This window comes from Eulemur rufifrons, chromosome 8 (genome assembly GCF_041146395.1).
Source record: "Eulemur rufifrons isolate Redbay chromosome 8, OSU_ERuf_1, whole genome shotgun sequence".
NCBI classification, from domain to species: domain Eukaryota; kingdom Metazoa; phylum Chordata; class Mammalia; order Primates; family Lemuridae; genus Eulemur; species Eulemur rufifrons.
The window spans coordinates 113,643,214-113,771,374 of NC_090990.1; the positions used below are offsets into that span (position 1 = coordinate 113,643,214).

The 128,161-nt window shown below is 42.0% G+C and overlaps 3 protein-coding genes across 4 annotated transcripts; 2 read left to right on the forward strand and 1 right to left on the reverse strand.

The window, feature by feature from the left end:
* The first annotated feature begins 38,016 nt into the window (after positions 1-38,016).
* TMIGD3 (transmembrane and immunoglobulin domain containing 3) lies at positions 38,017-106,521 on the forward strand. The gene is given in 7 exon segments (XM_069478978.1): positions 38,017-38,124; positions 85,176-85,186; positions 94,146-94,237; positions 95,789-96,136; positions 103,998-104,064; positions 104,865-104,965; positions 106,454-106,521. Coding segments are annotated over 7 exon segments (795 nt in total).
* Positions 86,415-89,942, forward strand: ADORA3 (adenosine A3 receptor). Of its 2 annotated transcripts, none has more exons than XM_069478977.1 (2): positions 86,415-86,983; positions 88,739-89,942. In XM_069478977.1, exons 1-2 carry the CDS (start codon positions 86,634-86,636, stop codon positions 88,881-88,883), a joined length of 495 nt encoding a protein of 164 aa, XP_069335078.1. In that variant the 5' UTR covers positions 86,415-86,633; the 3' UTR covers positions 88,884-89,942. The 2 variants fall into 2 exon arrangements, with proteins under 2 accessions (XP_069335078.1, XP_069335077.1); XM_069478976.1 differs by having other exon boundaries at positions 88,804-89,942.
* A 5,967-nt stretch (positions 106,522-112,488) lies between the features above and the next one.
* C8H1orf162 (chromosome 8 C1orf162 homolog) lies at positions 112,489-114,674 on the reverse strand. The gene is made up of 5 exons (XM_069479244.1): positions 114,638-114,674; positions 113,777-113,864; positions 113,217-113,311; positions 112,876-112,925; positions 112,489-112,653 (listed from the first exon to the last, which is right to left on the reverse strand). The coding sequence occupies exons 1-5, from the start codon at positions 114,672-114,674 to the stop codon at positions 112,489-112,491; spliced, it is 435 nt and encodes a 144-aa protein (XP_069335345.1).
* Positions 114,675-128,161: the final 13,487 nt, after the last annotated feature.

The window sequence follows — 128,161 nt, forward strand, 5'->3', positions numbered from 1 at the left end:
ACCTTCTTCTCGTCAAAGGCTGCACAACCTGAAATATGATGAGAACACAGTTTTAGAACCTTAGAGGTGAGGGAGTCCTTCAGGGGACATTTTACCTGTCTTTAGGCAGCATGACACTTGAAAGAATCTGGGACTGTAAAAGATAAGTCTATTCAGAGAGAGTGTCTGAAAGATAATCACCCTTTGGCCAAGGGTCTCCTCCGGGGCCAGCTTGGCTTCTGGGCTGCTTCTCTGCGTCTTCACATGGCTCCCCAGGCCTTGGGGTGCCTGATCAAGCTTGACTGCTTCCAGGGAAACTGCTCGGAGGTGCTGGGCACTCAGCTTGCCCATGGTGACGACAGTGACATCCCCACAGAGGACAGCATCCATCAGAAGTGCCCTCCTGCTGCTCAGCTTGCTTTGGAAGCCTCTCATTAGAGTGTCTAATTTTTAAGATAATGGGAACTTAATGGGGATTATTTTGATTTTCTCTTACCAGCCAACACATTAGTATCCGAAGCCCTGCTGCCCCCAGCTGCACTGCCTGACCAAACTGCATTCTGAGCGAGTGAAAGCTTGGCCCAGGAGACGGCTGACATGACTTCAGAAAAGAACAGTCCAATCCTGTTGCCCAATTTTCTTTTCTCTTAGGCCAAGACTTTGACCCGTAACAGTGTTTGGATTTCTGGTCATTTTGGTGACCACTTTGGACACTTTTTCTTTACCTACCAATTTCTGGAGAGAAACATCTTTAACAAATCATTAAGGAACTAATCAATGAATTCGAAGCATTTGAGGAGCTCAGGTTACGGCTGCTCCTCTCATACCATGCTTTATCAAAACGAAGAATTCAATCTGCCTGTAATCAATCACCTGGTTGGACTTAAGGCAGATATTCAGCGGTACCAAGACCAAAATGATTGAAAAGCTATGTATGATTAACCCCTCAGAGGAATCAAATGACCTTGATAAATATTTTTTGAGACCATTAGGCCCTGGGAATCCAAAGACACTGTCCCTGTCCTCTACAAAAGCCTTGGTTTTCTTCCCAATAAACATACGTAAGTTTGTTTGTTTTTGCATTGGCAAGTGGCAGTCTGTGGGGTAAATTGGCTCTTGGGGATTTTTATCCTGCCAAAATGATTGGCAAGCCACAAAAACGCGAAAACTATCATCCTTATACACCAACTGTGCCCAACACCTCACAGGATAGGTCTCTCCTTGCTCTGTTGGCTGTTAGCAATTAGGACTACTCAGACAAATTCTGAATCTTGGAAACTGTTTTAGTCCTGTAGTCAAAATTGCTGATCGGCAAGAAACCGTGTCGGTCTTCTGAGTTCAATGGGGAATTATCACTACTAACTTGAACTTCTGGCAATGGACCTTCATTTCACAAGTGACGCCAGAGCAATATAACAGTAGGGAATCCAGGGAGGCAGAGTGGTGGCTGAGTCGCAGAAATGGAAATAAGCATGGTCCCAGGTGCTCTCAGAGAGTTAACAGGCCCCATGCTTGAAAGCACATTGCCATGCTGATTGCTGATCACTTTTGATGGAGGGCCCACAACTGGTTTTAATCAAGTAATTTTTTCAGAATAAATTTCCAAGAAAGCGAATTCACCTTGCAGCCATTTTGTAGGATGCTTGTCAATAGGTTGGTCCAAAAGGAAGAACAAAGAAAAGGGCACCAAAGAAGAAAAATGAAAATACAAGGTGGGAAGTGGGTAGAAAGTGTAGCATTGTAAACAAATCCAAACCAAAATTGTCCGGGATGGGGACCTGTTTTTACTTAATCATTTTGATGATGGTGACATTTTTGTTTTGTGTTTTTTAAGGTATGAGCTGAACTGTAGACATCTTGCCACGTGAAATTGAGTTCAAGTGAAACCAAAGTGTAATAGGGACATCCCCAACTAAGAATTTGGAGCATGGCAGTGAGGGGAAACACTGAGAAGGTGAGAAGGAGGCAGAGGCTTTAGTCCTGTAAGAAACACTCACCCGACTTCAGGGCGTGCTTGTATCACTGACAGCGTTCAGGAGTGCACACAGCGTGCAGAAACTTGGCTCCTCGGCCCTCCTGACGTTGACATACAGGGCAGCCTCACAGTGGAGCGCTACACAAGCTCATCTGCTGCCTTCATCAGTCTGTAGGTGCTGACTGTGCTCGTACAGTCACCACCGCAGCCACAGGGCCTCTTCTCGTTTACCCACTTCCTCCTGCTCACACGGCTCCTGTCATCAGAGAAGCCCAGGCCCGCTAGAGCCTGTTTTATATCTCTGACATCAGAGGTTTGGGACAGCATGTTGCAAATGATCTTTGCAAACTTTTCCTTTTGTCCTCTTGAAGTTTGAGAAGAGAGGCAAAGAATAAGTGGCCCAGGAGCAAAGAAATGTCTACATTTCTAAAATGAGTCTGGAACGAAGCTCATCTGAAAATGCAGCTGGCGGCAAAAACAACTTTCAGGGTTCAAGTTGAGCAGAATCTCATAGAGTTGCAATCCTTCAAATTTTCTGTGTTTTGTTAAACAGAGAAGGAAGTTTAAAAAACAAAAAGCCAGATAGTACCCCCTTAGTTGGTATGGCGTGAAAAAGAATCTAAAAGATGTTAACTTTAATTGCAACCACAAGCATTTTGATGGGGAGGAGAAGGTTTTATATTCCAGCACAATTGTTCATGTCCCAAACTTGGAGGGGGACAGAAGAAAGTATTTTACAAAGGAAAAAATAAAATATTTATTACCTAAACATTTCTACCTTGACAAAAATGAAAGTTCAACTTACAAGCTAAAGGAACACTTTGTTGAATCATCACTGCACCCCAGAACACCCCACTGAATGCCTTAGCTCTGCCTAATTTTGGCACATTTCATCTCAGAGTACATGGTAAATACTAATTAATTTTCACAGCATTCTGAAGCTGGTCAAGTCATTCAAACTTATGAAGATATGACAGGTCGAGCAGTAGGTAGCAATTTTCCTTCATCATCATTACACTTCCCACATTCTGGGAAACTGAGGCCTGGAAGGACAGAGGTAAAATGTTGGCTTCAAGGTTCTGGACCAAACAGTGGTGTTCCAGGAACCAAATGGTGAGCACTCATGTCACCTCTGGGAAGTGGTTTTTTGATTCAGCAGTGGTACTTTCCAGTGTCAGCACTTGTACGTGTCAGCAGCTAAGACGCCCATTCGAGGGGCCCCGGGCCCTCAGCCTCGGCTTCATCTCAGGGAAGCCCTCCGGCAGTTGAAGAGAATGGGGTGGGTGGGAAAGTAGAGTGGGCCCCAGTGGGTTTGGTGGTTGGCTGCTTGACTAGAAATCTAAGAGGGGAAGAAGAAGGGCTCTGTGATTGTGAATTAATATCACAGGAGGTCATTGGATCGGAGGGAGCTGGCAGGACTTATGCTACCTCCTGCCTTGATAATGAAGCATCACAGTGCCATGGCCAAGCCTGGCCACATGCTTCACTTGCCCTGCCCCTCTGGGTGTCAGATACTTCCCTTCAACTCTGGAAAAGGGCGTATTGGGGTAGATTTTCCTGAGGCCTTATGTGTTTCCACTTTCAATAGAGATAAACAGGACACTTGTTCCTAGGTTGATCGAAATGATCTTAGAGTAGCTAAATAATTCAGTATCAGTTGGATTTTGATCATTTTTTTAAGTGCTGGAAGAGAAGGATGGACAATGCCCACTAGGTAGAAAGGGCTAGACTAATAGGTGTTTGTTTCCTCCCATCTTCGTCATGATCTCTTGCCTCAAAAAAGTGGGAGAAAAATAAACTGACACATCATTTGACGAATGTCCCTTTCCACAAAGTAGTCCAACTCTGTGTCTCAACAGGAAAAGGGGAAACAGGAAGAGGAAGTGACATTTATTGAGTGCCAACTCCACACTGGCCACTTATATAAATAACTGAATTTAATTCTCCCCCACAAGACCCTACTATGTAGGTGTTATTATCATCATTTTAAAAGATAATTTGATTAGGCTATCGCAATTAGGAAGCCATGAAGCCAAAATTCAAAACACAGGGCTGCCTGACTCCAAAGTCCACTTTCCCTCTTGTTGTCGTGTTGAAGTGCTCATTTTGAATGAAGACGGACTTGATCCTGAACTCAGCCTACAGGAGGAAAGGGACGCCCTCTTCTTCAGCGTGGTTATTAGAATGTCTTCAATGACATAACGGGTCAGGATGCCAAATGGTTGTTTCAAAACCCTGTTTGATCTGATTAATTGAATGAACATATTTCTTTCTAGGGTGTGGGGTGCAGGTCTTGACAAAGGGTGGTGGACCCGTCATGGGGGAGATACTCTATGACTTCTTTGTTGAAAATTCAATTGGAGTAGACTTGTCAGTAAATTTCAGAATACCATAAACTACAGAGGCCTTCAAAATCATACTGCTCCTACCCTTGTTATAAAAATAACAATAACCAAATTTATTGAGGGCTTATTATGTGCCAGGCACTGTTCTTTAGGCTTTATATGTGTTATTATTAATAAATCCTCCAACAATCCTATGAGGAAGGTATTATTATTTTGTCCATTTTACAGGTGAAAATATAGATGAAAGGCACAGAAAGGTTAAGAAATGTGCCTGAGGTTACACAGGAAGGAAGTGGCAAAACTGGGATTTGAACTTTCAAACTTAAGCACCTTAACTACCGTTTCTGCTGCCTGTCATCAGGGGAGATTACACATAGATAGGAAAGGTCATTTCTGTACTTGGAGGTTGTTTCTCTACTGGGAGAAGGAGATAATTCTTTTCTCTTTTTCCATTTCTAGAGTAATAGTAACATTCTGCTACATAAAACACTAAGTCCCTTTACCCAAATACATTTTAACCTGCTAGAGGAGTGTGCTCACAATTAACTCCTTAGTCCTGCTTAGTCATTACAGAGCTTTGTTCCTCTCTTTCCTTCTCCTCAGCTGGTCTTCGGCATCTTTCTCTTGTGGTGGGAGTGAGGGGTGATTGTAGACTGGGATCTCCTTTCTCAGCAGTGGGTGACCACTCTGGCGTGGTCATTGTCCTGGACACCCAGCCATTAGAGAGCAGCTCAAGTTCTGCTCCTTGGACACGAAAGACTCCACTGTCATCCTAGGCCTCCCCAGAGAGAGGCAGGTGGTTTACCCAGACTGAACATTGTTGCTGAGGTTAATGAGCATATTCCTGTATTGTCTGTATATAAGTACGTGGACTTCCCTGGGGAAAGACCAGGCCCTCAGAGAAAGGTCTTGGCTATCCCACCCCCTGCCGTTACGGAGAGGGGAGTGACCAAGACCGCAGCAGCCTCAGCTTTGGGTTTTGACTGCTGAAACTCACATCTGCCTACCCCTCATGTGTAAACCAGGGTTGCAAAATTACTCACTCCACTCAGATGTGTAAAGCAAATGTAGTTTCTTTTCTCTCTAAATCACTCTAATCTCTCTTATGGGCCCTCACCTGCTGGGTAGCAAGAGGGAAAAAACTAATTTTAGCTCAGTAGATTTTAAAAGAGTCTGATGCAATTATTTAAACAGTTTCTTTAGGCTTAACTCTGTGTCTCCGGGATAAAGCACAGTCTTTCAGATTTCTCGCTTCTTTGCTTGCTTCTCCCTAAGTGGTACCCAAGGTTCTGAGGCCAGATCCCCTGGCCCCATCCCCTCACTGCGTGGTGGTATGGGGCCACCCACACAGTGGTGTCCTAAAAGGGATCTCCAGGGGATTTGGGAAAGAACTCTGCTGCCGTTGATGTCCTCTAATTTATTTCATTCTTCAGGCAGAAACCTGGAGAGGGGGCTGGGTACAGTGGCTCTTGCCCATAATCCTAACAGTTTGGAAAGCTGAGGGGAGAGGATTGCTTGAAGCCAGGAGTTTGAGACCAGCCTGGGCAACATAGTGAGACCCCCGTCTCTACAAAAAAAATAGAAAAAGTAGCCAGGCATGGTGGCACGTGCCTGTAGTCCCAGCTACTCTGGAAGCTGAGACAGGAAGATCACTTTAGCCCAGGAGTTTGAGGTTTTAGTAAGCTATGATGATGCCACTGCACTCCAGGCTGGGCAACAGAGTGATACCCTGTCAAAAGAAAGGAAAAGAAACCTGGACAGGGGAGTCTGGGAGAGGACAAGGGGCCTTCCCTCCCTGCCTGGCATGTGGCTGCCCCTGCATCTCCTTCTGGCATCATCTGGAAGAGAAGGCCTGCCAGCCTCTGTCGCAGACAGAGGAATATCCTCTTTACACTAAGGGGGAGACTCTAAAATCAGAGTCTTGATTCTTGAACTTCTAAAGATTGTGGAATATCCAGTTTGTTTTTCAAGCTGTTGTAAGTAACAGTCCTGACCTGCTAAGGCATTAGGGCTCCAGGTGAGGCCTCTGGAATGCAAACTGAAAGAAGAGGGATTTAGAGAGGAACTGAAATATTGTGTGTGATATTGTGAAATATATATTTGGTCATCAACTCCATTTCTTGACATATAACTCCTTAAACCCTTGGAATCTCCAGAGTGTTGTCTTTTTGTGTGCTAATGATTGACTTGTGGGATGGCATCCCCTAGGTAGCTTCAGGAAGGGGCTGGTCACAGGAAAGACCAAGGCAGGACTAGAGGGTTGGGACTTTCAGCCCCACCCCCAACCTCGAGGGTGGGGAGTTGGAGGGGGAGGGGGCTGATGGTTAAGTTGATCACTAATGACCAATGGCTTAATCAATCATGCCTACGTAATGAAGCCTCCATAAAAAACCCAAAGGACGGGGTTTGGGGAACTTCCTGGTAGTTGAGCATGTAGAGGTTCCTGGAGGCTGGTACACCCAGGGAGGGCATGGACACTCCACACCCCTTCCTCCATACCTCACCCTATGCATCTCTTCATCTGTATCCTTTGTAATATCCTTTAGAATAAACCAGTAAATGTGAGTTAAGTGTTTGCCTGAGTTCTGTGAGCTGCTCTAGCAAATTAACCAAACCCAAGGAGGGGATTGTGGGAACTCCAACTTGAAGCAGGTTGGTCAGAAGTTCTGGGGGTCTGGACGTGTGACTGATGGGAAGGGGTGGCTATCTTGTGAGACTGAGCCCTCAACCTGTGGGATCTGATGTTATCTCCAGGTAGATAGTATCAGAATTAAATTGGAGGACACCCAGCTGTTGTCCGCTGCAGAATTGATTGCTTGCTTGGTGTGTGGGGAGAAATCCCTTCACATTTAGACATAGATGTCTTCTGTGATTGCTGTGTGGTGTGAGAGCAGAGGAAAAACAGTTTGAATTCTTCCACTTTCATGCTGTGTTTGCTGAACATTGCCCCCATTATATCTACACAGTCTTGGGATGATTAAAGGGGAGGGGATAATGGAATGGGCTTAAAAGCACTCCTCAAAGGAGAGGCAGGATGGTGTAGCCCTTAAATGCAAGCACTCTGGATCCAGACTGGGCTCTGATATTTCCTTGTGGTTTGGACTTTACTTCTATGTAAACTCAGTTTCCTCATCCTTAAAATGGCATAATAACAGTATCTACAAGGGCTGTCCGGAAAGTATCCAGCCATGTAATATGAAAAATTATATTAACGATGGCTGCATACTTTCTGGACAGCCCTCCTACTTCATAGGGTGGTTACAAAGTTTAAATCTGTTAACATATATAAAAAATTTAGACTTTTGCCTGTCTCATAGTAAGCACTCAACAAATGTTAGCTATTTACATTCCAAATATAAGCTGTGGAAACAGAAAAACAAAAAACATTAGATTTTAAACCTTAGCAATTTCTTATGCATGGTATAGGAGAAAGAACATGGATTTTCAAAATAGACTAAGCTATATAATCTTGAGCAGGTTATATGGCCACTGTGAGCCTTGGTCTGAAAAACGAAGGTAATAATGTAGGATAGTTGTGAGAATTAAGTGAAATAATGATGTGAAACACTTAGCAAAGAGTGGCACCTAACTGAACAATGTTTCTTACCCTTTCTGCTTTTTCTCCTTATGTCAGTGACATGCTGTCTTTTAATTATTTACTGTTATGTTCTCAACCAGGAATCCCAAGCTTTCATAATCCCCCAAATGGTTAGCACATTGTAGAAGCTCAATAAAGATTCATTGACAGATTCAAAGGAGCCTCCAAATGTGGGGCTCAAGACCCAGAACTTCCCTGTCGAGTGTTGCTAGTCCGAGGACAGTTCCTGCCCCTCCACCGACAACTTCAGCTATTCTAGATGTATATTTCTCCTTTGTCTTTATGAAAATTACTCTGTGGTCTGTTGAAGGCATTTGTGTCTGCTTTATTCACGTTGCTCAACCCACACTTGGAGAGAAACGTGTTTGCATAAATACTAGCAGATGAATTTTTAAAATATCACTTTTTCTTTCCTGGCACTCTGTGAGAGAAATGAGCAAATATAAACAGAGGAGTATCACACTAGAAATATAGCAGATGGGCTTCTCCTGGGGATCCGGACTTTCTTGGAGCTTACACATTTGGGAGATGTAGGATTATGACAAAATCCACTTGTAATGTTCGTGCTTTTTATTTCTTGAGCACAATATTAATTGCTTAAAGACTGGGTTTAAGGCACACTTTCAGTCCCAGTTTTCCCTTTGGGAAACAGGCAGTATTCTGTAAATACTCTCTGTAGGAGCGATTGTCTTCTTAAGCCTAGCATAAATCCAGTTTGATTGAGGAATCAAGGAGAAGAGAGAAAAAGAAGGTTTTTGTTCACCCCACACTACAAGGGCAGGGGAATAAAGGAAACTCTTCACTCCTCATTTTAGATGACTTCATGCTTATGACCAAGAGTTTATCATGGATCTTTTGAGCCACGTGATTACCGTGAAACTATGCCATCTATGAACCAGGAAATGAGCCTTCACCAGACATCAGATTTGCTGGTGTGTTGGTCTTGGACTTCCCAGCCTCCAGAACTATGTTGTTGACTGAGTACTTGAATATGAAAAATACTCGTACATCCTCTGAACCATCAGCTCAACTAAGCTACGCCAGTACTGGATAAGAGTTTGCAGCCTTTTTTTTGCCAAGAAGAAACCTCAAAGGCCAAAAAATTCTCTTTTCAAGTTCAAATCATCCTCCTATGGCATCCGTGTGAGTGCCTATTTGCAAGAACAGAGAAGGGAGCTCGATAGTCAGAGGGGAAAACTTCAAGGTGGGTGATTGGACTATTCTGGAAAAATTAATTTTCTGGAGGAATATCTGAAGTGTTTATTGCATGTGAGTTTGTGGTCTGTATTCACAAGATTCTTTCAAGATAACAAAAATTTAGCAATAAAAATGTTTATTATGGATACTTAAAAAGGGACACTGGTTATACACATTCCCTGACCTATCTTGATTCGGGCCACAACAATTCAGGCTGCACATCCTGAGAAACACATCTACATGTGGAGAATTGACCATAAGCCAACCTTAATGCCAGCCCACATCTTTGGCCCAGATATTATTTTCATTCATTCATCCAACATGCTTGATAGATGCTTATTGAGCATCTATGCTATAGACTGAATGTTCTCCCAAATTCATGTGTTGAAAGCTAATCCCCAGTGTTATGATACTTGGAGGCAAGGTCTTTAGGAGGTGAGTAGGTCATGAGGGTAGAGCCCTTGTGAATGGGATTAGTGATCTTATAAAAGCGACCCCAGAGAGCTCCCTCATCCCTTTAGCCAAGTGAGGACACAACACAAGGCACCATCTATGAACCAGGATGTCTTGATCTTGGACTTTCCAGCCTCCAGAACTGTTGGAGATAAATTTCTGATGTTTATAAGCCACCCAGTCTATGGCATTCTGTTATAACAGCTCAAATGGACTAAGATAATCTACAGACCAAGCACTGTACAAAGAGTGGGAATACAGCAATGAAAAGGACAGGGATAGTCCCTGACATTATAAAGCTTAAGTCTAGTCAGAAAACAGACACTTATATTATAATTCAGTCATTCATTAAAAAGTGCAGTAGAAGCAATAATTTTCATTTCTGTCAACTATAATGTGTCCCCAGGACTGGCCTTGGAGAAAATGGGAGGCAGAAGCTGTCCTGTGGCCTCCTTGTTGTCAGAGCTTCTGTGGAGCCTTTAGGAACTCCATGGGGGAGTTATTCATCCACAGTTGACCCAGTTGACTCCTAGTCTTCATGGATTGTTTTTAACCAACCCCTCAAAGGAACACTATGAGTGATCCTGCTGACCCATAATGGTGACTCCTGGATCTCAGAGAAGCCCTCCCTTTAATGAATAAGTATTAACTCATTTTTTATTGCAAAGTTTAACAAGGAAGGCAGCATAGTGTGGTGCAAAGACCACAAACTTTGAAGTCAGCCCTGGGTTCTAATCTTGGCTCATACATTTATTAGCCAAGTGCCCTTATATGAGTTATTTTATTTTTCTACTGTTTAATTGTCACATATGCAAAATGGGGAAAAAACATTTAACTCTAGATTGTTGAGATTCTTAAATGAAATAATCAGTAAGAAGTTCTTAGTACGGAGCACATTGTCTTTTACTATTCTCAGGAACTGTATTCTACATAACACAGGACTTGCCTTTCAAAGAAAACAGCATTTATATGAAATATTTAATGATAATCATAAAACTATGAGCTATTTGGCAAGTGATACATTATACTCACAGCTGATTCTGCCCATCCTAACTCGTGCCAACTCTCTCTGCTTCTTCCGCCCTAACTCTGTAGCTCGAAACACATTTCTCTAGCAAATACCCAACCAGGGAAGCCCACAAGAAAGAAGTCAGAGTACTCCAAAAGGAAATCAGAATAAGAAACACTATGACACTTTATGTTTAAAAATGAGCTTCTCAGTTTTGCCACATATTGTCCCTGTATTTTGTTTTATTGTTCTTTTCACTCATTGAAAATATTATCTCTTTTCTCCTGGATGCTTAAAAACATTGAGCTGGAGATGGGGCTCACACGTGACAGGGAAATACACAGCTAGACGGCTGTGACACTGCCTCAAGCAATTCCTATGTCCTTCAAGACCCCTGTACCAGAGACCCATGAGTCACAGCTCAACAGGGGCTAGATTCCCCAAAAAGGTCTGTATTGGCAGCTCCCTCTGATTGTCCTGCAGGTTCCTCCTGCAGCCGGCAGGTCACTGGTCCAGATACTGGTAGGATTTGCCGCATGGTGAGTTAGGGGGCTAATGCAAAAATCTCTAAATTTTGTACATGAATTAAATAAAGACATAGGTTTAAAAGCTGGAAACAAATTTAATGTTTTAGACATTAAACATAGAGGAGTGATTAAGTTAACTCTGGATTATTAGGCAGCCATTAATAATTATGGTTGCATAATTTTCCATATGATAACAGGGAAAAACAGTAAGATATATTTAGCAAAAAGCACATACACATTTCTGTACATGCAGAATGAGTGCAACTGTGTTAAGAGAATGAATCTATGCCTATGAAAGAACTGGAAGAAAACACACTAAAATGTTAATGGTTGAGGGTTGGAACTATGGCTACTATTTTCTGTTTTTACTTTTATTTTTATAACAATCATATATTATTTATAGCAAAAGGCATTTTGAAATGAAGACTACTGAGGCCAAGAATATGCTTTCCTGAGATGATGTTTATGAATCATTTCCAAAGAAGATTTTCAGTTATTTAGCCAAGCAGAAGTCGAGTGACCACAGGCAGCACTGCTAAGAAACTGAATAGGTTCAGAAATTTCAAGTACTTTGTCATGTCTTGGGTCTGGTCTTTCTTTACAGGGGCTATAGTTGTTTTATTTCTAGCTACCAAAGCTGTATTAGCTTTAAATCTTCCCACTTCCTCCTGAGATCAAGCTTTGCTTTTTCCAAGTCATGGCATCTGGTTTTGTACTTATGCGGGATAGGGGTGGGAGAGCTGCAGGAGATAAAACTAAAGGCGGGCACCGGCCCCCACCGCAGCGTCAAGTGAAGCGGAACCTGGCTGGAGGCTTAAAAATCCAAATCAACTTATTTTGTTTTCCTCTGTTTGTAAGCTAGTCCCTGAACTTCCTGGTTTTGACCTAAAAGAGAACCAGACAACTTGTGATCAAATCCCGTCATCCTCATGATCTGAGACAGCCTATCTCAGGGGACCCTTTATAATTATTTTTTCAAAAGAGTCTCCTGGCGGTCCTATCACAGTAACAGTCCTGGATGCATCTTAGCCCTTGTTCCTCGCACACATGGTTTTTCTTTCTGGCCTCTTGTAGTGACAGTTTAAAAGTCTTAGAGAAGGACTGTGGGCTGGCTAGGGAGAGCCCCATGAAGTCAGACCATTAGGCATGTTCCAAGGCCTATTCCACTCCTTTTTTACTTAGAAAAGCAAAAAAATGTAGGAGTCATGTCCTAAGCTACCAGGACAGATGCCTTAGTGACTTCTCAGCAAAGCTAGTCCTGATGGGGCAGCACCCCAGGATCTCAGCGGAGCCTCAGCCTCTTAGGTGTTCATCACGGTCATGTCCAGAGCTGCCTGGAGCCTTGGCTGAGAGGTGGCCACCCAGCTCCACCATTATATTTCAAGATAAGGTTTGGGGGAAACAATGCATGCTAAAAAAATCCCAACAAACAAAAAAGTGAAAAGAAGAAATTTAAATCCTGCCCTGACTCTTGTCACCTACATACCGTATAACCAGAAAGGGAATGGCCCTGGAGCGATATTACTGCAGGTCCCTGATTAGCAGCTTTGCAGCAACTTGAACAAAGAATTCCAAGCCCTAGGACTCAGAACCTGTAAACAAGAGGACAGCAGGTGACTTGTGCAGCAGAGTTTTACTAGACAGCCCAGTGTGAACAGTTGCTGGGGGGCCTGAGCTTAGCCTGAGTCAGCCAGGGTGTGACAAGCCACAGCGCTGATCTCACCTTTGCAAGCCACCCAAGTTCCCCGCCCCCTCCGCCCACTCAGCTGCTGTCAGCCACCTCTGCCAACTTGTTCATTTTGTTTCTATTCTCTCTCTCCCTTTCTCTCTCTCTCTCTCTCTCTCTCTCTCTCTGGGCAGCCACCTCCTCTGCTATTTATCGCTCGCTGATTATCAGAGTTCTGCTATGGAAGTGTGGTGACTCATTTGTTACTTAGGTATTTTGGGTTCATTACTCTTAGCCACTATACTGAGAAGAACCACGCAGAGCCAAAACAGAAGAGAGGAAATGGGGGCGTGCAGATGGGAGGGAGTGGGCAGAGATCCAAGAGCTGCTATGGAAAGTTCAGCGGAGGTGCTGTTGTCAAAACTAGGACTCAGAGAACAAGGCCATTCCAAAAGCAACAACGGGAAGGAAATAGTGCTTTGATTAAAACTTCATTGAGAGGCCTGGACATACAACCCAGAGTTCTCCCAGAAGAGAGATGGTGTGTTCAAGAATCCAAAAGAATAGTCATTGCTCTTTTGGGATATTTATAAGCAACCACACCCAGACTGTGTTGACTCAGCCAAAGCAAGGTGGAAGGGTGCAGTTATAGGACAGTCAAGCATGGCCTACAGAACACAATCAAAATTATTTGCCCTGAACTTCAGTCTCCTGCTCCCCAATGCGTGCCTTTGGATCACCTATCTAGATTGCTTTGTGGACAGTATCTGGTGTGGAGTGGCTGCTGTCCTGAGTGGACAGACACTATTTATGCTGTTCAGCTAGAAGATTTGTGAATATATGTGTTTGAGAGGCTTTCAGAATGTTATTGCTTACAAATTAATTTTCCTGACATTGTTCTCTCCAAGAATGCGCGGCACATGATGCTTGTGCTTACATAGTAAGCCTGCCTTGTTCTAGTTCCAATCTCTTTAGCAAGAGCATTGAATTACTGTTTGCGACATTTGCCATCCATTTCTAGTTTGGGGCTTGCAAGGTTAGCATGCCAGGAGTACTCGTTCTTTTCTAATTAAGCATTCTTTAATCTAACAAATATTCCCAAAATGCCTCTTATTGGAGCCAGCCCTCCAGGTCCAGAGCTGGGGCATGGGATAGAGCCCAGACTTCTTGTGAGCAATTCCAGAATGGGATTCTGAACTCTGAATTTTGATCTGAGAGAAAAACTGATGAGAATGATTCATGATAAATCTCATGATAATATATTGCGTTTGGGCTGTTAATTCCTTCTTATGCAGCATGGTATAGGATGTATCCTATGTGTAAACCATTTTACTGGAAACTGAGAAATACAAAAAAGTATGTGATGAAAGCCATGTAGCAGAATGATGGAATGGAAAGATAGAAGGATCTAGGTCCCTGATGGCATCATGCCACCATCTCAGCCTAGACAACGACAAATCAGTATCACATAGATCATATCTCTGATCAATCAAAAAATACTTTAATAGGCTGGGCGCAGTGGCTCACACCTGTAATCCTAGCACCCTGGGAGGCCGAGGTGGGAGGATTGCTTGAGCTCAGGAGTTCAAGACCAGCCTGAGCAAGAGTGAGACCCTGTCTCTACTAAAAATAGAAAGAAATTAGCCAAACAACTAAAAATAGAACAAATTAGCCGGGCACGGTGGCGAGTGCCTGTAGTCCCAGCTACCCGGGAGGCTTAGGCAGGAGGATCACTTGAGCCCAGGAGTTTAAGGTTGCTGTGAGCTAGGCTGATGCCACAGCACTCTAGCCCGGGAAACAGAGTGAGACTCTGTCTCAAAAAAAAAAAACAACCCAAAACCGAATATTCACCTAAAAAAGCTAATGGTGTCTGTTTGGTGATCCAGCGCTGGTATTATCCACTACAGCTTCATGAAACCTAGTCAGTCAATTATAGCAGATGTCTATTGCAACCAGTTGGACAAAATGATGAGGATACTTGTGATTAAGCAGCCGAGATTGGTTCATAGAGACAGACCAATCCTCTTGCAAGACAACGCTCGACCATAAGTCGTGCAAACAACGCTGCTCAAACTATAAAGGCTGAACTTAGAAACTCTCTGTCATACACCATATTCACCAGACCTTGCACCAACAGACTACCCCTTCTTCCAGGTTTTGGACCACTTTATCCAAGGAAAAATATTCAATTCTCAACAAGCTGTGGAAAACGCCTTTTGCCATTTCATCACCACTCACTCTCCCGACTTCTTCACTGCTGGCATAAACAAGCTACCATTAAGATGGCAAAACTGTGTTGATAGTTTAGGTGCATACTTTGATTAATTGTACTGTTTCTTGCTTGAGATATAATAAACTACACTTTTGATTCAAAATCAGATATTTCATATTTAATGACCTAAAATATTATTTTATTTGTAGCTATTATAAATGGGATTACTTTCTTGGTTTCTTTTTCAGATTGTTTACTGTTGACATATAGAAATGCTACTGATTTTTGTATGTTGATTTTTTATCCAGCAACCATAAGATAAAAAGAAATCAAATGTGTAAGGATTTGAAAGGAAGAAACAAACTATTGTGTTCACAATGAATGTGATTATCTGCATAGAAAATTCAAGGCCATCTACAACTATTAAAGTTAGAGAGTTCAGGGAAGTCCATAGAAACAAGATTAAAATGCAAAAATGAGCTGTATACTGATATAGGAGAAACAAAAAATTAGAAACTGTAATACAAAAGTTTCCTATTTAGCAAAAATAAACCCCCATAATATAAATAAGAATAAACCTAACTGAAGGTGTGTAAAACAGTTGTGAAGATGACTATGAAACCATAGTGGAAGATATTAAAAAACACCTAAACAACCACTGAGAGGTACTGTATTTTGTGAAAGGAAGGTGCAATGAAGATGTTAATTCTTCTCAAGGTAATTCATAAGTTCAGAGCAATTCTAATCAAAATCACCAAGTGTTTTTTGTTGTTTTGTTTTATTTTGATTTTTGAGTGGCACTTGACAAGTCTAGTCTACATTCAGAAGATAGACCAAAAGATCAAAAATGGGCAACACAATTTTGAAGAAAAATAAGATTGGGAGAAGTTGTGCTGCATCATTTCAAGTTAGTATAAAACAATAGGAATTAAAGTAGTATCAGGTTGGCCAAGGGATAGGCAAATAGACCAATTGGACAGAAGGGAGAGCCTAGAAACTGTCCCAAAGATAGATGGAAATTTGCCCTATGACAACAGTGTGATGTTGCAAATCAACGAGGAAAGGATATGTTAGTCAAGGTGTGGGGAATATGAGTCTCAGGAAGACACCCTAGAAGAACTCTTTCTCATGTGCACAAGAAATCATGTCCAAGTATGTTTATTGTATCAAAACAGCAACAAATTGGAAGTAGAAAAATGGGTAGATTGTGGAATATTCATACAATGGAACAATATATACCAGTTGAAATGAATGAGTTAGTACTAAAGATATAAATGTGAATTAAGTATTTTATTATTTGCTGTACTTGAAATATGTTTGCTTGGAAGAGCTATATACTGTCTTTAAGAGTCAAAAAAAGTGTTAGATAAACAAAGAACTTCAATATGTTAATAAATGGAACATGATAATTCATAGTAATTTTGCTGCACAAAAGTTAAAAAATAAAACTGGATATAATAAAAGGTACAAAATGATATGAGAGTCCTAAAAGAGGAAGAATTAAACCCTCTAAAAGGAATCAAAGAATTGTGTATGCATGAAGTTGCACTTAATATTTAAACGTGGAGATGGAGCAAAGAGATTCTCGGTGGAGAGAATTAATGCCCAGGCAGAGGAAATAAAGCATTGGGAAAATGTATTCTCAGGAAGTACTGAGAAGTTCAGTTTTACTGGAATGTAGATTTAGTGTAAAACAATGATGAAAGGTAGGTTGGGATAAAAATCTTGGAGAAGTTTAAATATCCAGTTAAGGTGTTCAGCGAGAAAACTTAAACTGCCTAAGGTGTCCTGTGGTGTCTGGATTTGTGTTTCAAGTACTTCAGCTCCCCTTGAATTTATTTTACTGGGAGTTCAGATTAAGATATTTTCCTAATAAATTAGTTTTTTCACTTAAAAATTATCATTAAGAAAACAGAATGTTAGCAATAACTGTGTTAACACATTTAAGGGGATGATACAATTTAGAGAGAGATAAAAGCAAATGTAGATATCTAATTGTAATAAAGTACTTTTACCACTGTTCTTTCACTGTTATTACTACTTATTTTTTTTTTTTTTTTTTTTTTTTGAGACAGAGTCTCACTCTGTTGCCCAGGCTAGAGTGAGTGCCGTGGCGTCAGCCTAGCTCACAGCAACCTCAAACTCCTGAGCTCAAGCGATCCTCCTGTCTCAGCCTCCCGAGTAGCTGGGACTACAGGCATGCGCCACCATGCCCGGCTAATTTTTTCTATATATATTTTTAGCTGTCCATATAATTTCTTTCTATTTTTAGTAGAGATGGGGTCTCGCTCTTGCTCAGGCTGGTCTCGAACTCCTGAGCTCAAACAATCCGCCCACCTCGGCCTCCCAGAGTGCTAGGATTACAGGCGTGAGCCACCGCGCCCGGCCTCTATTACTACTTATTTTATCCACAATTTTTACTCTCCCTTGATTATAAAACAACTGTTTATTTAATTGACCTTATTTTTTTTTTTTTTTTTTTTTTTTGGAGACAGAGTCTTGCTTTGTTGCCCTGGCTAGAGTGAGTGCCGTGGCGTCAGCCTAGCTCACAGCCTAGCTCACAGCCTAGCTCAGACTCCTGGGCTTAAGTGATCCTCCTGCCTCTGCCTCCCGAGTAGCTAGGACTACAGGCATGCGCCACCATGCCCGGCTAATTTTTTCTATATATATTTTAGTCGGCCAGATAATTTCTTTCTATTTTTAGTAGAGACGGGGTCTCGCTCTTGCTCAGGCTGGTCTCGAACTCCTGACCTCGAGCGATCCACCCACCTCAGCCTCCCAGAGTGCTAGGATTACAGGCATGAGCCACCACGCCCGGCCTGACCTTATTTTTAAACTTAAAATCTCAGTGATTATTTCATTCATTCATTTTATTCTAATATTTATAACACCTTGAGCCAAAAAATACAGCCCTTGCTTTCATGGAGTGTTATTTTCTAGGGCAGACATACAAATAAACCAGTAATGACAACAGAGGTGACAGAGGCATGCACTGGTTGCTCTTGCAGAACAGAGAGAGGTACTCAGTTGGGTTGAGGGAGTTGAGGAAGGCTTCGTAGGGGAAGAGATGTTTGAGAAGGATGTTCAGCAGTTAGCTGGACCAGAGAAGAGAGGGTAGGGAGTATCCTAGGAGGAAGCTCAGGGGCGAGAAACACGTGCATACAGTAAATATGATCAGAAAAAGAAATGTCAGGTACTTGGTAGAAAAGGGCTAAAGATATAGGCAGGAGGCAATCATGGAGGACCTTATGTGTTAAGGTGTTTTAATTTTATCCTGAAAGCTACCGGGAGAGCAGGTGAAGTTAAGCAGAGGAAGAAAAGAAGGCTGGCTCCTCCCCAACCCCACTCCCTCTCTCTCCATGTGACACGCCTGCTCCCCCTTCACCTTCTGCCTTGACTAGAAGCTCCCTGAAGCCCTCACTGGAAGCAGATAGATGCTGGCCCAAAGCTGCTTCTACAGCCTGCAGAACCATGAGCCAAATAAACCTCTTTTCTTTCTTTTTTTTTTTTATTTCATCTTGTTATGGGGGATACAGAATTTCAGGTTACATACGTTGCTCCTGTTCCGCCTTTCCCCCCAAGCCAGAGCTCCAGACGTGTCTGTTCCCCAGGTCGTGCGCATTGCACCCATCATGTAGGTATATATCCCTCCCTTCCCCACCCCCCCTTCCCGAGTCAGCACCTTCAAGTGTTACCACTCCCCAAACGGTGCACAATGCACTCATTGTGTAGGCATACCCCCCATCCCCTCCCCCGCCCCCCACCTCAGTCTGACATCCAATTGGTGTTGTTCCCAGATGTGTATTTAGGTGATGATCAGGGGAACCAATTTTCTGGTGAGTACATGTGATGCTTGTTTTTCCATTTTGGGATACTTCACTTAATATAATGGGTTCCAATTCTCTCCAGGAGAACCATAGAGATGTCGTATCTTCATCATTCCTTATAGCTGAGTAATATTCCATGGTATACATATACCACAGCTTACTAATCCAATCATGTATTGATGGGCATTTGGGTTGCTTCCACATCTTTGCTATTGTGAATTGTGCTGCTATAAACATTCAGGTACATGTGTCTTTGTTAAAGAATGACCTTTTTTCCTTTGGGTATATGCCCAGTAATGGGATTGCTGGGTCAAATGGCAGGTCTACTTGAATCTGTTTAAGATACCTCCATAATGCTTTCCACAGGGGTTGCACTAGTTTGCAGTCCCACCAGCAGTGTAGGAGTGTTCCTGTCTCTCCGCACCCACGCCAACATGTGTTGTTTTGGGTTTTTTTGATAAAGGCCATTCTCACTGGGGTTAAGTGATATCTCATTGTGGTTTTGATTTGCATTTGTAGAAGACTGAAACAGGACCCACAGCTTTCACCTCTCACAAAAATCAAATCACGGCGGATAACAGACTTAAACCTTAGGCGTGATACAATCAGAATTCTAGAAGAAAATGTAGGAAAGACTCTTACAGACATTGGCCTAGGCAAAGAATTTATGAAGAAGACCCCCAAGGCAATCACAGCAGCAACAAAAATTAATGAATGGGACATGATTAAATTAAAAAGCTTCTGCACAGCCAAAGAAACAGTCCAGAGAATAAACAGACCACCTACAGAATGGGAAAAAATTTTTGCATACTACACATCAGATAAAGGACTGATAACAAGAATCTATTTAGAACTCAGGAAAATCAGCAAGAAAAAATCAAGTAACCCTATCAAAAAGTGGGCAAATGACATGAATAGAAACTTCTGAAAGAAGATATAAGAATGGCTAACAAACATATGAAAAAATGCTAAACCTCTTTTCTTTACAAATCACCCAGCCTCAGGTATTTCCATTATGGTAACGCAAAACGATTAACACAGACATGTTATCATCAACGTGGAGGCAAGTTTCAGTTTGACGTATAGCTTTAAGGCTGTGGGTCACACACAGAAGCTGAAGTGGTGTTTGTGACTGAGACCCCCAAAGAGAGCTCAGAAGTAGACTGGAGAGAGCAAAAGGCTGAAGGAACTTCTTCTGTCTGAGCAAAGAATAAAACAGAGAAAGACATGGAAAAGGAGAGAATGATATCACAAAAACCAAAAGGGAGGAATGTCAAGGAGGGAGTATTTCATAGTATTAAATACCGTAGAGAGGTCAAGTAAGATAAGCATAGGCCATTTGGAGGTAATTAGTGACCTTAGAGGACAGTTTAATTGGCAGGATTAGCATGTTTGCCAGAGTGCAGTGGACTTTTAAGTGAATGGCAGGTGAAAGTGGAGACAAAAATAATAGGTAGACTTAAAAACTTGGCTTTGAAGGAGAGAGAAAGGGCAAGCTAGAAGAGCGGGCGAGTGGAAGTTGCTTTGAAAGAGAGTAGAGATGGGAATATTTAGATGTTGTCAGAAAGATCAAGTAGAGGCAAAGCTTGGAGTAGAAGAGACAGAGGAGATAAGTACCAGAGTGAGAGTTTCCTGAGGTGTAGGCAGGAGCACATGGAGGGATTAGCCTGGACTGGGAAAAATGTTACTCTGAGATGAGAGAAAGAGGAAAAGATAGAATTAGATTTTAGGTTTTGGCAAGGGAACTTAGGGGGCTCCAACTTTCTGGCTTTACTTTTCTCATAAAGTAGAAAGTAGGATGATTTGCAGAAAGTGAAGGTGAAGGTGTTGAGGGTTTGAGGACAAAAGGGAATGGGTAAGAGAGCTGTTGAGAAACATGGCGCAAGGACCAGGCTAGCAGCAGCTTGAGAGTCACCTGAAGTTGGAGTAAATGAATCTGTGTGATGGCTTCTAGCTTCCTGGGGGCAGAAGTGAGGAAGGCAAGAAGTCAATATCAAGCATGGAACATCATAGAATGGCTGCAAAACAAGGACGAGGAGGAAGAAGCTGAGAGTGGGCTGCCAGAGAGGGTAAGACAGCAAGGCCACTGGTGTCGAGGAGTCAAGGAAATGTAAGATCTTGTGTTACATTGAGTCTTTTGCACGGACCGTGAAGTACCATCATGCGATAGAGGCACAGGAGGTAGAGGGGGAGAAAAAGGAATGTGAACCAGATGCCAAAGTCCTAAGTGAGGGTTGGGACACTCATGATTCCAGCCAGCTCTGGTGATGCAAGACTGCGGGACAGTTTGCCATCAAGTAAGAAACAGTCTCAAAAAAGGCAGTGAGGTACCTTTTCAGCATTCCCAATTAGCTACTCATTAGTTGTTCATCCATCCTTTCATCCACCCTTTCATTCAAACCTTTGACAACGTACAAATGTTGAGTGAATTGCTTACTATATGCCAAACTTCTCTCACTAGAGGTGAATGAGACAGATAAATTTATCAGTTCCAAAGCAGACATTTATGTCCCCACCTTCCCCTTCCCTTTTTTTAAACATCTCTGGAGTCAATTGGGATATTGCTTACACTGATGTCAGTTACACTGCAGTCGTGATATAGTTGTCCTGGTCTGCCCAGGCTCCAACTTAGTCATAGCTGTTCATGTTGTCATGACTTCAGTTAAGTACATTCTTGGTAATAACATGTTGAGCTGAGTTGCTGTTTAAATTACAAAAAATTACACTATGATTTGGCACTGAAATGCAAAGTCACTGTATTTGCAGAAAGCATGGAAATAGTAGGACTTGAATCTGATATTAATTGAAACAAACATTCATCGTCAGAGAAATGATTGCAATTCCATATATTATCATGAAAAAACAAGAACCAAGTGTTTTATGGGACCTGAGAAAGAAAGATACCCACAAACAAATAAAATTGTGTTATGTTTTGTTACTGAGATATATACAAAACAATTGCCTAAAACAAGCCAAGCAATGCAATTGAAGGCAGGAGGAATTGTCCCGTATTTCGTAACACGAGGGGTTGGTGTGACTGATTCCTGGGTCACCGGGTTATAGTTAAGGCACTGTCTCATAGTTTAGTTGCCAGGACTTTTTTCTTAGTAGTACATAAAATAATGATGTGTCTTATAATTAAATGTGACTTCGAGTGAATGATATCTGATAACTCACGTCCTAGAACTATCTAAACATTTTCTTTTAGAGAGACACAGAACATCAGAACTGCAAGTACTGATTCTCTCCTTTAGCAAATGAGAAAAGTTGAGTCCCAAGAGGTGGGTGGCTGGCCCAGGATTACACCCAATCGTATGTTAGAAGCAGAGGAAATTTATTTACTATAGAGGAAATTGTCTTGCCTGTGGCAAAAGGAGTAAGAAAAGATAAAGTTACATAATGACTTGATGGCCCAGACTGTCATTAAAACCCGTATAATTGCTTCCCCCCCCCATTGGAAGGACGATAAACAGCTTTAATAACTACTAATCTTTGACAATATGCTTCTGATTTATGCCCATTGTCTATATCTATTTAATCTCCTTAGTCATTGGCCTTGCTGGCTTTATAGTTTAAATAGTTCATAAAGCACACTCAGTGTGCCTTTTTATTTTTCCTATGACATTTTTAAGACACACGAGATAATTTTAAAATAGATACAGATAGTAATTTATTACTTTATGTGATTTTTTTCCAATATCTAAAAAACTAAATTGCCTCACTGTCCTCCCCTGGAGCTAGGATCGTTAAGGAACGCAGGTGTCCAGACTTGAAAGGGGAGGATTAAACCAAGAACAGCCGTGAACAGCCGTGAAATCCATTCTGTCCAATTAATGAAACCACCATGGAGTAACTAGAGGCAGACTTATCTCTTCCTACCCTGTTCCTTGTGGTCCATGCTATCACAGAAGCAATCATTTTGTTTACCATCCATGGCTTCCAATATTAGTTAGAAAATATAGTAGAGGCTGTGAAAATAAAGATGAAAGATACTTAATTTAATAGTTTTGCAGTGAAAAGCTGCAGACTCTTGCAATGAGATTTTTTGTGTCCAGCAGTTGGAGTTCATCCTCTCAGGTTCAGTATTTTAACTGACTAAGACTCAAATTTGTGTATGTTTTCTTCCCCCCTTGGTTATAACAGCTGCTACTTTTTTTCTCTTACTAAATAATGGCATTCTGGTTTCCAGCCATACCAGTCAGTTATAAATTATTCCCTATTTACAAATGAATCGCTCTGGAGCCATTAGAAGGATGTGAAAGGCTCTCTGAGAGATCCTATTCCTCTCTTCAGCTCCTTTTATCTATGGTCTGAATGTGGTGTCCCCCCAAAATTCATATGTTGGAAACTAATACCCAGTGTGATAGCATTAGGAGGTAGGGTGTTTGGGAAGTGATGAAGTCATAAGGACTCCACTTTCATGAATGGGATTAAGTGGCCTTATGAAAGAGGCTTGAGGGAGCCGCCTCGTTCCTCTGCTTTGTGAGGACACACAGAAGGCAATGCCTCCTGTGAGCAGCTGGCCCTTACCAGATGCTGAGTCTGCTGGCATCTGGAACTGGGACTCCCAGCTTCCAGAACTGTGAGCAGTAAGTTTCTGCTGTTTATAAATTACCCAGTCTAAGGTATTTTGTTATAGCAGCCCAAACAAAGAGAGACAGGGAGATTTGACCTTTTCTTGTAGTAAAATTAATCCACGGTACATCTTCCTGTACATCTTTCCAATCATTTTGATTTTTCTTTTCTTTTCTTTTTTTTTTCTGAGACAGGATCTCGGTCTTGCCTGAGTTAGAGTGTAGTGGCATCGTGGTAGCTCACTGCAATCTTAAATTCCTAGTTCAAGTGATTCTCCTGCTTTAGCCTCCCAAGTAGCTGGGACTACAGACATGTGCCACAATGTCCAGTTAATTTTTATTTATTTATTTATTTATAGAAGAGACAGGGCCCTCACTGTGTTACTTAGGGTAGCCTTGAACTCTTGGCCTCAAGCGACTCTCCTGCCTCAACCTGCCTAAGTGCTAGGATTATAGGCGTGAGCCACTGCACCTGGTTTCCAATAATTTTCTATGTATGATTTTCATAGTTAAAATATCAATTATATATAGAGCGTTGTGTTTTGCTTATTAAACATTATGTAATCATTTCCTTAGGTTACTAATACTCTTCTTGAGTATAACTTTTAATAACTGCATAACTCACGGTTAATGTACCATAATTTTTTTACCCATTGCATTGTCCTGTGATTGTAAATTGCATTTAATATTTTTGCTATTTTTTATTTAGGTTTTTGCTATTGCAAATGATGCTGTAATGAACATCTTTACACATTAATATTTTTTTTTTTTTTTTTTTTTTGAGACAGAGTCTCACTCTGTTGCCTGGGCTAGAGTGCCGTGGCGTCAGCCTAGCTCACAGCAACCTCAAACTCCTGGGCTTAACCGATCCTTCTGCCTCATCCTCCTGAGTAGCTGGGACTACAGGGATGCGCCACCATGCCTGGCTGATTTTTTTTCTATATATATATTTTTAGCTGTCCATATAATTTCTTTCTATTTTTTTAGTAGAGACAGGGTCTTGCTCTTGGTCAGGCTGATCTTGAACTCCTGACCTCGAGCGATCCTCCCGCCACGGCCTCCCAGAGTGCTAGGATTACAGGCGTGAGCCACTATGCCCAGCTACATTAATCTTTTTGTGTGTGAAATGGGGTTCACCTAAAAGTTGTGAAAATATGACTGGGTATTTTTTTAATGTACTGAAGTAGAAATTAGTGACCTGAAAGTTGTAAATTTTGTTTAAATTGACTGTATTTTTTAAAAGGTTTTTTTTTTTTTTTTTTTTTGTAAGCATGAGCATTTACTTACCACCATCAGCACTAGACTCCTTTGGACATATTGGACATATGTCCTGCCTTTTTGCATGTTTCCAGGACAGGGAAAGACACTGGGGATGGGGCAGAGCAGGAGAGTTTAGGAGTTCAGTGGTGATCTGTGCCTGGCAGCCTCTGCTCTGACCAGAAAATGTAGGAATCTCTGCAAAATACTTTGTAAAAATCAGTCTTTCCTGCCTTCCAGTTAAATGATATGTTCCACGAAGGTGGAGTGGCCTCCAGAACCCCATGCACCCTCTTGTAGTTATCACAGGACAGTATGGTTGCAGGAGCCGGGAACGCAGAACAGCCAGGTGCAGGCCAGGAGTCCAGGCCCTGGCCTGGGTGGGAGTAATCCCCCAGCTTGGCACCCAGGAGCTTCAAAGGACAATTTGATCCGAAAGCTCTTGGGTCACGCTTTCTAACACAGCTGTTAGAACACACACCCTGTAAACAGGAAATGCCTTGGGAAGTACAACTGAGTACTTCTTATTTTTATTTTTTAAGAAACGATCAAAAAGCCTGAGCAGAGGGTGACATTTATCTGGCATTACAGTTAACAAGCTGGAGCTACTCCCTGACAGTCCTGGTTTTATGTTCTGGGCAATTGTGTGCCCACTGCTGCTTAGCAGGAGCTTGAAAATTCCCAAATTAATCTAGAACTCATTTTGACTTGTAAAATGAGTGTCTCAGTCAGGGAGTTGTACGTTACATACCTCATTTTTGCTGGCATAGAAAAGAAAAAGATTTACTAAACCCTAAACCAATATTTAGACACCACTAGGCTTGGAATATGGATAATTTAGCACTGGGCAAAAACAAACAAAAAAAAAAACCAACCATGTAAAACAGAGTATAGAGGAGGCTCCCATCATTTGAAGAGCATCAGGAAAGGCTAAGACGAAGAGCTGCTGACTTCTGGAAAAGACGTAGCTGCATGGTGGCCACTGTATTCCTCTACCCCTTGTGGTCTACCCCTGCCCCAGTCCCTGCCACATACCATTTATTTCAGTCATGCAGTCTCAGGGCCTTTGCATGTGCTCCACAATATCCAGAATGCCCCATTCCTGTCTCTTCCCCTCTTTGTTTGGCAAATTCCTGCTTATCCTTCAAGGCTGAGATGTCACTTGATTTAGTTATTGCTTGAAGGCAGCATGGTGCAGTGAAAAGAACTTAGATTCTAGAGTGAGACATAACCGGCTACAAATCTTGGTTCCATTTCTCACTAGATGGATGACCTTGGACTGGTTAACTTGACTTCTGTGAGTCTGTTTCTTCCATAGTTAATGAAGCTAAAACCTCACTCACTGGCATGTGGTGAATATTAAGTCACACAACTAAATAAAGTGCTTATATAAAGTAGACACTCAGTGAATGTCAATTTCCTTTTTCTAGTCCCATCATCCAGGTTTCCCTGAATTCTCTAGGCAGCATGATTTTATTCCAGACTTTAGTGTATGAGCCTGTGTCTTATCTCTGAGTCTATAACATCTATATAGAATTCAAATTCTTCATGCCATGCTTAAGTTATGGGGTTTCCAGATGGAAAGAGGATGGAATCTACTTATTGGATTTTTAACTCATCAATTTATTCAACAAATATTTATTGAATGACATTGGATGGCAGCTAATCTTATCATTTGTGTTCTTGATCTGTTTTTTCTTCCTTTAGAATAGGGTTTCTTGACTTCAACACTATTGGCACTTGGGCCAGAAAATTCTTTGTTGTGGGGGCTGTCCTGTGCATTATTGGACATTTAGCAGCGCCCCTGGCCTCTACCCACTAGATGCTAATAATGACTCCCCCCATCCCAGTTGCAACAACCAAAAACATCTCTAGATATTGAATGCCCTGACTGAGAAAAACTGCTTTAGAACTTTGTTCCCTGGGTTATTCCTTCTATTCATTGGCTCCTTTCCCTCATAAAAATATACTATTTTATCCCATCTTTGAAAACAAATCAATCAACCACAAAACCGTCTTCATAGTCAAGCTCCCCACAAGTACAGGCTGCATTTACTGACACTTTCCATTCCCTCCGTCACCGGCTGCAGTCAGGCTCCCCCTACCCCACTTCATAAAGTGCTCTGGCAAAGCTGCTACTGACAAGCGACAAAGCCCTGTGTCCTCTGTGTACTGTTCATCTTCATTGGCCTCCGTGACACTTGACACTTGGTGAATTCCAGATGTCTTTCCTTCTTGGCTCTTCTTTGACTCTCCTTCACAGACCCTAGCAGTGTCTCCTTTGCTTGGCCTCTTAAAATTTGGCATTGCCCAGGACTCTATTCTTGGTCTTCTCTCTTCTGTCTTCCTGGGGCACATTCACTTATTCTCATGGCTTTACTTCTAATGTAAGCATCAATTCCAAAGTTTTTAGTTCCAGCTCAGATTTCTCTCCTGAGTCCTAAACCTGCACATCCATTTGTATGTCTCACAAACATCTCAAAGAGAACTTATTGTTCTCCTCTTCCCAAAGGTGCTTCTCCTCTCGCCTTCCCACACCCATCTCATCTACCCAATGGAGCACAGCGAAAGCATCAGGCCCTGGTGATGCAGATATTTGGCACTTTAGTAAAGGCCTTTGCCTTAGGCTACCTGGTGCAAATGGTCCCCAACTTACAATTTTTCAACTTCGCGATGGTGCAAAAGCAATATGCATTCATTAGAAACCATGCTTTACGTACTGATACAACCATTTTGCTTTTTACTTTCAGTATAGTATTCAATAAATCACATGAGATATTCAACACTTTATTATAAAATAGGTTTTGTGTTAGATAATTTTACCCAACTATAGGCTAATGTAAGTATTCTGAGCATGTTTAAGGTAGGCTAGGCCAAGATATCATGTTTGGTAGTTTAGGTGTAATAAATGCATTTTTGACTTACAATATTTTTGTCTTATGATGGATATAATCCATTGTCAGTTGAGGATCATCTGTAATGCAAGGCCGAATCCATTCTTGCCCTTCTCTAGGTCCTCTTCATAACCCTCTGGCTCTGGGCCCACATGGAACAGTGAACTCTAGTATTACATTATATTAGTAATGTATTACATTAAATGAGATAACCTTCATAAAGCACCTGGCACCTAGTAGGTGCTCATTATATGTTCCCTGTGTGGCATAAAATATATTTGGTCTTTCTTCCCAGTTCCTTTCATAGAGCTCCTAAAACTCCTGGAATTTTCTGGGAGATAGGTATATCTTTTGTTATTCAAAATGAGCCTCTTTGATAACGTCTGAGTTTATGCTAATGAGGTGACTTAGGGTGAGGCCCCCAGATAGCCTCAGGATGGGGTCAGTCACCAGCAAGACCAGGTGAGTAGAGGATTAAAGGTTTGAACCTTTCAGCCCACCCACCAACCTCCAGGAAAGGGGGTTAAGGGCTGGACATCAAGCTCTATAAACACTCTTGAACAAGAGTTGATGAGCTTCAGGCTGCTGAACACGTGGAGGTACCAGAGAGGGCACGGAAGCTCCGGGGCCCCCTGTACCTTGCCCTATCCATGTGTCGTCTGTCTGTTCATCTGTATCCTTTATAATAAACTGGCAAACCTATTTCCCTGAGTTCTGTGCACCATCCTAGCAAATTAATCAAACCCAAAGAGGGGCTGGAGGGAACTCCAGTTTGTAGCTAGTTGGTCAGAAATACTGGTGGCCCAGACTTGAAATTGGTGTCTGAAGTGGGGGCAGTCTTGTGGGACTGAACCCTCAACCTGTGGGCTCTGACACTATCTCCAGGTAGATAGCATCAGAATTGAACTGAATTATAGGATACCCAGTTGGTGTCTGCTGGAGAATTGCTTGGTGTGGAGGGAGAAACTCCATAGACATCTGGTCACACAAGTATTCTGTGTTGAGTGAGTAGAAAGTAGAAAAAACGTTTTGTTTTGTTTTGTTTTGTTTCCTTTTATACCCTGTTATTCTCTCTGGAAGACACTCCAGAACATTAAGAGTTGTGTACTAACAGTTTGTAAGTCATTTTTTTCTTGTGTTCTCTAAAATTGTTTTCCGTTGAAAATGAACTATTTTTGCAACTAGAGAAAAAAATTTTATTAAAACACTCTTATACATATACCTGACCATGCCACTCACCTCTGTTGGCTGTTCATTGCCCTCCTGGTCAAGTCCAAGCCTCCAAGTATGGTTTACAAGATCCTCCGTGAGTTGACCTTGATCTAGCTGTGTAACCTTATCTCTTGCTCTACCACCTCCCCCATACATCCCACACTCTGGCAACGCCAAACCTCTCCAAATCCCTGACAAGCCATGCTGTTGCCTGTTTCTGCATAGGGCTCTCTCTCCGCTTGGTGACCCATGCCCTCCACTCCTCCCCTTCTATCCAGTGCCCAGGCACAAGACACACACTCTGGGATATCTGGCCAATTCTTATTTCTCAAATTGAAGTTCAGACATACCCTCTCTTAACCCTTTTCTTATTGAAGCCTCCAAACTAAAAGTAAACGTGCTCTGCTTTGTCACTCCTTGTGCCTTTAGACATTTGTCAGGGCACCTAGAACACTTGATTGTATTTATTTGTTGACTTAATTTGTCTCCCTCTAAGAGACGGTGAACACCTTAACCGCAAGGACTGTGTCTTTTATTTGGCGTACAGAAAATGTTCAGTTAAGTTTTATCTAATGGAGAAGCACTGGAGTAGACTTCAGGATGGGAGGAGGGGAGGGAAATAGGCCCACAGCCCCTACTGCCTTTTTGGGGTCTGACATTGCATAGTGAAAGTGAGTGTAATTAAGTGGGGTAAAGAAAGAAAAAATTATAATAATAAAAACCAAGCACTTTATATGCTTATTTAATCCCTGATTCACTTGGAAATAAATCATATTATTTTTTAAATATGGGAAATTGAGACTTCAGAGAGGTTAAGTGACTCACCCAAATTGAAGCAGCTACCAGACTTCCAAAGTCCGAGCTCCTAATCTAAACTCAATAATGTATTTGATCCTAAAGTTTGAATGAAGCCTTCAAAAAATCTATTCTGGGAGAAATTACCAGCAAGGATCATCTTGACCACTTAACATGCAAGAAACCTAGGTTCCTACAAAAGAATACCTGGATGTCAGCTGATTAATTCAAGTTTTCAGGGTCTGAAATTTTTGCAATTCCTTCTTGACCCATCCTCCGACTTGAGAAAAACACTGAAAACATAAGCTACCTAGAGTTCTTGGATCTATATCTGATTGCCCCATGGAACTTCTTAGGTCTCAGTAGACAAGGAAATCTGACTTGTATGTGGTTGAGTACCTGGAAGGGACCTCTTCTTGGAGCATTAGTAATAGCCCTGGTGATACAGATTTTGGGACTCTAATAAAGATGTTCATCTTAAGTAACCCAAGGTTGAATCCATTTTTCTTTTCCATGCTCCCTTTCCCCGAAGCTCTGGCTGCAGGCCCACATGGAGGCCTACCTAGCTCCTGATAGCTTTGTTAATGGCTTTAGAGTCTGTTTGAGATCAGGTGGCCTCCGAGCTGGCACCAACACTCCAAAGATAAGGAAACCAAACATTAGCTAGCTGGAGCAAACAGTGCCATAAACACACCCACACCTTCCTCCCTCCCTTTCACCCTCCAAAGAAGCAAAAAAATGCCACCTCTGTCCATATTTGGATAGGGAAATAAGGAACTAAATGCAACCCTGCTTGGACCATTTAAAGTTGCTTTAACCCAGAGGGGTTCTCTTGCAGACAATGTTTTCTTCGTTTTCCCCTACCAAGTCAAGTGCCTTCCTTTCTTCCTTCAGGAACTCTCCAAATAACTTTACCTGCTTGAACACCTTAACTGGAGGGCCCCGAATTATGTATATACTTACATGATACTGCAATCTCTAGTCATTATATACATGGATATAGGATCCAGTTTATCGAGTATTTTCTAGCCACTTGATGTATGTGATTTTGTGTCTTGTGTGTCCAATTAATGTATAACCCCCTCTTGGAACTAGCGACCTATTTCTTCAGTGTTGCCTGGTGTGGTCCTCCGACCTGCAGCATCAGAATCAGCTGGGAGCTTGGCGGAAATGCAGACTCTCAGGCCCCACCCTAGACCCACTGAATCAGAATTTGCATTTTCACAAGATCCCCAGATGATTCATATACACTTTAAAGTCTGAGATGCTCTGGGCTAGAACGTTGTTTAATCATACATAAATTCTTTGTGATCCCAGTGTGGTGAATAGTATTCGGGGCCTGTTCCATTTTCTCTGTCCCTCAAGGTCCTCAGGTATAAATAATAATTCTTAATTCTAGTGATTCCCTTTTGCATGCTTTTGTATAATTATATATTTTTCTCAGTGCCCTGCTCAGATCTTTCTTTTCTTTTCTTTCTTTGTTTCTTTGTTTTTTCAGAAACAGGCTCTCGCTCTGTTACCCAGGCTGGAGTACAGTGGCCCAGTCGTAGCTCACTGTAGCCTTGAACTCCCAGGCTCAAGTGATCCTTCTGCCTCAGCCTCCCGAGTAGCTGGGACTGCAGGCATGTACCACCATGCCGGACTAATTTTTTTTTTTTTTTTTTTTTGTAGAGATGAGGTCTTGCTATGTTTGCCAGGCTGGTCTTGAACTCTTGGGCTCAAGCAATTCTTCTGCCTCAGCCTCCCAAAGTGCTGGGATTACAGGCATGAGCCACTGCATCTGGCTTCAGATATTTTTATTAGTAGTAATAGTAATAAGAACAAGAAATATTAACTGAGCATTCATATGCTAGGTGATTTATGTGTATTTATTTCTTTTAATGAACATTTATTTGTTGGGTAAGACCACCATTACAAAATACCCCAGATTGGGTGGCTTAAACAACAGCAATTTATTTCCCCACAATTCTGGAGGCTAGAAGTCCAAGATCAAGGTGTTGGTAGGTTTGGTTTCTTCTGAGGCCTCTCTCCTTGACTTGCAGATGGCCACCTTCTCACTGTGTCCTCACATAGTCTTTCCTCTGAGTGCACATGTGTCCAGTGTCTCTGTGTATCCAAATTTCCAATTCTTATAAGGATACTTTGGAGGTAATGGAGGTTAGACCTCAACATATGAATTTGGACGGGGATATAATTCAGCTCATGACAATGATAAGGTGGCTTATTGTTGTCATCTCCACTTTAAGATGGAGAAACAGAAGCTTACAGAAATTCAGTAACTTGATTAATGTCATATAGCTAGTAATGGTAGAGCCAGAGCTGGAATTCATTTGTTTACTCATTTATTTCACAAATATTTATTGGATACCCACTATGTGCCAAAGAATTCATGATTCCTGCTCCCTTAAAACTTACATATTTGTGGATTTTTATTTTGGAGTCCATATGCTTGCCTTCTCTAATACTATAGAGATTCATTTTTGTGTAGCCACACATTATTCATTGCCAAAATCAAGAGAACAGTATAGCAGAATCGCTCACCTTCCAAACAAAACCAGGCTCTGAATCTGGCTTCACAAAAACCCATCAGGGGGCTGTATTAGTTTCATGTCAGTCTCAGTTATTTCCTATGGTGACCAACTCATCCCAGTTTGCCTGGAACTTTCCTAGTCTTAGCAAGAAAGTTCTGTGTTCCAGGAACCTCTTCAGTCCCAGAAAAACCGTGATAGTTGGTCACCCTCCTATTTCCTACCTTGGGCCTTGATAGGATAGAAGATGAGGAAGGAGCAGACATTGCATAAATAGAGCCCGATTTCAGAATCAGGGTGGATTGATGAGGTGCAACTTTAGCTTCACCCAGGCCTCTCCCTGCTGCTGAAGTAGAGGTAATCTGGCTCAGTCTGTTGCCTCCAGAGATGGGAAGCAAATCAGGGAACAAACAGAGTGTCTCAAGCCTTGTCTATTCTCAGCATAAGCATGCACACTAGAAATGAACAAGATGATCTCTTGAGCTACCTCAGCCTGAGGATCCAGTGATTCCTGAGTTCCAAATATCCAACCATCCTTCCATAGATAATCTCAGTTTCAGTGAACAACATGTGAGAAACTCTAATGTGGGAAGCTGTGGGGCAGCCCAGGCAGCCCTCTCTGGATTTATCATCTTGGGGAGAGCGGAGAGCTGAGTGCTTTTTAATGCAAGGGCCCTTGGAAGGTGGTGAAAGGAGCATCTGAAAGGCAGCCAAATCCTATTGCATAATTGATTACCGCAGCATAGCCCTGCTGACCTGCTCTGATACTTTCCTGGTGCTGATACATCTTTCTAAGGCCCAGTGTCTCTTTGCAACCCACTCAGAAGCAGCTTCTGGCAAGTTCCTGCATATGGAAATGGTGGGTTTCTCAGCTGCAGAGGTGCCAAGGGCACTGTATTCCAGCTTCTGCCTTTTGTCATTCTGTTAGCTCACAAGGCTTCATGAGGGGGTCAGGGAATAAGGACTGCTCAAGGAGCCTCATAATTGGCTAAATCAATGGAAACTTCCAAATAAGAAATTTAGCCTTTTTGCACACACACACACACACACACACACGAAATCCAAAGTGTATGCCATTTTATGTATTTATTCATCAAATTCAAGGTTATGCATAGAATTGGGGCTATACGTTCTCTGGCAGAATGGCCTGTCACAAAATCAAGAGTCTCCCATAATCTTTCTGATTTCAGAGAAAGGGGATTTCTTAGCCATTTTCTTAGTCCCTCATCATGCTTCTTGTGTTTCAAGCTAGTCAAGGAATTAACTGATACATGTTTAATTAAGAGCCTACTGTGTGTAATTGTGGTACAATAAAAAATACATTTGGTCCTAGTCCCCTGTTCATGACAAAGAGTTCCTAAAACCCTTTGAATTTCCTGGGTGATAGGAGTGCCTTTTGTTACTCACAAGGAACCCCTTCAACAGCACCAGAATCGATGCTAATGAAGTGACTCATGTTGGAGCCCCTGGATATCTTCAGAATGGGGGCTATGACCAGAAAGGCTAAACTTTCAGTCCCAACCCCTGACCTGGCCAGGGGAAGGGGGATGGCTGAAGACGGGTAATATTCATAAAACTCTTGAACAATAGGACCCTGGGAGCTTCTGGGCTGGTGAACACACTGGTGTGCTGAGAGGACCGTACAACCAGAGAGAGCACGGAAACTCTACAAGCCCTGCCCGTACCTTGCCTTGTGCATCTCTTCCATTTGGCTATTACGAAATTGCATCATCTTTGGTTTTTTTTGTTTGTTTGTTTTGTTTTGTTTTTTTTCCAGAGACAAAATCTTGCTGTGTTGCCCAGGCTGGACTCAAACTCCTGGGCTTAAGCAATCCTCTCACCTCAGCCTCCCAAGTAGCTGGAACTACACGTGTAAGCCACCATGCCTGGCAGTTGTATCTTTTTAAATAAACCTATAAATGTAAGCAAAGTGCTTTCCTGAATTCTGTGAGTCATTCTAGCAAATGATTGAACTTGAGGGGGAGTCATGGGAACCCTTGAATTTGCAGTTAGGTGGAAGTGCAGGTAGCCTGGGTACCTGAAGCAGGAGCAGTCTTGTGGGATGGAGCCCTTAACCTGTGGGGTCTGTGCCAGCTCGACTAGTCAGTGTCAGAATTGAATTGAAGTGTTGGACACTGCTATGCTTTGTTTGACTCCACCAACATTCTGTTGAAATTTGGTCGCCATTGGGCCATTTTGTGAGGTGGGGCTTAGTGGGAGGTATTTGAGCCCAGCAGGTGGATCCTTCATGAAGGGCTTGGCGCCATTCTTGCAGTAGTGAGTGGATTCTTGCTCTGGCGAGACTGGATTAGTTCCTGAGAATGGGTTGTTATAAAGCCAGGATGCCCGTCAGGTTTCCTTCTCTTCACATACATGCACTTCCCCTTTGACCCTCTCTGCCATATTGTGACACAGCATGAAACTCTTTGCCAGAAGCCAAGGCCATGATCTTGAACTTCATAGTCTGCAGAACCATGAGCTAAATAAACCTCTTTTCTTTATAAATTACCCAGCCTCAGGTATTCTTCTACAGCAATACAAAATGGACGAAGACAGACACCCAGTTGGTGTTGGAGAATTGTAGTATCAGTGTGGAAAACCCCCACACATTTGGTGTCAGAAAATATCACTCAGCAATGAACATACTAAGTACCAAGGGGAGACACAAAAGTAATAGATGGTCACTTACAGAATGACCTCATTTAACCTTAATTACCTACTGTCTCCAAATATAGTCACATTGGGGGTTAGGGCTTCAACAGATGAATTTGGTTGGTAGGGGTGGGAACATACAATTCTGTCCATAAAAGGGTTGTCATTTTATTCTGGGAGAATCTCAAGCTAGTAGTAAGCAATTCATCTTGGCAGTGATGAGACTTTTAGCAAGAACTGGGTTTGCCATTTAAGGACCTTCTACTTTTAACAAAATTCCCAGCTTCATGGGACACAAAATATTACCCCAAACCTGTCTTCTACATAGTGTTTAAGTAATTCACACATCTTACCCAGCCCCCTGGTATCACATCCTCCAGGGGGATACCCAAACCACCCTTCCCTGCAGGTGAGTTGAGTGCCCCTCCTCTCTGCACGCATAATACTCCGTGGATAAATCTTATCCTTGCATTCCTGATGTAGTTCTACAATGGACTTCATCTACCTCCTCCTCTGAAAGGGGGACTTCTTGAGGGCAGGGCCTATGTCTGGTCTCATTCAAGTTTATATCCCCGCACCCTGCTCAGTGCCCATAACCCCTTAGATATTTGATACGTGTTTTGATGGATGAAAAAACTGGCCTCCTGAAACCACTGACACTGAGGCAGATATACCATGAAGCTAATGAAGAATGAAGTTTAGTGCCAGGGCCCCACATTTGTGCGAGGACCTACCTAGTTATTTTGAATTCATAATTTATTATTCTTTCCCTTAAAGCCCCCCCCCCAAAAAAAAAAACCCAGCCAACAACTAATACAAATTTTAGGCTCTACAAAACCTGGGCATGCCCCTGGGTTGCTACAATAGGGTGTGGCTGTCTGCTATAGTTAATATTTCTTCCCTGTTTGCCACTGAAGGACAGGGAAGCACCTCTAATACATTCCGCTGTCCCTGAGCCTATCTATGAGAGATAGAATCTTGTCTCTCAGCCATCCTTTGATCAAAGGAAATGAAAATGCTGGAGCTGTGCTTGGCAGCATGGAATACACTGACTTCCAAAAACCACACTAATTAAAGACAAACAAGATGCCCAAGTAGGATTCTAGGAGTTTTTTCCTCACTAACGGTTACTCATGATCTTTACGGAGAGGGGAAGTATGGCCATCTAGGTCAGCCCTCACACTCTGTGTCCTTTTAGTTTAGGGGCTCAGTCATTTGCCTGGACACTCAGCTTTGGAGGGCAGTAGTCGTTGGCTCCTCAGGGCCTGCAGCGTTAGGGACTGACCTTTAAGTCCCCCCTTACCCTCATTCCTCTCCAATGACAAGTCTAGCCAACCTGACCTCTCATAACATCACACCTGAGCCAAGTCTCTCTGCCCCTCCACTCTCACTGCCTTGGACTCTTGCCTCGTTTTTGCAACCAGCACTAATTAGTCTTGCTCCTTCTATTCTTGCCCTCTTCCATTCACGTTCCACATGATGGCCAGAGTGCCTTTTTAATACTCTCCGCTGCTCTGGAGGCCGCCATGTTTGAATCCCTCAGTGGCTCCCTTTTACGCTCGAGGTAAAGCTCAAATTCCTCTGTGCTATACTCAAGGCCTTTGGACCTGGCTGCTCCTCACCTTTCCCTCCTCATCTCCCTTGCTCCTTACTGGCACCTCAGGACTCGTCATACTGTGTAACTTGTAATTCCTCGAAGGTGCCATGCTCTCTCTACTCTCTGGACTTTGGCACGTGGAGGCTCCTCTGCCTAGAGGTTACTTCTACTTCCTGGATCATCTCTTCCACTTTCAGTTTAGATTAGTGCTGGCCAGTAGAAACAGTATATGAGCCATATATTTATTTAATTGTAAATTTTCTAGTAGCCACATTTTGAAATTTTTTCCATCTTTTTAGAGATGATGTCTCACTACATTGCCCAGGCTGGTCTTGAACTCCTGTCCTCAAGCGATCCTCCTGCCTCAGCCTCCTGAGAATCTGGGACCACAGGCATGAGCCACAGTGCCTAGCTTCTGGTAGCCACATTTCAAAAAGTAAAAAAGCACATGAACCCTATAAAACAACAATAATATATTATATGATGCAATGGCAAAAGTGGAAGTCCTACCAACACTGTAAGGTTGTATTTAATGGGAAAATATTTCACACTGCTTCAGTTTTGTATTTAAATTAATTAATATTAAAAATTTGGTTCCTCCGTCATACTGGGCACATTTCATATCCTTAACAACTGCATTGGACTAGTGCCCACCTTATTGATTAGAACAGGGTTAGACTTCACTTTCTCTGACATCCCCCATCAACATCAGGTGCTCTCTGTTATATTAATATTACTACTGCATTCTGTGCTTAATTCTATCCCAGTGCTTATTGCACTGGGATATGGTTGCCGATTCGCTGTCTTTGTTCTTCATTAGATTCTGAGCTTCTTGACTATGAAGACTTTGGATTACTCATCTCTGTGCCCAACAATTCTGACCTAAGATAATTGCTTGGTTGGTTTGAAAGAGGCCGAATACCTGAACAGCAGCAATCTTTGATGGGCCTACAAGGCCCTACAAGGCCCACTCTGACTTCATCTACTACCACGCTCCCCTTTGTTCACTCTGCTCCAGCCACACTGGCCCCCTTACTATTCCTTGAATAACCTGAGTATGAACTCACCTCACCTCCCTTGAGGGCCAAGTGGCTTTGCTTGCTCCCTTATTGCATTTAGGAGTCTCATTAAAGTTGCTTTCCCTGTTCAGCCTCCAAAAATAGACCTCATTCCACTAGTTGTTTTCTAACTCCTTATTTTTCATCACAGTGCCCATCCCCATTTGGCATGTTATTTATTTAGTCAATTTGGCTCTTCCCGCTACGACTTTCATGAGAGCAAGCACTTTTCTGTGACGCTCAGTGATGTATCCTCCCAACTTAGAATAGTCTCTGGCACCTAATGGTTGCTCAACAAATATTTGTTGACTGCAGGAAAGTTAGACTATCTATAATCAGAGGGGAGCTTAGGGAAAGAGAAAAGACTACAGGACACTCAAAAGCAGAGCTCCAGAAATTTCTCTCTTTTCAAGTTTCACGATGTCCAAATGGCCTGGGAAATCACCCAATGACCAGCTTTTCCTTGGTGTATGGTGCAAAAGTTGCTGCAGGAGAAAAAGGATAATCATGAGTTTTAGGAGCTTGAGGCTTCATGAGTATATCCAAGTCTCTGCCCCCAAAACCGGGGGATTTCTGATTCTCTAAAGGCAGAAGCGTTGGTGGGTAGAATGTGGCTGTTGGAAGCTTCCATGACAGTTGGTAAAGCCCACCAGTTGGACTGATGGAAGGGACTCCAGCAGGACCCACTGAGTAGAAGGCCAGGTAGGAAAGCTCCCAGGGAGAGTAGCCAGACTGGACAGTGGGCTGCCTGAGTCCTGAGTGGCAATGAGTCACAGCAGAAAATGCTGGGAGGAGCTGGGAGGAGCTGGGAGGAGCTGGGTCTCAGTCTCTATTCTGACCACTTTGTAACATCACTCAGTGGTGTGGGGCAAGCTACTTAATGAATGCTTTGTCTTCAATTGTAAAATAGAGATAATTTGTATCTCACAGGGTTGTTGTGAGGATGATGTGACACAGTATATAGAAAATGGGCCAGGCATGGTGGCTCACATCTGGAATCCTAGCACTTTGGGAAGCTGAGGTGGGAGGATCATTTGAGACCAGGAGTTTGAGAACAGCCTGGGCAACACAGTGAGACCCCATTTATACAAAAAATAGAAAAATTAGCTGGTCTTGGTGGTGTGAGCCTGTAGTACCAGCTACTCAGGAGGCTGAGGCAGGAGGATTACGTGAGCCCAGGAGTTCGAGGTTTCAGTGAGCTATGACGATGCCACTGCACTGCAGCCCAGGCAACAGAGCAAGACCTTGTCTCAAAAAAATATTTTATATATATATGTGTGTGTGAGAGAGAGGAAGAGAGAGAGAGAGAGAGAGAGAGAAAATGCTCTGTGAACTGGAGAGTGTTTGACAAATACGAGTTAATTAGCTCTGGAGGCATTTTCCTATGAGTTCTCTTATCTGCCCACCCTATACCTTCGCTCAGGGAATTTTTTGATTGTATAAAACTCAGGGCTCTTGTAAACTTTTATTTTGTTATAAAACTGAGTCTCATTCCTCCTAAATGTCCCTCAGGGTTCAGAAAAACAAATCTCAATTTGGCCTTGGATAACCATCATAATTTATGATTTAAGGAGTCACATCTTAGCATTTCATGGAATACTGTTTTCCAATTGTTTCTTATGTGAATGTCTTAACTCCCCAGATAGACTGTAAGCTACTTGTTGTAAAGAGCACAAACTTAGGCATTCAGTACTGGGCTTAAAGTTTAGCTTTGCCATTTACTAGCTGTGTAAGACTTTGGATAGGCTACTTATTCTCTTTAAGCGTTACTCTTCTCATCCCCAATATTGACATCATAGTAATCCTTTTGCAAAGGGCTGTTGTGAGAATTAAAAGAGATAAAGCATCAAAAGTTCTTAACCCAGTACCTGGTACATAGTAAGACACTAATAAATTTACCTTCTTAATAATAGATGTGAAATAAATAAGATTTGTGGCATTAAAAAAAAAATAGTTGCCAGCACAAGCCTAGACACTTACTAGCACTGGACTCTCCAAAAACACTTGATTGATTGAAAACTGAAAGTAAAGCAAAGAAAGCAGAATAATTCAAGGCCAGTCTTGGCTTTAGTCTCTCAGGCTATCATGAAGAACTGAAAGTTTTATGGCTTCCTGACCCAGTTAGAGACTTAAACAGCAATATAAAGGCAATTTATTTTCTTGTGTTGACAACTGATAAATCGCATTTTAAATACGGCAGTGGGTTGAGGTACAGGAAGGAAATATTGTCAATATTATTCCTGAAATGTTGAGGGGACGGTTGCAGGACACAGGTATGGGCAGCGTGACCCATTTTCTAGGACATTTCCTAATTTCAATTCATGTGCTCCATTTTCAGACCACATGTGTTGATTTTTGTTCAGAAAATTTGATGGACACAAAAGTAGGCGTATGATTGTACATTATCAAAAAATGATTAGCATTATATTTATTTGGTTATTTGTTTAATTTATCTACACACTATTAACAGGTTTTAAACTTGGATTGAAAAGTCCAGGCCACAGGTGAGTGACCCTGAACTAGGGCTGTAGCCCTGAGAAGGGACAGAGGGGATCAATTTCAGGCACATTTCTGATAGACTTGACCCAACTTGGGAGCTCTCTTCAAATTACACGTATACCCATGTGCACACACACATGAGAGAAAGACTCTACTAATAGGGACTTCCATAAATGAGAAGGAGAAATCACAAAAACTCAACAGTAGTGAGCAGTAAGAGAGAATCGTAATGGCCTATGATTGAATAAAATTCTGTGACCATCTGCTCTGTCTTTGACCTGACCATGTGGCCTTGAGGTAGAGCTTATAACCTCTGTCCCTCCCTCCTTCCTCCACTACACACAATCTGCTTCTTTGTCAGATAGGAAATTAATAATAGCAGCCTGCCAGACACCAGATCATCCATCTAAAATTAATGATTGGGTAGGGAGGAGCTTTGAAGATGGAAAGTCCTTTATTTTCTCCTTTAGGGTGTGGTCCTCTTTCAAATCAGCTTCGTTCATCAGACACAAGGCCACACTCAGCGTAGTAGGGGATGGGCGTTCAGAGGGTGACAGCACTCTTTCACCTGGTGTCTGGGCCAGCCAGTTTTTACAGGTGGAACACAGAGGTAGAGCTGATTGGGCCACATGTCCTGAGGCAGGAGGGAGAGGCCTGGCAAGGGTTTGGGAGGATGGAGGGAAGTTGGCTAGATACGTCTTCCTTGGTCTCCAAGGCAATCAGCAAGTGTTTGTTAGGTAATGTGTGCTGGCTACCAAGGCATTCTTTCATTATGTTCTACACAATTCCTTTATTCATTTAGTCAACGAGTATTTATTGAGATCCTACCCTAGGCCCCAGGAATATGGCAACAATAAATGAAACCAGCACCATTTACCTCTGCCCTCATTCTCTTTGTTAGTTCAGCTCTAAGGATGGTATAATGAGGTTGGGCTTGGGTAGGGGTGGGATGGGGTCTTCTCTGATGATTTCATGCCTTCGTGTTGAAAGAATGCTAGACTATTTTGTCAGCCTCACCACTAAATTGTAATCTCTGAATTTCCAATGCCTAGCACATAAGAAATGCTCAGTAAAAGTAAATTGATTGAAAACAATTGACTGCTCGGAGAAGTAATTTTTTTAATAGTTTTTCTTTTCAAAGGAACCATAAATGATTTATGAGAGGCAATTTTTAATTCCATGTTTGATGTGTCAAGAATCTTTGATCTTGAAGTGTGGGATTTGACAAGTGCTAAATTCCGTTGTTCAGAGTTGCAGAAATAAGGTTGTAATCCTAGAACTCTGGGAGGCCAAGGAAGGAGGATTGTTTGAGCTCAGGAATTTGAAACCACCCTGAGCAAGAGTGAAACCCTGTCTCTACTAAAAATAGAAAAATTTAGCCAGGCATTGTGGCACGCACCCGTAGTCCCAGCTACTCGGGAGGCTGAGGCAGGAGGATCGCTTGAGCCCAGAAGTTAGAGGTTGCAGTGAACTATGATGATGCCATGGCACTTCACCCAGGGCAACAGAGCAAGACTCCATCTCAAGAAAAAAAAAGGGGGTGGGGAAGAGTTGCAGAAATACAAGGCATAAAGACATACTTGAGAGTAGATTTATGCTGTATCTTTGATTTCACAGCAACAGGTGACCCAGCACTCAGTCTCTCCCAGCATTAAGATTTGAAGCCATCTTGTAAGCCAGACCCATTTTATGGCCTTTAGCCAACTAAAGGAGGGAACGTTTTAAATCCAGCTGTCATCGTATTTCCCAAGACAAGGAAGGCAATGATAACAAATGGAATGTGGACGTTTTAAATATTAATAATAATCTTTTTATATCTGTATAATGCTTATACTTCTCCAAGATAATCTTTATGTCATTGGATCCCATCTGGTTTTATCATATGATAGATAGGATAGATATTCTGATCTCATCTCTAAGATAAGGAAAAGGAGGCAAGGTGAGAATAAATGATTTACCTAAAGACACACAGTTGGTTACTGGGAGAGTTGGAGTGAACTCAAATCTCTTGATAGTCAGTATTTCCACATTTGGTTATGGAGGCTCTAAGTTCCATGAGGACAAAGATGTTGTTTAGATCACTGCTGAATCTTTTTTTTTTGAGATGGAGTCTCACTCTGTCACCTGGGCTAAAGTGTTGTGGCGTCAGCCTAGCTCACAGCAACCTCAAACTCCTGGGCTCAAGCAATCCTACTGCTTCAGCCACCCGAGTAGCTGGGATTACAGGTGCTAGCCACCATGTCCAGCTAATTTTTCTATGTTTAGTAGAGACAGGGTCTCGCTCTTGCTCAGGCTGGCCTCAAAATCCTCACCTCAAGCAATCCTCCTGCCTCAGCCTCCTACAGGCATGAGCCACCGCACCCAGCCTACTGGTGAATCTTAAATGCCTAATAGCAGGTGCTCAATAAACATTAGTTTAATGTATGAATAAATCGTTTCTTTTCTTGTAATTCTTTGAATCTGTCTTAATTGCTATGTTCCTAAATTCTTTAGTTGGTTAACTCATTGATTTTTGCATCATTTTCTTGATAATATGGGCAATTAAGACTGTCCATTTCCCTCAAATACTGGTTTAGTTACGTCCTACAAATTTTGATGTGTATTTTCATTATTATTATTTATCACTCAGGTCTAAATATTTTCAAATTCAAAATTTCAAATATACATTTTAAAAACATTATCTTTAAAAAATTGGTGTGTACTGTAATTTAATTGCATTGGGTTCAGAGAGCTTTATCTGTGTGAAACTGATTATTTCAAATATGCTAGGACATAATTTGTGATCTAGTTATGTCCAATTTTTGTAAGAATATACTCTTCACTTGCTGGTACTCTGTTTTATATATAATCAGTTTGATCAAGCTTATGGTGTTGTTTAAATAATCCCCTGTTGGTGTTTTAGTCAGCTGTTCTATCAGTTACTAAAAGAGGTATGCTAGAATCTGTCACAATGATGGTAGATTTGTCAATTTTTTTGTCATTCTGTCGTTTTTTACTTTATATATTAATAGTCTAAAGCTGTGTTATTAGGTACATAAGAATTTAGTAGTTTATATCTTCCTTTTCAATGAAAACATTGATTATGTAGTGACCATTTATTTCAGTAATATTTTTGTTTGATATTATTAATAATATAGCTATGTAAGCTTTCTTTCAGTTAGTAAACTGCCTCTTTAAATTTCAACCTTTATTTGTCTCTATGTTCTGAGTATTTATCCTGTAAACAGCAAATTAAGTGAATTTTTAAAAATCCCTTTTAAAGCCCTTTAAAAAAATTCCTTCCATATTGACTTTCAACCCGAAGAGCTTGATCCGTTTATCATAATTACTGTTACATTTAGATTCATTTTTACTATTAATATCTTAATTTGAACTTTCTATTTCTGCCGCTTTTTCTGTTTCCTTATTCCCATTCCTTTCTTGCTTTCCTTTGGATGGGAATTTTATCTCCTATTCCAGATCCCCCCCTTTATTGGATGTTCTATTATTATAATGGTTACCCTCAAAATCCTAACATGCATAATTTACTTACTACAGATTGACGCTATTTATTTCTCTTCCTTTCTAACTAATACAAGGAAGCTTGGCCGGGCACGGTGGCTCACGCCTGTAATCCTAGCACTCTGGGAGGCCGAGGCAGGCGGATTGTTTGAGCTCAGGAGTTTGAGATCAGCCTGAGCAAGAGCGAGACCCCATCTCTACTAAAAATAGAAAGAAATTATATGGACAGCTAAAATACATATAGAAAAATTAGCCGGGCATGGTGGCGCATGCCTGTAGTCCCAGCTACTCAGGAGGCTGAGGCAGGAGGATTGCTTGAGTCCAGGAGTTTGAGGTTGCTGTGAGCTAGGCTGATGCCACGGCACTCCCTCTAGCCTGGGCAACAGAGCGAGACTCTGTCTCAAAAAAAACCCAAAAAACAAAAAACAAATTCTGATTATTGTGGACCAGCAAATGTTCTAGAATAGCTACCAGCTTTAACGTTCACCTTCCTCTTTAGATTTGTGCCATCGTTTCATTTTTGACTTTTGAATATTTCTTTATTTTCTTGCCAAACAGAATATGTTTAATTTTATCTGGTAGTTTTGAGAGGTTTATAAGAAAGGTTTTTTAGATATGAAATCCTCTGTAATACTACACACCTCCATAGGTTCTTACAGTTCTAAATTCTGTGATGTTTCTAACTTGATTTTTGGTGTTATGTTTTATGTGTATTAATTTAATTCTCACAAGTCTGTGAGACATATATTATCATTACCACCATTTCCATTTTAAAGTTGAAGAAACTGAGGCATAGAAAAAACTAACATGCCCAAGGTCACACAGCCAGTAAGTTGTGGGTGTCTGAATCTGGGAACTCTGGCTTCAGTGCGCACTTCAATGAATCATATTCAGTTTCTGCCCTGTGCCCAGCACTCTTCCTTCTTGCTTAAAATCAGAATGGGGAGGCAATGCATACCCATATGGAACCATTAGAAAACATAACATAATATATACTCAAACTCTGTGTATATGTTCTTAAGTACTACAGATGTTTGCAGAAAGAGTGATCAATAGGGAAGGTTTTTTATTGCTGTTGTTGGGTTGTTTTTATTTTGTTTGTTTTTTGGGGTTTTTTTTTGTTTTTTGGGGGTTTTTTGTTTTTGTTTTTTTGCCAGTTTTGGACTTGAAATAGGTCTTAAGAAGTGGATTTGAGTTGTCCAAGTCTGAAAAAGGGGAAAAGGAAAGGAATTCCAAAAAGGGGGTGGGTGGAATATGAGCCCAATGTCAGAGGTAGACATGAGCATGATATTGTATGTATGAAAACACTGGGCCATGAAGCAGAAGGTCTTCTTCAAGAAGAAATAGGCATTCAGCTGGATAGGTAGGGAAGAGCCTGAAAGCCAGATAAAGAAATTTAGATGTAATGGGTAGAAATCAGGATTAAGAAACCTATCTTTGTAACAGCATATTGGATGGGAGTTGTCAAAAATGAAAAGGTCTGAGATCTTACCCTACCTGTAAGCTAAAAAGTTAGCCTGTTGCATGGATACTGGCAGAAGACATGAGACTCCTGAGTCAGAGACAAAGGACTCTATTACTCATGGCACAGCAGGCAGCATGGATGTCAGTTTCACATCCGTTTCCTTTGCTCTTCAAGGCTCACAGAGGTGATGAAGAGTGAATGCTGTGTATGTCATGCATTTTTGCCAGAGCTGAGGAACCCCAAGCCTAGGAAACTCAAATCTTTTATGGTGGGATGCAAGCATATCTGCCTGGCCTTTGCCCTGGGCGAAGATCTTTGTATCATTATAGACAATAAACAAACCTATTCTCTTCTCTAAAGGGAGACAGTCCAAAATTAAGGTTATCTGTGCATCTGCTTACAAGTTGGGAAGAAATATGAGGAACTCATGAAAAATTGTTTTCCAATGGAAGTTATCTGAGAAATAGCAATCTGAATATGTAGTATTTGGGATTTCATGTAAGCTCCACAAGAGTAGAGATTTTACCTGTAGTTAGTTTTGTTCACTGTAATAGTCCTAGTGATGAGTATATAATCTCAATAAATTTAGTTTCAATAAATATTTGCTGAACGAATTTAATGCCTAAAAATTTTCAACTGTTTATTATGTGCGAGGCCCAGTACTAGTCACTTGACAAGTGTTAACTCATTTAATTCTCATAACAATAGATACTTTTATTATTCTGTTTTACAGATGGTAAAACTGAGGCATAGAAAGTTTTAATTAACTTGCTTCAGGTCATATATATAGGAAGTGGTGGAGCTGGTATTCAAACACCAATATATAATTCCAGAACTTATCGATGTAACTAGTATGATAGTGCCTGGTGATGGTAGTGATTAAGAAAAACATGTAAAGGTGGCTTTTAGAAGAATAATTGGCTGGATTTGGTGATTTTCTGGATATAGTAGATGGAAAAAAAGAAATGAGTTGTGATCTCTGGGAAAATGGTGGAGTAAGCTACTCCGAAAGTCAATGCCACCATGAAAACAACTAAAAATCTGGCAAAAACTGTTAGAATCAACTTTTTCAGGGCTCTGGAGACTAACCAGATGCTCACAACAACTCGAGGAACACAAATTCAAGAAAACAGCTGAATCTTGGTAGAAGAGCAAGCTTTGTGGCATTTTTACTTGCCCTAGTCCTACCTACAGCTCCCCAGCTCAGTGGTAACCTTGAAAATAACAGACTGCATTCTAGTATCAGTACTGGAGGGAGTAGAATGAATATCATTTAGAAATATCTGTCCTTGGTAGGTCTGTGTGGTGACTCCCTAAAAGATGGGATCAAAAGGCATGTTTCATTTTGCTTCAGAGCTTGTCCAACTCCAAAGCTGATACCTAGAGTCATTTATTGAAAACATAGGCAAATGTTTTAGCCTTTGCTGCTGAGACAATGGATAACAGTTGGAGCAAACAATAGATTAACCAAACACCTTGGTTGACTATTTCATTTAACTATTATACTTTTCAATTCCAGGTTTTTTATTTGGTTTCTTGGGAGGAAAGTTTGGGGAATGAGATGCTTTACAGAATAAGGACTTTGGAAAGCGCTGACATTTCTGGGAATTTAGAAGGCCATGTGCATGCCCAGGGCTGTTCACATTCTCAAGAAAGACCAGAGAAAGTCTCAAGTTCTCACCACTAGCTCGCCTGAGCAAACAGGAATTGAAGGCCAAGGGAGAGTTGTAAACTGTCTGGCCGAGTGTTGAAGGCATGCCCCGGTAAAGATACAGAATACCTCTGCAAAGATGGAAGATTTTTTTGTTGTTTTTGTTCCGTGGGAATCTTTGTCCAATCATTAGCTGATCACTAAATTAACAGATTAGAGACTTCAGGGGCCAAAACATGACAAAGAATACAGATATTAAAAAATTAATCCAGAAAAGTCACTAAACAAACTTGCTATAGCAAACAGCAAAAACAAAGCCCGTGGATGGGTTAGAATTTGATTTCTAGAGTTGCCAAATTATAATATTCAAAATGTTGAGTTTTCCATTAAAAATTATGCATCATGCATAGAAACAAGAAAGTATGACCCATTCACAGGAAAATAAGCAATCAATCAAAAGTATTCCTGAGAAAGCTCAGACATTGGACTGATCAGACAAATATTTTAAATCAGCTATTTTAAATATGTTCAAAGACCTAAAGGAAACCATATAAAAAGAATTAAAGAGGAGCATGAACATAATACCTTATAATATAGAAAATATTCATAAGGAGGTAGAAATTATAAAAAGAAGCCAAATAAAAAATCTAGAATTGAAAAGTATGATAGTTAAATGAAACGTTCACTACAGGCGCTCAAAAGCAGATCTGAGGAAGCAGAAGAAAGAATCAGCTACTTGAAGATAGATCAATTGAGATTACTCAATCTGAGGAAGAGAAAGAAAAAAGAATGAAGAAAAATGAGCAGAGCCTAAGAGACCTGTGGTTTCTCATTAAGCAAACTAAGATATGTATAACGAGAGTTTCAGAAGGAAATTGGGAGAGAGAAAGAGAAATGGGCAGAAAGAATATTTCAGGAAATAATGTCTAAAACTTTCCCAAATTTGATGAAAAATATTAATCCACAACTTCAAGGATCACAACAAACTCCAAGTAGGACAAACTCCAAAAGATCCACACCCAGACATACCATAATCAAACTGACAAAGGCTCAATACAAAGAGAGATTTTTGAAAAGAATGAGTAAGAATTTATAACATAAAAACGTTCTTTAATAAAATTAATAGCTGACTTCTCATCAGAAACCATAGAGGCTAGAAGGCAGTGTCAAGACATATTAATACTAAAAATTCTATATTTGGCAAAAACATCGTTCAGAAATGGAGAAATTATTTCCCCCTAAGATCAGGAAAAAAAGAAAATGACCACACTTATCACTTCTATTCAACACTCTATAGGAAGTTCTAGCCAGGGCAACTAGGCAGGAAAAGAAATAAAAGGCATCCAGATTGGAAAGGAAGAGGTAAAACTACCTTTATTCATAGATGACATGATTATGTATAATTTAAATATAGAAAAACCTAAAGCACACCCACATGCATACACACTCACACATACACAATTAGATCTAGTAGTAAATGAATTCAGCAAAGTTAAAGATATAAGACCAATATACAAAAACCAATTGTATTAATATTTCTATACAATAGCAATGAACAATCCAACAAAAAAATTAAGAAAACAATTTCATTCACCATAGCATGAAAAAGAATACAATACTTGGGCATTGTACCACTTTATACTCATTAGGATGGCTATCATTAAACAACAAAACAAAAAAAAAAACCCAGAAAATAACAAGTGTTGGTGAGGATGGAGAAATTGGATCCTTTGGGAACTGCTAGTGAGAGTGTAAAATGGTGTAGCCACTATGGGGCTACTATGGAAACCAATATGGCAGTTCCTCAAAAAAATTACAATGGAATTACCATATGATCCGGCAATTCTACTTCTGAGTATATATCCAAGATAATTAAAAATAGGGACTTGAACATGTATTTGTGTACCCATGTTCATAGCAGCCTTATTCACAATAGCCCACAGGTAGAAGCAAGCAAGCCACATGTCCATCAGTGGATGAATGGATAAACAAAATGTGGTATCTACAAGCAATGGAATAGTATTCAGCCTTAAAAAAGGATTCTGACACATATCTACCATGTGGATGAACCTTGAGGACATTGTGTTAAGTGAAGTAAGATAGTCACAAAAGGACACATACTGTATGATTCCACTTATATGAGGTACCTAGAGTAGTCAAACTCATAGAGACAGAAAGGAGAAGAGTGGTGGCTGCCAGGGGCTAGAGGGAGCAGAGAATGGGGAGTTACTGTTTAATGGGTACAGAGTTTCAGTTTGGGAAGATGAAAATAGTTCTGGAGATGGATGGTGGTAATGCTTGCACAACAATGCGAATGTACTTAATGTCATCGAATTGTACACTTAAAATAGTTTAAAATGGTTAAAAAAAAACCCCACCCAGAATAAACTGAAGTAAGAGGAGGAGGAAAAAAAGGATGACAATACTCTCAAATTACTCTATAGTTTCAACGTAAAACCTATCAAAATTTTAACTGCCTTTTTTGGAATATAGGCAAACTGATCCTAAAATTCATATGGAAATGCAAAGGACCTTCAGTAGCTAAAGCAGTATTGAAAAAGAAAAACAAAAAGTTGAAGGACTCTCAATTCCGGATTTCAAAACTTCACTACAAAGCTACAGTATTCTAAAGGGTATGGTACTAGCATAAGGCTAGACATCAACGGAATAGAATTGAAAGTTCAGAAATAAACCCATCCACCTGTGGACAACTAATTTTCAACAAGGCTTCCAAGACTGTTCCAGGGGGAAAAGACAGTTATTCAACAAACGTTGCTGGGACAACTGAATATCCATATACCAATGAATGAAGTTGAATTCTTACCTTACACTATGTAAAAAAATTAATTCAAAATGGATCAAAGACCTAAATGTAAGAGCTAACACAATAAAAATTTTCAAAGGAAAAAGAGATGTAAATCTTTGTAGTCTTAGATTTGTTAATACTTTCTTAAATATGACACAAAAAGCATAAGCAACAAAAGAAAAAATAAGCTGGGTGTGGTGGCTTACGCCTGTAATCCTAGCACTCTGGGAGACTGAGGTGGGTGGATTGCTTGAGCTCAGGGGTTCGAGACCAGCTTGAGCAAGAGCAAGACCCCATCTCTACTAAAAATAGAAAAAAAATAGCTGGACAACTAAAAATAGAAACAAACAATTAACCGGGTGTGGTGGCTTGTACCTGTAGTCCCAGTTACTGGGGAGGCTGAGGCAGGAGGATCACTTGAGCCCAGGAATCTGAGGTTGCTGTGAGCTAGGCTGATGCCATGGCACTCTTCTCTGGGAAATTCTGTCTCAAAAAAAAAAAAAAAAGGAGAGAAAATAGAGAAGTTGGATCTCATCAAAATTAAAAACTTTTGTACATCAAAGGGCACTACCAAGAAAGTGAAAATACGACCCAGAAAATGGAAGAAAATATTTGTAAATCATATATCAGATAAAGGTCTAGTAGCCAGAATACATAAAGAATCCTTAAAACTCAACCATAAAAAGACAAATGACATAATTTAAAAACAGGCAAGGAACTCGAATAGATTATTTCTGCAAAGAAGATATACAAAGGGTCAAAAAGCACATGAAAAGATGAGCAATAGCTATTAGAAAAATGCAAATCAAAACTGCAATGAGAAACCACTTCACATCCACTAGGATGGGTATAATAAAAAAACAAAAAGGGAAAATAAGTGTTGGCAAGGATATGAAGAAATGGGAATCCTCCTGTATTGCTGGTAAGAACATAAAATGGTGCAGCTACTGTGGTAAGCAGTTTGGCAGTTCCTCAAAAAAACTGAATATAGAGTTCCTATATGAGGAAGCAATTCCACTTCTTGGTGTATATCCAAGACAACTGAAAAATGTATGTTCACACAAAAACTTGTACACTAATGTTCATAGCAGCATTGTTCTACTAGCCCCAAAGTGAAAGAAACCAATTGTCCAATTGATCAGTGGATAAACAGGAGGTATATCCATATAATGGAATGTTATTCAGCTATGAAAAGGAATGAAGTACTGATACATGCCACAACAGGGATGAACCTTGAAAACATTATGCTGAATGACAGAAGTTCAACACAAAAGGCTGCATATTCTCTTATTCCATTTATAGAAATGTCCAAAATAGTCAAATCCATAGAGACAGATTGTAGATTAGTAGTGCCAGGATGGGGGGAGTAGGAAATTGAGAAGTATGGGGTTTCTTTTTAGAATTATGGAAATATTCTTAAGTAAATAGTGGTGATGGTTTTACAACATTTTAATATACTAAAAATTACTGAATTGTACATTTTAAAATTGGTAAAATGATGAATTTCATATTATGTAGATTTGATCTCAATTTAAAAAAAAAGGAGTTAGATCAAAGATGAGTGGATCTATTTTAGGTTTCATGCCTGGGTAATTTGAAGAATAGTATCTCATTGATAGAGATGAGTAAGTTAGAGAGGGAGTCTGATAATTTAGGACAATTGCAAATTTGACTTTAAACATGTTGGCTTCAAATTGAAGACTCTATATCTGGTTGGAAATTATGACCTCTCACCTCTGCTCTGTGTGTGTGTGTGTGTGTGTGTGTGTGCGCGCGCGCACCAACTCTTGTTTTTTAGGCATTTGATTAAAGGTGTCAATGTGTGATAATTTGTGTAACTGTTTTGCCACTGCATGCTATATAATACTAGTGGCTCCTTTACCATTGGCAACAGGGCCATTAATACTTTTAAATCTTGTAACACCAGAGAATAAATTTCAGATAATCCAGAACCTATTCAGAGAATTCATTCTTAAAGTTCTGGACCTCTGGAATCTTACTTGGTACCAAATTCTCTACCAGAGTTTGATCAGAGAAGCAAAACCACTAGAAATTTGACCTTACACAATCGTGAGATGTGTTTACAGTCTTTGTGAGGCTGTTGTCTTTGTGTTTCCTGTTGAAGCATAAAGTTTGCAGCAGGCAGTCAGGAAGGGGAGATGGATGTAAAGTGGGGAGGAGGAGCAGCAACAAGCTGGAACCCATGAAAATATAGGGAACCTGTGTCAGTCTCTCACCACCTCCAACGGTGAAGATGTGGGTGTCTACAGGAGGAGCTGGCACACTTTGTCTTGTAGCTAAATACTCCCCTGGCTCAGGAAGCAGAAAAGCTGAAGGAAGATTCACAAGGAGGTGGAGCAGCTAGCTGCAGGACCGGCTGCTGCCCCATGCCAAGGAGACGAGTCAGTAGATAAGTGACAGCAGGTGTGTGCTGCATCACTGCCTAGTCCTCCCACAGCAACCTCTTGCACCTCAAAACATGCTGCTGCCTCACATCCACCCTCCGGAGCTCACGCGAAACGTTTCTTGCTGCCCACCCTAGCCAGAATCATACAAGGAAGAGAGCTCTGGGAAATAGTCATTTTTAGCCATGTTAACAAATTACAAATCGCCACAATCACATTACCAATCATTAAGTTTTAATTAAATTATTTAAAATTTTAATTAAAATATTTTAAATTTCTAATCAAATTATTAATTTTTTGTTTCTGTTTGCATGTGGTCTCAAGTAATGGGCTCCAGCTCCATCCAAGGTAATAGGAGAGATATTAGATCACCATTGTTTTTTATGGCTGAGTAGTACTCCATGGTATACATATAACACATTTTATTAATCCACTCATGTATTGATGGGCACTTTGGTTGTTTCCATATCTTTGCAATTGTGAATTATGCTGCTATAAACATTTGAATGCAGATGTCTTTATTATAGAATATCTTTTTTTCCTTTCTTTTGGGTAGATGCCCAGTAATGAGATTACTGGATCAAATGGTAGTTCCACTTTTAGCTCTTTGACATATCTCCATATTATTTTCCACAGAGGTTGTACTAGTTTGCAGTTCCACCAGCAGTGTATGAGTATTCCTATCTCTCCACATCCACGCCAACATTTATTGTTTTGGGACTTTTTGATAAAAGCCATTCTCACTGGAGTTAAGTGATATCTCATTGTGGTTTTGATTTGTATTTCCTTGATGATTAGAGATGTTGAGCAATTTTTCATATGTTTTTTGGCCATTAGTCGAGCAATTTTTCATATGTTTTTTGGCCATTAGTCTGTCTTCTTTTGAAGAGGCAATCACCACATCACACAGTTATTAGACTGGCCAAAGTAAACACGAAAGAAAATAATGTCTAGAACCCAGATTCCATAAGGGTTTGAGAGGTAAAACAAAACAATAAGAGTCTACCCAACAGGATGAACAGATATCCACCCCAAATATCAATTCTCTCAATAAATGTGAATGGCTTGAATTGCCCGTGGAAGGAACATAGGCTGTCCAAACGGATAAAAAAATACAAGCCAAGTATCTGCTTGGAAACACATCTCCAGGAAACGCATCTAATCCATAAGGACTCATTCAGATTCAAGGTGAAGGGATGGAAAACAATATTCCAGGCAAATGGAAATGAAAAGAAAGCGGGTATAGCTATTCTTATATCAGATAACATAAACTTTAAAGCAACAAAAGTAAATAAAGACAAAGACAGTCACTATATAGTGGTGGAGGGCAGAACTCAACAAGAAGACTTAAGAATCCTAAATATTTACACATCCAAATAGGAGCGCCCAGATACATAAATCAAATTCTGTTTGACCTAAACAAAATGATAAATAGCAATGCCATGATAGCTGGGGACTTCAACACCCCACTGACAGAACTGGACAGATCCTCCAAACAGAAAATAAACAAAGAAACAATGGACTTAAACAGAACTCTAGAACAAATGAGCCTAACAGACATCTACAGAATATTCCACCCAAATAACACTGAATATATGTTCTTCTCATCAGCTCATGGAACTTTCCCTAAAACTGGTCACATCCTAGGCCACGAAACAGATCTCAACAAATTAAAAAAAAATAGAAATTATACCATATAACTTCTTAGACCACAGTGGAATAAAATTAGAAATCAATTCCAACAGAAACACTCATCTCTATACAAAGTCATGGAAATTAAACAATCTATTGCTGAATGATTGTTGGGTCAAGGAGGAGATTCAGGTGGAAATCTTATTGTAGTTTTGATTTGCATTTCTCTAATGACTAACGATCTTGAGCATTTTTCATATACCTGTTGGTCATTCATATGTCTTCTTTTGAGAAATGTCTATTCAGATCCTTTGCCTGTGTTTTAATCAGATTATTTGATTTTTTCCTATTGAGCTGTTGGAGTTCCTTATATATTCTACTTATTAATCCCTTGTCCGATGGGTAGTTTGCAAATATTTTCTCCCATTCTGTGGATTGTCTCTTTACTTTGTTGATTGTTTCCTTTGCTGTGCAGAAGCTTTTTAGCTTGATATGATCCCATTTGTTGAATTTTCTTTGGTTGCCTGCGTGTTTCTCTTCTTAATTTTTTGAGGAACCTCCATACTGTTTTCAATAGCAGCTGCACCATTTTACATTCCCACAAACAAGTGCACAGGATTCTAATTTCTCCACGTCCTTACCAATACTTATTATTTATTTCCTGGGTTTTTTGTTTTGTTTTGTTTTTGATAATAGGCATCCTAATGGTTGTGAGTTGTATCTCATTGTGACTTCGATTTACATTTTCCTGATGATTAATGATGTCCAGCATATTTTCATGTGTTTATTGGCCATTTGTATATATTCTTTGAAGAAATGTCTATTCATGTCCTTTGCTCATTTCCTAATTGGATTTTTATCATTGTTGTTGAGTTGTAGGAGCTCTTTATAAATTCTGCATATTAACCCCGTAGCAGTTATATGATTTGCAAACCCATTCTATGGGTTGTCTTTTTATTCTATTGATAGTGTCCTTTAGTGTACAAATGTTTTAAATTTTGATGTGTCCCTTTTATCTATTTTCCCTTTTGCCTGTGCTTTTGGTGTCATAGCCAAGAAATCATTGCCAAATCCAATGCCATGAAGCTTTCCCCTATATTTTCTTCAGAGTCTTATAGTTTTAGCTCTTATATGTTTTAGGTATTTGATCTATTTTGAGTTAATTTTTTATATGATGTAAGGGTCTAACTGTATTTTTTTGCATGTGGCTATCCAATTTCCCAATACCATTTGTAAGAAAACTATCTTTTCTTCATTGAATGGCCTTGGCACCCTTGTTGATAATCGTTTTATGTGGTGGTTTATTTCTGGGCTCTCTATTCTATCCCATTGGCCTATGTGTCTGTCTTTGTGCCAGTGCCACACTGTTTTGATTACACTTCTTTGTAGTAAGTTTTAAAATTGTGAAATCTTTAACTTTTTAATTCTTATTCAAGATTGTTTTGGCTATTTGGAGTTGTAGTTCCTAGTTTTTTTAAAAAATAAAATGAATATTAATTTCATTGTTAAAAAAATTAAGAGGAAAATTTAATATCATACTAGCTACCCAAACAACTCCCTACATAAACAAAGCAAAACTTTTTATAGAGCCCGCATTGTGTACTAAATAAAGTCCAAATTCTTAAGCAGGTCATTCAAGGTTTTTCGCATCCTGTCTTCTATAGATTTATTCTCCTTTGTCTTACCCTTGTCCTCACCCTCTATCTTGCACTTTTCTAACTTCTTAACTAATGCCTAACTGCTCTGCTGTACGTCTTATTATAGCCCATTCTTTTTATACTGCTGTGCCATTGTTCATATTGTTCTCTCTGGCAAGAACACCCTGCCCACTTTTTTGGGATTGACTCTTCCTGGTTCTTCCTTTAGGAATGAGGTTATATGTCATTTTCTCTTCCCTCCCCCCAAGGTTGTGTTAAGATCCTCTCTTTTGAGTCCCAGTGGTCCCAGTATGTGCTATTTGATTAAGACATTATATCATATAGCAATTGCCTATAAGCTCTTCAAGGTCAAGTACCAGATCTTCTTCTTCTTTAATTTCCAGTGTCTAAATACAAAATTTTGGCACAGAGATAACATGTGTTAAAATAAACTTAACAGAACTGAAAGGAATTTGGTGTTCTCAAGGCAAGGGCCTGCTGGTAAAGGTAGTTTATCATTGCCATTATCAAACGGAAATTCAAGTAGGAGAGATCCTCTAGTATTGGCCCTGGGGATCAGGCTCACGGGGGTGTAGACTACATGAAACCTTGCAGAGGAACATATGTATCACATGAATTCCATAGAGTAGACTTTGAGAATTCCCCTGTTGCCAGGTGACTGTATAGGGCATCTATTTTTAAAAAGTATGTAAAGTTCAGTTCATTCCAAAGGCCACTGGGCAAAAACCCAATTCCTCTGTGGTGTGGTAGTCCATTCCTGGAGCAATGCCAGAGGCTTTTTGAATTTTTTTTTTCTTTTAGAGATAGGCTCTCGCTCTATCACCCAGGCTGGAGTACAGTGGCATGATCATCGTTCACTGTAAACTCGAACTCCTGGGCTCAAGTGATCCTCCCACCTTAGTCTCCCAAATAGCTAGGATTACAGGTTCATGCCATTATCCCCAGCTAATTTTTAAATTTTTCATAGAAATGGGGTCTTGCTATGTTGCCCAGACTGGTCTAGAACTCCTGGCCTTAAGTGATCCTCCTTGAAAATTGCTGGGATTACAGGTATGAGCCATCCAGCCTGGCCACTGTGATCCTTTTTATTCTCCAGTGCATTTAGATGAAAACTTGCTTTATGATACTTTGGTTCTTTAGTTCTTGAGAATATTTCTCCAAATGCCTTTCAATAGCTGTAGATGTGATTGTTTTGTTGACAATATGGTTCTAAACTCAAAGGAGACCTAGTGGACTTAGTTCTTAGGACATCAGAGCTGAAAAAAATGCATTTAGTACAAAATGAGTAGTGGTGGGTGCCCACCACGAAGGGATAGCCGTGGGGAGCAGGCTGATTCAGCAGCCACAACAAGAGACAGACATCCTCACCAGGAACCTCCTCGTCACCCTCTGTCCAGAGCCATGAGTCACACACAGACGTGTGGCGTGTCTAAACAATAAGCTTGTAATGGAAAAACCTCACAATTTCTGTAGAAACAGAAGGGAGTAAGTGATACACTTCTCTACTCAAATCTTCCTGTGTATGGAAAATTGGAGAACAAGGGGTTGCTCAAATGCACTTGGTGTTCCACACAGGATTGCGTCCATCATATGTCCTTGATAAATGTTTGAAATGAGATCCAATTCCAGAAGAACAAATTGTGTTTTTCAGTGAAATTGATGTAGTTTTCTGCATATCATAAGAAGCGTATTTTTCATGACTGGCATTATCCACAACGTTATCCTGATGTGCTCAATGGTCTGATCCCACCATTCTTTTAAAAATTGTGAAAATGCCTATGTGGGCTAACAAATAGTAAACAAGTGGTCTGAAATCCTAAATGCTCAGGTATTTAAGGAAAGTATTTAAAGAGAAAAGTAAGAGGGCTATTCTGGTAGCCAGGGCTATGCTGGTAGGTAGGGCACAGGGGGAAAAATCACTTGAATAAATGAACAGTGTAATAATTACAGTGGTCCAACAGAAAAAAAATCACATCTGTTTTCATCCTGATTATCATAGCCTCCATGTGTCTCTTGTTGTTATTTACATTGTTTTAATTTTCCTTAAAATGTATTAATCCTAGATTAGATATGTTTTTCTCGGGCTTGGTAAAGTAAGATTGTTTCCCTTGGAAACATAATATTTTTATTCCTTTGCAATTACAAGTGAGTTCAGACTACCTGTTTTCTAATTTTTTAAAAATAATGTGTCAAAAAGAGAAAGCTCCCCTTTAAAGAGGAACTCTATGGTTCCTTTCTGATGTCCTAAGACAGCTTGTCCTAAGACCACTTTTAAAGTACTACTTGGACTTTTTCGCCTCTTTGGAATCCTTTTCCCAAAAAGGGAAGTTCCCCCTTTAAAAGAAATAATGCTTTATGAGCACATTTTTTGTGTCACAGTTGCTGTTTGTACACCTGCCTGCATCACCAAATGATGCTGTGATGTCGGTCGGATTACATTCTGGTGCTCAACAAGTCTTTGCCGAACACCTGCGGAGAAGTCAGTGCTCTGCTCAGAGCCATAAATTAACCAAGTGCAAGCCATTCGTTGAGCACCTACACCCAGCTGGACCATGGAATACAAAATAAAAAGAATAGTCCTTGTGTTCGAAAGCTCAGAATCCAGGTGAGGAGATAGTCTGTGGACAAATGAGCATACAGCAGTTTAAGCAGTCTCCTACTAGAAGTGAGCGCTCGGGGAAACCTAAGAGGGAACCGTTGCTCTGATATTGGGGAAGAGGAGCTTTTCAGAAAGTAGGTGACACGTGACGCTAGGCCTTGAAGGATAAGTGTAATTTCACTGGTTAAAGAAGAGTTAGGTGAGAATACTGGGGAAAGAAGTTTGGGTAGATAAGGTGGTTGCAGAAAAACTTGAAAATCAGGGGGAAGAATTTGAACCAGAATCGATAAATAATAGGAAGCAGTCAACTGTAGGCTCAGGAGTGGAAGGGATGGCCTGACCGGCGAGTTGCTGAAGGAAAATTCGTCAGACACGACATGTTGGAGACGGACAGGTGGCCTGGAGGCAGCCAGATAGTCCTTGCAGCGCCAGTCACTGGAAGGGGACCTTATAGCTTGGGACTGGGGAAGGAATGGAGTGGAGAGGAAAGGAAGGGACCGCAGCAGGAAGGGACAGCGCTTAGCAAAGGGAAGGAGACAGATACTCGCCTGTTGGGAGAATGATTGACTATCTGGATGGCCAGCTAATGGGACTTGATGTATTGAAGAGAAGTGAACATGAAACATGACTATGACTCTAAATATTTGAACCTAAGTGACAAAAAAGAATGGCTTATTATTTCAAGGATTGGGGAGTATGAGAGATGAAGAGGATTCAGAGAAAAAGAAATGAACCAGCCGCTGTAAACTCCTGCCTCCTTCTCCTGAGTACAGGACGCAGCCTACAGCAGTTTATCAGTAATGTGAATAGGAAGTTCATAGTGCAAGTAGATAGGGGAAACGAGGTCATGGCTTTCAGTCTCTCTGCTGTCCTGTGACACCTTACTGTTCTACGACACCTCACACTTTTAGCCTCTCTGGCCTCAGTTTCCCCATCTGAAAAATGCAGCAGTTGAACTGTGGCTAATACCCTTCTAGTGTTAACAGTGACTGTGCTTTTTGTTGATTTCTTCTCCTTAAAAAACAACTTAAAAAATAAACCCCGACTCTTTAGGGCTGTCCCTCCCCTCCGATGTGAGCAGAGGGAACAAATGCACCAGAGAATCTGAAAGACTTGTGAGCTGAACGGCTATTTCTCACTGGTTTGGAGGATGCCGTTGCCATAAATGGAAGTGGTATCGGGAGTGTTGTTTTTGCCATGACTCCTGGACTTAAATGGAACTAAATTCTCTCACAAAGATGGAGCGGAGAGGAGAGGAGGGGGTGCCTGGATTGGAAGCTGGCTGCTAAGCTGTGCACTGGAGGTCCAAGTTCAAATATGCTTGCAGGAAAGCTTCAGTTCAGTTTTCTCTCCTCACACAATGAAGCTGTTGTGTGTCCAGCGACTGGGAAAAGGCAGCGGGATTTCTAGGGCTCAATGGCCAGCGTCTTTTTGATTCCCTTTTGATTCTCCTCTGTTGGAGACACACCCCATAGGACACATACATTTCTACACTGGTATGGAGGATAAATACCAGTCAGTCATTGCTGTAAACTCTAGGAAACAAGCAGTACACCCTGAACAGCAGTTAGCAGCCCTCATTAGCACATGTTCTCGGCGAGGGCCTGAGCGATGTGTGAATAATGGCTTTCAGTACGACAAGGAGCAACGAAACACTTCACCCTCACTTTAAACATTTGCTCTGCCTATGTTGACCATTTTAGGTGGGTAAATTCTTGGATGGCTGGGTCCTTTTGCTGTGTTAGTTTAATTTTGTAAACTATCCCTACAGGAATGTGTTGAAAAAATGCCCATCTGATTCCAAAAGTCCAGAGGGATTTCTGTGCCTGCTTCTTGCAGGATCTAATCAGATGGTCCCTGAAATGGCTCTGACCCTCTCTTTAGGAACAATTTCTAGAGTGATAGTTTTGTTTATTTGTTTGTTTGTTTTGCTTTGCTTTGTTTTTGCACTAAGCCTCTGTGTGATAGTTTTTCTTTGATTTCTCTTTATACAGAATGACACGTAAGGAAGTTGGCACAAAAGGAAGCTGGGGTTTAGAGGTGGGGGTGGGTGGATGCATTGAGATACAATGATAATAGTTGACATTTATTCGGTGCTTATTCTGTGCCAGGCACTGTTAAAGAGGTGCTTTGTGAATTTAATTCATTTAATCCTCGATGTGACTCTATAAAATAGGTATTATCTTCATCACCTTAAAATGGGGAAACTGAGGCACACAGCGATTAAATTATGAAGCTGACAGGTCATTGAGCCAGGCTCCTAAATCTGGTACTTATAGCCAGATGCTATACTGATTTCCTGTGAGTAGGGTGTTCCCCTAACCTTCATGCCTCTTGGTTTTAGTTGTGTTTTAGTTCTGAATGCAGTTCTTAAGTATTCGTCGACTTTGTACTCTGACTCCCACACATGAGTAGAAAGTAATGGGAGAGTAAATAGGGGCTGGAGAGTCAGGGAAGAAGTCATGGCATCAGGTCCACACTCGCACTCGCACACACGTGCACCCATGCACACACGTGCATTCATGAATGCACACACATGATCTCACACACAAACACCCACAGTCTGGTTCCATGATTTTATATTCACATCATTCGTGTGCTCCCAGAGGCTCCTCTCCTGCCAGGTTATACATAGACCTTCCCTGAGGGATCAGTTCTTCCCACTCCAGGTCATGGGAAGGGGCAGGAAGGAGATGGCTTCCTTTCCAAGGGCCTGCCAGAAAACCACGTTTGGGGAGGAACACATAAAAATTGATCAATAAGAATAGCAACTATAAAGGCCAAACCTCTACGAGTGAGACAGTGCAATCATCAGTCTCAGATCGTAGAAGAAAATCAGTCCTGTCCTTTAGGAGCTCAGCATTGACAAAACAAACACCAGTTCTGATGTGCCTACAACCCAGGACCCCAAGATTGTCACCTTGGGATGTATTTGATCATATGCTGTCATGTACTCTATGGTTTTTTGTGCCTTGGATTTAAAAACAACTCCAACTTCTACAACCATACAATTGAATGCTGTTGTGTTGTATATGTTGTTACTACAATGAATGAGATTGTATTAGTATTATAAGATACCCATGCTACGTTTATTAGGTGATATAAGATTGTAGAACTGTATGCAAAGTATGATCCCAATTATGTAACAAAGATAGAAATGCATGAATAATAAGAATAATAAAATGCATAATAATGACTATACAGCACTTATTAAAATAACTATACAGGCACTAGTCTACATGCTTTACATTTATTAACTTATTAATCCTCAAAATAACTCTATGAAATGAGTACTAATATTATCTCAATTTTATATGAAGAAATCAAAGTATGGAGAGGTTAAGTAACTAGCTCAAGTTCGCACAACTAGTAAATGGGAAACTCAGAATTCAAAAATTCAAACTCAGGCATCCTGGCTCCAGAGTGTCTATTATTAACCAATATGCTATACTATAAATGGTGTGTAAGCATAGAAAAATTCTAGCAAATATACAGCAAACTCCTAACAGTGGTTAGTTAAAAAGTGTGGAAATGGCAGGTGGGATGAAGGACAGAAAGGGATAATTTATTGTTATAATATATCTTTTTATAATTTGGGGAGTTATTCTTTTTTTTTTTTTTTTTTCCTGAGACAAGGTTTCATTCTGTCACCCTGGCTAGAGTACAGTGGTGTGATCTTAGCTCACTGTAACATCAAAGGCCTGGGCTCAAGCAATTCTCCTGCCTCAGCCTCCCAAATAGCTGGGACTACAGGCATGTGCCACCATGTCCAGCGAATTTTTCTATTTTTTGTAGAGACAGGGTCTCCCTCTTGCTCAGGCTGGTCTTGAACTCCTTGCCCCAATCAATCCTCCTGCCTTGGCTTCCCAAAGTGCTAGCATTACAGGCATGCACCACCAGGCCAGCCTTGGAGTTATTCTTAAACTATTTTATTACTTGTTTATAATTTTAAAAATCCATTAAGGGATACAGACAACAATTGGGTCTATGGTAGCTGAGTCATAGGAAGAGCTCGAACAGATTCTGTTTCCAGGAGGAGAGAATGAGAACTGGGTTGGGTTTATAAGTGAAAAGGAAAGAGTAGGACATGACCCAAAGAGAACAGGGAAAAAGAGGACTGGGGAGCCAGCAGAGGTAGCCAGGGAGGCAAAAGGGTTAAAATCTGCAAATCAACATGTGGTGAGGAATTTGAATTTTTAACACTGTCAGCTGTAATGACCCATACTTGAATATAAAGTCTCAATGGAGGGTGAGAAAAGCCTATGTTCTCCATGTACAGAAATGAAGTATTTTGCACATTTCAAAAGTTAACCAGTAATTGTCGTTTCGGGGGATGGGCAGCGGGTCCTGGGGAGAATTCCAATCGTAACACACTTGGCTCCATCCTGAGAACCAAGTATTCTGGTTTGGACGGATATTTGCTCTCTTAAAGCAGGAGTGGGCTCCTTGTCTTTGAAAAGGACAAAGGCAGATTGATCCTCCCCTGTGGATAAACAGGGTCACCCACAACCACACTAGCATGCCAGGGGCAGGGATCAGGTTTCAGCTGTTAGGATATTTTACTGGCCTGGTGACAGGCCTCTGTAAGGTGGGCCCCATTCCAATAGGTCCCAGTAACTCTTTTGCCAGGTCTGCCATCATCTCATCCACTTTCACCCTTGAACCAAAGCTGAGGGTCTCTGGAGCAAGGAGCATGCTGTTGCCTTTCATGTCAGGGCTTTCCTGGTCCAGGCAGTGGGCTTGCAGTGCTCAGCCCCAATCAGTGCGCCACAGTGACCTTCACTTCTACCAACGTCTCACAGGGGCGGCTGTTATAAGAGGGACTGAGACTCTGGAAAATGTAGCCCCTAAAGGGCTGTCAGCTGGGTCCAAGAACAGCCATCCTCACTAAGAATACTTCTGACCATTTTGATTTTCTGGAGTACGAGTGAGATTTTCTTAGCTTTTCCTAGGCTTGCATGGACTTCATTTTAGAGCGTGGCATGCGGTCATTCTGATAAGTAGGATGAGCTGCCACCTTCATATCTCCTTTCTGTGGTCACTGTTTCTTCCCCAAACAGCTACCACAGCAGTGATTATAGCTGTGTTTGCTGAGTAAATATCGTGTGTCAGGAATCATACTGAACGCTATTCACAATAAAATGCTGCAAGAGGGAATATCTCACCATTTTTTAAATGGATGAAACTGAGAATCAGAGAAGTTAAGAATTCTTCAGGGCCGTTCATTTATGGCAGAATTGGGATCTGAACGCAGGTCTGTTCAACTCCAAAGCTGGAAAATTTATACATTATGCTAGATTGCCCTTTCAAATGTAAATATGAATTGTTTTTTAATCAAGTAGCTCCCTAATAAATAATTAGCCAGAGCTGTGGGATAAACACAGAACTGTATCTTGTATCTAATGACTCAGATTCTCCTCTACCTTAGCAGATATGAATGGCACTTGCATACATGTCTTTGGAAGCTACACATTCTCAGCTACTAAAGACCATGAGGTCCTAAAAGAGAGTTACTGTATCTCCAAAGTTCCTTATTTATGCCTAAGATATAAATCTAGCACTATTAAAGATTTGCTTTAATTGTGTTCAGAGATCTGTAGCATAAACCAAGTAGATCCATTCCTCTCTCCCATTCCAAGGCCAATGGCTGGCTCCTTGAGCTCATCTCTGCCCCCGGGGAAGGTGGGACGCTACTCTCCCAGTGCTTTTGGCTAAGGTCTCTGAGGAAGAATCATTGATTGTCAGTCAGGGCTGATTGGCATCTGAGAATTACTTTTCTGATGATGGTATCGGCTCATGGTGAAGTTGATCTGTGCAGCTGGGATGTGTTAGGGCTGGGCTCAATTTCTCATCGTCTCTTGTGCATGATCTTGATAATTATTTGAGCTACTTAAATTCAAGCTCAATCTTTATGTAAGTTACCGAGTCTCTTAAAAAGACAACTTAGGAAGATTCTGTAATGAGGTGATGTTCTTTTTTCTTTTTTTTTTGAGACAGAATCTTGCTCTTCTGCCTTGGGTAGAGTGCAGTGGCATCATGATAGCTCACTGTAACCTCAGCTCCTGGGCTCAAGTGATCCTCCTGCCTCAGCCTCTGGGGTAACCACCACGCCAGGCTAATTTTTTTTTAAAGCTTTATTTTAACTTTTTATCTTAATATTTAAACCCTTTTTTTTGAGACAGAGTCTCACTCTGTCTTCCGGGCTAGAGTGCGGTGGCATCAGCATAGCTCACAGCAATCTCAAACACCTGGGCTCAAGGGATCTTCCTGCCTCTGCCTCCTGAGTAGCTGGGACTACAGGTATGCTCCATGACGCCCAGCTAGTTTTCCTATTTTTAGTAGAGACGGGGTCTCACTCTTGCTCAGGCTGGTCTCAAACTCCTTAGCTCAAGCAGTCCTCCTGCCTTGGCCTCCCAGAGTGCTATTAATAGGATTATAGGTGATTTTCTAGAGCTGGTTAAATCTTTGCATGACTATACTTTCAATGGATGGAATTTTTATACTCATGGAAATGTGTCTTTGAAAGACAGTGTTTTCCACTTTTTTCCTCACACAATCTACATTAAAAATCATTTTAGACTTTTACTTCTGGCTAAGATGAAGTAAGAGGAACCATATTTACTTTCCTGCCTGAAACAAGTAATAAACTTAACAAATCTATGAAACGATAATATCTGACACTAATTTTATCGGGCAGCGTAAGAAAGTGATCCCTGAGAGAAGAAAAACAGATGGAATCTTACAATTATCCTGGCTTACTGCTGGGAGAGTTTCCCATTGCAATGCAGGTAGGGCCTGGTGGCTGAGGAAATGGACATGGCAGTCCAGGGAAGCCAAGATGGATGGAAATTGCAGAACAGAGTACTGAATGGGAGAGAGCTGTACCAGTGAGAGAAAGTTCTGGAGATCTGAAGAGGGTCTCTCTGACATCTTCAGCTGAGTGCTGGTCATCACATGCATGTGAGGAAACTACCTTAAGCCAGGAGAGAACCACCCCAAAGAAGCAGAAGATGGGGTCATAATTTTTCTTCCAAGCAAGAGTGGAAAACTTCATAATTAATAGGTTTTTGAGTAGAGTACATACAAAGATATTGCCTCAGTTGTAGGACAAAATTAGCCCTAGATCTCACCTAAGCTTTTTTTTCCTTTATTTTATTTTATTGTTAAATTTTTTTTTTCACCTCTCATAGTTTAAAAGGAAGACTGGTAAGGATAAAACTGTTTTTAAGTAACTTTACTGTGCTTCAGGACAAAGCTTAAGAATATTTATAGGAATACAACAATCTCTGGCACTAAAAAGGTAAAATTCACAAGGCCTGGCATCCAATAAAAAAAAAATCAACTAGCATGTAAAAAAAAAAAGCAGAACTATGACGAATAATGAGGAGTAAAGTCAAAAAGAACAGATCTAGAAATGATATGTTTGATAGAATTAGTAGACAGTTTAAATAGTAGTTATAATATGTATTATATGTTCAAGAAGGCAAAGATAGAGCATGTTAGGTAGAGACATAGAAAAAGACACAAATAGAGTTCTGGAGATGCAAATGATAATAGCTGAGATAAAAAAAATACACTGGATGACATAACAGCACATTAGATACTGCAGAATAAAAGATTAGTAAACTTGAAGACATAGCAATAGAAATGATACCAAAGGAAACATAAAGAGAGAAAAGAATGCTTAAAAGTGAAAAAGCATTAGTAAACTGTGGTACAACTTTGTACAGCCTAATATACATGTAAATAGAGTCCAGGAAGCAGAGGAGAAGGAGGGATGGATGGCAAAAATGTTTGAAGAACTAATGGTTGAGACATTTCCAAATTTGGTTAATACTGGAAAGCCAAATATTCAAGAAGCTTAATGAACATCAAGCAAAACAAACAAAAAAGACTCATGAATAATTACACCAAGAAACATCATAATCAAATGGCTCAAAAGCAGAAATAAAGATAAAAATTTTTAAACTTCCAGAAAAAACCCACTTTACATATAGAGGAGAATGGGTAAATATATTACATTTAGATAAAAATGGCAGAAGACATCATGTCAGAAAAAATGTAAGCTGGAAGACTATGGAGCAATATCTTTAAGGTACTGAAAGAAAAAAAAATCATCAAATCCAACAAAAACATCTTTCAAAAATGACTTTTTTCAGACATTTCAAAGCAGTCTTTCCATGAATATAAAAACTGAAGGAATTCATCACCAGCAGAGTTGCACAACAATAAATGTTAAAGGAAGTTCTACAGGCAGAAGGAGATCAATACTAGATGGTTATCTGGATCTTCTATAGAAAGGAATAAAGAGTAATGAAAATAATAAATATGTAGGTAAATAAAAAATACTTTTTTATTATTTTAGAAAACTCTTTTAAAATAATTGACTGTATCAATGCTAGGAAGGCAGCTTAAAAATTGACTATGGAAAGCAAAAATAATAGCAATGTGTTGAAATATTTATAACATAAACAAGTAAAACGTATGGCAATAGCAACAAAGACCTGGAAAGGCAAAATGGATGTATGCTGTTTTAAGACTCATGTGTGGAATGGCATAATATTATTTGAGGGTAACCTGTATACTATGAACCTTTTGTTATAAAATAATAAAACAAAGAGTTATAGCTAATGAGCCAACAAAGAAAATACAATGAAATCATTAAAAATACTTAATTATAGAAACAAGGCAAGGATGCCCCTCTCACCACTGCTTTTCAGAATTATACTGGAAGTCCTAGCTAATGCAATAAAACAAGAAAAGGAAACTAAAGGTATACATATTGGCAAGAAAGGAAGAAAACTGCTTTCACAAATGGCATGATTGTCTATGTAGAAAATTCCAAAAAAATCAACAATAACAATGACAAAAAAAAAAACCCTCTTGGAATTAATAACCAATTGTAGCAAAGTTGTAGACTACAAGATCAGTATTATGAAAGTCAACTGCTTCCTATACTAGCAATAAAAAATAGGATTTTGAAATTAAAAACAGCACTATTTACATTAGGACCCCTAAAAACAATACTTAGGTATAAATCTAACAACATAATCACAAGAAGTATTGAGGACAACTATAAAACTCAGACGAAAGAAATAAAAAAAGAACTAAATAAATGAAGAGATATTCCACATTCATAGATGGAGTTCTTCCCAACTATATCAAGATGTCAGTTCTTCCCAAATATATCTATAGATTGACACAATCCCAAATGAAAATCTCAGCAAGTTATTTTCTGGAAATTAACAAACCGATTCCAAAGTTTATATGGAGAGAAAAAAAGACCCAAAATAGCCAACACAATATTAAGAAAGATGAACAAAGTCAGAGAACTGAAATTACCTGACTTCAAGACTTACTATAAAGCTAAAGTAATCAAGACAGTATGGTACTGACAAAAGAATAGACAAATAGATCAATGGAACAGAATAGAGAGCCCAGAAATAGACACATATAAATATGGTGAACTGATTTTTGCAAGGAGCAAAGGCAATACAATGGTGAGTATTCGGCGAATAGATGGAGCATAGAGGATTTTTAGGGCAGTGAAACTATTCTGTATAATACCATAATGGTGGATACATGTCATTATGCAAAATCCAGTGAATAAACAACATCAAGAGTGAATCTTAGTGTACAGTGTGGACTTCGGGTGATAATGATGGGTAAATGTAGGTTCTTTCATAGAAACAAAGGTACCACTCTGGTGGGGGATGTTAATAGTGAGAGAGGTTGTGCATGTGTGGGGATAGGGGGTGCATGGGTACTCTCTGTACTTTGCACTCAATTGTGCTATGAATATGAGATTGCTCTAAAAAGTAAAGTACATTTAAAAAATTATTAAAGGCCAGGCATGGTGGCTCACCCCTGTAATCCTAGCACTCTGGGAGGCTGAGGCGAGAGGATCACTTGAGGTCAGGAGTTCAAGACCAGCCTCAGCAAGAGCGAGACCCTGTCTCTACTAAAAAAAAAAAGAAAGAAAGAAAGAAATTATATGGACAGCTAAAAATATATATAGAAAACTTAGCCGGGCATGGTGGCACATGCCTCTAGTCCCAGCTACTCGGGAGGCTGAGGCAGAAGGATTGCTTGAGCCCAGGAGTTTGAGATTGCTGTGAGCTAGGCTGACGCCATGGCACTCCAGCCAGGGCAAAAGAGCAAGACTCTGTCTAAAAAAAAAAAAAAAAATTATTAGAAATACTCAATTCAAAAGATGACATAAAAAGAGGAAAAAGGGAACCAAGAACAGATGGAACAAATAGAAAACAAATGGCAAAATGGTAGATTTAAACCCAATCATAACAACTACAGTAAATGTTAATTAAAAGGCAGAGATCATCAGATCAGATAAAAAGTAAAAATCAATTATATGTTGCCTCCAAAGAAATTCATTTTAAATATAAAGACACAAATAGGATAAAAATAACAAGATGAAAAATAATATACCATGATAACATTTATCAAAAGAAAACTGGAGAGGCTCTATTTAAGTAGATTTCAGAGCAAATAACATTACCAGGGATAAAGACGGTTATTTCATAGTGCCAAAGGGTCAGTTCATCAAAGGACATGGTAATTCTAAACATTTATTCACCTAATAATAGAGCTTCAAAATACATGAAAAAACTCTGTTAGAACTGCAAGAAGCAACAGATAAATCTACAATTATGGTTGAAATTATAGTTTAATTCCTATATTTCAATAGTTATTACAACAAGTAGATGGAAAATCAGCAAGGGTACAGAAAACCCTTGAATAAATTGAATAACACCATCAATTAACTGGGCCTAACTGATATTTATAGAACTAGCCACACAACAAAAATAGAATACATATTCTTTTCAAGTGCACATAGAACATTTACCAATTTAATATGAAACAAGTCTCAATAAATGTAAAAAGATTTAAATCATACAAACTGTTCTCTTATCATATGGAATTAAATTAGAAATCAATAATAGTAAGATATCAGGAAAATCCACAAATATTTAGAAACTAACACATTTCTAAGTAATCCATTAGTAAAAGAAGAACTCAAAAGGGAAATCAGAAAGCATTTTGAAATAAATAAGAGTAAAAATATAAAATCAAAATTTGTAGAACACAGCTAAAACAGTGCTTAGAGGGAAATTAATAGTACCTATATTAGAAAAGAAAGGTCTAAAATCAGTTGCCTCAATTTTCACTGTAAGAAACTAGAAAAAGAAGAGTAAAATAAACCCAATTCAAACAGAAGAAAAATAAAGATAATAGTAGAAATCAATGAAACAGAAACAGAAAAATAATAGAGAAAATCAATGAAACAAAAGCTAGTTCTTTGAAATATCAATAAAATTGACAAACCTCAAGTCTGATTGATCAAGGAAAAACTGAATGCTTTCCCCCTAAGATCAGGAGCGAGGCAAGCATGGCCATTCTGACCATTTCTATTCAACATTGTACTAAAGGTTTTAGTCAGTGGAATAAGGCAAGAAAAAGAAATAAAGGATATTCTGATTGGAAAGGGAGAAGTAAACCATTTTTTTTTTTGCAGATAACATGATTGTTTATGTAAAAAATCTTATATAATTTCAATATATAAAAATTAATTATATTTCTCTATTCTAGTAATGAATGATCAGAAATTGAAATTTAAAAACAATACCATTTGTAATAGCAACAACAATACTTACAGATAAATTTAATAAAAGGAATATAAAATCTGAACACTGAAACCTACAAAGCATGTCTGAGAGAAATTAATGAAGGCCTAATAAAATGGAGAGATATAACGTGTTCATAGATTATAGGATCATGTGTTATTGAATTGGAAATTATCTCCCAAACTGATCTATCAATTTGACACAATCTAATCAAATTCCCAGAAGGCTTTTTTTTGAAACAATTGCAAAGCTGATTTTAAAATGTATGTGAAAATTAAAAAGATCTAGAATAGCCAAAACAACTTTGAAAAAGAACCACCAAATTGGAATACTAACACTACCTGATTTCAAGACTTATTATAAAACTACAGCAATCAAGATGATGTGGTATTGGTGTAAAGATAGACAAATAGATTGATGTAACAGAATACAGAGCAAAAATAGAAATAAACCCACATATACACTGTTAATTTATTTTCAATGAAGGTGCCAACACAACTAAATGGGTAAAGGACAATCTTTATAACAAGTGGTGCTGAAACAATTGAATAGCCACATGCAATAAAATGAACCTCAATTCTTAATCTTGAAATGAACTATAGACTTGAATATAAGGCTAAAACTATAAAACTTCCAGGAGAAAACACAGGATAAGGTCTTAATGGCCTTGGGTTCGGCAAAGATTTCTTAAATATGGAACAAAAAGCACATACTATACAAGCAAAAATAAATAATAAATATTTTCTCCCAGTCAGTGGCTAATCTTTTATCCTTCAAAAGACACCATTAAGAAAATAAAAAGGTTAGCCACTGACTGGGAGAAAATATTTGCAAATCATATATCTGACAAAGGACTTGTTTCTAAAATATATAAAGAACTAACTCTAACAACTTCATTACAAAGATGAATAATCCAATTGAAAAATGGGTGAAATATTTAATAGTCACTTCATGAAGGATGATATACAAATATCAAATAAGCACATGAAAAGACACTCAACCTCCCTGGTCATTAGGTACACGTAAATTAAAATGAGATACCATTACACAACAACTAGAATGGCTAAGATGTAAGCAACTGACCATTCCAGGCATTGGTGAGGATCTATACAGAGGTACTGGAACTCTCATTCATTACTGGTGGGAATGTAAAATGGTATAATCATTTTACAATAAAATTTGGCAGTTTCTTGAGAAGTTAAACATATATCCACCATATGATCCAGTCATTCCATAACCAGATATTTACCCAAGAAAACATATGTCCTCATAAAGCCTTATTCATAAATGTTTATGGCAACTGTATTGTTAGCTTCAAGCTGAAAACAATCCAGATGTGCATCAACAGGTGAATGCATAAGAAAATTGTGATATTCATACAATAGAATCCTACCCAGCAGTAACAATGAAAGAACTACTGGTGCTTACAACAACATGAATGAATTGCAAAATTACTCTGAGTGAAAAGAAACCAGAGGAAAAAGAATACATGCTTACTGTATGACCCCATTTATATAAGTTTTTAGAATGTGCAAACTAACCTATAGTGACAGAGAGCAGATATGTAGTTAGGGGATGTCATGGGGAAGAGATGGCAGGGGGAGGGAAGGGAGGCAGGATTCCAAAGGGGCATGAGGAAACTTTGGAGAGTGATGGCCATGTTTATTGTCTTGATTGTGGTAATGGTTTCACAGGTTTATACATATGCCAAAATTTATCAGATTGTGCACTTTAAATATGTGCAGTTTATTGCATGTTAATTGTACTTCAATAAAGGTATAAAACAACAGGCATGCATTTCAGATTGCTACCCACCCATGCTTAAACATATACCTGAAACAAAAATACCCTTGCTATGTACAACTGACATATCCATTTCATTCCATTCTGTTTAATTGAAAATATAATGTAGTCACAATCCACTAAATTGATTTCACCGTTCACTGGTGGGGTGATACCTGCAGTTTGAAAAAAACAGTTTTAAGATATATTTGAAAAATGAATAGTTTACACCCAAAACAGTCTCTTAGTTACATTGACAGGTCTTTCTGAGACAATTTCTATGTGTTTACCATGAAATTTCATCTCCCCTACTGCTCATATGGTTGAGAAATTATATAGCTATAAAGTAAAAGTCCTAATCTTTCAAATTCTTGCATTGGAGACTGAGATACACTCTCACTCTTTTGCCAGTATTTTCTTACTGACTTGTTCGGGAGATTGTTGATTTTTATGATCTTGTAATGAAAATCTTTCTGTGATGACTCTAGTCAGGAGGAAGACTATGGCGGGGTGCTTTTGGGGAACACTCAGATGGCACAATTGAGCCAACTGCACAATTACTGAGGTTGTCAGGGCCTTTAGACTTTACTAACATGAGTAGCAGCTGCTATTGGCTATCATTTCCTCCATAAAGGAAAGCAAGCTGGCTCTGGCAGTGAACCCACTCTTTCTAATAACTTATTAGTTTCCTGAAGAATTCACTTTTAGTTGTTGCCTGAAGGCCACATGAAAAGAGATTCCTGTTTGCTAATGCACAGTACATTAACAGGGGTAACTGTGTCTGTGTACAACACGGCCCAGCAAAGAAGAGAAAAAGGCATGAAGCTAGAGGAGGGAAGCAGAGAACAAAAAAATAAGGAAAGCAACCTGGGCTTGGGGTAGTTTCAATTCTACTATGAATGAGTCCCCGACAGGCAACTTGATATTTACGTGCCTGGTGGTCTCTTTTCGATTACACATCTCTCCGTGTCATGGAATGTCTTGTCATTTGCAAATTCAGTTCATTTTCTGTCCATAAAGAATTTAATAAATTAATCTGGAACCAAGAGGAGATGAAACTCAGGCAGAAGTCTGAGCTGTGATTCCGGCCTCAGCTCTTTTTAAACAGAGGCTAAAGACAAGCAACTGGAAGAGCTGCCATTATTTCCCAAGACCATGGTCTTCCCAGTGGTTCCAGAAGAACCAGTGGAGTAGATGCTCAAACCAAGTCACATGGCACACTCAGGGGACATAGGATTGTAAATGAGAAATTAAATTCCTAGGCTTGGCAGGGTGGCCTAGGTCACGGTTGATTTATTAATAGCTCCCAAAATCTTACATCTGTTATTAGTTTGTGCTCTGATAAGTAGCCAAAGGTTGTAAGTTCTGAATTTGAACAGTTTGTGGGGAGGGGAATCAATGTCTTAATGCTACTGCTTCTGGGCAAATAGATTTTGGTATCAAGTTCACATTTTCCTTATTTAGGAACTAGGAGAAATGATGGCATAGAGATAAATACTTGGGCTTTGGTGTTAGGCAAGCCTTGGTTCAGATTCTGTCTCCTCTGCCTGCCAGCCTTGTGACCTTGGGAAAATTGCTTAACCTCTCTGAAGTTTAGACTTCTCATTTAGAGCAGTGGTTCTCAACTGGGAGTGATTCTGTCCCCCAGGAAACATTTAGTAATGTCCAGAGACATTTTTGATTGTCATGACTTGGGTGGGAAAATTACTACTGGCATTTAGTGGGTAGAAGCCATGGATGCTGCTAAACATCAGATAGTGCACAGACAGCCCCCACAACAAAGAATTATCCAGTCCAAAATGTCAATAGAGCTGAAGTTGAGAAACCCTGGTTTAGAGATAATGTATGGAAAGTGGCATGAAATAGGCAGATGCTGAATCGATGGAAGCTATCATCATTACCAGATGATCAATTCAGTGCGGCTGATTGAAAACCAGATTCTGAGGAAGCAAGGACCATCCACGTCTGTCTTAGGTTCAAAAAAAGTCCCTAACAGTGGCACCTGCAGTCCATCAAACAGTTAACACAGACATGGCAAAAAGGTTAAAACTGGGGGGTCTGGACTCAGCTTGCCTGGATCCAAATCCTGGCTCTACCTCTTACTACGTATGTATTCTTGGGCAAGTCACTGAACCTCAGCCTACTTATCTATAAACTTGGTACAATAATGATACCTGCCTCACAGGAATGTGTTAAGACACACACAGGACCAGTCTGCATAGCAAGTACTCAACTAATATTTGCTTCTGTTACAGGGGAAATAGTTATGGAGCTAATGCTGAGAGGGACACTGGTTTTAATAAGAAGCTCTGAAGTTTTTGATATGGAGTATGAGGGGAACACAAATCAAATAGAAATAGGTAATCCATGCAGCAATAGAAAGTACTTCAACCCACTGAGGACCCACTGTGAGTTCTTGGGCAAAGTGGCAGGTGTTTATAAATATCATCTCATTGAACTCCTCACAACTCTTTGAGGTAGCTTTTATTAATCTATTTCAGTCTCACTTAACAGATGCAGAAATAGACTCAGAAAAATTAAAGTAACTTGCCCACATTCACACAGCCATTAAGTGGCAGAGCTGGGGTTTTGAATACTGGTGTGACTGCAGCATGTATTTTTGTGGGTTGAAATGCAAAAATGCTCTATTTAGGGAAAATTCCCAGAATGCAAAACATTTAACTAGTTTGAGTTTTCTATGGGTTTAGGGAAATAAAGAAAATTTTAAAGCCAAGCCTCTGTCTCTAGTACCTTGGCTGGACCAAATGGCCTGGGGTATGCAGAGAAGGGCGATCTGACAGCAGGATGAAATTGACAGAAGCAGTCCTTGCTTTTTTCCAGTAACAACTGCTAAATCCAGAGAAGCCACCCTGCATTGCCACAGCAGCATAAAGTCACTCATGAAGAACACTTCTTGGCAATGTCTGAGACCTGGTAGCCTAAGGGAAGGGATGTGGGCTGTTAGGTTACTCAGTGTTGGTACTTTCCACCATGAGAAGAGATTTTCTAGAGGGTTCCTGAGACATCCTTCCTCCCAGTCAATGTTTCATGAGGCTACCTGCGCTTGGGAGGGAGGGGGAAAGAGAAAGAAAGAGAGAAAGAGAGAGAAGGAGAGGGAGAGAGTAGTGGACCACAGTAGCACGATAGCCTGGGACTGAGGAGCCAGCAGAACAAGGAAAATGTTCTAGGTAGTTGCTATTGTCTTCCTCTAAACAAACAGCTCTGTTTCGATAAGGGTGGGAATGGTGCCTAAGAAAAGCTAAGAGGCCTGAGTACATCCCAAGGAGCCCACACATCAGTGCTCCGCGCTGGGGCTGTGAATAGGTGTTGTTTCATGGATCTCTGGTTTTCCTGAGGGTCCTCTTCATCTTATCCAGCGTTGGAGGGCATCGCACCCTGGGACAACCATCTGGCCAGACCTCCCCAGCTGCCTGCCCACGCTCTCTGAAGCTAGGGTCTTCTGCAGACTTCAGTGTTGCTGCTTACTGCCCATAGTGGGTTCTGAGGCATTCTCAGAAACCCTGAGAGGAGCAAAGAATGGCCTCAGTGTCACTGTGTGTCCTGTGTGTTCTGGGGCAGGCTCTGTTCTTCCCTGGGCAGAAGTGCTCCCCCAAGTTCAGTAACCTGGCTGTTTAAATATAGGACAGGAAACAGATGCCGGCTGGGGCGGAAGTCTCTAAGGAGAAGAAGGGGTTTTGGCAGTGGCTTGCTGAGGCTGATAAGAGCATGGGATGTGCTCCAAGCCCAGCCTCTGCCCATTTGCTTTTGGGCCTTTCTGACATCGCCCTGAGCTGTCACCATCAGAACTTGACTTTTCTGCAAGCTCCCCCTCATGACTGACCCGGAGGGGGGTTGCTTTTAAGCTGATCTTTGGGACTTCCTTTTGGCTTGCATCCCCACTCTCCTCTCTCCAGTGCCCTGAGAGCAAGCAGCTTCCTGCTCAGGCCACCTCCAGCAGAGGGCTGCCCGCAAGGCCCTGGGAGGTGAGGGCTGTCTGCACGTGGACAGTGGCAGGCAGAGGGCAAACCCGGTTGATGTCATGACGGGACTGTGCTGAGGACGCCCAGCTTGAGGCCCAGGTACTGGCCTCAGATCAGTCATACAGCAGGAATCATGTGGTCCAACCTGCAGCTCCAGGACGCTCTGGGGCCATATAAATGGTGGGAACGCCTCCGTGGCGTCGCTGACCGAACCCTGACCTGGAGCTCCCCCTTTCTGGGCAGGGGCTGTGCTGACCTCTGCGGTCTGCGGGAACACCCCTCCCTCCGGCGTCCCTCGGCGCGGGGAGTTCCGGAGGAGCGTGTCCGGTTGGTGCACCACCAGCATCCTCAAATTGTGTCGTGGATGACTCACATCGACAGTCCCACCGCTTCTGCCGCGGTAGAGTTGGGGAGATGAGTCCGAGCCAATGCGATTCCTCCGTACGGAGAGGCGGGGATGGCGGGGCCGCTCCCGTGCGCAAAGGCTCCCTCGGCTCCTCCTCTGCCGCCTCTGGCTTCCTCCAGTTCTCAGGGCCCGGGAGCCCAGTCGCTGCCTGGGAGGCTCCATGCCCATCGCCTCTGGCGCAAGGGACAGTTAGCTGCTGGCAGGGACCTACTTCCTTGTCATCTGCTGGGAGGAGACTGGTGGGGTCCCCAGCTCCCGTTAGGGAATACGAAGGCCTTGTCCTCTCCCAGTCTCCGAAGCCAGCGTATGAAGTCGCCTCTCAGGGAGTGATTCCCTCATCAAACAAGCAGGGCTGAAGACTGGCAGGCGACAGTTTAGGAAACTGGCACTTCTCCCAAGGCACAGGAGGACCCAGGGTCAGTTCTTAGCAGGTGGGAGACCTGGCTCAGCGGCCCCTGTGAAATCAGGCAGGAAGAGCCAGTCCATCTCCCCCTGACCCCGCCAGTGTGATGCTCAGGAAATCCCTTCCAGGTTAGAGTCTGGGTCAAGAACGAGGTCTCACTCTAAAGATTCCCTCTGTAGGGGAAGAGCTGACCTTAGGGCTGTCTTTCTGTTGATTTCAGGATTCTAAAAACTCTCAGCGTCTGCTACTCATCTATAGAAATGAGCACAACCCACCTCTCAAGGTTGCAGTTGGGTTCAGTGGGCTGCTGCAGGCAGTGAAACACAGTGGCTGGGTGTGTGACTGCCTAAGGTCAAGGCTGGCTCTACCCTTTGCTGGCAGTGCAACCTTGGGCAAGTTGCTTACTCTTGCTAAATGTCAATTTCCTTACCTGCAAAAAGATGTGATGAAAATGACAAGCTCTATCATAGGGCTATGCTAAGGATCAGTGAGCCTGTAACAGCATCCAGGGTGTATGAAAGATTTGAGGATGTGCCAGTGTGGGCCAGGTCCAGAGACAGCTCCAGAGTGTTACTATAATTGTATTTATTACTGCATAGGGAAGGCCCGGGCATGGCTCCTGACTTTAAGGGAGGCAGAACTTTCAGCATGACTTTAAGGGAGGCAGTGTGGTATGATGTATGTGTGCACCCAAGCTGTATGCACACTCACACTTATGGTGGGGCAGTGGTGACACTGGGTACTAGTTCGGACTTTACTTCTAGCTTACGACATCTATTCCTTCTTTGGGCCTTTGTCATCATCTGTGAAATGGCGGGTTGGACCTATTGTTTTCCATTTCAGCTTAGCCACACAAAAGTTTAACATCTAAAATGGTATTTATAAAAGGGTATACGTGTCCTGCCTTCATTTGGTCAAGACACAGCTAAGAGTTCCTCTTTAGCAAGTAAAAGGAAGGGAGAGGTTGGGAGGCCTGTAGTCTTAGGATCTTACACCAGAGCCTGTCTGCCTGTCTGAGGTTTTCTGTTGAGGCTTCACCTTTGCCCTCCTCCCTAATATTCAAGGACCTTCCTCCCACGGCCCCTCCCACTGGCTCCCCTGCAACTCCACCCCAGCCAGGGGCTGCCCCCACTCCCTGCAGATGTTTCCAGTTTGCAGATTGCATGGAGTTCACGTTGGTCATTTGTTCCATTTGCTCAGAAACAACAGCGAGCATTATTGGCAGGAAATGGAGAGGATGCCAACTCCAGGATAACACAAAAAGCCCTAGTCATGGGCACTGGGCGGGGGTGGGGGTGGGGGCAGGGAGGGAGCACAGGCTGGACCATCTGCAGTGACCCAGAGTTCTGTTGCCCGCGCTAAAGTCATGGTCACTGAAGCAGTGTCTAGCTTTCCTCTGGGAATGACCAGAGCAGGCCAGTTGACTCATCTTGTAGGGGCAAGGACAGAATGATATATTATTTTGGAGGCCTGGGAGTGATTGGAGAGCCTATCCCCACCCTCTAGACCTAGAATGAATTCTATTTCTTTAGCCCTTTGAAGGCAGGAAAGATTCCAGGGTTAATGAAAGATTAGAGGATGTTTGGTATTTAGGGTTCAGAGCAAATACAAATAAATGTAATGCAAATTAAATTATTGGACTCATGTGCCCCCATGTTTGACTTGCAGCTGTTTTGGCTGCAGTTGGCTGTAATATCCCCTTTGTCGCTGTTATTCAGCAACCCTCACGCCCTGCTCGGGAGGTGGCCTCTTTATAGTAGTGAATAGTGCCGATTGATCTGCCGGGTCCTCTAGAATGAATGACATTCAAGAAACAGAAACTATGATTATTGCTCTGAATAATCTGGCTCTTGAGACCTGGCCCTTGAGGGCTCAACTGCAGCAACTGATGGGGCCCGAAGTGGCTCTTGGGGGCTGGTGACCTGACAGCTACATGCCTGGAAGCTGTGCACTGTCAGACGTGGGGCTTTCCGGCCCCCAGGCTCATGAAGGAGTCAAGGATGTGGTTTGGGGGAGCACACCCAGCAGACCTGCTTATGCTTACAAACTACTTGCTTCCTGTAAGTATGGAGAAGGGAGAGGAAGACAATTTCCTTTCTGTGCAATCTCCTTTGGACGTTTCCCATTTCTGAAGCCAGGAGTACTGTTGGGGGATTTGGAACAGAGGTAGAGCCCCCCAGTGAGAGGCTGAGACAATCAGCCTTGAAGAAACACAGGATCTAGGGAATACATCCTATGGGTTCCCAATAAGCCTATATCTCACAGTTTGGGGAAGAGTGGTAGCTGTGGAATGATTTTGCTTTAACTCAACATCTACCGAGCCCCTGGTAAGTGGAGTACAGGCTAGGCACTGGAGTGGCCCTGATGCTGAAACCTGGACCACCCTAGTGGCGCTCCCATTCCTGGTAGCTGTCTAAGGCACGGGTGCAGGGGACCAGATTCTGTACCAGCTGCTGTGCCTGTGTTACTTCACTCATGCCTCAGAGAAGTATCTTTTACACTTATCAAAGGGGAAATGAAGACAGAGAGAGATTAAGCAATTTGGCCAAGGTCATCCATTCAGAAACAGAGTTCAAAACAAGAAAAACACAGCATGTTCTGAAACGCATGGCTGGAGCCGGACGCTGACTTCTCCTCTGGAGCAGGTCAGGGTGGGGCAGGCCTGATGCCCAGATGAAAAGGCACCAGGGTATGTGCTGTGCAGGGCGCACAGGTGGCTGCAAAGGTCTCACTGCATCTGAGCTTCCATTAGGCAGAGCGTGGGTGCTGTGGGTTTGGAAAGGCACTGCAGATGTGGGGTACTGTAACTGACTAGCACCCACTACCACACCTATTAGCATGGATTGACAGGCAGACTGGCCAAGGGCAAGTGCAGTGATGAAGAAGGAAGGGTCAACTGAGTGCTTGGTTGGAGGGCCCTAGGCTGTTTGGCTGCGGGTTCAGAAAATTGATCTTGGATTTTAGATGTTTGTGATAAAAGCAAAAAAGAAAAGAAAAGAGAAGAAAATTGGGACCAGACTGACAAGGGAGCCAGTGAAGGGGTTTGCTAGTGAAGAAACCTGACTGCTTGTTCCAGTTTTGACCTTGACCTAGCCACTCCGACATCAGTTTCCTCAGAGGTTCCATCCCATTTCAAATCCGCGCGTCCTTACAACCTCATCTTGAACACAGTGATGTGGGGCAAGATCAGTGGCCAGTGGTCAGGAGCAACGTGTCAGACTGACCTGTAATGGGGGCTGGAGGTGTTTCCAGTTCCTGCAGACAGAACGTGAACAGGACAAAGACAAGCAAATGAACAAACAAGTTCTGATGGTGAAAGTTGTGACATAGGAAATAAACAAAGCGAGATGATGGAGACAGAGTGTGTGTGTGTGTGTGTGTGTGTGCACACATGTGTAAGAGGCACCATTTGATATAGATCACAGAGATGAGAGAATGAAATGAGCTACTGTAGGTAAAAATGCTGAAATCACAAACTGTAATGTAAACATTAGATATTCTCTCTGAGAGTCCCTTTAAAATGCCTATTTTTGTGGAGGAAGAGGTGTTCTGATACCCCTCCTGATTCCTCAGTGGGCGTAGAGAGGCACGGTCAACATTCTGACAGGTAAGAACAAGGCAGACCTGAGAATAATACATCATACATTCAACTGGAATTTATTGCAAGTCTCCTATGTGTCAGGTATATTTTAGGCTCTTGGTGCTCTTGGGAGAAGGGGAGTGGGAGGAAGATTCCAAGATGAATTAGGCAAAATTTCTTCACTTAAGAGTTCACTAGCTAGTGGGAGAACCAGTCATGTAAATAAATAACTACAAAATGGTGTAATAAGTGTTCGAATAGAGGAATATGTAAGCTGATGTAGGCGTACAGAGGAGGAAGCTAGTAACTCAGCCTGGCAGTTACTTTAATCCCTTGTGGAAGTGAGTGGGATGTATAAAAATAAAAATAAATCCTACCTGTGGGAATCAAATCATTATGCTTTATACGCGTCATTCTTAAGGGAGCCTTTACTAGATATTGCTTGCTATGGATGCCCAAGTATTGTATTGAAAGCTTTCCCCAAAAGACTCACTTAAAATGAGAGGGCATTTTCAGTCTCATCTTTTTTTTTTTTTTCTCTTTTGCCCAAACTGATAACCTAAAACGTGATTGTGGACCACTTGTGGGAGGAGAAAAAAATCCCTATCCCTAAATCATGGGGGAGCTGACATGCATCCCTGAGTGACAGACTGGAATACTCAACCTGCAGTCACGCCTTTGAAATAAACCCCGATGCTCCTTCTAATGTTAGTTCTATGTAGTTATTGATATCTTGTATCCGTCCAAAAACGACGCGAAGCTACTCATAATCAAAGAACAGGGAATGACAGAATTGCTAAAACACTAGGAGCCAAGGGATGATATGGGGCACTGGACATCCTAGAAATCCTAAGCAAAGTGTGATTACTGAGACCGAACACCAGCTCTGAGACTCCTGGCTGCTCAGACAAAAGTGAATTATTCCAAGCTCTCCCACGAACCAGATGAGCAAAGCAGTTTAGTTTATTAAAAAAAAAAGCAACCCCTTTTCTAGCGCTATAAACTCCTCAGAGAAATTTATCTTATGAAACTTTATGTAAGAGACATAGCAACAGATTGTATCTTCAATCATGATGAAATGCTGAGACATACTTCATGTAACGGTTTTCTGTATTAACCTTTAATAAAAAGCAGAGGGAATAAGGTTATCCGGGAAGGCACTTCAGCAGGGAACTAAAGCATCGTTGTCTGATTACGGCTAGGTGCAGGAGGAGTGTGTAGAGAGAGAGGAGGAGGGGCTGGCTGGCTGCTGTCCACCATCCCAGAATAAAAATCTTCTTGGCTGGGCTCTGACAGGAGCTGGAGAGCAGATAAGTGACACAAAATGCGCTGTCCCCCATAGCTGGCCCAACCTATTAACAAGTTTTACCCTTTAGGATACTGAAGAATTTCTGCCCCAAATGGCAATTTGGGTTTTGGCATAATTGATAGGGGATTGTATTTGTGTGATTCTTTGAAAGAGCCGGGGCTTTGAAGCCAAATAGACTTGGGTTCAGGCTCCAACCCTGCCATGTACTGACTGCTGCTCAGAGTAAAGACCCTCGGTTCTCACCAAGCCTTAGTTTCCTTGTCTGTGAAATGGATCTGATAATACTCACTTTCAGGGTTGGTATAGGATTATAAGCCATGCATGTAAAACACCTGACAAAGTGCCTGGCACGTGTTAATTGGCATTCCATCAATGACAGCTCTTAAGGTAGTAATTATGAAAGGATTTGTGAAGTAGGAGGGGAGGACACATGTCATCAGAATAGGTGAGGTTATTTATCTCCCAATGTGGCAGGAGAGTTTGCATCCAATTCATGAAGCAGTTTTGTCACATTTCTTAGGCAGAAGGTTAAACAGAAGGGGGCCAGGACATGGCCCTGCTGTAAGCATTTAGGATCGGCAGTTGCTGTCTCCAGAGTTGATTCCTACACCTTCTGGTATTTAGATAAAGGCATGAGGATCAACATCAGGACCCGCAGTTGACCTGGGTGGGATCAGGGGGTGAGGCCGGACCACTATGGGAAACACCTGGTGGTGGGGGTCACCTGGCCTGGTGATTAGAAGCCAAGGGCTGTGATGAAGAGAGGCCAGGTTGTGAAGAGACACGAGGGCATTTGGAGAAATCCTGGACTCTGAATGACAGGAAGCTTTCCAGCAAAGGGGGTGGCAGGTGCCAAGGGAAGGACCCATGACATTTGGATGGCAGGTAGCTAAAAATCTCTTAGCCTCAGTTCCCTCCTCTGTGAGCTGACCTTAATGATACCTGCCTTGTGGGGCTGTTGTGTTAATAAAGTGGAGTGTGTGTGGAGCTTCGCACATTGTAAAGCAAAACACACGTATTGTTTTTATTGGAACACTCACAGGTCTGAAAGGCGAAGCTGCTTCTCAGCCTGCTTGAGTCAAGAGGATTGAATTTAGTGCTGCCCAGGAATACCCTCCGTGGGACTGGGCTGAATTTGGGCAGTTGACTGTCTATTCTTGTCCCTCTGGCCCTCCCTTAATTCTCACTTTCATTTTCCGCACTGTCTGAGGCTGCTGGTTAGGCAGGGTTTCAGGGGGCTGTCCTGAGTCCTCCCGACTTACCAGTTGCTCTCTGGGCAGCAGCCTGGGACCCAACGCAGCAGCAGATACGTGCTGCCATCAGGTGGCCACCGCTGAGCACAGTCTCTCGGCAGGGAGGCAGGAATATGCGTTTTTGACACCTGAAGCTGATGCTACCCCGCCAAGACTCAGGCAGCTGAACGACTTCCTCACTTTTTCCGAATGTCTTGAACCTGGAACTTGAGAGTGGGCTGAACCCTTCTAGAGTCTTCACTAGGGCCGGGAGACCTTCTGACACACTGGTGTGGGAGGGAGTCTGGGCACCCAGCACAGTTCCTCTTCGCTGGGCAGGATTTCCTGTTACTCAGAATGCAGGAACCTTGACCTCATCTCCAGGCCCCACCCCCCCTCCCCATCACACTGGCACCAAGTGAATCTCCACATGCTCAGGCTCGAGGATAGAGTCATCACTCCTCGTGCGCCTGGGCACCACCGCCGGGGCGGCTTCAGTGGCTGGGCCCTAGTGAGAAGGCCCTGGAGACAGGGCTCCAGATGAGGCCCCAGGGCAAGCCTCACCTCTTCCCTCTGGCTTGACTGAGAAGCAGATAAGCGGGGTGGTAGTGAGGGGATGTAAGAGAGAGCCACCTTCAGAGGTGACTCTGAGCACTTGTTCTTTCTAAGCCTCTGCTGTTAACTAGCAAACAAAAAGCTCTGGGAAAATATAAGGCTTTGGGGAAGTGGTGATGGGGCCAAGAGGAAGTGAGCAAACCGATTTTGTGCAACTCTGCAGGCAGCAGCGGAGTCAGCGAGAGCCCTGGGCAGAAGCCGCCACCTTCTGCCTGCCCGACATCCTGTCTCAGCCGCTGCCTGGACCAGCTCTAGAGCTCCAGAGTCCTTTCCTTGGGCTCCTGCTAACACTGCATCTTGCTGTGATTGTGGGCTGGCAGCTAGAGTTTTCTAGGATTTTCTGAGAAACGGCAGAGGATCAGACGAACCCTCTCTCCTGTCAGGCTGTCAGGACATTGCAGCCTTGTGGTTGAACCGTGCCCGGTTGCAACAGGCCCCAGTAGGCACTAGGCCAGGGGGCAGGACAGGAGAGGCCTTTCCCCAGGACTCCAGTCACTTTTCCTGTGATTCAGGCCAATGGTTGCTCCCCTAGCCTTGCCTCCCCGATGAAGTTCAGGTTCGTTTAGTGGGACTGAAAACAGCCATGGCCCTTCTTTTAGATGGGAAAATCTCTTGAACCACAGTTCACTTATAATTTATTTCATTGTTTACAAAATTTTTTTGGCACTCTGGTCCAATAAATAGTTCTCTTTCTGGCCCAGAGCTCCCCTTAGCGCCCCAGCCGGACCAGTGGGCTGCTCGTGCAGTCGTGCCGGTTCTGCCATCTCCTCCTGACTCAGAGCAGTCGCGGAATCCGTGTTATACTTGTGCTTTGTCCCCCTAGTCTTGGTGGCCACTTTCTTTTCCAGACCTGAGAATATTAATCTCCTACTGATATTGATAATATGGCAACGTCAAACCCAGGGACTCCTTGTACTTGTGAGAGTTTTGTATGGTTGTTCCTTTGCTCATTCGCCCACTGCAGGCTGTCGTTCAGAACCGGGGCTCTGCAGGTTCTGAACCTGCAGGGACTTTGGGCAAGTTATTCTGAGCTTCAGATTGCTCAGCATTAATGATAGTATCTATTTTGTCAGAGCGCATCAGTGAGCACTGAATGAGACCGTGAATATAACACGCTGAGTGCTAAGCAGTCTTAGCTGACTTATTGTTATTATTATGCACCCAGTCTCAGTTTACGCCACCTGCTTCACGGAGGTGCTTTCCTGGTCATTCATTTATCAGAAATTCACTGAGCACCCATGGCCTGCCAGACATGGTGATAGGGGCTGGAAACGCAGCAATGGTGGTCCCTGCCCTCCAGGAACTTACATGGTAACAGGGCAGGGGTCATGGAAATATAGCACGCTGGGGTTCCAGAGGGGAGGTGGAGTCCCAGAGTGGAGGTGGAGTGTGGGAAGTTTTCTTCAAGGTCCTGTTTGAGCACAGTTTTGAAGGAGAAGTGTTTTCTAAATTGACTTGAGGGAGAAGGGCCCTGTTTGCCAGGCAGAGAGTGAGTGCACAGGGGAGAGGAAGTGAAAGAGAGTGGCTGAGCCATGCGCTGCTTGGCACGACAGAGCCTATGGTTTCTGCAGAGCACCCAGGCGGCGGGATGCAGAGGCTGGGGGAACCATCACGGAGGGTGTCAGCCACTCCGAGGAGTCTGGACTTGATCCTGAGGCCACATGAGAGTACATGGCTTTTAGGAAGAGGAAGGGGTCCTCCTGGGGATTGAGTTTCAGCATGATCACTCTGGTTGCCTCAGGGCAGGCGTTAGGAGGCTGCAGAATCTCCTACTCGAGAGATGATGGGATGAAGCAAGTTATCCAAGAGTGGCTGTGGACTGTGGGCGCAGGAGGGGGAACAGGCAGATGAGGTGACCTTCTGCCCAGCCCATCTGTCCTCTTTCCCAGTTTGCCTTTTGATTTTCAATCTAGAGTGAAAGTGACACTCAGGGCCCAGTCCTAGGCCAAAATATTAAGTGACTATGAAGGTCTTTTCCCTCCCCTTTCAAATCGCCCTCCCTGAGAAGTGATAGACCGTCCATTCGGAAAACCTGAAGGAAGGGCTTCTCTTGTGCACAGAAAAGAAGCCCCCACGATATGTGCAGAGAACTCTGGAATTAGAATTCTCAGGTGGGCAGAGGTAGCTTGGTTGGCCCCACCTGTGTCCCCTGCTTCTCTTCTCTCCAGTGGGTTGTTCTCTCATGTGTTCTCTTGTCTACAGCATGCTGTGTTTGGACACAAACCCCTTTCCTTGGTTTATCTACCCCAGCTGAGATGGGCTGATTCCCACAGAACTCACCTATGTACTGGAGAGCGGGGAGGGGGAATTTTTTACAGTGATTTACCTAGAATCAAAGATTGCTTTATTATGAGAAAGGCTTCTCCCGGTAGCATGCAGCCTTCTAGAAATTGCTCCTGGTAACTTCCCCTCCCAAGCAGAGATAACGAAAGCAGTTGCAGTAGAAACATTTATGAGAGGCCACATTGGAGGATGCCGGCATTGCAGGATTGTGCGCAGAGCTAACAGTGGAAAATGCTAGAATGATGGAAATGCAGTTGGAAAGGACTGCCCCTTAATGTCTGGGCTGGGGAGTTTGCTCAGGGAGAGATCACATGTCTGGCAGGGACGAGCATGGTCCATAGTTCAGACTTGGACCAACTTGGGATACAGCAGCGAATCGAAGGGTGTAGAGGCAGAACAACTAGGGAGAGGGACAGGCCCTGTGCCAGGGCATCTCTCTGATGCTCCACTGACAAGTGTTTGTTAGTTAACACAACAACAATACTGTTGTTATTGCTGAATTTTGATTTTGCCTGTGCATATATAGGTGCTTTCAATTTGCTATGTGGGCTTACGTCCAAATGTTCCTTCTTGCTGTCTCTCTAACATGCCTGGTTAATATAACTCCTTTGGGCAGCTCTGAGAAGCACCTGAACCAGGTGGCCTCCCTAAATAACAATTGCATTCAAGTGTCTGGTTCCCAGAAGTTGGTGACCAGGTGAGCACCTTCAGGGAAAGGGGTTTAATTCCCAGACAGATGCCCGTTCCTGCAGGGTGGGGCTGAGGCTCGGGAGTGGGCTGGCAGGATATGCCGTGTGATTATGTGCACACGTTGCCTTTTCCCTCCTTTCTGTGTGTCTGGTTACCCTGCTGTCCTGTTGTTCCTCAAATAGCTTTGACACAGGCTGGTGCTAGTGTGAGAGCATGAGAGACTTTGCTGGGGGTGGGGGCTGAGAAGAGAGACTGAGGCTCAGCAGATGTGATGCTTATAGGAGGTGCTGAGTTTTTGCTCTTTTGAGCAGAGAATCTTTGCTTGTCCCTTTGACAAAGGATTTTTGCTGCAAAGGCTGGGTACCAGCTGTGCTCAGCTAAGAGTTGACTCATGCAGCTGAATGCTCAGTGCTTGCTGTTGTGCATTTAGAAGGAATAAGCTCTGGCTAGGGTTAGGAAACTGCCACCAAGTCTATTTCTTGTTCTTCTGCTTCTCCCATCCACCTCCTTATCACAGGACCTTTCCACTTGCCCAGCAGAAAGCAGGAATATTGCAGGCTTGGCACTCCCAGCTTCTCTCCCACCCAATCCTATACCCTCATTGGTCCTGAATGAATGAATTCTGATACCTAATTTCATTTTGACCCTTATCCTTGCCACTCATACCCCCTCTTCTGCTCTTTCCAACTTTTTACTGAGAGTTCTGGGCTCTGTACTTCCTCTTGGCCCATCTCACTTCCTGAAACAACACTAAAAAGGGTTGCTTATCTCGATGGAACACAAAAAGCCCTCTGGGGGCAGGGGAGGGCAGAGGCCTTGAGGGTGTCTGTCTGGGGAACTAAGAGCAGCAGTACTTTCAGATTCAGCCGACATAGAACTATCCTCCAGGCCTCTAGGAGCCCAGGAACGTGTGGCCGGCAGAGGGGCTGAAAGCGATTGCCCTGTGATGGGCCCTTTCTAAGGAGAGGGGTCTCCAAGAGATCACCCCACCAGAGAAAAGAAGGAATGAGTGAGTTGTGAATTTTAGACTGTTGTTGCACATGGACCTCTGGGAAGATGTCTGGCAAGAGCTAGGCCCACTGGCCCGTACAGATCCTGCTGGCTCACCTGTCACCTTGGAGGTACCTCTGAGAAGGCAAGATGCCCATCAACAGCACTGTCCCGTCACTGGCCGACTATACCTACATCACCGTGGAGATTTTCATCGGGCTCTGTGCCATAGTGGGCAATGTGCTGGTCATCTGGGTGGTCAAGCTGAACCCCAGCCTGCAGACCACCACCTTCTATTTCATTGTCTCCCTCGCGCTGGCTGACATTGCTGTTGGGGTGCTGGTCATGCCTCTGGCCGTTGTCATCAGCCTGGGCATCACGGTCCACTTCTACAGCTGCCTTTTCATGACCTGCCTGCTGCTGATCTTTACCCACGCCTCCATCATGTCCTTGCTGGCCATTGCTGTGGACCGGTACCTGCGGGTCAAGCTTACCGTCAGGTAGCCTGCGGGGTGGGGTGCGGCAGTTGTAGAGGCGCCTGCGAAGTGGGGCTACAAAGTTCAGATCCCAGCCCTTTGGAGTGAAAACGAGCCCATGTTGGTCCTTGAGGTTGAAATAGGGCAACAAGTATCTTTTTACGATATGGTCTGTGAGGGGTTGAGCGATGGTGAGCTGAGACTCAGGAACTAGGATGGGGAACGCTCCAGTCCCTTCTCCACTGAGTAGGGTCGGATGCTCAATCCCCCAGGTAGCTAAAGATGATGAAGTCTTTGACGCATCTCCAATTAGTAAAAATGCTCTTGAGTTTTAGTAATGTTAGAACCCTACCAGATAAGATTTCTTATTTTAGGAGAAGCAGACAGATTCTTATCTGTCTGAGGGGAGATCAACTGATGGTTCTTTTGCTTTGCAAATGTAGGTTATTGTTTAATCTTTTTGCTTTCTATTCTGTGCCCACCTCGAGGTTGAGAAAAGAATTCTTAGAATATATATATTTCTTCTCCTCTTCCTCCTGCTCCTCCTCCTCCAGTGTGAGACCTTTTTTACCCCAAAACATTTTTCATTGCCCACAGTAGTACCAAGCTTATGTGGGACCATGTGAAGAGAACAGACTGCCAAATAGAGACGTTTAATTCCCCAGGTGTCCTAAATTGCACTGGTCTCATGTTTCCCCTCTCTTCTCTTGAGAAAAGAGCATAGTGAGGGGGCTACAAACAAGTTCTAGATATAAACAAGTCTGGGTTCAAATACCAGATCTTGAGGGCAAATCTATTTATGATTTCCCTCCTTCAGTTTCCTCCTCTGTGTCACAGTGGTTAAGATACTCTCGACTCAGACTTACCTTGCTGCAATTTTAGCCCCACCACTTGTAGCTTGTATAAGGTACTTGTCTGTGTTTCAATTTTTTACCTATAAAATGGGGATAAATAATTGTACTTTCCTCATATGATTAAATGAGTTAACATATTTAAAGCTCTTAGAAAAATGCCCGGTTTACAGTTTATGCTCAATAAATCGTAGCTATAATTCCTATTATTTTCACAATTTCCATCAATAAAATGGAGATTATCATAAAAATATCCCCAGTTTGTTGTGAGATTTAACTGAGATAAAATCTACGGAGTGTATAGTCAGTATTCAACAGTCTTAGTTTCCTTCTTGCAGTCTGTGTAGGCTGCTGTTGGGAAGGATGGTTTAAGGAGAAACGGTGACTCTTACTGGATGAGTCTTTTAAGGTCTCTAGAGCACTTCAACACAACCTTCACCACTCCACTGACTCACCGAACTCAAACACCAAGTATGGATGCCCCCACAAATAGAGACGTGGGGTGCGGGCACAGGTAGAGGGAGTGTGGGAGAGACGTAGTATAATTTATGAGCACCTGCACAATAGCCAAGCAGAACAGTGCAGAGCGTGGCAGGCAAGCATGCTTTGAGAAGACCATTTCTCACCAGGCAGCTGATCCCAGGAGACTTAGATAAATCTTACCTCCCAGGAATTGAAGAATTCTTGGGCTGGAAATGGAAATGACTCTTGGCAACATATTCCCCATCCATTCTAGGTTGTTCTTCTCTAGAAGATTCCCCAGAGAAGTTTGCTGGATTTTTCTCTAAGCATTGTCTGCTCATCCTGTCTCCAGAGCCAGTAGAGTTTAGCTGAAATCGCCATAGAGGATCAGTGCTCTCCTCTCTTAGCAGCAGACGGGGGAATTGAGAGGGCGTGAACTTATGTCACCCTCTCTCTCCTTTGCCAGTGCCATCTCCCTCCACCCTTTAGCAATTCCTGCTGTGAACTCACTGGCTTTTCTCATCCAAACAGATACAAGAGGGTCACCACTCAGAGAAGAATATGGCTGGCCCTGGGCTTTTGCTGGCTGGTGTCATTCCTGTTGGGATTGACACCCATGTTTGGCTGGAACATGAAAATGGCCCCAGGGTACCACAGAAATGCCACCTTCTTCTCCTGCCAGTTCCGTTCAGTCATAAGAATGGACTACATGGTCTACCTCAGCTTCTTCACCGGGATTTTAATTCCCCTAGTTGTCATGTGCGTCATCTACCTTGACATCTTCTATATCATCCGGAACAAACTCAGTCAGAACTTTTCTAGCTCTAAAGAGACAAGTGCATTTTATGGACGGGAGTTCAAGACGGCTAAGTCCCTGTCTCTGGTTCTCTTCTTGTTTGCTGTGTCCTGGCTGCCGTTATCCATCATGAACTGTGTTATCTACTTTGGTGGTGAGGTACCACAAGTTGTGTTGTACTTGGGCATCCTGCTGTCCCATGCTAACTCCATGATGAACCCTATCGTCTATGCTTATAAAATTAAGAAGTTCAAGGAAACCTACCTTTTGATCCTTAAAGCCTGTGTGATCTGCCATCCCTCTGATTCCTTGGACCCAAGCATTGAGCAGACTTCTGAGTAGCTATCCATGAAAGATGACTCTCTGTCTCATTGACCTTCAGATTGACCATCAACAGACACTTGAGAGCCTGGCCTATGTGCCCGGGTCAAGCGCTTTTTGCATCGTTGATTCTATCTGCTGAGGTGGGGAGCATTTCGCTGGATGCCTCCTCTTGTACCTCGCCTGTGATGTTCTTCCTCCACTTCAATTCTTTTTCTTGTCTTTCTGCCTGAATTCAAATTTTCTGGAGGCCTGACTTGAGGACAATGTATTATTGTACTATTGCTTGTGTTCCTCCTTCTCAAACAGAAGAAGAAGTCATGGAGCCTGAAGGGTGCTGCATTGACTTACCAACAAAAGACTCTAATTGGTCTGGACACATATGTGATAGTGACTCAGTTCCATGCCATTGTGGAACTTAGCAAAGAACTTGCTCTCAGAAGATGCCTAGGAGATGGTGGGAACAGAAGGAGTGAACTGAGTTTAAGGGGGATTTAAACTGCTGCTGAATTGACCTGTGGATGTGTTTGAGTAAATAAAACCTGATAGCCAACTGTTGGGTGGCTCTTTGCTGGGGTCTGTGGCCTGAAGGCCCAGCTGGCTTCGCCTGACGCTCAACTATCTGGCTTGCTACCTGGAGCCATGTGGCATGCTCACCTTCTTACCCCTTGCCCCAGAACATCCTGCTTCTTATTCCTGGGGTGATCAGAGCATTTGCCAAATTTATGAACCACTCATTTACTGTTAGAGAAGGAATCCTAATCATTTCCCTGGTGTTTCATTCTAATGGGAGTAGTGGATGCAGGGCAAAAAGACACAGTGGGCAGCTATTACTTGTCAAGCATTTTCTATGCACTAAGCACTTTGCATGCATTATCTCTTTTGATCCTGACAATCTGTGAGCTAGGTACCACCATTAGTATCATCACCATTTTGCAGAAGAAAAATCTGAGGTGCTGAGAAGTTAAGGAACTTGTCTATAATTGCTTGATTAACAAGTAATAGAGCCAGGATTTACGCTCAGCCCTGCCTTATGGGAGAAGCTGAGCTTCTTGCCACCTGTTCTCAGACATGAAGAGGAGCTTGTAACTTCACCAAGCTCACCTGATGTATGCTTAACAGATAGATGAGGACTTGAGGACTGCTGGGGGGGGAGGGTTGCCTTAGCTACTATTGCTGGTCTCTAGTTAATGAGGACACTGGACAGGGTAGAGTGTCAGTCACGTTTGAGCATTTCTGGAGTGTGGCTCTAGAAATTTAAGGTGGCATCTTTGGTTTGGTCTGTCCGAATTTGCAGCTGTGGATTCTCACTCCCAAGACAATATATTAACTTGACAAGAGCAGCAGAATGGAGATTTGAATTAAACTACATCAAATACGGTAAGTGTATCTGAAAACGAAATTAATTCTGAGCCAGTCCTGAAAATTTATCCTAGCCCTAATCTTAGGCCAGGGCCTGATAACAAAATTTATCTTGTTAACATTTCGTTTCAGCAAAGCATCCTTGTTTTTCTTACTGTCAGCCTAGGAAGAATCAAGAATTCTAGGCTTTTTCCTCTCAATTAATTTGTTTTAGTTAAAATGCGCCTCCAGGATGAGCCCCTGGGTTTATTCTATGGCTTCAGCTGATGCTGGCACACTGCTCTGCCCCGGAACAACCTTTGCCCAGTTGGAGAATTAAGAGGAAGGGCTGTTCAGCTCTCAGTCTCCTAGTAATCTTCACACCAAGTTTCTTAATTTACAAATAAATTTCTAACCTAGTTGCCATAGCAAAAGTTAACCCTTGCCCTTTTTTTGAAACTTGGTTTAAAGTGACCACTTCCCTCAAGACAAAACAGCAGTCTTTCCTGAATCTCTGGTGTCATTAGGCAGCTGTGGCTCCTCCGTTTCAGAACTGCTTTTACTTTTGTCTTTTCTTGCCTCCTCCTCCCCTTCCTCCTCCTTTCTTTTCCTTTTTTCTTTTTCTTTTTGATTACCACTGCTTAGCAAGTCCACTGATGGCTTGCAGGGAGTTGTGCTTTTTGTTTTGTGTTTGTCAAACAGGGAATCTCCTGAGATAAGGTGTTTCACCAGCCCAGAAGAAGTCCTTAGAGTAAAAATGTCTTTTACAGTAAACTCAAAAAAGATGAACCAAGAGTCATTGGTGAGGAGCTTGGCTAGAAGTGATGAGATCCACCCTGGTTTCAGGTTTAGAGAGCCCCTCTCCTGGCTAGTTCTCTTTCAGCTAAGCAGTCAAGGGTAACTGTGGGCTTTTATTCTAAAGACATAAGGGAAAAAGACCACCCAGCAAAACTGAGGTTCGCTTCTTTCTCCTCCTCCATATGAATAAGCTAGAACAAAGGTGGATGTTGAGTAACTGTGGTTTTTTGTCTTATTTTTTTTTTTATTAAGTCAACTGTGGAAATAATTGGAGACCAACCTAATGAAAACAAACAAAGGCTATTTATTCTGAGCTTGCAATAGCAAGGGAGTCGGCCACAGTCACTTGCATTTTGGCAGAGGCTCAAAGGCAGGCAGAAGAGTGGGAAAGCTTTATAGTGGCGTAAAAATGTAAACTTAGGCACATTAAAATTGGAATGATTTTATTTGGGAATCCAGCAATTCATGAATCAGGCAGCTCCAGATGGCAGGCTGTTCAGCACACTCCACTGAGGGGGTGAAAGGGGAAATGTTTATAAGGTGTTTGTGGAAGGAAAACAAAATATATTTGATTGGTTAAAGTGGAAAGTCCCTAGTTAGAGGTTACTTGGTCATTTCCGATTGGTTAAACTTAAGTTTTGTTTTACTGTTTACCTTGAGCTGGGCTTCAGTTTGCTTATGTGGGATCCCAAGATGCTGGAGCCATGTTAGCCTAACGGCTTTCTCTCGTCGGTCCTAAGTTGGAAGTGGGGACAAAAATTAGGGAAGTTGTCAGTTATTAATCAAGTCCTGGCAATTTCAGCATTGCCAGAGATAAGGACTACTTTTAAACAATATAACCACAATATCTGTATTATTCAATAATTATCTATTGTTGTGTAACAAATTACTCCAAAACTTAGAGGCTCAAAACAATAATCCTTTATTATCTCTTGTGGTTTCCATGGGTGGAGAATTCAGGGGGCATCTTGGTGGAGTGAGTAGTTTGTGCTCAGGGTCTCTCATGAAATTGCTGGGTCTCCAAGTCACTGGAAGGCTTGACTTGCCCAGAGGATCCACTCCCAAGGTGGCCCGAACGTGTCTGGGAAGCTGATGTGGGCAAGTGGGTTCTTTTCCACACGGGCCCCTCCACGGCCTGCTTGAGAGTCCCCATGGCATGGTGGCTGACTTGCCCAGAGGGAGCTGTGCAAGAGACTAGGGCATAATAGGCCACTGGCTGGGAAACAAACAAACGAACAAACAATCAAAAAAAGAGACTAGGGCGGAAGTTATACACCCTTTCTGACCTGGCTCTGAAGTCACACACCGTCGCCTATGCCATATTTTGTGGATTACACAGTCCAACCCTGATTCAGTTTGGGAGGGGATTACATAAGGGCATGAACACCAGGAGCTATCTTGAGGGCTGCGTTTGACAACACCATTATCACGTGGTATTTAACAAAATTTAACAATTATTTCTTAATAGCATCACATTTTCTGAATTGTTTGCTTCAATAAAAATCCAAATAAGTTTACTCTATTACAATTAGTCAGTATGTCTATGTCCCTTTTCCTTTTTCGCCATGCAATTTATTTGTTGAACTCAGAAGTTTTCGAGGAGGAGTTAATGGGGTAATGTAGGTAAAACACCTACCGTGATGCAGGTTTGCCGCAGCCCCTATGCTGACTTTGCGAGAATTGGAGGAAGGCTCCCGTCCTCAAGAGAAGACATTATTGCACAACCGGAACGATATCCACGTCTGGCCCTTGATGGGAAGTGCTAGCTCTGGGGTGTGATAAGCAGCACTAGCTAATTTCACTGGAGAGGTGGTTCAATAATGCAGGCTTTTCTAATGAGTGGTCAGAACATATGAGTCCTGCTAGGACTTAGGAGAAGCTGCGGCTGGTGCATGACAAATCTTGTTTTGTCCCAGCTCTTCCTAGGAAAGCTTTCAAGAAGTCTGGAGTCCGCAGCCCTGGCTGCTGACACCAAAACACCCACACTTCTGCCTGCTCACATGCTTCAGATTCCAGGCACACAGGCCACTGGCAGCTGCACACTCCGCCCACCAACCACACCCGCCAGTGAGGCTGCAGTGTCTGTGTGAGTGTGGAGTTAGCTAGGGATCTCTTTCCTGGGATTCCTGTCAGTTACATAGGAATTGGGCCTCCAAGAGTGGTGGACAGACAGGAGGAGTGGCCTCTGATGATGCCAGGACCACTGCCAACATGACAGGGAACAACTGAGCATCTACTAATGTGGGCCAGTGATGAGGGTGTGTGTGTGTGTGTGTGTGTGTGTGTGTGTGCATGTGCTTTTCTGAGTATGTACAAGGCCTTGTGTGTCAGAGAAAATTTATCTAGGAGAGAGATCTCCACTGCTGTCTGGAGTTCTGCCAGGAAGCCCAGAATTTTCTTAGCTGCCCCATAAGTAAGTTTATGTCCATGAATGGCAACCCTCTGATGACCCTCTGATGAAGTACGCTTGTGCAGTGTACAACCTGGTTACCTATATATGGCAGCACTGTTTGGATTAACTGGTTCTTCTCCCTTTTCACTGGTCTGTTCAAACAGGATAAAACCATCTTAAACTCAAACATATCTGTTTCCCTTAAATAGGTCCAGGATTCCTGAGATTCCCTGGGTATATCCTACCATTCCAGTTAAAGGTTTGCTTCCTTCCAGCCATGTGGCCCTTCCTTCTGCTCTTCTTGGCCCTCTTTTCAGGTAAGATGGGGGCAGGAACATCTCCAGCTTCCAAGCTGTGGTCTTCCCAGAGACCTTGCATTGGAGTAGAGTTCTCGCCTACTGGGAGTCCCTGCTTGTTAGCACGAACCACCTAAATAGTGGATGGGAAAATAAAAGAGGTGAAAATAGGTCTTGTCCATATTAGCTCTTGTTCTTATCTCTGATAAGAGGGTTTGTGGGGAGTTTGAAACCTTTGGCTAAAATAAGGGCTCTGTATTTTCCCTTTCGGTTTACCCAAATTCCCCTTTACTTCCCCTCCTCCCCTCAAAAAGGTTTGTGCAGATAAATGAGGACACGACTTTCCCCTTTCTGCCCAAGCTTGTCCCCAGGCTTGGAAGACTGGCCTTGTCCCGGCTCTGTCACCCTTCAGTTGTACAACCTTCAGAGTCACTGCACCCCTCTCTGGGTCATCATCCATGCCTATAAATTGCGGATCACACGATTTTCCTTGTGTGGTTGTTATGACAACAGAATGACATCACGGATGGGAGCCTGCTTTGTAGGATGGCCCCACCCACTGTGAGCCACATTTGAGGAGCATGGGCGGGTCCCCAGCACACATCTGGAAGGCTGAGAGAGGGATGGGCTCTGCTGCCCCATCTCTTCTCCTTGGTCAGACGTCGTACCAGCCCTGGTCAAGCTGGACATGGTGTGTACGACTTCCTCGTTATGCAATATCCTGAGAAGATAAGGTGCCTGTGCTGGTGTCGTAGGGAGGAAACATGAAGTTCTTAGCCCCTAAGGACAGAACCTGCCTCCCTCTGTTTTCAGCTCTATGCAGCCAGCAGAAGTCTTCAGACCTGCTCACTTCCTTTTTGAAGGTGCCAAGGTGGGGTGGGAACTAGGGACAGAGGATCTACTAACAGTAAGCCTCAGCCTCTTACAGGCTCCCAGCCAAGCAATGGTGAGAGTTCTCCATATTTTGCCCACTCTCAGGCTGGGGAAAAAGACTTCTCCAGGGTTGCTGTATGAGTTTTCTAGGAATGCCATAACGAAATACCACAGTCTGGGAGGCTTACACAATGGAAATTTATTTACTCCTAGTTCAGGGTGCTAGATGTTCAAGTTAAGTGCTGGCGGGTTTGGTTTCATCCTGAGGCCTGACCTTGGCTTACATGTGGCTGCCTTCTTGCTGCGAGAAGACGTTTACTGCACAACCTGGATGATACCGACGTCTGGCCCTTGAGGGTCATTCCTCTGTCTGTGTTGTCCGTGTCTTAATCTCTCTCTCTCTTTTTTATAAGGACACCAACTAAATTAGATTAAGTACCACTCCAATAACCCTATTTTAACTGAATTACCTCTTTAGAGATTTCATGTTCAAATACAGTCACATTCTGAGGTGCTAGGGTTAGGACTTTAACATATGAATTCCGGGGTGGTACACAGTTCAGCCCATAACAGTTACCAACGCTCAAAAAGCAAAACTCAGCCTCCAATTCTCTAATTATCCTTTAGTCGGGCAGGAGCTGCAATGTGTTAGAAAGAACAATGGTGTGTGTGTGTGTGTGTGTGTGTGTATTTTCACAGACGCCATGGTCATGGATGAAAAGGTCAAGGAAAGCTTTGTGCTGGACACAGCGTCTGCCATCTGCAGCTACGATGCCCACTATAAGGATCACTCCAAATACTGGTGCAGAGGCTATTTCCGGGACTACTGCAACGTCATTGCCTTCACCCCCAACAGCACTGGGCGTGTGGCCCTGAGGGACACGGGAAACCAACTCATTGTCACTGTGTCCTGCCTGACCAAGGAGGACACGGGATGGTACTGGTGTGGCATCCAGCGAGACTTTGCCAGGGATGACATGGATTTCACAGAGCTGATTGTGACCGACCACAAAGGAGCCCTTGCCAGTGGCTTTTGGTCTGGGAAAGGTAAGAAGCCTGTCAGGGTCTAGTTGGGAGTAGTAACTTACACTGAAGCCAGTGAGCACCAACTCAGACTCCCCCTAGGTTCTTTGGGGTGATCTGGCCTCTCCCTCCCTCAAATGTAGGGTGGTCATTGATAGTGTTGGGGATTAACTGGGAGTTTGGGTAAGAGGAGGGTGTCTGGGCCCTGGAGTGCTCTTGACACCTCTCTTCCCTCACAGAAATCTGGTCCGGGCACCTTGGACGAGGCTGAAGGGGTCTGACAGGTGTGAGATCATTGTGCTGATGCTCAGGAAAGGCTTTGAAGTTGTTATTAAATCTCTGTACACCGTGGTCAGCCTTGTGGGTCTAGAATCTTGAGGATGAATTTCTTGAGAGCTGCCTGAGGCTGTAGAAAGTGACCCAAGCACCTGGGAACTATGAAAATAAGTAATTGGAACTTTAAAATATTTTGAGCCTTCAGGGATGTGATTTTGGGACCTGAGTCACATAAACAGGCAGCTGTAACGTAGGAAGCTGTAGTCTTTGTTTCTCTGCCTACGCACTAGACTTCTCTCTTACATTGTTTTATAGAATGTTGCAAGTGAACACAGGGTGCCAGGGAAGGCCCCTTCCCTCTTTACTGTTCATCTTCATTATAGATTAGCTTCTTCTTACCTTTCCCACGCAAAGACTTCATGACTATAGTGTTGTCTAAGATGGAATGTAAAATACACTCTTCTAAATTGGAAAGGAAACAAAAATAAAATATACACAAAAGAAAACAAACGATAACTACTTAAATTGTTGTAAGTGATAAACCAGCCTTATATAAAAAATATTATAAATGTACTAAATTTCTTTGTCTTCTGCCTGTATAAGCAAGACCTTAACTTTTAACCTCAGAGCACTGACCCCATTTCTCTGGAGTTGGTGTTTCCTGGATGGCTGTTCCCAGCTTTGGGCTTGAATAAATTCTATACTTAATCATATTTTCTGAATCTCATTATTTAAGGCTGATAGAACTGTCACCTTAAATAACTTAATTTACAGGGATAAATAAAATATTGTGTTCAAACTGGTTGGCACCCTCTTTGAGCTTTAAGGGATGTGCAGTTTACACCAGGAGGCTGGATGGCTATTGCCAATGCAGATTTATCAGCAAGAATTTCTAAAGTGAGGGAGAGATTTTTAATCATGTGCTGGTGGGATGCCACTCCTTACCAAGCTAACAAAATCCACCCACAGAAGTACCCAACTTTGTCTTCTTTGTACCAGGCAACTATAGATTGCCGAATCCCCAAAGCGAGTTTGTGGATCATTTGGTTCAAGAAAGTAATATACGGAGCTAGTCCAGTGCTAGGTTTCAGCAGATTTGTGTATAGAAAAAGAAATAACTGAGTAACCCAACAGGTAAGTTCCGTCTATGTGCCAGCTGTCGATACATTTACAAGCCAAGGGGGTTCCTTGGTATCGTCCCACAGACAAACAGTTATCCTGGAGATGCACAGAGGACCCCAGACCAATCATATAGATTAAGGTTAGGGTCTCATGGCATGGCTTTGTGAACTGGATTAAACCAAGGATCTGTACCTAGTGGGTTTGTTTTCCAGAGAAAAATTTAGAAATGTTAGTTTGGAGACTTATAACCAAGAAAGCATTCAAGATTCAGTCCAAATTGTAAGCAGATAATAAAAACTCAAAAACAATGGACAAGGCTAGAATTTGATAACAGGTATACTATACATTTTCAAATGTAATTTTTCTCTCTCTAGTTTTCTATTTTTACTAAAGACAAATCATAGTAGGACTAATTTATTTGCAAAGTAAGTTTTAGTCTTATCATACTTGTCCTGATTATTTGTATAAAGTGCAGCAAGAATAGTGATTGGCCACATAGGTTATTTTAAAATTGACTTTACTGGATTTTTTATGAGGAATTTTAGATTGGACTTTTTAAAAGACTTGAGGCTTACCAAGTCAAGGATTTGCCGTCAGACTGTCTGCAATACAGTCTGGTGAATTGGGTGAGTTACTCTCTTCTCGAGGTCCCAAAATAACCTGAGATTCCTGTGCCTATCTGAAAGTGACATTCTTTACTCACCACAGGTCAGGAAACTTGTAAAGGAACTGCATAGACAAAGAACCAGGCCATCTTTCAAAGGGGCTTTTTATCGGCTCTATAAAATCAGCCTGTTCAATCACAGCAACAACAAAAATAAATAAATGGGACCTGATCAAATTAAAAAGCTTCTGCACAGCCAAAGAAACAGTCACGAGAGTAAACAGACAACCTACAGAATGGGAAAAACTTTTCACATACTACACATCAGATACAGGACTGATAACAAGAATCTATTTAGAACTCAGGAAAATCAGTAAGAAAAAATCGAACAACCCTATCAAAAAGTGGGCAAAGGACATGAATAGAAATTTTTCAAAAGAAGATATAAAAATGGCTAACAAACATATGAAAAAATGTTCAACATCTCTAATCATCAGGGAAATGCAAATCAAAACCACAACGAGATATCACTTAACTCCAGTGAGAATGGCCTTTACCAAAAAGTCCCAAAACAATACATGTTGGCGTGGATGCAGAGAGACAGGAACACTCATACACTGCTGGTGGGACTGCAAACTAGTGCAACCCCTGTGGAAAGCAATATGGAGATACCTTAAACAGATTCAAGTAGACCGACCATTTGATCCAGCAATCCCATTATTGGGCATCTACCCAGAAGAACAAAAGTCATTCTATAAAAAAGACACCTGCACCCGAATGTTTATAGCAGCACAATTCACAATTGCAAAGATGTGGAAACAACCCAAATGCCCATCAATTCATGAATGGATTAGCAAAATGTGGTATATGTATACCATGGAATATTACTCAGCTATTAGAAATAATGGCGATATGGCATCTCTTTGGTTCTCCTGGAGAGAGTTGGAACCCATTCTATTAAGTGAAGTATCCCAAGAATGGAAAAATAAGCACCACATGTACTCACCAGCAAACTGGTTTCCCTGAGTGCTCTTTGGGAATAACACCAATTGGGTATCGGACAGAGGTGAGGGCTGGGGGGAAGGGATGGGTGTATACCTACTTGATGAGTGCGATGCTCACTGCCTGGGGAATGGACATGCTTGAAGTTCTGACTGGGGGGGATAGGGTGGGGGGAGGGGATGGGTGCACACCTACATGATGAGTGCAATGTGCACTGTCTAGGGAATGGACACACTTGAAGCTCAGACTCAGGGGGATAGGGAGGCATGGATAATATATATAACCTGAACTTTTGTACCCTCATAATGAGCTGAAATTAAAAAAAAAAAAATCAGTCTGTTTTTCAAAGTAGTCTGGTCATACCTGAAAATATGTTATTCTAGTTAAAGCCTTGGTAAAATAACCAGCACCTCCAATCCTGTCCTTTTTTTTTTTTTTTTTTTTTTTTGAGACAGAGTCTCACTCTGTTGCCCAGGCTAGAGTGCCGTGGCGTCAGCCTAGCTCACAGCAACCTCAAACTCCTGGGCTCAGGTGATCCTCCTGCCTCAGCCTCCCCAGTAGCTGGGACTACAGGCATGTGCCACCATGCCCAGCTAATTTTTTCTATATATATTTTTAGTTGTCCATATAATTTCTTTCTATTTTTAATAGAGATGGGGTCTCGCTCTTACTCAGGCTGGTCTCGAACTCCTGAGCTCAAACGATCCACCCGCCTCGGCCTCCCAGAGTGCCAGGATTACAGGCGTGAGCCACCGCACCTGGCCTCCAATCCTGTCTTATTAACAAAAGAAAACAGATTCTTATTGAAGTAATGCAAATAACTCTATTGCTATAAATTTCTCCAAATTCTAGAGAAATCAGATATAGAGAAAAAATGCTTCAAATTTTGCTCACAAAGTATATTTTGCCCAATTTTTTGAAAGCTGTAAGTAGCTTAAAGGGAAAAAGTTTTCTTGACTTCTGGAAAGCAAAACATAAAAAGAATGAATAATGTTTCAAACACAAAGGTCATAAAAAATTATTTTAGTCCCCTGTCAGTTCAGTCCTATGTAAGTAACTCTTGTTCTGTTTGATGTTGGGTTTGCAATCCTCATGAACACATCAGCTTTTTAAACTAGAGTCTTGGAAGTTTCTTTCTAGTCCAATGGTGTTATCTCCAAAGTTATCAAAAACCTGGTGGCGTTGGTGGTGTAGTGTGAACATAGTTGCCTTCTAAAGTTATCAAAAACCTGTATTCAAGAGTACTTGTGGCTGGGTTTATTTAGCCAAAGTGGAAATTTATAGATTTCAAAAAGTGAAAACCTTTACACTTTGATAGAGAGGAGATTCCGTTTCCCAGTCGACCAAAAGACCTAACAAAGACAGCATGAGGCAAACAAAATTTGTCTCTCTCTTTCTCCCTTCCTTTTTGTGGTTTATTCCAAAGGTGAACAAAAATCTTTTATTATCTCTTATTACACAAAAATCTCATTCAAGACAGAGTAAAGAAAATTTTACTTTTACATTAGTGTATTATCAATATTAAAGTTAATTTTAATAAAATCTTAAATAGATCTAGCCAATCTTAACTTTGACTACACAAAATAGGATTTTTATAGATTTTATCTTTTATAACTTTTTATAATTTTTTATTCTCCTAAAAATTTTTTATACTTATTTAGTTTTATCATTTAAAAAAAAAACTTTTTTTGAGACAGGGTCTTGCTCTGGCCCAGGCTAGAGTGCAACCTCAAATTCTCAGGCTCAAGTCATCCTCCTGCCTCAAACTCCTGAAAAGCTGGGATGACATGTGTGTGCCACCACACCTGGCTAATTTTTCTATTTTTTGTAGAGATGGCGTCTGGCTATGTCATTCAGGCTGGTCTCAAACTCTTGGCTTCAAGTGATCTTCCCACCTTGGCCTCCCAAAGTGTTAGGATTACAGGTGTGAGCCACCTTGCCCGGCCTGTTATGTATCTCTTTTTTAATTCAATTTTCATTAATACTTATATAAGGCAATTGTTAAGAATAAGAGATTTCTAAAATCTGCTAGTTTTTTTTTTTTTTTTTTAATTTAGAAGTCTAATTTAAAGAATCTATTTTCTGGCCATTGACAATTTGAATTTCCATTGGCATATTTATTCTAATAGTGACCCAATCTAATAATGTCTCCAGAGAATAAGCAATCCCAAAGACTTCCCCCACACTCTCAGAAATAGGCTAAGATAGACAAACGCTCCCGAGAGCTTGACACGTTCGCAACGAAAAGTCTCAGGTTCTCAGCCATTTTCAGACTGGCCACCTGACATGACCTGAAAACCAGTCCCCGACCCCCATATGGTAGAGACCGAGAGAGAGCACTCCCACTTGGCCACAGGTCAAGTCCTCAAGGACGTAAAGAAAAGAGAGAACCTCAACTGGTACCCCTCTTTATGACAGATAACGGAAAGACCAAGACAAAGGAAAAGGCTATTACTGGGAGGAAAGGGTTGAAAAAGTATGAATATTTATATTACAAAGTACCAAAAAGTGTACCAGAGTTGCTATACCCCAAAACGAGTCATACCAATCTTTTTTTTTTCCTTTTACTTAAAACCTTGCAGAAGAGACAAACAGTGATTTATTTATTTATTTATTTTTTTACCATCTGCTCAACTGGATTCCACAGAGAGAGACAAGCTGGGAGCCCGACTGTAAGAAATTTTTACCCTTTTACTGGTTTGTTGGGCCCTGGATTCTCTCAACTGCTGCTCCCGGAAGAGTGGAGCTTTGATTACCCTGCTTGCTGATTATAAAGAAAGCCATTTTTTTTTTTCCTTTCATGGGTTTGTAGGCGAAAGATACGATTCTGCAGAATACACCTCAATAGGCTACAAGGAGGAATTAAATGAGCATTTCCCATACTGGCCAAGACAAAATTATACTACACACATAACATGGACACAAATGCCGGTGACTCTGCTCAGTATTGGAGCCTTAACTTGGCAAAACAGACGAAACAGAAAACAGCTCCTCCACTCAAGTCAGGCCACCGTGCTGCCACCACAGATTCCTTTGGGCTTCCCCAAAGAGACACGACAAGATGGCGACCTCTCAAATCTGAATTTCAAAACCAAAAACGATTTCAATTAAATCAAATGCAGTTTCTCAAGGTCACAGTCCCTTCGGCTCTTCAGGGGTAATCCCCTACCAAACCAGACGCTCTGATGAAGAAGAGCCAAGTGGCAAAAAGGAGACTACCTTGGTGCCACCACATGCAAACCCGCCATTACCTAAGACATCTTCCAAACTGTAGGCACCAAGGCCCTTGGCTCCCTGAAGGTTCACTGAAAGATCACTGACATGAGGCAGATTGATTAATAGGAGAAAAGGCATACAAATTTATTCAACATGTGTCACGGAGCCTTCAGAATCAAGACCCAAATATATGGGGAAAGCATGCTTAGGTTCAACAAAGTATGGAGAGCCATGTAGAAATACAAATTGGACAAAAAGGGTATGATCTAATGCTAATAAACTCAGTGGGGAAACCCAGCCAGGCCTGTCTGTCTAGATCCTTCTTGGCCTCTCTGAGCGTGCATCTCTGCCTTCTGGCTATGGGGCAGGGCCCTCTCGGGAATGGGGGGGGGGTCTTAAGACTTACAGTCAAATTAGGTAGGTCAGATAATTTCTTTATGGCAAGTTTTTACACAGAAAGGTGGAGACAAAGCTAGAGTAATATTTTTAGGTTTTGTGGCTGGTTTTGGAGAAAAGAGGTTCTGGTTTTTCTGAACTGCCTTCGGGAAGAGGGATTCTATTTTATGGCTAGCCTCAGGGAAGAATGGGGACTGAGAGGCAGGAGGACAGAAGAATTTGCAGAAAAACTGTTGCTTCTGAGGCCTTTGTTTTGGGGTGCTGTTTTATGAGCCCTAACAAAGCCAAGCGTCTGTTTCTGACACTGCAAAATGAAAGTGCCATGGGCCAGCGATGTCTGTCAGCAGCCAACCGCACAGATCAGTCCCTGAGTAAAACTGCCCAGGCGGCTGCGGGATGGGGTCCCAGGATGGCTGTGGCCAGGGGCTGTTATGCCATCTGGGTGGCCAATAAATTGTTACTGAAATGAACTGGGGTCTGCTTGTGCAGTGCGGTAAAAACAGACACTGACACCAAGATTTGCAGCAGGAGAAAAGGGCACCTGTTGCATGGCACCAAGCAAAGACAATGGGAACTAAGACTTAAGCCACAAACTCCCCAAGGGCTTGCAGGCAAGGGTTTTTGAAGGCAGGGGTACATTTTAGAGAAGCAGAAGTTGCAGGTAGAATTGTAAGCCAATACCTGGAGGTTGTGCACTGGTTTGGGTCATGGGTGTGATTTTCTGCACGCCCCCTCAGGAAGAAATTTAGAATAAAGAATGGTGGTCAGAGTTCGGTCCTTAGTGCTCCCTTGTGCTCTATGTGACAGTGGGTTTGCATTTTCCATACAGTGGGGGTTTCTGAAAACAACTCAAAAATATATGTTAAGATGTTATGTATTAGTTTCCATAGGGAATAAAAACACCTTGTGATTCTGGCTTGCTTGGAGGACTATTGTTATTATTCATATTATCTTCTTGCTTAGCAGGCTGCTCATTTACTTTTTAAGTCAGTTAGGTGCCTGGAATTTCCCTTGAAAGGACTCAAGATTTTTCTCTTATTTCCATGCTCAGGGAGGAGGCAGGCCCCTAAGAGGGGTCCCCGCTCTGTCTCAAGCCTGTTCCCTATGCAGGGCACATTTATACAACTTGACACCTCTGCTTTGCCCTGAAGTCAGCCAGGGCACTCCTCTGGAGATTAAAAGAGTGACAGGCAGAGAAGCAGCTGGAAGGCAGAGGAAGGTCCTAGGTATGAGCCTTATATGACTCTCAACAAATCCTTTCTGATTCAGACCTACCAGGCAACCAGAACAGAAGCTGCAGGACTTCCAAAGTTGTCCACAAGGCTGATCGCTCCAGGTGAGTCATAATCTTAGGAGATAAAATGGCTTGGGGCCGGGGGAGGTGGCGGGCAACAGCAATACAACATGACGATTGACTTTTGTACCTACCACTTTTCAGCTGCACGCCAGTTTCTCCACCTGAACTGTATTCCTTGATGTGACTATTTGGTTTCTTTCAAAAGAATATATAATAGTTTAGGACTCTTGGTTGTAAGCAGCAAAAATGCCCTCTAACTCTTTTAATTAAAAGCGAAGATTTTTCATAAGGAAAGAGCAGTGTTTCAAATGCAGGAGCAGGGATGTGGCCACCCTCAGAAACTGTCAAGAGCAAGAGCAATAGTCAGAGGACATTGTCATCAGGATTTCATCTCTGTGTCTGATCTGCTACTCTTATGTGTGTTTGCTTCCTTCTTTCTCTGTGCTGCCCCTTTTTTATATGTGTGTGTGTGTGTATATATATATATATATATATACATACACATATATATATATATATTTCCCCCCCCCCCCACAGGAGAAGGCATTCATTTATAGTTCCTGAGTTTACTTCTCCCCATTCAGGAGACTGGTCAGTCTGAGACTGGATTCTCCTACTCCCAATTCTCTGTTAATTTTTGAGGAAGGGGTTCATTGGTCCAGCTTGGTCAGGTGCTCACCAGGTCCAATCAAGCCTGGTCTAAGGGACAGGGTCAGTCTAAAGCAATACAGTTGCCAGGAGCTACTGTAACTGGGTGGGGTGCGGGGGTGCAGACCCCAGAAAAGGGGATCCAGAGCAGAGAACCAAAAGGACATGACATCTGCTGTGATTCCTTCTAGGAAGTCCATTCTCATCATTTGCGTACTGATCACGAGCTTGGGGATTGTCTCTATAGTCAGCCATTTGTCCAAAAGGAGGAGAAGTCAAAGGAACACAAGGGGTAAGTGGCCATTTGGAGGCAGGGGGTGAGATGGGTGGACAGGCAGGAATCAGAGAAGATGAAAGAGGTCAAGGAGCAGCTGTCAAATGAGTGAATGTGACCCTCTTCAGATTGCCTGGTCTCCTGGAGACCAATGCAGCCAGCTCATGGGCTGGGGAAGACACCTGCGTGTCACGGTGACAAAGCCATCATGAAAAGGACAGAGGAAGCACTGTGGCTTTCCTAAGTAGATAAATGTGTAGATCAGGAAGGGGGGAGGTCCTGAGATAACCAGGAACCAGATAACACAGGAACACCGCAGGTTCCCTTTCTGGAGGGCCACCCGCCTGCCCAGCACACAGACTTTGGGAGGCAGCTTTACACTTTGATTGAAACTTTTTGCTCACTTGGAGGAATTAGGATCCAAGGCTCCTGTCAAAGGAAGGAGCTTCTGGGACCAGGTAAGCAGGTATAGATAGGTCTCCTGGAGAAAAGTCAAGGTAAAAGAAAACAGGTCTAAGGGTCTCAGCCCTGTCTTGAGCCAAGGAAGTGACCCTTTAGCTTTGTGTCTCCTTTTTCCTCTGGGTGGTTACAGGTATAGGCCTGGCTAGAAGCCAAAAAACCAACCAAGCTTCTCCTGTGACCCTCACAACCTTGGTAAGTCCCCTCCTTCATTTTTCTGTCTTGAGTCTGTGTCCCACTGTGACCTGATCTTTAGGTCTTCCCATTCCTAAATGGAGAAGAGACTATGTGGACTTGCCCGCCTTTCCCTTTGGGGTGGCATCAGGGACACAGAGGCCGACCTTACCGTTCAGCAAACCCTGTAGGCCACCACGTGGTGATTTTGTGAACCTCTCAAGTATGCGTACAGTGGAAAGAACATCAGACACAAGTGCCACCGTTCGCCAATAGTTTTTTTGTTTTTTTCCTTTTTATTCTCAGGAACCACAGGAACACCTTAGGCAACGAAAAGACTGTAGGCATAATCACAAAACAGACTCTAACCTTCCCTGGGTGTGGGAAATATAGAAAAACAACATTTCAGAGGAGAGAGAAAACAAATCCTAGGAACACCTGTTGGTGACACACAAGGGTCTATAGCCAGGAGAATCTGAAATCTAAAGCTAAAGCTGTGAGGTCCTGACCTTTCGTCCTCTACGAGCTTTGGGAATGTGGAGGTGGGCGTGTGGACAAAGCAATGACTTTCCCAGGTTTGCCCAAGACCACTCCCTTTGGGACATTATTGTGGTCTAGTTTTTTGCTAAAACCGTTGTCACTTCTTTAAGGCATGACCTCAGGGAACTTCACACTTTTCTGGGCCTGTTTTATTCTCTATAAATTAGGGACTTCGTTCTCATACTCCCTAGGATTTTTATTCATTCATTCAACAAACAAGGACCATGCTAGCTAGATGCTGGGGGTACAAAGACGAGCAAAAGTGACTGCATTCAGTAAAGGTAGGCAATAGATCTCAACTCAGTTTTCTCTTTCTCTTCCGTGACAATGTAGGTAACTCTTTGAAGCCTGTCTCACGTGTCCTGACTGTAAAGGAAATGGCTCAGACTGAACAGATGTGACTGAAGATTTCTTTTATTTGGTTCATAAATAAAGTGATGCTACAATAGAATCACCATGACAACTGGCCCACATCTCGGGGACTGATTCTGATCTCTCAGGCATTCTGAAGGACCCACTAAGCTTGCCAGCAATCATTTGCAGCTAGGTAACAACAGTGGTAGTCAGAGAAGCTAGGTATGCTAGACCACGCCTGAGCAAGGCTGCAATCAAATAACATCTCAAGATCTTAGTTCCCATGCATTCAATTAGCCAGAAGTGAAGAAGAGGTACAGAATATGGGTCTGGGGCCAGGAAATTACTTGCATTTTGTTAGCTAATAAATTCCTGACCAGTGTTGAATGAACTCCAAGGTATGACTAACTTCTCCCAGGATATTACTGGGAAAGTATTTCTGGAAAAGTTTCTTAAAAAGTATAATATTCCAACTCATTTCTGAATTGGTATTAAATGCTGTCCTGCCCAGAGAAAGAGAGATAGACTAAATCAGTGGTTCTCAGATTCTATTGGTGAAAACACTGCAGGCCATTAATCACATCCTTTCTGGGAAACTGTCAGCACACTGAATGGATGCTGCTTTTGGTCAATGAGAAACCAAGGTGTGATAACTTAAGTAAGATATTCTGTGAAATGGGGAAACACAAATCAAGACCAAGGCATCACCAGCCTCATGAGTACAAGTGAGGTTCCATTGTCATTAACACCAGAATTACCACCACTCTTAGCTCCCACCTGCATATCTGCACCCTCTCTCCCCCGATAGTATCTCTCCTGATGTTTCTGGGAGTTTGTAGGGCTTCCCCTCCACTTCCTCTGCTGCTCTCATCAGAACCCAGTTCTTCAAGGTGCGGTGGTTTCTTCTAAGGGGGTGCTGGCCAGCCTCTGTCCTCAGGATGCTCAGGTGGTTCTCTGGTCTGAGCAGGGCTGGGACAGGGAGATTGTCTGTTGATGTGATTCTGCGCATGCCCTGTGTATTTCAATCCAGACTTTCACCAAGTCTTTCACAAACATAGTTCCTTCAGCGTCCACCCTACCTCCTCTCTCCATAGACGTGGAACTCAAAGCTACTCAACAGCCTGATGGGAAGGGATGAGCGTGTGGACATCACATCTCCGTGATTCCATGCAGCCCCCACCCTAGCAGTCTCAGATCAAACATCAAAAGTGCTCTCTTTTCCTTCAGCCACAAAACAACCCCAATTTTTCCCCTGTGGCCATATATTGAATTTACACAAAGGGGTCACTAGCCCACTGGTTCTGCAAATAGCAATCCAGTTTACAAGTCCTCAGTTAGGACATCCTATTATACAAGTCGAGATGGCAGACATAGATCTTCCACAGTAGTTAAAGACATTTATAGATGTCTTGGAAGATTTACATTCACACTATCTGGAGAACTGTTTCCCCTGAGAATCCTACAGGTTTTTTTCTGATGCCATGACCCAAGAGCCTTTTTTCTTCCCTTACCTAGCAAAGACCTTTGAATCTGTGTTCAATTGTTTAATTACTCATTTTATCCTCAAGCAAGGCTGGTTGCTCTCCAGTTCTCATGACAGAAGAGACAAAAAGCAAGACTTTGTTTTGAGTGGTACTGTTAAAAATGGGAAGCTTCAGGCCGGGCGCGGTGGCTCACGCCTGTAATCCTAGCACTCCGGGAGCCCGAGGCGGGTGGATTGCTCAAGGTCAGGAGTTCGAGACCAGCCTGAGCAAGAGCGAGACCCCATCTCTACTAAAAATAGAAAGAAATTATCTGGCCAACTAAAACATATATAGAAAAAATTAGCCGGGCATGGTGGCACATGCCTGTAGTCCTAGCTGCCCAGGAGGCTGAGGCAGTAGGATCACTTAAGCCCAGGAGTTTGATGTTGCTGTGAGCTAGACTGATGCCACGGCACCAACTCTAGCCTGGGCAACAAAGCGAGACTCTGTCTCAAAAAAAAAAAAAAAAAAAAAAAGGGAAGCTTCAAGAGAGCAGAGGGAAGAGCAATTAATTTGATATTTCACGTGCAAGTGGGTGGCTATGGGACAAAGCTTACTCCTACTCTTGCAGCGATGTCTGTAAGGCACTGGCTCTGAATTGGAAAGCTGATGTGGCCTCTAGCTTCAGGGTTAGCAGGATTGTCTAACGTTAGTCCAGAGTGTGGTAAGAGCTAAAAGCTCCAGAGGCTTCCCTGTGTGTGCCTCCTGGAGGCCACCAAAGGGAGAGTGCCATTCCTGGGTCTCTGCTGCCCTCGTGGGGCCGGTTGCTCTCTTTGTGCCGAAGCCTCTTCGCCGGGCTATTTCCCTGAACCAGTGTTCCTCCTAGACCTGCTGAGTGCCACAGAGCCTACTCCTTTATCTAACCCTCTTCCACGGATTCTCCCTCAAAACCGGGCTGCCAGGAGCAGCTGCTCCCTCCCAGAAACAACATGCTCCTTGGATGATGCCGCCTGGCTTTGCCCCTCTAGTCTCCTGCTGACACTGTAAGTGCGGTGGGGCAGCTTGGTGCAGAGGAAAGATCAAGACATTTGAAGTCAGAGGACTCGATTTAAATTTCAATTCTGCCACTAACTAGCTGAGTGACACTGGGTAAATTATTTCATCTCCTTGAACTTCAATTTTCCTACTTTGATTTTTAAAGATATTGTTTAATATATTTTAAAAGATCTGTGGTGAATGCCTCTCTCCCACTTCTCTTCCTTACCTGTAGACCGAGCTCTATCAGGACAACACTCCCCAGTGGGTCCCTGTGGGAGGCAGAGGGACTTGTCTGACATGGCAGACTGGGAGGAGGAACTTTGCCCCTTCCTCTTCCTTTTTTAATCTTTTGGGTGCGGCTTTCGAAGCGTATGTGATCTCTTCCGCAACTCCTCAGGAGCAGGCTGAGACACTGAATTTGTTGTGGGGAGGAGAGGAGTCTTGTTCCGGTCTAGCTGTACCAGTTATGGAGTCCAGTCCTCTGAAGCCTACTTCTTTGCAGCTACAGTACATGCTATATTCTCCAGTGTTAACTATATTCATAATAAAGATGCTATTTTGGTCTCTAACTGCTGAGTCCTCTTTCTTGTCGCTCAGTTGGTTCAGGATTCAGGTGGGAAATGGGAGCATTAGGTGTTGGGCATCCTGAAGATCTTCAGCATGGTAAATGAAGAACTTCCAAAGTTATAGAAAGGCTTTTCAGGAAAAGCATACCTCCTTCTCGCCCCTGACTCTTAGTCCCTCAGGCACCAAGCTCCCCTCCCCAGGGACAATCACTGAGACCAGTTAATTGTGTTTTCTTCCAGAGGTATACTAAATATATGCAAATACACACATAGGCACACATACAATCAGTCATATACATGTATACTCTACTGTGCATGAGTAGAGCATATTTAGAATTCTGTTCAGCAGATTGTATTTTCATTTAGCAATGTATCTCGGAGATCTTTTTTTTTTATTAGAACATGTAAAGCTGCCTCATTATTTTGAATAGCTGCATTGTGCTCCATGGACCAGTCCCTGCTCAATGGACTTTGAGAGTTTTCTCAATTTTTCACTGTTTCAAAGAGTTGAACGTAATGAATAAATGTGCAAACTCTGGAGCCAGCCTACCTCGGGTTGAGTCCCAGTGCCACTACTTACTAGCAGTGTGAACTCTGGCAATCTACTTAACCTCTCTGTGCCTGCATTTCTGTATCTAAAATGAGAATAATGACCGTAACTCCACAGAGTTCCATGAGGATCCATGGATAAATGCAAGCTCTGAGAATAGTGCTGAGAGTGTAATAAGCCTCAGTAAGTTTTAGACAATTTGATTACTGTTGCAATTAAAGTTATATAGGCAATTTGCCTCATACTTAAGCAGGATGAATTCTTAGAAATAGAATTTATTTTATTTTAGTTTATTGTTATTTTACCCTACTTGCAAGCTAAGAAATAGAATTTAAAATGTTGTTAGCTTCTTCCATAGTAGTTGTACCAACTTACCCACCAGCTGTAAATGTGTGTTTTGGTTCCCCACAATCTTGCCCACACAGTTTGTTAGCAAGCCTTTTGAATTTTGACAATCTTATTGATGGAAAATACTATCTAATTGTAGTTCTAATTACTATTTGTCTTATTATGAGTGAGATTGAGTATCTTCTCATATGTTTAAGAGCCATTTTTATATCCTTTTCTATGACTTGTCCAACCATATCCTTTGCCCTTTTTTCTATTGAGTTGTTGATTTTTTTCCATATTAATTTATAAGAGATCTTTATATATAAAGAAAATTAGGCCAGGCATGGTGGTGCATGCCTGTAATCCCAGTACTTTGGGAGCATTGCTTGAGGCCAGGAATTCAAGGCTAGCCTGGGCTACATAGCGAGATCCTGTTGCTACTAAAAAATTAAAAAATTAGCCAGGTGTGGGGGTACACACCTATAGTCCCAGCTACTTGGAAGGCTGAGACAGAAGGATCCCTTGAGCCCAGAAGTTTGAGGTTGCAGTGAGCTATTTTTGTGCCACTGCACTCTAGCCTGGGCAACAGAGCAAGACCCTGTCTTTTAAAAAATAAACATTAAATAAATAAAAAAAATTTTTAAAAGAAAATTAGTTATTTGTCTATGAGATGCTTTGCGAATGTTTTCCAAACTTTTCATTTGTCTTTTGACTTTTTAATGGTATTTTATAAGTTAAGTTAATCCTTTCTGGTTTCTGGGCTTTGTGTCATACATTCAAAGGCATGTTCCACACTGAAATAATTTTCAAAATTCTCCCATATTTTCTTCTGGTATTTTTGTGTTTTTTTATAGTTAAATTTTTGACATATCTGGAATTTATTTCAATATAAAAAATGAGATATGGATCCTATTTTATTTTCACCTACATGGTTACCTATCTATCTTAACACTATTTATTGAATAAACCAATTTCCCCCAAATAAGTTGACATGATTCATGCACCATTAAAATATTGCTTTAATTTGACATGCTTAATAAAACAGGTACTTTTAGTTAGCTCTTAGGGCTAACCTTCTCATATTACTTTTATTTGTTATTTATTTATTTTTATAAATTTTCCTGGGTTAGCTTTCTTGTTTATTGTTTACAAAGGAAATGTAAAGTAAGTTTGCCTAGTGAAAACTAATCTTCTTGGTATTTTTGATGGGATTGTTTATTGATTACTCATTGGGATTTGGGGGTAATTAATGTTTAGATTTTTACCTTTGTTCTTATAGAATATTGTTATGGATATCTCTTACGCTATAGCAAGGAGGTAGAAATCCACATTGGAATAGTGCTTTATACAACGTGGACCTTGTATTTGTGTAGAACTCTGGGCTATATAAAGTGCTATATGTATGATCTATCATTTAATCCTCACACTAAGTATTAGTGGTGTGATTGTCTGTTTCCAAGATGAAGGACTTTAGGCTTAAAAAGGTTAACACACTTGCCCAAATGAAAGCAGCTGGCTAATGGTGGGCTGTGAGACCTGCACCCCAGTGGAACCAGAGCTTGTTTCAGAGCATCATCACCTCCGTTCGTTTTTTTTTAACCTGTGGATGAAGTCTGGACTTTTGGTCCTGACCTCTGGAGAAGGTGGTGGGAATAGACACACAAATGATGAAGAAGGAGCCAACATTGTGGAGGGTTTGCCTTTATTTGAAATTCTTGACAGATCGTTCATTTGGTTGGCTCCTCCCAAGTTGATCCCTGACGCTGGGTGAATCCTCTGTGCACTGAGCTCTGTGCCACACATTCCGGAAGGGTAGGAGGGAGGCAGTCTCAGCCCTCATGGGGCGAACAGTCTGGGAGTTCAAGCAGAAGGGCTAGCAATCTTTTCTCTGGCCAGGCAAAAGACTGACCAATGGTCTTCAAAACTGCTGAATAGCTTTGCCAGATCACACCGAAACAACTCTGACTGTAGTTTCACACAGGTTGTGATCCAAAATTTGTTAAAGAAAAAAAAAAAAAAGAAAGAAAAAGATGTATGAAGATGGCGCTGAGATGCGAAGAACTGGATTCAAGCCTCACTGGAAAGGCAGGGTGAGTGTGCTGCTTTAATTTGAGTATAGACGGTGAGGTCCGAGTCTGCAGAACGATTCTTAGTCAAGTGATTGCCCTTTTCTTCTGAGGTTTTGAAAGTCATTCTGGCATAGGTAAGTGACTCCTCTGGGATGGATGAAAGCTGCAGAGAGAGAAAAAGGAGGAATGAGTAAGTTCAATTTGGCGCTAAAGGTGTGTCCTTAGAAGCAAACTGAAAGCTTTGGTCAGGGAAGACCCAAAGAGATCAGAAGAACTCTTCAAAGAGCCATTTGCTCAGTGTCCAGAAAGCAATACCATTGGTCTAGAGGCAGTAGCCCAATGGCAGTAGCCCTCCAGTGTCCTGGACACAGCATGGTCATCTTACCTTGGCTGGAGGATCTGAGTGAGGCTCCAGGGCCTGGGGACTGGAGCAACCTGCCACAAGTGCCAGGAAGAAAGAGGGACAAGTCTCACCAGGGCGCTTGGAGGAAAGGGGAACAAGTCCCTTCAATCTTGGGTGAAAGGGTGGGGCAGGGAGAAAGTGCTGGAGGGTGGGGAGGGCAGGGAGGAAGGGAAAGGAAGGGATTCGAGTCCCCAGTCTGCAGGAGGGTGGGCTAAGCAGGATGCCCCACCCCCACCTCCCCCCCTCACATTATTCACTCACAGCTTACTCTCCTCCCAGTGGCAGAGAAGGAAGGACTGTCCCATCCCTTGGAGACCACTTACATTTTTTGTAGCTTTTTATGATGAGGAAGACAAGCACCAGCAGCAGCAGCGTCAGTAGAACCCCAGCACAAAAGGCCAAGATCAAATGTCCCTTGCTGTTTTGGCAAAGAAAGGGAGCAGAAGAACTGCTGGGCTTTTTGAAGGCTTTTCCTAAAGGCCAGAGTATAACCTTCCCCACCTGTGGATGAACACCTGCAATGGCTTTCACACTGGATAGTGGACTTTCACCCACTGATTTTCAACCTTTTGCTTTTACGGTTCAGATCCATTTGAGGAATCAATGAAAGCTGTGGTCTCTCTCCCTAGCCCCCCTACTGCACACGCAATGTTCATGGGCCCCTACCCAGCAAATTTTATCTATAAGCTTAGGGGATGCATAGAGCTTGGGCAACACCTACTTAAGAATCATACTCCTAAGATCAAAAACTGATTTAGTTCTTCTATTGTTTCTGATCCCTTCTCCCCAGACTCCCCTGCCCGAGTCCCCAGGCCGAAGTTGTCAACCCAAAATCAAATGCCATGTGGTACAAAATGAAAAGGATGGGAGAATGCTCATTTACTTGAGGCTGTTAGAGAGACAGGGTGCAAAGGTAGTCGTTGGGGCTGCTGGGGCTGCTGGGGCTGCTGTGGCGAAGGTGCGTCGCCTGCCTAGGAGAGAACATGAAGTGAGTTAGTGCATGAAATCCTTCCATTCAAGTGTTCCCAGGTAGCCCACCCTACCCAAGCAACCAGTGGAGACTAATGACGGGGCTGCAACTCTGCAAAAGGGGAGAACATTTTTTCTTAGATCCTGAGTCCTTAAAAATGAAAATTAGAACTGGAACTTTAAAAACAACCAGCTACACAAATAAAAGAAGTACGAGCCTACAGGCCCTTTGATAAACAAACACATCTCGTGTCTCCCTCTGCAAAGATTTTAGTAGGAACCCCTGGAGAGATTACACTTCCTGTGATCCAAGCAGAGATCTCCAGGCTAGGGAGAAACAGAACAAGTATGTCCCAAAGTCCCTGGGAATTTGACCTTGAAACTGCTGCTGTTTTTTTGTTTTTTTTTTTTTTTTTTCTGGTTTGCTCGTTTATTTGCAAGGGCAGCTATTAACACTGCCTAACCACAGTGGTTTTCCCAATGGCTACACCACAAACAGAAGAGCAGTGAGAAAAGTGAACTAGATGCTGGTAAATTACCCAGCTAGTCTAATACTGAGCACAGAGACCCTTTCCTCAGACACAGAGGGCCAGGCAGTTCTCTCTGCTTCCCCCTTTCATTTCTCCTGGCATTAAATTCTGCATCATGGTAAAATCTGACTCTTCCAACTTCAGAAATGCACTAGCCAGTGCTGTCCCATTATAGCCCTTCAGGACAATTTCTAGTTCTTTTAACTCATCAGTAAGACAGGTAATTGTCCCTGTCCTGAACTCACCAATGTTGGGTTTAGGTGTAGAACTACTTATTCCCATGCCGTCTTCCCCTGAGAACAGAAAAGGTACCATTTAGAAAGCTTGGGGCCGGGCGCGGTGGCTCACGCCTGTAATCCTAGCACTCTGGGAGGCCGAGGCGGGCGGATTGTTTGAGCTCAGAAGTTTGAGACCAGCCTGAGCAAGAGCCAGACCCCATCTTTGCTAAAAATAGAAAGAAATTATATGGACAGCTAAAAATATATATAGAAAAAAAAAATTAGCCAGGCATGGTGGTGCATGCCTGTAGTCCCAGCTACTCGGGAGGCTGAGGCAGAAGGATTGCTTGAGCCCAGGAGTTTGAGGTTGCTGTGAGCTAGGCTGATGCCGCGGCACTCACTTTAGTCTGGGCAACAGAGTGAGACTCTGTCTCAAAAAATATAAAATAGAAAGCTTGGAAAGGAGAGGCAGCTGAGGGGCCAACTCTGAGACTGTGATTGTTGTATAAGAACAGCAATAAATGAGAGAGAGGCAAGTTGTGAGTGTTGTAGTGCCATCAATGGTCACAGACTTTACCTGGTGTAGTTACTGCAGCTCAGCAGCCAGCCCTCAGGTTTGCTGGTACAGAAATTTGATCTTAACAGGGCACCAAGAATTGACTGATTCCGAATGGATTCCTACCAACCAACTCACAGGAGGCCGATGTATGAACTGGAATAACGTAAGGAACATGTTGGTGTAACCAGTGCATTCCACCTTCCAGAACATATAAGAATGCTATTTAAAACCATAATTTTGCTTGTTAGGCACTGAACTGAATGAAGTATGAGAGAAAATGAATGGATGATTTTAATATTGACCTCCATCCAGGTCTGATGCAACAAACTTATTCTTCCCTGGCAGTGCTGTGTAAACTTTGACAAACTTGCTCTTGCAGCTTCTTCCTCTAGGCTGCATCAGACACTTCTATTCTGTTCACATATTGTCTTTTCAAGTATGCCAGTATCCTTGTCTAGGCTATGGTTCTATTTGTTATGTTAAGCCTTCTATATTTTGCCTTTTTGATTAATTTTTTAAACCAAAAAATATAAAGCAGCTAAAGGCAGAAAAGTAAAATCACCCAAACTCTTACTATCCATTGTTAATATTTTAGTGTCTTTTCTTTTAGTCATACTTCCATGCATTTTTAAAAAAGAGCTAGTAGAGATAGTTCTTTATATGAGACAGTTCTTTATATACGAGAAAAATACCTCATTGCCATGTACCCATTACAACGGCAGCAACAGCAACACTATGAAATACCTTACAAGTGGCCACACATTTTTAGATGATGCAATGCAGGATAATAAGAAAGGTACTAACGGGAAAATTCGGTCAAAAGTCTGAGCCATGAGAATAGGAACCCCACAATCCACAGCAGAATCAGCAGTGGTAATAATTTTTCTAGCACATTTTGCTCCTTTTCTTTTTTCTTTTCTTTATATTTGTAGGTCTCTCCTGACACTGAGGTGGGCCTCTCCAGACACCATGGTGGCCCCCGTTCTAATCTGTAAATCAATGGTGCTCTTTGCAGAATACCATATAATATTGTTGCATTAATAATATTTTTAAAATATTGAAATATATGTTGGCACAGAATATGAGCTTACACTAGACCTTACCATGGGGAGGTGGAAGAGGATATGATCATAGGTTTCTGTAAAATCCTGACCTTCATGTCAGTAGTTCTGAATTTACAAAAATGTTACCATAGCCACCTTTAAAAAGTTAGGCCACTCCACCCTAAAAGACGAAATCTTCATACAATGCCACAGGGAAATAGCTACTCAAAAGTCCAGGCCAAGAAAAGCAGGAAACACATTTCCCTTTGAGAACAACAATCCGAACGTTTGACAGAAGCATAAATTAAAATAGAAACAGTGCTATATATACTTTTTCATGATTCATCTGGCACTGGAGAATCCTGCTGATTGCCATAAAATCCATCAACTAAATAGAACCATTTAAACACAACACTTCCTCCACCAAATAAAAAGACAAAAAATTAGAGAAACCGCTAACACTTAGATGATATTTTCTTTTGCTGAATGATTATTTCATCTAGATTAAAAGCATATGGTAAATTCATTTACCTTTTAAGAAAAATTCTGTTAACGAGGTGCAATTGTCCAAGCCCGAACATTTCACTTGTTTCCGTTATTACTCTTATTTTTCTGAAATGATGAAATAAAAGTTTCTGCCTCTGCCACTGCCGCCATCAAGCTGTGTGTTGCAAAGTTCTTGTCCAAGCCCAAGACTTCCTCTTTGAGGTCAGCATGATGATTTTTTTAATCCTATAGGCAGAAAGAACTCCTTTTGTATCCTTTGACACATGAGCACCTGAACCTAAGGGGTTAAGACAAGTTTATTTCTAATTAAATATTTACTGAGTATTTACTTTGACCACCCTGTCAGATATTGTGGAAGTCACAGCAATGTGACATTATCACTGTTATCAGGAATCTGATAATCTCATCTATTCTAACCAGAGAGATGAGAATGATAAAAAAAATTGAAGAGCAAACAATGTTAAGAGTCAAGTACTAGCTGTGCAGACTTCAAGTGTGCTAAGAATGTTGGGATCCCTTCAAAGGGAAGGTGAATCCTTTCTTTATACATATGTATTTATAAAATAATATTAATAAATATAGTCATTAAATAAATGCTATGGGCCATACCATGGGGTAGATACTGTGCGTTTTTCAGAGAGCAAGGCAGAAAAGTTCCTTCCCTAATGGAGCCTATCATGTAATTGAGAAGAGAAATGAAAAACAGGTAAACCATAGATTAATAACACATTGTATTAATTAAGGGCCATGAAGGAAGGAAACAGAGTACTAGGTAGAGAGTAAAAAATGGGAGAATGTCTTTAGATCAGGCAGATGACTGGAGAGGCTGCTCCAAGGAGAAGACATTTATCCTGAAAATCTTAGGACGAGAAGGCACTAACCAGGCAGACAGCCTGGGGAAGAGGGTTTCGGGCCAAGGGAAGAGCAACTCACAGACATGGAAGAGGGGAGAGTTGGTGGAGCTGGAGGAATCAGGCCAGGCCGCTTGCAGGTGAACCTCAAGCTGTAGCATGGATAGGCTTTGGATGGAAGGAGAAGAAAGGGACTGTGAGAAAGGGTGTCCCAGGCCCAGGATTGGTTGCTGGGATTCAAAAGATGCATTTCTGGATATCAGCATCGTTCAAGAGTGAGGCATTTGGAGAGGGTGGGAGGTAGAAAATAGTTATATAGATGGATCACAGCCAGATGGTGGAGGGCTTTAAATCCAAGCAAAATATATATTTAAAGTATTAGGAAAATAAGAAACCACTAATTTTTTTTTTTTTTTTTTTTTTTTTTTTTTTTTGAGACAGTCTTGCTCTGTCGCCCTGGGTAGAGTGCCGTGGTGTCCTACTAAATATTTTTGATTGGAATGTAACATGATAAACACGGCCTTTAAGAAAAACTATACAATACCATATAAGATAAATTATGGGTAAAGAAAAAGACAAGGAAATTAGCTAGGGGTATCGTGATATTTGGAGTATCATTTAGTAAGTGTGTGGGCGGCAGGAATGGGAAGGAAGCCACAGGTGTGATAAGATTGGAGAATATACAACTTAGGACCTGGACATGGGGAATAAAACAGCAGGGAGAGTCAATGATTATCTTCAAGGTTTTGATCCTCGGTGGTTGAAAGAATTTAATTTTTTGTTCATTCACTCCAAAAACATTTATTGAACATTTACTATGTGTCATGTACTATTCTAAGCTTTGAGGATAGTATGATGTGCAAAAATTTCCTTTTCCTGTCTTCGTGGAAACTTCAGACTAGTAAAGGAGGCCCTACCACGCAAAGAAGTGGTAAATTGTGGCTACTACCTGTGCTGTGAAGGAGTGCAACCCAATGCCGTGTACACCTATGACACAGGGGACAGGGACCAGGGAAGCCTTCCTGGAGGAAGACACTGAAGCTGAAATCTGAAGTGTTAGCTAGAGTTCCATTAGACCAAAGTTCAGAGGAACAGAATGTCCAAAAGTCCTGCACCAGAAAGGAAAAAAGGCTGGTGTGACAAGAGCAAGGAAGTGGTAGAGGTCACCTCAACTCACCTCCATGTGAGGTGACACTGGGGTGGGGGCAGAGGGTGGAACATTTTGAGGACGAGGTTGAAGAGGCAGGAAGGGACCCGTCTCTCAGAACTTTTGTCTTTGTTGTAACAGAAGTGGGTGTATCTATAGTAAAGGTTTTTAAACAAGGGCAACATGATCAGATCTTCATCTGGAACAATCACTAAAACTGGGGCAGAGAGAACAGATTGGAAGACAGCTAGAATAGATATGAATAGACCAGTTGAAAGATTACTGCAGTGATCCATGTGTTCATTTCGAAGCACACATACTAAAATTGGAAGGATTCAGAGAAGATTAGCATTTTAATAATTTTAAAGAAAAAAAAGAAAAAAGAAAAAAAGATTACTGCAGTGATCCAGTTGAGGAGTAATAGTAACTTGAACCAGGATAGTAGCAGCAGAGAGATGAAAACATGTCAGTGGATTTGAGAGATATTTAGGAGCAAAAACAAGGGAGGATAAAAAGTCAGACCATGATCAAAGATTTCACCAAAGGGCAAGAAGGAGAAAGAGGAGCCAGGGAAGGAAACAGCGGTAGTTCAAGACTTAGAGGGAGGACTGATTAATTAATCAGACATTTATTGAGCACTTAACATGGCCCAAACATACTGCTAAGCCCTGGAGAGACAATGATGCGTGAGACGTAGTTCTTGACTTGAGGGATTTTGCAGTTTTGTGGAGAGACGGATATCTTCATTCATCTACAAAACTATGTTCCAGGCCGGCCAGGCACATAAATAAGCATAATGAAATGTTGTAGATGCTATGTGAGATATCCTACAGGGTGGGTGGGGGGCCCAAAAGAGAAAGAGGTTGAGCTACACAATAAGGAGGAAGGAGGGTACGTGTCAAGAAAAGCCTTATGATGTTTGAGATGATGTTTGAGTTGCGTCTTGTAAGATGAATCACATTTTCTGGGCAGACAGAGGGAGGAAACGTATTACAGGCAGAGCGACAGTGTGAGCAAAGGCATGCTTTGTCATGCTGGTCACGTTTAGGGAAATGCAAGTATTGTACCATATGTGGTGCTATGGGGAATGAGGAAGGGGTGAGGGTGGGGAATGGAAGACGAAAAGCTAGAGAGGAAGGGTGAGACCAGATAATGGTGGGCCCTAAACAAACTTTATCTTACAGGCAATGGAAAGACTGCTGAAGAGGAGCAACATGATCACGTTTGGGTTTAGGTAATAGAGTGTGTGTGGGCGGGGGTCTGGTGAGGTGCCAGATAGTGGGTGAAGAGTCCTTTGGTATTGCAGAGTGCCAGGTAAGAAACTACGATGATCTGGACAGAGGCAATGGCCATGGGGAACAAGAGGTAGAGCAAATAGCTGATGGATCTAGTCATTCATTAGGTGTGAGAGGAAGGAAAGGGAAAGAGAAGAGGTTGGGTAACTACCAGTTTTTTGCATTGTCTCCATTAACAAATATCAAGTATATTAAAGAAAGGGATATAGGATAGGAGATAAATAATGAGTTTACGTTTGTACACATTGGGTTTGGGGTGCCTCTGGGACATTCAGGCTCTAGATGTTGAGAGGGCAGTTGGGTGCACAGATCTGGGGCTCATGGAAGAGATCCATAGTAGACTCTATAATAGACAGTACTAGTTCTCACCAATAACCAGGCCTCCTCTCCTGGTGTCCAGCCTCCCCTGTGGTTGGGTAATGCCATGTGACAAGTTCTGGCCTATGGACTGTGAATAAAGTGATGTGTGTCCCTTTCAGTCAAAGCATTTAATTGCTGATGCAAGACCTCCTCCGTCCTCCTTCCTGCTCAGGGAAATTATGGAGATTTTGTGATGAGAAGGTGAGGTCAAAAGCTCTGTAGCTGGATCGCTGAGTCATGATATGAACGACAGGTTTTCTGGAGAGTCACCTGGCCCTGCAGTGGACTCTATATGAGCAAAAACCAAATTTTTCCATGTTAAGCTACTGAGATTTTGGGATAGTTTCTTATCTCACTTAACTATCCTTCCAAATACTGTTTGATATATAGATTAGGAAGTCATCAGCATACAGGTGATAACAGAAGCCATGGGAATGCGCAAGATCATCCAGATACAGTATGCAGAAAGAGAATACAATTCCTAGGAGAGAACTCTGAGCAATACCAGTATTTTAGAGGGAGGCATAAAAAGTGGAGTCAGCTAGAGAAATTGAGAAGAAACAGTCACAGCAGAAATAGCATAAGCATACGCTGTTAGAAGCCAGGAGAGGAAAGGGAGGAAGGAAAAGCTGTGGACAGCAGTGCCAAATGCTGCTGAGAGAGAGGCCAAGTAGGATGAGGACTGGAAAGAGCTGATGGGATTTGGAAGTTAAGAGATAATAGTCTATTTTGCTAAAGCAGCTTGCGGTGTGGTAGTGGGAGGAAATTAAACTTCAGTGGGCTGAAGAGTGGAAATTCCCAGGCATATAGCAGACTATGTATTTAAAGAAATTCTCTCATTAAAAACATCAACAAATGCCAGATAAAATATTTTAAACATCGTAATTTAGGCCGGGCATGGTGGCTCACGCCTGTAATCCTAGCACTCTGGGAGGCCGAGGTGCGCAGATCGTTTGAGCTCAGGAGTTCGAGACCAGCCTGAGAAAGAGCGAGACCCCATCTCTACTAAAAATAGAAAGAAATTATATGGACAGCTAAAAAAATATATATAGAAAAAATTAGCCGGGCATGGTGGTGCATGCCTGTAGTCCCAGCTACTCGGGAGGCTGAGGCAGGAGGATCCCTTGAGCTCAGGAGTTTGAGGTTGCTGTGAGCTAGGCTGACGCCACGGCACTCACTCTAGCCTGGGCAACAGAGTGAGACTCTGTCTCAAAAAAAAAAAAAGAAAAAAAACATCGTAATTTAAAAATGCATGGCTGGGCCGGGCGTGGTGGCTCACACCTGTAATCCTAGCACTCTGGGAGGCCGAGGCAGGCGGATTGTTTGAGCTCAGGAGTTTGAGACCAGCCTGAGCAAGACCGAGACCCCGTTATTACTAAAAATAGAAAGAAATTATATGGACAGCTAAAAATATATATATAAAGAAACATTAGCCGGGCATGGTGGCACATCCCTGTAGTCCCAGCTATTCGGGAGGCTGGGGCAGGAGGATTGCTTGAACCCAGGAGTTTGAGGTTGCTGTGAGTGAGGCTGACACCACGGCACTCTAGCCTGGTCAACAGAGTGAGATTCTGTCAAAAAAAAAAAAAAAAAATGAATGGCTGAAGTGTAGATGTGGGAAATCCTCAAAGATCAGAAATAAAGTTTACTGAACTTGAACCTGAAGTTAGTGTTTGCTATGAGTATAGCCACCAATTTTTGGTGACCTGGAGGTTGGGTTTAAAGGCCACATATGCAAGGCCAGGAAACAAAGTCTAAAGCTTGCACAAAGGTGGAAATTTGGATCATACCTTTTGAAAAGGGGTCCCTGGTAGGTGAACTAGGAAAAAAATCCATGCCACAGATGGAGATGGTAGGGATTCTTGCTGTATTAGTTTTCTATTGCTGCATAACAAATTATCACACATTTAGAGGCTTAAAACAATATACATTTATTATCTTATGGTTTCTGTGGGTTAGAGGCTTGGACATGTCTTATCATGGTTCTCTGCTTCAAGGTCTCACCAGGATGCAATTCAGGTATTGGCTGGGGCTGTGTTCTCATTAGAGGCTTGAGAGGGGCATGTATTTCCAAATTTCCTCTGGTTGTTGGATAAACTTATTTCTTGGGCTTGTAAGACTGAGAGCCCTGATTTCTTACTGGTTTTCTTCTGGAGTCTGTCCTCTAGGTTCTAGAGGCTGTCTACAGTTCCCTGCCACATGGTGCTCTCCATAGGCAGTTCACAACATGGCAGTTTGCTTCTTCAATGTCACAGGAGAGTCGCTGTCTCCAGCCTGCTAAGATGAGTCTTAGATAACAAAATGTAATGATGGGAGTGACAGCACATCACCTTTGCTATATTCTGTCAATTAGCGGCAAGTCAGAGATTCCACCTACATTTAGGGGAAGGGATTATACCGGGGGTAACCCAAGGGAGCAGAGACCATGGGGCATTGAAAAATGCTACCTGTCACACTTGCTTGTCTCAATCTTGGCTCTGGGTAGAGAGGAACAAAGAGAAAAAGGAAACAAAACAAAATACCTTTCTCTTGAGAACTTTTAACCACAAACTCAACTTTAGGAGGTTTTAGGCCAGACTTTGTACTCTCTGTGGTAACCTCAAAAATCTCAAGTTTAAATTGGTTCTATGTGTCAGGACCCTGAGAGAAGAAAATGAAAATTATTTGTGGAAGAATGCCTCTTCTACCAGGCATCAAAGACTTCCACAAAGTTCCAATAAAATGAGCTAACAAAAATTAAAACAAAAATAACAAAAACACAAAAGCAAACCATCATTAAGGAGACAGCAGAATAACAAACTGCAAAGGTTAGAGACAAAGACCGGCAAAGATTATAGGTATAGAAATGATCAGATCCAAAATGTAAAATAAGTATGCTTAATATTTTTAAGTAAATAAGGTGGATATTGAAAATGTAATGAAGAACCAAAAAAGTGCTAGAATAACCAGGCAAATATGAAAAAGAACAAATAAAATGTAAAGATATTAAAACTATAATCATTTTAATTAGAAATTGCTATGGTTTGAATATGTTCCCCCCAAAATTCATGTTGAAACTTAATCCGCACTGTGGTGGTATTGAGGGGCTTTTGGGGAGGTGATTAAGTCATGAGGGCTTTGTCCCCTGAATTGGAATAGGACCACTACAAAAGGGTTTGAGGTTGAAGAGAGTCCTTTCTCATCCTCTGTCCCTTCTGCATGTGAAGAGACAATATTCCTTCTCTCCAGAGGATGCAGCAACAAGGTACCATCTCAGAAGCAGAGAGCAGTCCTCACCAGACACCAATCTGGTCGGCAACTTGATCTTGTACTTCCCATCCCCTAGAACCATGAGAAATAAATTTCTGTTCTTTATAAATTACCTAGTCTCAGGTGTTCTCTTATAGAAGCACAGATGGACTAAGACAGAAATTCAATAATGGGGATAAACAGCAAGTTAGAAATACTTTTAGAGGAAAATAGTGGACTAGAAATATAACACACAGAGAGAAAACATGATAAAAATGTGAAAGAGAGGTTAAGAGGCATATTAAAATTTCTAGAGTAATCATTATAAGAATAGAAATAGAGTATGTAACTCAAACTAGTAGAGAAAAAAAATCATTGGAATTAGAATTAAAATAGGCAATCCAAAAGAAAGACAGGGAAAAAAAAAAAAACCCCAGAATAGTCAGCAAAACAGGAAGTATGAAATGTTGGTTGGGGAAATTAGTAATCAATAATTACAATAAACGAAAATGAACTATAGTCTCTAGTTAAAGATTGCCAGATTGAATTTTCAAAAATTTGCTATATGCTGTTTCAAAAAGATACAGCTAGAACTTAAAGAGACATAAAAGTTGAAAGAAGAAAGATGAAAAAAGTTATACCAGGAAAATGTTAACCACAAAATAGTTGTTATATTCATATCAGGCAAAATATATCTTAATGTAAAAACTATTGGAGAAAAAAAAAGATCAGGAGTTCGAGACCAGCCTGAGCAAGAGTGAGAGCCCATCTCTACAAAAAATAGAAAAATTAGCCGGGCAAGGTGGCATGTGCCTATCTATAGTCCCAGCTACTTGGCAGGTTGAGGCAGGAGGATTGCTTGAGCCCAGGAGTTTGAGGTTACAGTGAGCTATGATAATGTCACTGCACTCTAGCCAGGGTGATGGAGTAAGACCATGTCTCAAAAAAAAAAAAAAAAAAAATTACATATTGATTGCATCTAGTTACCTAAACTACAAATTTATAAAACAAAATTGGCAGAACTACCAAAAAAAAAAAAAAACAAAAAACCCCAAAACAAAAAGTGTTAATAGATCCACTACCAAATTAGGAGATCTAGCACATCATTCTCAATAACTGGGAGATTAAACAGATAAAATGTTATAAGTATATAGCATTGTGTAATACAGTTAGTAAGATTAATCTAATGAACATATATAAAACACCATATACATCATCTGGAGAGTGCACATTCTTTTCAAGCACACCTAAAATATAAAAAATTGGACACATTGTAGGTCAAGGGTAGGAGAAGACTAAGGGAAGAGCAATTTAGGGGTGGAGATGGAGAGATCTGTTTTGGACCTAAATTTGAGATGCCTTTAAGATAACCAAACAGGTGTGTAGACGTACAAGCTAATGTCCTTTTCCCATCCAAGGACATTACTTCTAACTGTGCTCTGGATCTTATCCCCTCCAACCTTCTCAGGAATCCTGCACCTGTCAATTATCCTCTCATTTTCGTACCAATTTCTCTCTTTCTACTTTTCCTTTCCAAAGCACTTAAATATGTTCAAGCTACTCTCATTTCAAATAAAACCAAAAAGTCCCCTAAACTCTTCCTCTTTACTTTATCCAACCACCTGGATTGTTGTCTTTATTTTTCTTCCTTTTTATAGCCAAACTTCAGAAAGGAATTAACTTGCTACTATTTCTTTACCTTATTCCTGCTCACCCGCCCCACCTGGATTCTATACCCCACCACTTCAATAAAATGCTCCCACTAAGAGCAGCTAGGACCTTCCCTTTGTTCAGTCAAATGGGCACCTGTTGGCTTTATCTTACTTGACCTCTTAGCATCAGCATCCCACTCAGAGACTTCCCTCCCTTGCTGAGACACCACACTCCTTGTTTTCCTACCACCTCGCTGGTCCTTCCTTTGCCTGCCTGATTTCCTCCATCTAACCTGAGACAGCCTTCTTCCTACTTGTTACTATTTTCCTGTTATTTCACCCATTCCCTGGACATAACACACTATCTGTAAGTTATTGATGCCCTAATTTATGTTTCTAGCCATAATTTCCTACATGTTGCCATACAGTCATCTAATTGTCAACTGATATTCAATAATAAAACCGAATGCAGTTCTCCCTTGAAACCTGCTTCTTCTCATCTAGTCTGTATCTTAACTGACAGTGCCATGCAAGCCAGAAACCTGGGAGATAATTTACATACTTTCCTCAATCTCAATCCCCGCAGCTCCCCCAACCCCCATCTAAAAAAAGCAAGCCTTGGCCAGGCGTGGTGGCTCACGCCTGTAATCCTAGCACTCTGGGAGGCCGAGGTGGGAGGATCGCTCGAGGTCAGGAGTTCGAGACCAGCCTGAGCAAGAGCGAGACCCCGTCTCTACTAAAAATAGAAAGAAATTATCTGGACAACTAAAATTATATAGAAAAAATTAGCCAGTCATGGTGGTGCATGCCTGTAGTCCCAGCTACTTGGGAGGCTGAGGCAGAAGGATTGCTTAAGCCCAGGGGTTTGAAGTTGCTGTGAGCTAAGCTGATGCCACGGCACTCTAGCCCGGGCAACAGAGCAAGACTCTGTCTCAAAAAAAGAAAAAAAAAAAAAAACACCAATAAAACCAAAACCAAACAAAAAACAGTAACATACAAAAAAGCAAGCCTTGTCAATTCAAAGTCTAAAATCTTACATCTAGTCTCCTCTCTCTCACTATGGCCATTCTCTCCCAAGCCACCATCAGTCAGCTCCTCCCTAGCAGACTACTTTGATATCCTCTGCTGAATGTTCCCACTACCTGCCCTTATTGGCTTCTACTGTCTTCCAGGGGTCAAAGAGTTGTAAAAAGAAAACACAACAAAACATAAAGACGATGATGCAGCAGAGACTGTATGTGGCCTTTAGAGTCTGGACTATTACTGTCTGGTCCTATAGAGAAAAAGTTTGCTGACCACTGTTTTGATATATTGTCCACAATTTCCTCTGGTTGAAGTCTTTTTTTTTTTTTTAAATGGCTTTTCAGTCTTTTAAAGAACATAAAATTCTCTAATATGGTATAATCTGGATGATCCACTTCTCCATTATCTCTAGGATTGTTTTCCAAAGTGCCATCCTCTTTCCTACCTCAGCGGCTTTGGCCAAGCTGTTTTCTGTTTGATGAACTCTCTATCCTTAAGATATCAATTTAAGTATAATTTGTTCCAGAAGGTCTTTCATGATCTCCTATACCAGATTAAGTGTCCCTGTCACCCCACAGTTTTAACACATTATTCAGTGTCTAGATTGCTAGACTCTAAGCTATACATACTATTGTCTTACCCTAGTTTCTAGCAGTGCCTGACCCATGGTATGTTTTTTATAAGTGATTGTTGAATGAGCTTCCTGTTCCCCCATTGAAAGTGTTCATTCTTTCACGACCCATCCTCAACGTTCAGAAGTTTCTCTTCTGTTGAATGCTAATTCCTCCGTCATCTGAATATCATTCTCCCACTTAGGGATTTTATTATGTCTGTCACCCTTTGCTGTTATCTTTTTCATCCTCTTCTTTCTTCTATTGACTTTTTTTTTTTTTTTTTTTGCTTTTTACTACCACTCCATAACCTTGGCATGACTTTTTCTTCTTTCAAGTCTTTCTCATCTTAAAACATTCCTGTGAGCTGACCTTTGGCTCCCTCTAGCTACTGAGGTGAGTAATGTTCTGAAAATTATTCTACATTAAGTCTATTAATCTCTCTTCTGTCCCTATCATTTAACCAAAATTACTACTCTGAGGGCATCAAAGACCTCCAAGCTATTAACTCTAACTGGCACTTTCAGTCCTTCTCTTAATTTCCCTGAAAAATTGGTTACTGTTGACTCTTTCTACACAAAACTCTACACTCTCAATTTTAGGACACTATCTCCTGGTTTTCCTCCAATGACTGGCCATTCTCTCCTCTGCCATCTTCCCCTTTTCTCTGCTATTCTTCAAACATTGATAGTCTTTGATGGCTCTATACTTAGCCCTATTATTTCCAGAAACAGTTCCTCCTGTATTACAAATCTAACAATAGTGGTATACCTCCCTTTTCTACTCTCTCAAGCAAGAAAGCTGACAACTTGATTCTTACTTCTTCCACATTCTCCCTAGTCAAGTCCTACTTATGTTGCCCATTTCTCCTCCGCTCCTTCCTTTCCATCTGTACTGCCAAAGGCTTCAGTGTCGTTTAGCTAGAATGATCCAACAGCCTAACTAGCATTGCCTCTCCAAACCATCCTCTGTATTGTTGCTAGTGATTTTTCTGAAACAAAAATCTAGTCATCATTCCTTTTCTTAAAACCTTTTGAGGGCTGCTCCTCAGAACAAAATTGAACTTCTAAGCACAGTACTTAAGAACTCTGATATAACTTCTACATATATTTCACTCTTAAAGTTCTTGAAAGTTTTTAAAATGTCACGCTCTCCTACATCTTCCCTACAATCGTCACAATGCTGCCCCATTTTTGACTCTAATCTCCCAATGATACTCTTGGCTAACTTCCTCTTCCAAATGCCAGCTCAGACACCGTTAATTTTCTGACCTGT

Excerpts from the sequence above, each read along its gene's own strand:
- ADORA3 (XM_069478976.1), top strand. The coding sequence starts at position 86,634 with ATGCCCATCAACAGCACTGTCCCGTCACTGGCCGACTATACCTACATC. Across the intron at positions 86,984-88,803 it reads CGGGTCAAGCTTACCGTCAG|ATACAAGAGGGTCACCACTC; the intron begins GTAGCCTGCGGG and ends TCATCCAAACAG.
- C8H1orf162 (XM_069479244.1), bottom strand. The coding sequence starts at position 114,674 with ATGGGAATAAGTAGTTCTACACCTAAACCCAACATTG. Across the intron at positions 113,865-114,637 it reads TACACCTAAACCCAACATTG|GCAGGCGACGCACCTTCGCC; the intron begins GTGAGTTCAGGA and ends GTTCTCTCCTAG. Across the intron at positions 112,926-113,216 it reads CATAAAAAGCTACAAAAAAT|GTTGCTCCAGTCCCCAGGCC; the intron begins GTAAGTGGTCTC and ends CACTTGTGGCAG.